General features: G+C 45.6%; 6 protein-coding genes across 14 annotated transcripts in view; 3 read left to right on the top strand and 3 right to left on the bottom strand.

Annotated features, from left to right (window-relative positions):
- MXRA8 (matrix remodeling associated 8) overlaps positions 1 to 14,777 on the top strand; it is a 19,169-nt gene extending 4,392 nt beyond the window's left edge. For all 3 annotated transcript variants that reach the window (XM_088066693.1, XM_088066692.1, XM_005530434.3), the window contains 10 exons: positions 1,907 to 1,927; positions 2,518 to 2,826; positions 4,025 to 4,126; positions 5,358 to 5,488; positions 6,125 to 6,452; positions 10,376 to 10,534; positions 11,023 to 11,053; positions 11,584 to 11,660; positions 12,852 to 12,929; positions 13,788 to 14,777. In XM_088066693.1, coding sequence (XP_087922819.1) covers positions 1,907 to 1,927; positions 2,518 to 2,826; positions 4,025 to 4,126; positions 5,358 to 5,488; positions 6,125 to 6,452; positions 10,376 to 10,534; positions 11,023 to 11,053; positions 11,584 to 11,660; positions 12,852 to 12,929; positions 13,788 to 13,813 — 1,262 coding nt within the window. In that variant the 3' untranslated portion in view covers positions 13,814 to 14,777. The remainder of the gene's footprint in view (positions 1 to 1,906; positions 1,928 to 2,517; positions 2,827 to 4,024; positions 4,127 to 5,357; positions 5,489 to 6,124; positions 6,453 to 10,375; positions 10,535 to 11,022; positions 11,054 to 11,583; positions 11,661 to 12,851; positions 12,930 to 13,787) is intronic.
- Positions 14,778 to 21,861: 7,084 nt separating this feature from the next.
- Positions 21,862 to 87,644, top strand: DVL1 (dishevelled segment polarity protein 1). Of its 2 annotated transcripts, none has more exons than XM_005530435.3 (15): positions 21,862 to 22,147; positions 48,994 to 49,063; positions 62,038 to 62,159; positions 65,664 to 65,776; positions 71,140 to 71,278; positions 75,737 to 75,830; positions 76,769 to 76,838; positions 77,547 to 77,686; positions 77,962 to 78,038; positions 78,502 to 78,569; positions 79,930 to 80,079; positions 82,749 to 82,880; positions 83,671 to 83,838; positions 84,453 to 84,659; positions 87,226 to 87,644. In XM_005530435.3, the coding sequence occupies exons 1-15, from the start codon at positions 21,978 to 21,980 to the stop codon at positions 87,609 to 87,611; spliced, it is 2,106 nt and encodes a 701-aa protein (XP_005530492.2). In that variant the 5' UTR covers positions 21,862 to 21,977; the 3' UTR covers positions 87,612 to 87,644. The 2 variants fall into 2 exon arrangements, with proteins under 2 accessions (XP_005530492.2, XP_005530493.2); XM_005530436.3 differs by having other exon boundaries at positions 21,863 to 22,147; positions 79,930 to 80,007.
- A 4,328-nt stretch (positions 87,645 to 91,972) lies between these two features.
- On the bottom strand, positions 91,973 to 99,283 carry TAS1R3 (taste 1 receptor member 3). Its single transcript, XM_088066673.1, has 5 exons — positions 97,690 to 99,283; positions 96,580 to 96,880; positions 95,069 to 95,848; positions 94,495 to 94,906; positions 91,973 to 94,052 (listed from the first exon to the last, which is right to left on the bottom strand). Exons 1-5 carry the CDS (start codon positions 97,869 to 97,871, stop codon positions 93,118 to 93,120), a joined length of 2,610 nt encoding a protein of 869 aa, XP_087922799.1. The 5' UTR covers positions 97,872 to 99,283; the 3' UTR covers positions 91,973 to 93,117.
- A 3,543-nt stretch (positions 99,284 to 102,826) lies between these two features.
- On the bottom strand, positions 102,827 to 105,551 carry CPTP (ceramide-1-phosphate transfer protein). The gene is made up of 2 exons (XM_005530474.3): positions 105,410 to 105,551; positions 102,827 to 104,366 (listed from the first exon to the last, which is right to left on the bottom strand). Exons 1-2 carry the CDS (start codon positions 105,532 to 105,534, stop codon positions 103,868 to 103,870), a joined length of 624 nt encoding a protein of 207 aa, XP_005530531.1. The 5' UTR covers positions 105,535 to 105,551; the 3' UTR covers positions 102,827 to 103,867.
- Positions 105,552 to 105,719: 168 nt separating this feature from the next.
- INTS11 (integrator complex subunit 11) lies at positions 105,720 to 114,656 on the top strand. Its single transcript, XM_005530437.2, has 18 exons — positions 105,720 to 105,771; positions 105,963 to 106,147; positions 106,735 to 106,832; positions 107,724 to 107,797; positions 108,025 to 108,253; positions 108,346 to 108,444; positions 108,560 to 108,594; positions 109,217 to 109,355; positions 109,616 to 109,680; positions 109,936 to 110,125; positions 110,668 to 110,751; positions 110,950 to 111,039; positions 111,519 to 111,681; positions 111,881 to 111,988; positions 112,415 to 112,476; positions 113,110 to 113,252; positions 113,683 to 113,812; positions 114,483 to 114,656. The coding sequence occupies exons 2-18, from the start codon at positions 106,120 to 106,122 to the stop codon at positions 114,546 to 114,548; spliced, it is 1,803 nt and encodes a 600-aa protein (XP_005530494.1). The 5' UTR covers positions 105,720 to 105,771; positions 105,963 to 106,119; the 3' UTR covers positions 114,549 to 114,656.
- LOC102107626 (lysophosphatidic acid receptor 6-like) lies at positions 110,760 to 117,329 on the bottom strand. Of its 6 annotated transcripts, none has more exons than XM_014259205.2 (4): positions 116,268 to 117,329; positions 115,574 to 115,621; positions 114,995 to 115,062; positions 110,760 to 111,015 (listed from the first exon to the last, which is right to left on the bottom strand). In XM_014259205.2, the coding sequence occupies exons 1-4, from the start codon at positions 117,323 to 117,325 to the stop codon at positions 110,999 to 111,001; spliced, it is 1,191 nt and encodes a 396-aa protein (XP_014114680.1). In that variant the 5' UTR covers positions 117,326 to 117,329; the 3' UTR covers positions 110,760 to 110,998. The 6 variants fall into 6 exon arrangements, with proteins under 6 accessions (XP_014114680.1, XP_014114682.1, XP_014114679.1 ...); XM_014259204.2 differs by lacking the exon at positions 110,760 to 111,015 and adding an exon at positions 114,597 to 114,694; XM_014259206.2 differs by lacking the exon at positions 110,760 to 111,015 and adding an exon at positions 114,621 to 114,726.
- Between the last annotated feature and the right edge of the window lie 4,567 nt (positions 117,330 to 121,896).

The raw sequence follows: 121,896 nt of genomic DNA on the forward strand, positions 1-121,896 counted from the left end.
CTCCTAGAATTTTGCTGCTTGGCTTCAATGTCTTTTTTTTTTTTTTTTTTTTTTTTAAATATATTTACACCATTTTGTCAAACTATGGAAGATATCATAGGGCAGGTTCAGACTCAAAGTTTCTGTCCAGACTCTGTTTGCACAAAATGAGAAACCCTTTCTCTCCCATTTCTGTGTGCTGAGCTCCAATATTTAAGTTTACCTCATCTAGAATTGCTTTTGTTGTGATGCTCAATGTCAACCCAGCTCTGTGTGGCAACAGCCAGCAAGTCACAAATCCAGTCTATAAAATGCAGAGTATAAAATCCACAGGATCTTCCCTGGTCCCAACAGGACACAGCATCTCCTGCTCACGGAGGGGCAAACCAGAAACGCCTTGGAATGACTTTCTGAGGAAGCAGCAGCATTCCTGCCCTGTTCCTGGCTGAAGTTTTAAGAGTGGAGGGGAAAAGAACCCACAAGACGTCAATTTTTCTTGTCTAAAAGCTGTTCCATCCCAGCCAAGCCCCTTTTTCACAGAGAGTTGTGTTTAGAAGTGCTGGAGAAGTGCCTGTGGCTGCTCAGGCTCCAGCAGCTCCACCTGGGAAGAGGCAGGGAAGAGAAGTGTGGTCCTTGCCCTGGCAGGTGGAAGGTACAGGGGTCCAAAAAGGTGCAGAACCAGGTGCTAGTGTGAGCTCAGAGCTTTGGGTGGCTGAGCTTTTGCCACTTGTTGTATTTACAGCACTGCATTCATAAATCTGCTTTGGGAATTTGATGCTGCTCAATGTTTTTGCCATTAGCTCTCCAGAGGAAAGGAGAGCAGTAAATGCCTTCATTCCTCTGCCTGAGCCAGCAGAGGATGTTTCTTTCACACCAAATCAATTTGTTGTTCGAGCAGGGCTCTGGAAGTAGCTTCAGACACCATTCCCCAGCTCACAAATCGCTGTTCATGTCACAAACCACACTTGTTCAGCCACAAGGACATTGCCTGGGCATGGTGACACTTGTGCTGTGCTGGCAGCTGGTGGCCTGTCACAAGTGACACTGATTTTTCCTGGCTAATTTGGTGCTGTGGAACACTGGCTGATACATTTTGCAGCCTGTCAGGAGAGACAATCAAATGATGGAATTGTGATGTCTCTTTCTTATATACAGAGAAGACAGACCTGGACCAAAATTTGATTTTTCTCTTTGTGATGCTGAGATTTTAACTGTAAGAAAAAAAATGCCTCTTATCTGCGGTGCCTTTGAGCTGGCAGTTCAACAGAGAGTGCTGCTCATTTTTTGTTCTCTTCTCTCCCTGCCCAGTGCTTTATGACAGAAAAAGGGGAGGAAACCAAGTTTATTCTCACCACTTGGGGGTGTGCTAAAATACCCCCAGTCAGGAGTTGAATTTGAAATTCATAAATTCCAGTGCTAGAAAAAAAAAATAAAAATACAGCCTTTGTCTGCAGGACTTTGTGCCTCTGACATTAGCAGGACAAAACCTCCAATGATTTTGATGGAATCCACTTGGGTTTGGCTGGGTGGAGAGATGAATGGTGGTGTTGTGTTGGGAATCTGTGTTGGGAATCAAAAGCCTGATGCCAGGAGACCTTCTAGACCCCTCCCACACAAGGAACAGGAGGGACTGGACCAGAAAAACGCAGAATCAAAGAAATTGGTTAATCTCTGGCAAAGTTCTTCCTGTGTAGATCTGAGTCATGTGAGTTGGAGAGAGCTGATGCATCCAGAGCACCACAGAATTAACTGTGTAGACAAAGTGTGGCAGGAATGGGAAATGGAGCAGCCAGATATAAACATCAGTATTAACAGGGAAGGGGAGAATAGATGGAGCAATAACAGAGGTGGCTGGTGACTTGGAATGCATTTGTAGCTTTTTTATCCTTTTGTTGTCAGTAATACTCTTCATTTTCTGCTTTGACAGGTTCTGTGTGCTCATATTCAGGTGAGTGGCATCTCTGTAAATCTGCCAGGTTTTATGATGAAGAGTGAGAGGGACCCTGATTCCATGGCATGCACAGGGGCTTTCATTCCTAACTTTCATGAATTATGCATCCCATGCACTGGTGTCTCTAAACCTGGATTAAGCTGGGGGTCAGGATTAGGAAGGGTGAGTAGGACAGCTCGAGTATACAATCCTGAGAAGAGACATGAATGAAATCTGTGTGTTAAAATTTTATTTATTAGGAAAAGGTTTTTCCCCCTGAGGAGGGCAGTGCCCAGGCTCCCCAGGGAATGGTCCCAGTCCCAAGAGCTCCAGGAGCCTTTGGACACCACTCCCAGGGATGCACAGGGTGGGATTGTTGGGGTGCCTGTGCAGGGATAAGGTTGGATCAGTGATTCTCTGGGTCCCTTCCAGCTCAGGATTCTTTGATTCTCCATGACAGTGCCCCATGCTGGTCTTGAAACCAGAATCAAAAGTGTGCGGAGATTCCAGCACAAGCCTGACTCCCATTCCAGTGCCTTCTTCACACGCCATTAACTGCATAACCCTACAACTCTTTTTTTTTTCTGCTGTTTGCTCCTGATTTTCAGTCCCAGCTGATGCCTCCAACCCAGCCAGCGTGGTGGTTTCTGTGCTGAACATCAGTGCTGTGCTGGGCTCCCAGGCTGTGCTGCCCTGCAAGAGCCACCGCATGGTGTGGACCCAGGACCGCCTCAACGACAGGCAGCGCGTGGTGCACTGGGACCTGCTCAGCTCCTACTATGGGGACAGCAGGATGGAGAGGCTCTGTGACATGTACTCAGCTGGGGACCAGCGTGTCTACAGCTCCTACAACCAGGGCAGGATCCTCATGCCCGAGAACGCCTTTGCAGATGGGAATTTCTCACTGGTGATCAAAGGTGTGGAGCCTTTTTCCCCCCCCCGTGGAGGGTTTGGGGCTCGATGGGATTTGTGGGTTTTGGTGTAAATGGTTGGCTCACTGCATATTTTTTGATAAATAAATTTAATATTTGATAATAAGCCTAATTCTCAGGAGGAATTTCAGGGTTTGGAAGGGGCTGCCCGGGGAGGTGGGGAAGCCCCCATCCCTGGTCTGGGAGCAATCTCAGGTGTGCCTGGCTGTCCTTGATGCTTGGAATTCAGGATTCCAGGGTCTGGGAGCAATCTCAGTGCACTGGTGGCACTCAGTGCTCTGGTTATTTGTGTACCTCCAAGTCTATCCCAGAAAACCTGCACAGCTCAGCACATTCAGCAGATCAAAATCCTCTCAGCATTCCCTCTTACCAAATACATGCATACCTGGACAGTTACATTAATTAATTTCTGCTCCTTGGGCACTTAGGGAAGTGGAGCTTTCAGCTGGAGATTCAAGGCAGGAGAAGTTGAGGAATTGCCCTCAAACCTAGGGCAGCTGTCTGGTTCTGCTTCAAAATGAAGCCTCCAGCTGGCCCAGGGGAGGTTCAGACTGGATACAGGGGGATTTTTTTCTCTGGAAAGGGTTGCTAAACATGGGAATTGATGCTTAGGGAGGTGGAGTCCTCACCCCTGGAGGTGTCCAGGGAAGGACTGGATATGGCACTCAGTGCTCTGGGCTGGGTGACAAGGTGGGGATTGAGGTTGGACTCAATCTTGGAATTCTTTTCCAACTTCAGTGATTCTGTGTGGTTCTCTGAAGCACTGAGTATTTTATTTTCCTTTGAAAAAGACCTGTTTTGAAAGAGAATCTGTAACCACCTGAAAGCCACCTGGGCTTTTTGTTGCCCTGTGATTGTGATTCAGTTCCTGAACTATGAACACTCCATGGCCATTGTTCCTGTGCCTGCTCTCAGCTAAACCTGAACCAGCTTCCTCTTTCCACCTGTTAACAGAAATATCTTCCTCACAAGGGCAAACCAACTAAACATACTATTTCATTAAGTGACCAAATCATTATATTGGGTGAGATTATTTGTTTCTGTTTATCCCACCCTGGTGATAAGGATGGCTTAGAATGAAGTTGTCTTGTATCCAGACAAGGATTTGGGAAACTGCAAATGACACAAATTATCATTGTCTCAGTAGAGAACACGGAATTCCTCCCTCTTCCCTGCTCTACAGGTGTTGCAGAGAGTGATGAAGGCACATATTCCTGCAATCTTCACCATCACTACTGCCACCTGTATGAAACTGTGAAAATCCAGCTGGTCATCGCCAAGAGAGGTGGGTGTACAGACAGTTCCAGGTTTTACAGGTGCTACAGGAGGCTTGGGAAGCACCAGCAGAGCCTGGTGCTCTCTGTGCTGTTTGCTGTCTGAGTTTCAGAGGTTCATTTACAAACCTCTCTTCTTCCTTGGCCAAACAGTGCCTGGAGCCTGCTCAGCTCAGTGTTTGCTCTTGGTCGTTACCAAACTGTCCCTGCTGCAGCAGCAGCACACCCCTGGTGACAGTCCCTCACTAGTGACAATTCCTCCCTGGTGACAATCCACACCCTCAGCTCAGCCACAAGGACCTGTTTGTGCTCTGGCTGCTGAGCTTGCCCTGGGCAGCCTGTACTTAAAAACCCACCTTAAGCCCAGCTCTAAAAGCAAGCTGTTGGCAGCTGCAGGGAGTCCCACCCATCCACACAGGCACCCATTAAAATCCATTTAAACCTCTGGAGAACACCGGTGGAGCTACTGGTGGGGAATTGCATCTCCTCTGCTGCTCTCACAGCACAATAAAAACATCCAGAGAGCCCAGTCTGCTCCTCTGTGCTCTGGCTTCTTCTGTTATTCCTTTTCAAGAGCCAAACATAGAGCAGTGCTGCTTCAGCTCCTCCAGTAATTAGAGCCTTTGTGGGTAGGAAAGCATTTCCTGCTCAGAGGATTGGGATGAAGATCCTCATTCCATTCTTAGCTTGTGGAGGGAATTTGCTTCCTGCTTTCTGAAGCAGTAGATTAACTCTGAGTTAGAAGGAGAAGAAGGTGGTCTTGCTTCATGAAATGGCCAAAGATGGAGAGGATAAAGGTGGTTTGTTTTTTTTTTTTTTAACTAACTGCTGAAATAAGTGTGGAAAAGCCAGAGTTGTTCAGTTTTATGCATGTTCAAGCTGTGCCATGTGGCAAGATTTTGGGTGGGGGTGTCTTATAGGATTCCAGTCTTGTGGAGTTCTAGGATTCCAAGAGAGCAATCTCAGGTGTGCCTGGCTGTCCTTGACACTTGGAATTCAGGGTTCCAGGCTCTGGGAGCAATCTCAGATAGATGTGCCTGGCTGTCCTTGACCCTTGGCATCGAGTGGGAACTTCGCATCAGCCACGTCCATAAGATCGCGGTGTGCGACAGTGAACTGGCCTAAAATTTTGCTGATTTTGGCCAAGGAAAGGGAACCTGGGAAGGAAACTTAAGTCGATTAAGCGGGAAAAAAGGGACAGGAGGGAAAAATGGCCATTCCAAGGTTGAGTTTCCCCAGCAGGTGAGGAGGCCAGCGAGTATTGGGATGGCGAGAAGCCAGTTCTGGTGGCCCCAGCGGGCAGCACGGTGACGCTGCCGTGTGTCAACCGCCAGCACATCTGGACGGAGCGGCACAGCGAGGAGGAGCAGCAGGTTCTTACAAATACATACTATAATATTAGTTTTTTGTAAAATAATAGAATAAATGTCGTGTATATATATATATATACATATATATATATATATATAAAGTACTTTTGTTATAGTTATAGTACTTTTGTTATAGTTTTTAGTTTAACTAAACTTAGGCATAATAGTAAAATAATTAGTAGCTATGCTTAAACTACTTGTTTAATTAAGATAACATTTGACAGACATATAATGAAAATTTTTGTTACTGATATGTTAACTATTAGTACTTATTGTCTGAAGAAAATATAAACTTAAAACTAGAGGTGATAATAAGAATAGACTAAAACTATAACTAAAAAATGAGCTTGTTTAAAAAAAGGAGTCTCAAAAGTTATGTAGTTTTTAGAATATGTAAACTAATTTAAAGAAAAGTGTAATTATGTAGAATTGTTTATAAATATGCAATAAATTTAAATAGTGTTTATAAATATGCAGTAAGCTAATACAATATAAATATATAAAAAATGTCTCCAAGTGTGCTCTTGACAGAACGCCAAACACCCAGCTGTTAATCTTTGCTCTATTATCTTTGTCTCCTATTGCCTTTTATTAAACTCTTAAATTTTACCAAAAAAGTCAACCTGGTGTTTTTCCAAGGTGGTTCACTGGGACCGGCAGCCCCCTGGCGTGCCCCATGACCGCGCTGACCGCTTGGTGGACCTGTACGCGTCCGGCGAGCGCCGCTCCTACGGGCCCCTGTTCCTGCGGCAGAAGATGAACGTCACCCGCGGCGCCTTCGCCCTCGGAGACTTCTCCCTGCACATCTCCCACCTGGAGAGCGCTGATGAGGGCACCTACTCCTGCCACCTGCACCACCACTACTGTGGGCTCCACGAGCGCAGGATCTACCACGTGTCCGTGACAGAGCCAGAGAAGGAGAGGAAGGTGGTGAACCTCACCACACACAGCGTGGCCCCAGCTGCAGGTGAGTGGTTTCTCCTGTGGAGAATTTGCAGGAAATCCTGCTGGGAAAAGCCAGACTCTCTCTCCCTTTAGTTGGATAAAATTGCGGGAATCCTCTGCCTCGTTGGTGGACGTGGTGCTCAGTGCTGTGGTTTAGTAGATGAGGAGCTGTTAGGTCAAAGGTTGGATCTTAAAGGTCTTTTGCAGCCTGGTTCATTCTGTGATTCTTCGGACTTCTCACAGAGGGGTTTTCCACACTATGAGAAGTATCCACAGCTGCATCTTTGGGGCTCTAAAGAGCTCAGCCAGCTCAGCTCCAGATGATTCCAAGCTGTTTCCATCACCTGCCTTCACCTGGAGCTGCACAGGGGCAGTGAGGATGCTGTGGGATGTCCTTCCATCACTGGACTTGATGCCTTAGGATTTTAGCTTTTATATTTTCTCACGTGTTTGTAGTCCTGCATCCATATAGCGTGTTAGCTACAGCTTTCCCATTTTGGTCAACAATTCCTCTCCAGGCCTGGGATCAAGGACACCTTGCTGTCTCAGGCCCTGAGAGATGGAAACAAAATTGAGGGTTAGTCCCCCTTTTGCAGTGCTGAGGGCACAGGGCAGCTCCTGGCCCCTCTGTCCCAGGGCAGTTCTGCACTGCTGAGAGGCCCTGGGGCAAACCAGATGGGTTTGTTCCCTGCTTTTGTACAGCTCCCTCTCACTTTTTGTTGGCTTCCTTTCCTCCACACTTTTATGGACCAGGAGAAGGTGTGGGCAGGGGGTTGAAGCAGCCCTGCCTTTGCTGTCACAACTCTTCTCACCACAGTTTGTCTCTGCACGGATGTTTAGGCTGTGCAAGGTGCCAGACCATGCAGAATCAACCACCAGGCATTTTACTCCACCCTTCAGCTTTTTTTTTTTTTTTTTTTTTTTGTGTGTGTGTGTGTGTGCCATAAACCAATTTTCATATTTTCCACTGCACTGAGCTATCATCTGTCAGCCTGTCCAAACTCAAAACCATCACGCCTCATTCAGGCAGAAAAAGAAAACAAAAATCCCAAGTTTAATATTTTTTTTTAACGTCTTTTGGGTATAGTTCTTTATTAACACTTTAAAATATTCATTGTGTTTTAATATTTATTGGCTGTTTAATATAGAATTTTGATTTGCTTCATACATTTTTTAATAGGTTTATTCTCCTGTAGAAATTTACTTTCTCAAGTCATAGAGACCTAAACTTTTTCCCTGGGGCTAAGATTGGTGTCCAGAAAATCCAGGCAGTGCTGAGGCGAGGTGGCTGGAGAGCAAGACATCCAAATAACAGAGTTCCTGCAGACAGCCCTTGAGCCTTATCCACAGATGGAAGCTAGATCTTGTTTCCAGAGTCGTTCACCCAGAAATTTATTCCTCTTTTTCCTGGATGTTTTCCTGAGTAGTTCCCTACCTGCTCAGAAATGAGGTGGAATCTCTGAGTGATTTAACCTGGCTGAGTTTGGCTGTGGTGCTGGAGGAATTTCCCTTCCTGGCAAAAGCCACTTCCACCGTCCAAAGCAGCAGCTTTGGGACAGTTTTATCCCCTGCAGGCAGTGACCCTTCAGCTGGGCTGGGAGCACCACACACAAAAATGTGCTGAGTCTGTGGGAATGTGCAAGCAGTGGAGACATCCAGAGGTTTCCTTTTCCAGCCCTGCCTGGGTGCAGCAGGGGAGGCTGAGGCATTGCCCCATTCCATGAAAAACTGCCTGGAATTCTGGAGAGCACAACATAAATGGGGAGACAACAAAAGCAAACCAAGGAGCTTTCTTCAGGCAGCAGCCTCAGCTCCTGGCCTTGCTCCAAGCTCCAGAGCCATTCCCAGACAGGAAAGTTCATCCTGTTTGGAAGAGAAGCAGGGGCTCAGTGCTGCTCTCAGGCTCAGCAGTGTAAATGTGGTGGATGTCTACTAAAAGAGTATTTTTACTTGGGATTTGCTCTGCAGCATGTGGCTGAAGAATCTGTTGTGTCTCATCATGAGGGCTAAAATATTGGCAACCCTTTGCCAGGTTTGTGGAGAGCTCCCCACTTTTTCCAGCCGAAGAATTTGGTCCTTGATGCTTGGGGAAAGTCATGTTAAACCACCTCTGGTCTAAGCTTTTCCCCCTGACGCCGTTAGGGGGAAATAACACCGTTATTCCCCCCCCCACACCCCCGCTTAGGATTTATTTTCTCCCCCAACACCATCAAGATTTTATTTCAGTGGTTAAAGTGTCCTGGGAGTGAATGTGGGGCAGGTTGTGAGATGTGCTGAGAGATTAGATCTTGGATACAGAAAAAACCTTCATCACCACAGCTTCAATTCTGGTGTAGGGTGAAGAGGAGTCTGTGAGACCTCGTGATCCTGCTCAGGGCACTGACACTCACTGGCGTGACAGAGCTGTCCCTCCGTGCCTCAGTTTCCCCAGTTATAAAATGGGATATATTCCACTGCCCAAAGTTATGCAATCTCTGTTTCCACTGTTTGCTGTTGCAGTGACCTCCTCAGTGTTGCCTAAAGTTTAACCCAATTTACCCCCGTCTTGCAGTACTTTGGGAAAGCAAAAAGCCAGGAATAGAATTCCTTTGTTTGCTGTGGCACCATCTCATAGCAGAAAGGAGGCAGGGATGTGACAAAACAGAGCTGTCACATGTGCTGTTTTCAGCTCTGCAAGTGGGTTTGAATTGATGTTTTTTAGCTTGGCAGGGTGGAAATCCCATGGATTTTCCAGCATTGTGTCCAGGGAACACAGGGCATCTGGAAATACCAGTAAAAAGCAGAGTGCTGCTGGAGTAGAGCACTGGGCCACCAGAACAGAGCATGTTGCTCAAGCTTTTTGATTTTCTAGGACTGCTGTTGGCATTAGCAAACAATCAGCTCTGATTTCAGAGTGTTTATTTCAATTCGCTCTTGCCTGGTTTGATTTTATTTTTGCTGGGTTGGTGTTTTTAAATGCTGGGAACAAACTGCCCAAAAAACTGGAACCAGTCCCTGTGCCAGCACTTCCAGAAGTGTCAGAACACATCTGCTAAAGGGTACTGTGGCTTTGGAGGTATTTCCCCCCCACTTTTCCCCTTATTCTGTCTGGGTAATTAGCAGGAGGAACTCCCAAGGGAATGGGAGGTGAGGGCTCCATCCTGTTCTCACCTGGTGCTCTGTGAAAATTCCCTGTAAGGCATGAAGGTGTCATTTCAGCTCTGTTTTGAAGGAAAAAAACCTTCTCCCAGAAAGTCTTGTGGGATTCCATCCATGCTTGGGCTGGCTTTGCCCATTTCTCTGAGTGCTGCAAGCAGAGAAGTCAGTTCCTCTTTACGTGTGTAAAACATTGACCTATTTATTTGAGATCTGCAAAAAAATGTTCCACGTAGAAGTTTTGAGTTCCCCTTCCCTGTGCTGTGGAACAGAAATTCTACTGCACCCACAAAAGGAATGGAATCTTGGCTTTCCTCCGTGACTTCTGTTGTTTTGTGTTTTTTTGGGGGGGTGGGGTGGGGGAGGTATTTATTTTATTGATTTTTATTTCATTTCAAAGTAAGCTCATTTTTTGGCATTGAAAACTCTTCCCACTCCATAAATTAAAACCCTTGACAAGGAGGGGCTGCTCTGGAGCCAGAGCAGTGTGGAGTGTGTGTTGGAAGGGACCCAGAGGAGGGCTGTGTCGCCCTCTGGAAGGTTTGGAGCTGGCTGGGATGGCTTTGCTCTGGAATTCCCCACTGCTGATGGTCCAGGGATCACCAATTCCCTGATAAATTTGGGGAATCATGGTTTGGTGAAGAGCATAGCATGTCCCACCTGCCAGAGGTGCAGGGTGGTGTAAATCAGGCACTGATTTGCCCTTTAGTTCTTGCAATTCAGAAGAATTTCACCCCCCTGAGCGTTCCCACCTGTCATCCTGCCTTTCTCTGGATGTCACTTCCAGTGATCCCATTTTCCTTCCCTCAGATCCAAATGTGGTCAGGGGCCACAATGTCATCAATGTCATCATCCCTGAGAGCAGGATGCACTTCTTCCAGCAGCTGGGCTACATCCTGGCCACTCTGCTACTCTTCCTCGTCCTCCTCATCATCGTGGTCCTCATCACCCGCAAGCGCCGGCAGAGAGGTGAGTCCAGGGAAAACCTGTCCTGTCCTGCTTGGAGGGACATCCTGGGACATTGTTCTGCAAATGGTTCCTGCAAGGAGCAGTGCTGCAGGCAGGGATCCCCTCCTGGAAAACCAGGAAGTTGCCCAGTGGGGAGGATTTGCAGGGCTGGTGTGGTGTAAAAATGTCCAGGTCTTGATTTCATGGAATTGTTGGGGGTTGGAAAAGATCTCCAAGGTCATCAAGTCCAGGTTTTGGCTGAATCCCACTTGCTGATTTGCTGAGTTGCTCTGTAGAAGGGAGAAGAAAAGCCCTTCACAAGTGGGATTTATCCCTTGGGAACTCAGGGGTCCGGGTCCTTGCTGTGCTGGGTGACTCTGTGGGATTCCATCAAGGGACACTGGGATCTCTGGGTGACACCCACAGCACTGGTTTTGGATCCATGGATCCATCCAGGAATGGATCTGGACTGGCTGGGACTGCTCATTCTGCTTTTTCCTCCTGCTTAGGTTATGAATACAATGTGAAGAAATACGGAGAGTAAGTATAATTAATTATAATAGAATTAATATTATTAATTCGGTTTAGAATGCAGTAAAATGGACTCATGCCCCCCCTCCTCAGCTAAGAGACTAAACCAGCTGAAAATCTGGTTAGGAGGAGGAAGTGGAAGGAGAAAATGGTTTGTGGGGCTGATTTGGCACTTAAATTTTCTCTCGTTATTCTTTGGGAACTGATTCAGGGATGAAGTTTCTGTGAGATGTCCTTGGGAGTTGGTGGGAAAGGAGTAATGCACAGATCTGCTGTGAGATGGGGCCAAGATCATGGACCTGGGCTCCTCCAGACCTTATTTTATATGATTAAAATGAAAGAGATAAGGAAGTTCCAGGATTGGCTGCCCATTGTTCTAAGCTCTGGACAAACAGAGAAAAAGCGGGGGGAAAAAAATAAAAATTAAAGCAATTAAATTCTCTAAAGAAGCATTAGAAAAGCTATTGGGGAAAAAGTGTGAAAGGAGCCAGTTATTAAAGGATGTGACAATACCAGTTTCCACCATTATTCCCCTTCAGGAAGGATGTGAATCTTAAAGAATTTACAGTGGACACGACAGATCTGACCCCACACAAAAGTGAAGACATCAGGCTGGGTAGGTATCCCTGGCCACCAAACCAGGTCAGAAGTGTTGTAAATCTGAAGTTTCTAATGGCACTTGGATATTTTAAAGTGATTTAACCCATTCTTTAACCTCTGGAAGTGGGTATGACTTTATTTGACCAGAATTGGATAAAGAGAAGTCCTGAGTTAGTAGAGTTCATTGTCCCCTCCTTCTGTTGAAGCCAGTTTGGTTTAACTTTCTGATTTTCATCCTCCATGGATGTCAAATCATTCAGTGAACATTTGGGCCTTCTGTCAAGACCTGTGCCAGCAATTAGGGCAGATAAACAGAGAATGAGAGGAAGAAAATTTGCAACAGAGGCCCTGTGGTAGAGAAGAGAAAATACAAATCCCCCTGGAACTCGTGGTAAAATGAAAGACAGTGGGCAGAGGGTAAGGAAGCTCATCTCACACTGTGAAAGTGGTTTTTTGGGGGATTTATAGGACTGATCTGGGGAATTTCCAACATTCCTGAAGATAGATGCTGTTCCTTGCTGGGGTCTGAAGGTGCAGCCTTCAGTTTATTGCGTCAATAATTGATCGGGGGTTGGTTGTTGCTGGGACTTGGACTGAATCCATTTCACAAAAGTGATGCTCTTGTCTGCACCACCCTGAGATTCCTGAAGCCTTGTCACGATGCCAAGTTCACATCAGCTGCAACTTGCTTGGTAAGCAAGGAAATAATTGTCCCTTTGATTTTTTTTATTTTGCATCCCCAGTAAAGGTACAACCTTTAAAAGAACAAACTGACAAACATTAGGTCCCAAGAATTACTGTAAAGGCCCCAGTAAACAAGAGAGATACAAAATTGGAAGTAAAGAAAGGAATTGCAGAGGGTGGGTTGCAACAGTCCTTCTCTGTGCGTCCCAGGAGAGCAAAATCTCTGGATAATTATATCAGTCACCTCTAGGGGTAGTATTTGAGGGGATAATCCAGAGCTGGAAGGATCCGTGGTGCCTGTGAGGAGCAGGGAGCTGAAGTTTGCACAACTGATTAATGCCAGGGGCTAAAATGAAGTCAGAGCTGTTTTCCTGCTGAGTAACCCCACAAATAATTCCTAGAAATCAGAGGTGCCAGACCTAGAGCACATCAAGGAAGGACTGATCACCCCTGTCTTGCTCACAAAACTAGTTTCCTTTCAATATCCTAATGCCTGTGGGAATTCTGCTCCTCTCTCACACAGATTACAAAAACAACATCCTGAAGGAGAAGGCTGAGCAAGCCAGAAGCTTCCCAGCAAAGAACATTGATTTAGACAAAGGTAATCATGACTTTCTTCCCCTTTAATTGGTGGCTGCAGGGACCTTCAGGGCTGCAGGATGGGCAGCAGGAGGGAGAAACAATCCATCAGTGAGTGACCAAGGCACAGCCAAAGAGGAATGAGAAACTTCATTGCAAAACCAGGAATGAGAAGCCAGCTCTCTTCCCATCCTTTCATCATGGAGCCACAAGACGCAAGCAGTGATTAAGCTTTTAAAAACTTTGGGCATGGCACAAATTGGAATTTTTCTTGATTAGAAAAAGAAAGCCTGGCAGGGCTGGAACAGTGCCTGCTCTATTGTGACCTCAGAGGGAGGGAGATGGAGCCCAAAAATGTCCTGGCGTGCTGTTTGGGCAGAAAACACTGTGCAGAAGGAGAGTGTTTGGAGTTGAATTAATTTATGGGTAATGGGCAGTTACTTCATCCAAGAAAAGCAAAGAGCTCTCCCTCCCTGGGGGCTGAATCTCCTCTTTCTGATCCAGGATTAATCCCCAGGGTTGTGCCACTGCTTGTAGGACAGCAATTCTGTCAAGCAGGGCTTGTGATCAGCTCAGAGATTCCACGACTCATTCCAGGAGAATGAGGATTTAATAAATGGGGCTGAAATGACATCAAGCAGGGAATGGAGAGCCCAGGAGCTGTCCCTGATGGAATTCTCATGGCATTTTCTTCTGCATCCTGTAGGGTGGGATCTGGGCAATGATTTACCCACAGTCTGTCTCACTGCGGGGCTTTTTAATATCAGGGCTGTCAGTGACTGCAAATGGTCACTCCAGAAAGAAATCCATGTTTTTGTGCTTCTTTGAATGGTTTGAAATCTCTCTCCAGGTGCTGACCCTCGTTTCCATTTGCTTTCAGATTTCAGGAAGGAGTACTGTAAATGAAGGCCCTCCCAAGCTGCTGGCTGGACCAGAAGCTTCCATCAGAGATAGATAACGTGGAAGAGAGATGCCTTTTCTTAATTCCATCTCCCTCCAATTTCCATAGAATTTTTCCCACATCCACTTTTCCCCCACACAAGGGTGCAAATGCTTCATGAAAAAGTTAAACTGTCTTGTGTGCATTTATGGGGTTGGGTTGCCTTTTCTTCCTCTGTTCTTCCAATCTTCCTTTCCCCTTTTCTTTCTTGACAATTATTGTTGGATTTTATGCATCAATGATTTTTATGAGCTGAATCAGCAGAGGTTTTGCTTTGATGTTATTGCTTTAAATAAAACCACCTGCATCACTAATTCTCAGCCATCATTACACCAGGCATTTTTCCATGTGGTGAATCCATCAGGATAACAATGGCAAAGGCTGATCCCTGTCCTAGGCTGGCATAAATAATTTCACACAGAACTTTGCATGAACCAGGTGAAGCACAAAGAGCACAGCCCTCCCAAATGGCAGTGCAAAACCTCATTTTATCCATGGGGAAATGTCAGTATCCTCATTTTACAGGGAAAGGGAAGCACACCAGTGGCTGAGGGCTCAGCTCAGAGCTGAACTCTGCATTTCTCACCCTGTGTTTGTTGGTTTGTTTCTGTTTCAGACCAGATCAGATTGGGCAGGAGCAGGCATTTGATGGATGCAGTCACAGAGCTGTAAATGCTAGCCTCAGTTAGATCAGAACCAGGAATGTTGTGGAGAGGGCTGAGCTCCTGTGTGGAACCTGGAATGGGATTTTTCTGCAGCCTTGGGGTGGATCCAGGCCACACAGAGTACATCAAACCAAAGGTAGGACCCAGCCCAGGGAGATGGTGAAAGGGAGCAGTTCCATGAGGAACAGGAGTAACAACAGGTATTTTCATGGACCAGATGCTCAGAAAGGGAGTCCAGGAGGGGGATGAGTCCATTCCCATGGATTTTGGGTGGATTCCTATGGCCGTGAGGCTGTGGACTGAGGTGGGGGGTGGGGGAGGGTTCTACCTGTGAACAGTGTCAGGTGGGGCTGCCAAAAAATTTGAAGTAATTCAGTGTTATAATCCAAGCAAGTCAAAACTCCAGGAAAGCTGCAGAATATTGTCAGTTCTTGGGGCATGGAAGGAAAAGGTGTTTCCTGTTGTGGTGACAGGGACTTGGGTGAGGGTGGCCAGGGATTGCTATCCTTCTGTTTGGTGGTCTGGAGGGGGTGGCACAGGGGGAGATTTGTGTGGATGGAGCTGGGACAGCCTCTCCAGCACCCAGCCCTTCCCTTTTCTTGCCAATTTGTGTGTCTTGCAAACATTCTCAGGCATCTAAATCCCAATCCAGACCCCCGTCCCTCCTCCCGTGGGCACCAGGGATCTCTGCTGGGTGTGACAGGGCTCAGCAGGACTCAGAGGGTGGGATGGTTCCTCAAAAGCTGAGCTCAGCTCTGCCAAAAATGTGGTGGGTGAGGCCTCCAGAGGGGCTGTGCTGGCTCTTCATAAGGTGGGACATAACAACAATGCACTTTTAATGGCAAGTAGACCATGGACATTTTTACAGATATCAATATGTCTGTTACTGGGGGCTGTGTTAAAGAATAATTGTATCAGGGGACCTTATTTTCAATGCCTTCAAGCAGTAAAGATATAATAATAGAAGGAAACTAGAGGTGGAGGTGAGCCTTCCTAAGCTGCAGCTGAGCAGATCCTCATCTTTCGATTTCTTACTGCTCTCCACAGGTTCTTCTGTGATCTGTAATCAATTACCTTTAGCCTCACTGAAGATCCACCCCAAAAAGTGCCCGGGGTTGGTGCAGAGGAAGGTCTGGGGTTGATCCCAAGCCCCTTTTTGCCCTTCCCCAAAGCAGAGAGGGATTTTTATGCTGCCCTGAAACCCAGGCTGCAATCCTGCAGGTGTAGGAGGCTGTGCCGCTTATTCCATCAGGGTGGCACAGTCTCAAATAATAGTCATAAACGTCTCTCTCCCTCCCTTTCATGTCTGTGAGTCAAAGGTTGGAGATTTTTCCTTGCCAGCTCCAATTGCTCAGCACAGCTCACACAGACACAAGCTCAGAGTGGGGTTACTCATAAACTCCAGAGGCATTGCAATATTTTATCTGACTCCTGGGCTGCAGAATAGCTTAAGGGGGGAAAATTTAATATATTCTCTGAAACAATGGCTGGGAAGGGCTCTTTGAGTTCCTCGTCCTTGCTTTGATCACTGGTTGGGATTTGGGTAATGGTCAGGCATGCCAGGGAACCTTCCCTGGTGGGGTGGGATGGGATTCTGGCCCAGGATAACCCTTCCTGATCAGGATGGGATGGGATTCTGGCCCAGGATAACTCTTCCTGGACATGGAATGACCTGGGATGGGTTTCTGGCCCTTTTTCCTTTAGGAGAGGAATGTTGTGTGATTGGCCTAGAGATCACCACTGTAGCTTTCACCAGCAGCCACTCTGTAATTTAGCAAATTAAAATTCTGGCTGAGAGAGAGTCAGGCAAGCGCTGGGTAACAAATTAAAAAAAAAAACCAAAAAACTGCAGATTTTTTTTTTTGTTGTTACTTAATGCAAAGGAATTATTGAAAGCTGTTTGCCCTAAAATCCTGGTGAGAAGCCACTGAGGCCATTCTCATTGCACTTTGCATTCTTAGTCTGTGGCACTGCTGGGAAATCCATGGAAATGAGAGGGTTCCATTTGGAATTCCCCCTCTGGGCTGGGGCAGGAGCCCTGCTCCTTCTTCCCAAACGATTTGGTTTTCTCTGTCCTTTTGTTATCTCAGCCTTTCTCTGCCTAATCTGGGACTTGCCTCTTGTGGAGAAACACTTTTTTCATGTGTGTAGCACTTGGCCTGAGTTATTCCAAGTAATTTTCTCCCCGTGCCAATGAATTGGTGCACTTTGATAAACTTATTTACCTTCTTTTGCAGACTTTGCCCCCTCACAGTCTCCCTGGTTTTCTGAGACATAGATTTTATATTCAATTAGTTAAAATAATAATTATAATCTCTCCCCTCAGTGAGAACTTTACCTCGATGATTGTTATTATTGTTGCTCAACTTTTACAGTTTGTCTGTTAATTCTCCAAACATTTAAGAAATAAAGGAGAATAAAATGGACTTTCCAGCTCAGGTTGATTTTATTTCTTGCCCTTTTGGAGGTGTTCTCTCAGCCAGCATTAGCTAATTCTTCCCAGTAACTGTGCAGGGGTGTTTCATCTCAGAGCATCCCAAAGTGCTTGACAAAGTGCAGACTGGATCCAGTAAATTATTCCAGTGATTCCAATAAGATTTCCACATGGGGAATCATTATTTGACAGGGTCGGGGGGGGGCCCAGAGGAATTTAAACTCTCCAGAAATGTTGTATAAGGAACAAATCTGCAGCTGGAGATGGAGCTCAAACCATCCAGCAGAGAGAAAGGCTGGCAGCCCTTCCAGAGGATTTCATTTTGTAGGTCCAGAAGGGAAGATAACATTTCCTGCTGGAATCTGGATCTCCCTGCCAGCCCAAATTCCTCTTTTCCTTGCAGGACTAACACCTTGCAAAGTTCCTGCTGCACATTCTGCTCCTGGGGGGGGGCTCTCCACCCGCTGAGCATTTCCCCAGCTGGCACAGCAGAGTTCTCCCAGGGACACTGATGGAAACAGCTCCTGCTGCAGCCTGGCTGGACACTGCAGGGACAAGGATTTGAAGGGTCAAGGCAAGATATGAAACTAAAAAGTGGCAAAATAAGTGCGTTCAGCAAGCTAGGATTATTGACCAGCTTGTCCAGCTCTGGTGAAACTGTCACCTTCCCTATTCCCTGGTGGAAATCCCACTGCCATTCCCCAGCACCTCCTATCTGGGGTGAATCAGCACCCAAATAATCCTTGCTGGAGCTGCTGTGGGGTTTTACTGGTCTCTGTTGGCAGACTCTAGTCCAGGCCTATTTTATTTTATTATTTTATTTTATTTTTATTTTATTTTTATTTTATTTTATTTTTTATTTTATTTTATTTTTTATTTTATTTTTTATTTTTTAATTTTTAAAAATTTTTTATTTTTTAATTTTTTATATTTTTTTTTATTTTTTTTTTTTAAATTTTATTCTTTTTTTTAATTTATTTCTGAGGCATCTTTTCTTGGACTTTCTAGGAGAGCTGGGGAAAAGGAAAAGCTCATTTAGAACACCAGCAGACCACTGAAACAAAATATTTTTATTGTCTTCCACTTGGCTGAAGTGAAGTCCAGTTTGTCCCAGTCTCCTTTCTGCCTCCCAGTCTGGGGAGAGTTTTACCAGGGGAGAGGAACTTGTAAGTCATCAACAGAACAAATTTCTGAGGGGAAGAAGAAACAGTGAGAGACAAGGAGGATAAAGACCCAAGTAAACATTTCTAAGCAAAAAACTCCAATTTCCTAAAGGTCTGTATGTGGCCTCAGCAGATCAGCTGCTCTGCAGACAATTCCTGTAGGGAATTTCTTCAAGTGTGACTTTCCCTTTTTTTAAAAAAGGGGCTGCAGCTGCTAAGGAGAGGTAGGAAAAGCAGAGGAAAGAAAAGAGATTGAGTCAGGATGAGGAGGAGCTGGGATCAATCCAAAGAATTTATCATTTATAGGGTCTGCATTCCATGGAAGTGTTTGAAAATCCACACGAGTGCTGTCCTCTGTCCTCTTTTCCCCTCCCTGTGGGGCAGTATCTCTCCTTAACGCGTATTTCTAACTTAAGTGGGGCTTGGAGGATGCAAATACTTCCTGTTATGTCTCATTTTCCTCAGATTTGTGTTTAGGTCCAGGGACAGCCCCGGGGAGCTTTGCAGAGGTTACTGCAAAGTCTTTTGCTTCCCTCTAGTGTTTAATGTCTCCATTTCCTTGTCAGTGACTGCCCAAGGTCCACTGCACAGAGCGAGTGTGCAGGGAAAACGGGAAAAAAACCCCTTGCAGATCTTCCAGACCAGATCCAGGAGAAGTTTAAACTGGCTTGGATTGGATCCTGCTCACATTCCCCAGCTGGGAGCCAGCCCACATCCTCTCCACTTTGAGCTCTGGGTGGTTGCAGTGACATCTCTCTGCTTCTCTTTCTGTTCTGGGATCATTTCCATGTTTAGTTCATCTTTTGCATCAATGACAATCTTGACAACAATCCTCGAAGTGAAATTTTGTTCTTTTACAGATAAATCCTTGCAGGTGGGTAAAAACCACCTAGGAAACCTCTGTGTGGCTGTTCAGAGCTTGGTTTCCCTTTTGTCCCATCTCTTCACACAAACATTGTGTGAAATATTGCTGCAAAGTTTTTGCCCAAGAACGGAGGGTTCAGTTGTTTTCCCATGGAGTATTAAGGGCACATGTTCTACCTGATGTTCAAGAATTGTTCTAGAGATTCTCCAGTAAAAACTCAGAAGTCCCTAAAACAAAAACAACATGGGGCAGTAGTTTAGGTCAGAAGCCTTTTACAAACTGCCGAGCACCCAGTGTGGCAAGCTCTCAGAATTCCCTGAGACAAGCAACAAGCATTGCTATAATTCAAAGGGCAGCTTTTTGAAAGGGTTTGCTCATTCCCTGTGTGGTAGCTGCTGTGTAAATGAAGAAAAGGGTGAGCAGCTTTTATGCCTCAGGACATTCTCTGCTCCCTGCAGGGCCCAGCAAGACCATTCCCTCTATCACAGACAGCACAGCACTATTAGCAAGAGATTTGGTGCCTTCTATTTATTTTTTTGCTGAAGTGTTAAGGCCTGAGCTCTGCAAGACAGGAGGTATCAGCCCTGATGGGCCAGGGGTGTATCCTGCATTCCAGTGTCCTCTCTTTAATTGGATTAGCTGCTGGTTTGACTGCAGCATGAAAGTTATCTCCTCTCTTCTGTGCTTTCTGGGGAGCTTTTTGTGAGTCACAGAGCCAGCCTGATCAGGTCTGCTCCCAGGTAATCATCTGACAATTATACAGCTCCTTCTATTTCCAGCTGTCAGAAGTGGAAGCGGAGCTCATGGAGCAAGAACAGAGCTCTCAGCAGGTTCAGTCTCTGGGTGGGCAAGTGAGGAACCCAGAAGGTCGTTATGCAGGAACTAAGGGGACCAGAGGGCTGGGTGTTAATGTTTTGCCCGAGTTTTATGTTGCAAAAACTCCATAAAGCTCAGGATCTCAGATAATACTGCTCATGCCAGAGTTATGATCCCACCAAAGGGAACTTTCCCATTCCTGCCTGGTGGAACTGATGGATTCATGGAGCACTTTCCATACCAGGAGTGCTCTGGGGTGCTTGCAGAGCCTGGTAGGGCAGAAAGCTGAACTCATATTTTTATAGAAATCTCCATTATTCCCATAATTACAAAATTAAGAGTGAGAAACGCTTGACTATCTTGAAAAGAACCATATTTAAATGTAAGTAACTCTTGAAAATTACTCTTTGAAGTGCCCTAAATTGGTGATTCCTGATTCAAACCAGCACCAAATCAGTGGTTACATGATGAGGAGTAAGGCCATGCCTTGACCTTGCTGTTTGTCCTGTTTGATGATCACACATTTAGCAGGGATGAGTGGTAGGAATGTCAGCTGGATGTGATTTTGGAGTTACTTCACCGTACCAGCAATGGCAGGAGATAATTGATGTTTTTGTTTCTCACTATTGTTAAGCCTTGTTAAATTCTGGATTATCCAGCCCCAGCTCTGTGCAGAATTTGGGAGTGGTATCAGTTCAGGTGGTGCTGGTAGCAATGATTAAACTTTCAGAAAACTGAAAATAACGTTCCCAGACTTTCTGGCAGCCTTTGACACAGTTGGGCCTCTGTTTGGTGCTGGTAGAAAAATCCTTGCAGTGCCACAGGTAATTCAGTCACTGTGATTTTTTTCCTTCAGATGCAACTGAGCATCCTGAGAAGTGAATGTGCCCTTGCCTCGCAAGGGTAAAAGAGAACATCGTTAGCTTGAGGTTTAACTGGAAAAGGTTTTTTTTTTTTTAATAAGCAAAAGATTCTTTAAGACCTAAGGACACTGCTCTGAAATCTTCATTTTCTGGTTGTCATTTTCAGGGAATTTCTAGAAATAAAGGTGAATTCTTTCCAAATACATCATCTGTGTGGCAATTAAGGTTTTTTCTGTGGTCCCCACCTGTTTCCCATCTCCATTCCCACTCCCATCCCCTTCCCTGTCCTGTCCCTTTTCTATCCCTGTCCATCCCCTTCCCCATCCCCTTCCCCATTTCCATTCCATTTCACGTCCTCATCCCCTTTCCCTTTTCCCATTCCTATCCCATTCTCCCATCCCCTTTCCTGTCCCCATTCCCTTCCCCTTCCCTGTCCCATCCCTGTTCCCTTCTCATTTCCTTTCCCATCTCCTTTCTTCATCCCATCCTCTTCATTTTCCTCATCCTTATTCTCATCATCTTCCCTTTCCCCATTCCCATTCTCATCACCTTATCTCATCCCCTTTCCCTTTCCCACTCCCATTCCCTTTCCCTCCCCATCCCCAGTCCCATTCCTTCCCTGACCCCTTTCCCATCTGCCTACCCTTTCCCTCCCCATGCCCATTCCCTTCCCTTATCCCCATCCTCATCCTCTTTCCCATCCCATCCTCTCCCCTTTCCTCATGTCTATTCTTATTCCCGTCCCTTCCCATCCCATCCTCTTCCCTTTCTTCATCCCCATTCTTATTCCCATCGCCTTTCCCTTTCCCATTCTCTTCCCTTTCCTCATCCCTATCCCGTTCCCATTCTTGTCCCCATCCCATCTTTTCCCCTTTCCCCATCCCCATTCTTATTCCCATCCCCTTTCCCATTCTCTGCCCTTTCCTCATCCCTTTCCCTTTCCCACCCACCCTCCCCGCCCCGCCATCCCCGCTGCCCGGGCCGTGCTGCCGCCGGGCCGGCAGGGGCGGTGTGCGGGCGCTGCGGGCGCGGAGCGGGGGCGCGGAGCGGGCGGAGGGCGCTGCCCGGGGCAGCCCCGCTCCCCTCAGGCCGGGCCCGGCGCGCCCGGCCCGGGCAGCGCAGCGGCGGCGGCGGCGCAGCGAGGCCGGCGGGGCGGCCGGAGGATGCGGGCGGGGCGGGCGCGCTGCCGTTCCCGGGTCGGGCAGCTAGAGAGCAGTGCAGGGAGCGCCAGCCCGAGCCGCGAGCTCCCTTCCTGTGGGCAAGGCCGACAGCGGAGCCGAGCGCCGGCCGAGGCCCGGGCCGGCCGCCCCCGCTCCGCTCCCCCATGGCGGGGACCAAGATCATCTACCACATCGACGAGGAGGAGACGCCGTACCTGGTGAAGCTGCCCGTGCCGCCGGAGAAAGTCACGCTGGCCGATTTCAAAAATGTCCTCAGCAACCGGCCCGTGCACAGCTACAAGTTCTTCTTCAAGTCCATGGACCAGGATTTCGGGTGAGCGGCCGCGCTCCGGGCGCACCCCCGGCCCTCGGTGCCGCGCGTCCGCCGCGGGCCGGGCAGGGCTCGCAGCATCCCCGGGGCACCTGCCGGGCTCGGCCGGGCCGGCCCCGCTCGGCACCGGCGGCGCCGCGAACATGGCGGGCGCGCCGGCCCGGCCCTGCCGCGGGCTCGGGGCTGCCGCGATCGCGCCCCGCGATGCCCCGGGATCCCCCCGCGGTCCTGGCTGGAGCCTCCCGGGCCCACCCGGAGCTGTCGCGGTGCCCTCGGGTCCAGCCGAGGCGGCGGGGACGGGCGGCCGCAGCTGTCACCGCGCCCGGGGAGGCCGCGAGAGCGCCCGGGCAGGGCGGGCGTGCCCGAGGGGCCGCGGGGCTGGCCCGGGGCGAGCGCAGAGGTGCCGGGGCGAGGAGCGGGGGCTCCGCGGGCAGCGCTGGGACGGCGGCCGTCAGAGCTCGGGGGTCGGACGGGTGACGAGCGGTCCTGGTTGAACGGGTGTGAAATGGTCAGTGGTTAAATGAGGGGCGAGTGGTCACTTGTCAAACGGGCATGAAATGCTCAGCGGTGAAAGTGGTCGGTGATCAAACGGGTATGGAATGGTCAGTGGTCAAACGGGTGACAAGTGGTCAGAGGTCAAACGGTGCCAGGGGCTGTGCTCACACTGCAGCTGTCAAATCCTCGAGGTCAGACAGTCCCTGGTCAAACGGTGTGAAATGGTCAGTGGTCAAATGGGTGCAAACTGGTCAGTGGTCAAGCAGGTAACAGTGGTCATTGGTGAAACGGGTCCAGGGCCTGCGCTTAGATAGCGACTGTCAAATCCACTGGGGTCAAACAGATGTCAGACGGTCCAAGGTCAGATGGGAGTAAAATGGTCAGTGGTCAGACAGGTGTCAGGTGGTCAGGGCTCAAACGGGTGTCACACGGTCCCTGTGCCAACACTGACAAGCACTGGTCAAACGGCTCCAGGGGCTGTGCTTGGCCAGCAGCTGTCAAACCCTTGGTGGCCACACGGCTGCCAGATGGTCAGTGGTCAAGCGGTCAGTGGCCAAATGTCTGCTTGCAAGGGCACACACTGAACTGGGAGCACTGGAGAAGAGCAGGGCCAGACATTGAAATGACCTCTGTGGTGACCAGAGGCAGCTCGGTGACCGGAGCCGGGAGATGTTTGACGTCGTTCTGCTCCCGGCACACCAGAGTGGCTTGCGTGCCACCGGGCTTAGCGACAGCCAGAATAAAATAAACCAATAAAAGTCCCTTTGACAGTTTGCCAGACAGTAACTTTCAAAATGTATTAATCCTTTTGTAGCAAATCACTTCTCTTTGTACTCACATCTGTCGCTGGCAAGGCAATTTTGCACAGCTAAATGCTTTGCCAGGGAAAAAAAAAAAGGGAGCAGGTTTGTGGGAAACTCATGTGGACCTGACTCCAAAATAACGCTTTGGTTGAGGTGTAGGTTTTATGTTTGGTGAGATGGATAACCCCAAGCATCCTTGGACGTGTTGTGCAGCCTCCTTCTTATCCCTGAGACCCCGAAGCTTTTCATGCTGATTGTGTTTTTATCCCTGGTGGAATGTGGATATTGTTTGTTGACACGTATTTCTGATGTGGTGAATTGTTAGTGTTGGCTTGTAACCATAGGAGTGTTTGTGGATTGATTTCTTGTTTTTCTCAGTGTGCAAACATTTTGTGGGGGGTACAACTGTACAAAATATTTGTTTTCAAAAGAAATATCTTTGAAATTGACTATTAGTAAATTTTCTTCCTTCACCCCCAGTGACAGGGACACATTGTTGTCCATGTAGAAATTCAACTTGTGTTTGTGGTTTGATTTCACTAAAGGAGGTTGGGATTGTTCAGGCAGTATCTGCATCATTCTCACTGCCACAGAAATTTAGGATTAGGAAATATAAACTGTGCTGAGGCGTCTTGAACCCACAGGGATGTTTTGGTCTTTGACCAGGAAACAGAGTTAGTAGGAAACCCTAGGGTGTATTTTCTTACTAGTCTGAAAGTTGGGGTGAAACTTGTCTGTTATTCTTGGAAATGGAGATGATGGAAGATGAAGGGGTGCAAGGGTCAATACCTGGAAATTCTGTCTTTATTATTTAATCAGCAGCATTCCGGTGACAGTCCATTGCCTTGAGACAGCTCTGAGTGACTCTGCACGTGGGACTTCTGAGCTGTCAGTCAGATCTTTGTTTGCATTTATTTTATATGTCTTAATCCTTTTGTGTTTGTGCTGCTCTGAATCCGAAATATTTGGGAAAATTAGAAGAAAATTCAGATGAATTTTGGCTGTCTTAGTGAGTGTTAATAGTAAATATGGTCTTTGTTTTCATCATCTTGTCTACAAACTGACTTTGTAGAATCATGGGATATCCTGAGCTGGAAGGGATTATCCAGTCCAGCTCCTAGCTCTGCCCAGACACCCCAAAATCCCACCCTGTGCATCCCTGGGAAAAGTGTCCAAACCCTCCTGGAGCTCTTGAGGCTGTGCCCTTTCCTTGGGGAGCTGGGGAACAGCCCTAGAACCCTCTGGGGGAAGAACCTTTCCCTAAAATCCATTCCAACTCCCCTGGCACAGCTCCATCCTTTTAATTGTTGCAAACAGGCAATTCTAGCTGCCGTTGCCACAAACCATAACAGAACTGTGTCTCTTTAATTTTTCCCTTATGTGCCTGAAAATCTCCTCCAGAGCAGCTCTTCCCTGCATGTTCTGAAGTGGCACTTGGGCTGGAGCTGCCGGGACATTTTGGGTGTCCCTGTGGCATCCTGGTGTCATTCCCCGTTGTGCCAAGCTGGGATTTGGCTCGGTCACTTGGCAGGGCAGTCCCTAAATCCCTAAATTTTTCACTGTGAAATGTGAAAAGCACTCCTTGTGTTAGGAAAGCAAATGTTTTCCTGGAGAATTGGAGCCTCCTTGGGAAGCTGGGGATCGGGAACTGACTCCTTGCAATTCTGCACATGCTGTTGTAATTAAGGCACGGCCTTTCCTGGATCCTGAAATAATGGAATAAATAATGTGCTCAGAACCACTGGATGTGCTGAATGGTTTCCAACTGTGAAAGATGCAGTGGCTGAGGGTTGGGATGGAGCTGGGTCATGGATGTGGCATGGAATTAAAGCCCTGTGTTCTGAGTACCTTTTCACCTTGGAAGGTGTGGGAGTGTCACATTCCCTTCTGAGCTTTGCTTACAGTTTAATTTACTGCTCTGCCACTTTCCCCTGTGCCACTTCACTCCCTAACTCATGAATGGGATGGCCCTGCCTTTACTCTGCTTTTCCTGCTGGCTCCACCTGTAGACCTGATGCTGGTTTTAAGATGCAGGATGTCCAACTGTGCCCTGACATTAATACTCAACCCTTGGAGCTGATATTTTTATTCTGGTTGGTGGGAGACCAAGCAGGGACATTAGAGGATCAGCCTCATTAATGTGACAGCATCCACCAGCAGTGAAATTTAGGAGAGGTGATGTTTGAGGTATGTTTTTGTAGACAAGGAGCTGTGTCATCAGCTGATTTAATTAATTACAGCTACTGATTTTTTCCTCAAGGCAAAGTTCAGAGGTCACTTCCTATCACTGACATTGCTGATTCATTGCTGTGGGGGTTACAGCCCCACATATCCCTGCAGGAACACTGAATTCTGTTAATTCTTTGATGATTTAAAAAATGACAGCTAATGAATACATCTAAAAATAAAGCTGTAGCTTGTGATGCCTGGGCTCTCATGACTGAAATGCTGACAGCTGTGTGGGATCCAAATTATTCATAATGAATCTGTGTGACAGATCCTACAAGAGGAATTCGTATCTGTCTGCTTTTAAATATTTGGTATTTCCAGAGCTTTGCTTGTAAAACACTATCAGTAACTTCCAGAAGCACAAAATGATGGATGTGGAGGATCCAGGCACTCCTGTGTGTTTCATTTTCTACACAATAACCTGGTTTGGGACTTTGCAGTTCCAGTGTGGGATGTAATGCTGTGGTAGGAGAGTTTCAGTGAAGAACTGAACCATCCTAAAGATGTGATCTGTCCAAAATTGGATAAATATTCCTTCTGTGCATTGTTGTGGTTCCTCTGCTCCGTTCCCTGTAAGTGGGGCAGGAAGAGTCCATGGAATAGCAGAGTGTGTCTGTTCTGCCACCCTTTGGGTGAGGTTCAAATCCTCATTCTTTCCATTGTGTGAACTAAGACTCCTTTGATTATTCTTCTTCAGGGAGTACTCTGAGGAGTGGCTTTTTAAGCATTCCTTTGGTATCAGCAAAAGACCTTCATTTCAAACTGCACTTTGAGGTGCAGCTAAAAATTGGTTTTCTTGGTTGAAAACTGGCAAGAAAATGGGATTTAAAGCAGTAGTAATCCAGTTTGGGGTTGGGATTGTGAGCTGAACGGGGTAATTTTTAATAGGAGAGGGACATGGGAAGCATTTTACGCTTTTTCTTGTGGAGGTAATGCAGCATCCCCATTTTCACCCTTGCCCTAAGAGGAGTTAGGATCAGGAGTCCAACTGACAGATGTCTTGCTGTGCTATAATTTCATAATTAGGAAAGCTTTTAGAGACAAGAACTTTTTAAAAATACACAGAATAATTTCAGGGGGAGAAATGAAAGTAGGAGGCTGACAGTTCAGAGGGACTGTTTGGAAGAGTTTGTAGTGACAGGACAAAAGGGAATGGCTTCAGGCTGACAAAAGGGCAGGGTTAGATGAGATTTTAGGGATTTTCTTCCTTGGGAGGGTGGGGAGGTCCTGGTACAGATATCCCAAAAAAGTCTATGATTGTCCCATCCCTGGAAGTGTCCAAGGCCAGGTTGGAGTACTCTGGGATAGTGGAAGGTGTCCCTGCCCTTGGCAGGGGGTGGGACTGGATGAGCTTTAAGATCCCTTCCAACCCAAACCAGTCTGGGATTTGCTGATAATTAAAGTGCCTTTTGGACACTGGACATAAAGCTTGGAAACCTCAGTAGATTTGGGTGTTACCTCCACAGAATTCCATGGTCACTGAATGAAATCTGTTGTAAAAATCCAGCAAGCAGAGGAATGTCAGACAAAAACCTGGAAGTTTTGTTTTTCCTGTTCTCTGTTCTCAGGAGCCACAGAGTTCTAGACTCTGAACAAGGAAAGTTCTTTTGGGCTGAGTTCTGTGCTTGGAAAGCTCTTTCCAGGCTTATTTAGGGATATACAGCAGACTGGTCAAAAGGATTCTGCCTTTTTGGTGGGCTCTGCTGTGTTCTGGAGTAGTGAGGCCAAAGTTTCGGGTTGGGTTTTTTTGGGGGTAGTTATTGCAACACGGATTTTAATGAGGTATTTTTGCTGGTGTTTTTAAGGAGACCCTCTCAAGACTAAAGAGCCACATGACAGGATGCCTCCCTCCATCCTTGTTTGAAAACTGAGCAAGCAGGTGACAGAGGCTGATATAGGTCAGTTACAGGTAGGAGTTTGTCTTTTTTGAAACAGAATAAAATAAATCAAACAAAACAAATAAAACAGAAGCAAGTGGTTCTTATTTGCTGTAGAAAACACAGAGCTGGCAGAGCAATGTGCAGAGTGGGGGGCATGTGCTAAAAATACCAGTTTAGGAAAATGATCTTTGCAGCTTTGTCACAGGGATTGATGCCCACGGAGGGAGCCTGGATGGATCAGAACCAGGGGATGTTGAGGCAACTGCAAGGATCAAAGCTCTGGCATGAATTTTCAGCTGTGCCAATGGAAAGTTTCAGAAATGCTGCTTTAGGGAGAGCCAAGTGTAGGATGGATGCGATGGCCTGCGGAGCAGCCAGGGAGTTCCAGGTGATGTCCAGAGCTGAAGGATGGGCAGGTAGTTTTGCCTGGGACCTTTTTTGGGGTTTGGAATCCAAAACTTGGAACCTTTGGCACTGAAATAGGAGCAAGGTTCTTGACAAAGCAGCCATGGAGAATTTCCTCCTGTGCTTGTTTTCCTTGTCTCCTCCTCATTTTGTCTCTTTTACCCTCAATCGAGGGGAACAGGGTGTTTTAAAGAGAGTAAGGAAGCAGTTCCACGAGGGCAGAACTAATAAAAACAGCTTTTCTGAAGATTGATGTTCTCTTAGTGTTTACCTTCTGTATCTTCCCTGTTCTCTCATCACTGAGAAAAATACAGTTCATTTGGACACAGGTTGGGGCTTCAGCTGCTCATTCAGCTTCACAATTTACCATACAGACCTTTGCAAATGCCCATTTACTGAAAATATAAACACACATTTATGGAGAATATTTTTTGGTCAGTAGCAGATGGAGCAACAAGTGGGTTTCTTGTAAAAGTTTTTTGGGTTTTTTTTCCCCTCCTTTTTGGCCAAGTTTGCCTGGCTGGAGGCAAATGAAGGATTGTGTAAGAGCCCAAATGGCTCCAGGTCAGGCTGGGACAGCTGCTCCTGGGGTGTAAACAGGCAGGGCTGGCCAGGGGATGAATGTCAGGCATGGCACAGTCCAGGGCTGACATCCACAGTCCTTCTCCCCTGCTCTGCCAGCCCTGACACCACTTGGGGCTGATCCAACACCTGATGAAGTCACTGAGGGTCTTTTTTTTTTCTGAAACACATTGAATTTTGAGCCATTTTCTAGCTGAGCTGTTCTGTCACATGAGCAATGTGTGGCTTGCAGTGAGTGCAGTGGGAGGAGAAAGCTTTTTGACAAAAAAAGGTGTTTTTTTTTCTCAAAACCCCACAGATGGTTGAGTAAATTTAGTTGTGAAGATGTTTAATTTTTACTAGTTCTTTGAGACAGCTCCTAAGCCTGAGTCTGGCGGCTCTGGCTGTGCAGTTCAGTGGCTTTTCCAGCTTTTATTCTACACTCTTGCTCAGCTTGGAAAAGACACTTAAAATAATGGGGTCCAACTTTTAACCAGTACTGCCAAATCTATCTCTGAACTGTGTCCCAAAGTGACCTTGAGTCCCCAGCTTGATTCAATCAAACAAATCTGGAATAACAGCCTGAAAATTTGGATTATTAAGAGCAAGCCCTGAGTACCTGGATCAACAGCAGCTCTTTAGAGGGAAGGAGAATTCAGGCTCCAAGGGAGAGTTTAATACCTGCAGAAAGTTGAGGAACTATTACTGGTGGAAAAAAAACCCTGGTCTTTTATGGATGGTGGTGTCATTGAAGCTCTGAATTGAGACTTGAAAATACAAAAGAAACTGCATTTAGGCTTGGATTTTGCAAAATGGGCACAGTGGCTGAATTGAGGTCTGTGCCTTCTCCTAACAGCCTTTATTTCTCCTTTCTTTTCCCCATTTTCTCGCTGAAGTATATAAACTTTCTGGACACTCACACTTCTTCTATTTATACAACATCCAGCACTGTGGTACTTTTCTGCTTGCTGGAATCAGAAAGCACCATTGTAATACAAATAATAAAAGCTCAAAAACCCCAGAGCTCAGACTTTGGAGCCACACCAGGCTGACATGTATTTTACCAAGCTGATTCTGATACCTGTCTGCAGTACAAGCCACTGCTTATTTTAATGTCCCAGCTGTAATGTAATCTAAATATTTAAAATTACTCTTTTTTTTTTTTTCCTGATGGAACCTGAGCCTTGCTCTGCTCTGGGGGTGGAGTGTGTTACATTTATTAAAAGCTAAGGCTGTGAAAACAAGCTCAGGGGATCCATCAGGTTTGGTTTGCTTCCTGTGCCTGCTGATCTGCAGTGGGACAAGTTAGAAAAACAAGTTTACTTATGTTCATTTAATGAGTACCTCCTCAGAGTGGATGCATGGTTTTGTTTTTCTTCTATTTTTTATTTTTTCTTTCCCAGTGCTCAGGTAGATTTGTTTGGGTTTAAGAATCCCCACACAGCTCCTGGAAACATTAAGCATTCAAGTTCAGCAATTTATCTATAGGCTGGCTGTATCTCTAATTAAAATTTGCCTGTGAAGGAGGTTGAATTAAGTAGGATTTATTTAATAATAATTTTTGAAGGATTATCTCCATCCCAGCCTGCCGTGGGAGGGCGAACAGGGAAGCAGGACAAGAACCAGATGCACCAGGAGATGCACATGCGGGGGGCTTTGAAAGCCATCCTAAGTAGCTACAGACCAGATTAAAACGTTGAATTAAGGAGTTAATTTACATGCAGTAATAAAGCCTGTGCAGATTTCCATGGTGTAACTGAGATGAGTGGCAGCAGACTCCCTTCACTTGGGTCCTGCTTACCTCTGAGCATGAGGCTGTTTTCAAAACAAATGTTTCAAAATTGAATTTTGATTTTAATTAATTTTTATTTACATTTTATATTAATTAATTAAATTAAAACTGTTCTCAAAATTAAATGGCATTTTAGAGCCATTTAAATGCAGCCTGGGAGGTGCTGCCATGGCTTGTGCAGCGTGGCCAGTTCTCACTCTAGTTAGAACTATTCATTCTGTCTATTTCGGCTGCTTTGTCCCAGTGTCAGGTGGTGGTTGGGCAACACACAGAGGAAAAATCCTCTATTCTCTGGTCTCTATCTCCTTCAGGAGTCATAGCATGGTTCAGTTTGGATGCTTTGATAATTAAAGGTACCTCCTTTCTCTATTTTCCCCACAATGAGGTTCCTGGATGTTTGACTGAAATGTTCTGTTTGATATGATCAACAGCAGATTTCCCTGCCTTAATCTTTATGTGAAATTCTGTGATTTCCTGAAATTCTGGCTCATTCTCACTCTTTTCTGTGTTCCTGCCATGTTTTCCTTCCAAAGATCACTGAAATCCAATATTTTAAAGGCACTAAACCCTGCCCCCTCTCCTTAGCAGGTATCTCTCAGGTGCCTCCCTCCTGTGCCTCACCTTATGGGAGGGGAAATTAATTAATTAAGAACCAGCTGATTGTGCCAATTAGCGATGCTGACTCAAAACACATCTACACATGTATTATGTAATATACATAAAACCCACTCTTTACAGCTTATTATTGCAGTTTATTTGGAGGTTTGTGCTGAGATTTCTGGGTTTTATTTGGAAAAAAATCAGAGAGGAAGTAAAAGGCAATATCTAGGAGAGTTTAATTCCTGTTTTTCCTGTGGAAATAGGAATGGTTTGGCATCTCTAGGTGATTTGACCATCTATTTTGGGAGTCCTGGAGGTAAAATCAGCCTTTGTCCATCAGATCAGCCAGAGGGAAGTGAGTGAGTTGGGATGGTCACTGATATTTTGACACCTGGGCTGAGCAAAGCAGTGCTGGGCACTCCTGAAAACCCAAAAACCCCTGGGGAAGGAGGCTCAGAACAGGGGCAGTGCCCTGAGACACTTAATTTATCCTTTTTTCCTTGGAATCCAGTGTTGCCTTTGTGCCCACAGGATTCTGTTGTGCCGTGGGTGTTTGAGGCAGGCTGAATAAAGGAGATCAGGGGATTGGCCTTTCTGAATGGACACAGATTAATATAAACTTATCCTACACTTATTTTTTAAAAACTCTGCTCATGGTTACTCTCCATTTACCCCCTTATTTGCATGAGGATTAATTAATTAATTAATTAATTTCCCCTAGTTTACCAAAACTCTTCTGCATTGTATTGAACAGAAATTCCTGCTGCAGTTTAATTCCTTAATATCCAGGATTGCATCTTGTTCCTGGCTGGGTTATTTAGAAAAAAACCAGGTGCCTCATTTTTTGCTGAATGTCTATTTTATATGCTCTAATTATGCTATTATGTGGTGATAATTAAGAGTTCTGCAAGGGCTGTGTGTGTGAGCTGCAAATGAATCCTTTCTGCTAAGCTGGAGTAATGTCAGAGCATCCTGGCCTTCGGCAGGCAGCATTTTGAAACCCTTCTTTTTTTAAAAAAAGAAGTAAATTCTTAAAAAAAAAAAAAAAAGACATAAATTCAGTTTAAGTGTAGCTGTTTCTTAAGAATTTGGCAAAATACACAACCCCAGTTCCAAAGAATTGTTTGCAGACAAGATCCACTGAAGAGTTCAGTTAGGAAAATTAAGCTGGGGAATGAAGCATTCCTGACTAATATCAGTTTTTACTGTTTGTTTAATCTCTGCTTGCTTTTATTCACTTGGTTGGGGTGCTGGAGCTGGGCAGATGATTAAACTCATCTGTTTTTCTTGTCTCAGCAATTGTTTTTTCATCATCATTTAGGGCAGGTCTGACTGTAATTCCAGTGAAGTTAGAAGAAAACCACTCCTGAAAAATCTCATCATTCTCAGTTTTGCCTCTCCAAGAGTTCAAATTGGTTTTTTTTCCCTTGTTTTTCTCCAGTCCAAAGATTTATCAGTAAATATAGACAATGTTGCTTTAAAATTACTCTGCATTGTTACTTTAACTCATAAATCTGCTACTGCAGCTGGAAACCTAATTTGAATTAAATCAAAATGTCTGTTTAAGGGGATGTTGCTGACAGGGAAATCATGGAAATTGTAATTACATATTCCAGTGCCATGACACAGATTTCTCCAAGGCTAGTTTGGAACATGCTGACACATCCTACATGTACCAACTATATTAGATGTAGTCCCTCAATAGCCATTTAAAGTATTTTGGGAGATATTTTTTCTCCTCGTGGTTTTAATCAGCCTAAAAATCAAAGTTTTAGGGCAATTCATGGAGACATTTTTGAGGAAGCAGCATCTGATGACAGTAACATCTCATTTTTATTTCCCCCTCTGAGTTCATGGCAGCTCCTACCATTTCCTGACCCTCTTTTGCTTTGAGAGAACACAACAATGAAAATTCCTGTCCTTACACACCCTCCCAAAACTGGCAGGGAGATGAGTCTCTTCTGTAGGCAAAAATGAAAAGGTCACTCCTGTCCAGAAAACCTGCAAACCTCAGAGCTGCACCGGTCCAGCTCCTGAGAAGATCCTTTTAAATCCTGATTTTTTTTCAAATTCAAACCTGATGGTGACCTTGAGTTGGAAAGCACCCCCTGGACTGAAACCCAGCTGTTTGGGGCTGGACAGCTGTTGTTTTAGCAGGAATACAGTGGTTTTTTAAAGTGCACAAGCCATTTTCTAGTTGTGCCTACAGAGAAGAAAAGGATATTTATAACCATCTTTATTTTTGTAGGATGTTTTGGTCTGATTGTTTTAGCCTCTACATGTGTGAGAACTTAATTTAGTGAAAATGCCCCTCATTTGTGCTGAAAAACACAGAATTTCCAGGATTTTACCCCTCACGGTGCTTTGTCATCTTGGGGTGCTTTTTGCAGGGTATTCAATATTCAGGAATCTGCTCGTTTTGCTGCTGCTGCTTCATCTGGTGGTTGTTTTTTAGCAATAATAGAAATATTTGTGGTTTTTGGAGCCACAGTAGGAGATGGGAGCAGGGGCTGCTCCTAAAGCCCCATTGCTGTAGTATCCAAGTTTGTGGAGCACGTGGAATTTGGTGACACACAGAGTTTTTAAACCATAATTTGGTTAATGTAATCCAATTCTTGAATGCTTTTTATTTATCCTAAATCTCAGAAGCAAATCCATCCAAATATTGTTCCTATGCTTACACAGGTGTTCACTTTTTGCTCTCAGTTCCCAAAGAGTCTCAAACGCTTCAATAATTAATAATGAATTCTGATTATTCTGACCAATGTATTTTTTCAGATTTTGTAGGATACCAACAATCCCTTTTGTGGGTATGACAGTTTGAGATGCCCCAAGCTGTAAGACCCCAGAATTTGGGTATAAATGTGTGTAATCTATAAATTACACCAGATTTAGAGGCTTTTTGCAATAAGAAAATGCTTGGGGAGAAGAGATGGAATATCGAGAATTTCTGTTTTTCAGGGAAGGATCTCCTTTAGCCTTCAGCTCTTCCAGCATCAAGAGAGGAGATTTCCATCTCCATCCTATTTATGCATGGCAAGCTTTGATATCCAGGCTCTGCTTTTTCCCATCTTTTCACTCCTTGATTTTAGCAAAAAGAAAACTGGAATTGCCCTGCCACTGGAATGCCATTTTCCAGAGTAATTAGTGGTTTAATGAGTGTGTTGAGGTGAATTTTGCTGGTTTGGGGGTCCCAGTTCTCAGAGGAGGCTGCTGAAGGCTTGTCCTGCAATTCCTGCAGCAGAGTTTAATCAGTTCAGACAAGCTGCTGAGCAAGTGCAGAGGAATTCTCAGGGCTCAGGGAAGGAACGACCTAAATAATTGTCCTGTGATTCTGTTGTGGCTTATTTCCATGTGGAATGGGAGTAACTGAGAGAATAACCATCATTTTTTGGTTATTTCAGTGGCCTTGGGAAGATAAAGCATAAAAATCATGTGGGAGGATATTCAAAATATCTCCAGTATTGGATGGAGTGTCCTGTAAAGGCTCTTTAGCAATTTGGAAGGAGCAGGCCTAAAAGGACCCTCCAGATTTTGATTTATTTATGTATTTTAAACCTGCCTGTGGATTTCTGAGTTCTGAGGTGTGGAAACATTTAGAAACTCCTTCATATGTGTGCAAATAGTGTTTGTTTACACCTGTCTTATTGTGGAGAACTGGGACAAGAGCTTGTGTTTTCACAACTCTTTGCTGTTCAAACCAAGAATTCATCACACAGAGTTGCAGAGGAACAAACAGACTTGAAAATTGTCTCAAAATATGAGTTTTTAAAGTTAAATCTTACCTGAAACCAGCAATATGGAAATGACTTGGCTCTGCTTTCCCTCTGGAATGTGAAGAAGGATTCCGATTTGGGATTTGAGTTCAATGTGGGTTGGGTTTCAATTTTCCCTCTTCCAGCTACTCTGAATTTGATCTTGATTAAGTGATTTAATCCCTGAGATTACAATTTGAGTTAAATTTGTGATTATCCTGATTTATGTCCAGGAGTTGTGCCCTTGGAGGAGTTTGTGAACATGTTAATTTTAAATGTCTGCTGCCATTACTTTTTGGCAGAAATTCTCTTTACTGATCAACATAATGATCCATTTCTACTCATTTTCTATGGGTTTTACTATTGTGGTTGAATATTTAAAATCACATAAATAAAATAATTTGCCAGCACAGAAAGAACCAGTTAAAAACCCACGTATTTTTAAGACTTCTCGGGGCTGTTTTAAAAATACATTTATTTCCAGTTGTCATTTATGACCTGTTTTATTACGGGCCCAAATTAAAAAAAAGGTACAATGAAAGGAATGAAACTAAAATAAGTGGAACAAAACTAAAATAAATGGAATAAAATTATTTGAAGCCAGAGCCTTGCCTGATGCAGAGATGAGGAGGGAGAATAGATAAATAAAAATATGCAAAGAAGTGCTTGACCTAAACAGCAGCAAGTGATGGCAGGGTGCAGAAAACATGAATATTCAATATATGCTGTTTGTACCCAGAGGTGCTGGTTGGATGGTGAATTCCAGGGAGAGGCTGGATTTCTGATATCATGTGGGGATTCTTAGTCACTGCAGAGTTGAGCAAGTGCAGGACACGCTTGACGAGTTCCTGATTCCAGATTGCAGAAATCTTCCCTGGCTCCAGTGGTGCTGGCAGCTAATCCTGGCAGGGTACAGGATGTGCCTTCCCAGGGCTGGGAGGATTTGGAGGAAAGGTAAATTCAGACCTGGCCCTGCCACCTGTGCAGCTGCAGCCTTGGGAAGAGCTTTTTGGTGATGGATAGTTTCAAAACGGCTCAGGTGTGTCCTGAGTGAAGAGAAATTGTAATTCTCCAGTCAAGTTTTCAGTGCAGACTGAATTTATGTGTTGTTTGAGGTCTCTGGCTGGTAAAAATCACCTGGAGGGAATGTGGAAGTGCTATGCTATCAGCTGGAAGCATCTGAAGCAGACCAATCAAATAGTTAATATTAAAAACTCTGCCTTTCTGCCTTTCAAATTGTCACAGCAGGGGTTGCATTTCATGGTTGACATTAGCCAGGCTGTTCCAGCTCCTGCTTCTTTCACATCCTGCTTTTCATCCCTCCTCCCTCCTTCACGTTTTTTTAATGCATCTAATATTCAGTGTGGCTAATAAGCAAATTTGTCATCTGCTTATTTTTGTCTTTGCTAACCCTCCCCCAGCCCTCCCTCCTGCTCAGCCCAAATTACCAGTAAGCCCGGGAATTGCAGATAATGCTCCTGTGAATTATCCTTTGCTGCAGGGCAGCTTTGCAGTCCCTGTGCCAAGCTGACTTTACTTGTGTGACTAACAAAAAAAAATAACTGGAAATTTGGGATGTTGGAGGGTACAAACCGAGGTTTAAGAGGCATCTCCTTGACAGGGAATTTTGTGGGGACATCTTTGCTGTGCTGCTGATGGCACTTGCTCTTCAAGCTGGTAAAAAAAAAAGTCAGAAAAAAATACAACAGGTTTGCTCAGTGGTTTGCTCATGGTTGATAAGCTCCTAGTAACAAAATGGTCCTTACTCTGGAGAATTCAACATTGAACCTAAATAAAAAGAAAACAACATAAAGACAGAAAAAAAAATTGGAGGGGTTTGGGTTTTTTTGTTGAATGAGAAGATGACAGAACAGCAAATAATGGGTTTAAAAGTAAAATTCGGTGAAAATAAAGAAGTTTGATCCCCACCCCCTTGCGCATTTGGTCTGCAAACACCTTTCTTTTCCTGAAATAAAAGTGAAAGTAATAGAAAATGAGTGAGTAGAAGTTAAAAATCACTCTCTGTGCCCATGGCCTGGGATCTGCTGGATAGAAGAACAAATTCGTGACATAATTCTTTAGCCAAGCCTGGCAAACTGACTAAAGGTTGCTTCCAGTGATTGTTCCTGGGTGGAATTGGTTTTGACAACCTTGAGTCTGTCATTCCAATAAAATGTGTTGCTTCAGATTAAGCAAAAATAAGACTCTCCTTCTTCTTTATAGTCCTAGAAACTTGGGAGTTTTAATGTACCCTTCTCCCTTTCTCCCCAGGGCTTCTTGCAGTGCTGATTTGTCCCTGGCTCCCAAACTGAGGAGAAGCTTTAGGAGATGTCAGTTAATAAGCGGGGCACTGGGAACTCTCAGAGCAGCCTGAATATCATTATTAGAGCTCTCTGGGTTTTGATTCCTTTGCAGTAATGTCATCCAAATCAGGAAATGGATTTATAACTGTGCACAAGTGGGATGTTCTTGTCAGCTTTCCTGACTGTGGGGACCCTCTAAGGTTAAGTGATGGTGGAACAGCACTAAATGGTGTCAACTCTTGGAAAACCTGCCTCTTGAAAACTGCATTTGCTTAAAAATTCATTTAAAGTAGTCCTAGAATTAGCTTGACTTTTCCTGGCAGATTTCTCACACTCACATGTTCCTGTTTTTTAAGATATTTTCATTTTATGTGCAACAGCCAAGTGAAATAAATAAAACCAATAGAAATGAGCACATCTGGCAGCTCATGGAGTCCTTAGGCATCCTTTTCTCTAAGGATATCAGGTATAGACATTTAAATGCAAAACAAAGTGCTCTTGGAAATATATTATTCCTCTCAGAATGTGATATACTCTCCCAAGTGTTCAGGCATAAGGGCAGATGTCAGATGCTATCGCAAAGGGTGAGGCAGGATACAAAATCTGAACTTTTATTAAACCTGAGTTTTCTTAGGGACAGATTTCCTTTGGAAAACAGTGGTTCAGGGCATGGTCAGGAGGTGATACCTGCATTAGAAAATTCAGAGATACTGAAGTTGTCCTAAACTCTTCAAGATGCTGTGGGACAGAGTTGCTTGATGTGTGTTTGTGATTTCCCCACCTGACTCTTCTAAAGGGATTTTTGGTGGCTTATTGGATTCTCGCTTTAAACAGCAAGACCTTTGCCTGAGGCTGAGGCATTCAGGATGTTTTTGGGCTAATTTCAACAACTGCTCTGTGTTTTATTCCCATCCCCACCACCCCCCTACCCTCCTTCTCATCTCTGCTGTCTCCTTTTAGTAGCTTCTGTTGCTCTCCTTAGGCTCCAGGGATCAGTAATTAAGAAATCAGCCCCTGGATAACCACTGGGAAGTGGTGCTGGTAAAGCTGCTGGTTTAGCCCAGCCTCTGTTAGAAAATGAGTAAAGACAGGAACAGAGCTGTACTAAAGAATGGCCAGATTACAAAGCCACTGGGATTGGAGCTCTCCGTATCTGGCTGTGCCAAGGAGCAGGATAAATGTCTCAATGAACTCGGAATTAGGGAGTGACAAAGTGGGAGTTTCACTACTGAGAGGTGCTATTGGTGTCCTCCTGCAAAAAGTAGGATTTAGGAAGCTGTGGGGGATTAAGGAGTGGATTGGCTGAGTTGGAGCTGTTCAGATGCTCTGCCCTGTGTTTGGAAGAAAGAGCAGCAAGAAAATCAAACTTCAGGGTTTGCCTGTTTCCAGTGTTAGCTCAGCTTGAGTCAATTCAGAGCCTGACTCCTGAAAAACTGCTCTGATTCCTAAAAAACTGCACTGAGTCTGAACTGTAGCTTTTCAGATTTTGATGCTTGTCAGCACAATGAGTTTGGGATCTTCTCATTATTTTGATGTGGCAAATGGCTTTTGCTTCTCTGATGGGATTTGGGAGAAATGTTTTGCAGCCCTCCTGTGTGTCCCAGGCTGAGTGTGACACAGAGATACACACCTATATTTCTGGAACACAGAAATATAGCCCTGTATTGCAACTCTAATGACTCCACTAATAGGGAAATTTTATAATTTCTTCTCAATTTCAAGCTCAGCCTTCTTGGGGTGAATGTGTTCATTAAAAATAAGAAATGGGCCCTGTGCTTTCCCACTTTCTTTCACATTAATACACTGGAAATTTGAAGGCCAAAGTTCTGGTGGATTCTGTATTTCAAGTTACAAAAAGCAGGTTTACAAAAATTTATGAGAGCACAGGGCATGAGGGAATGGCTTCAGAGTGACAGAGGGCAGGATTAGATGGGATTTTTGGATGTTATTTTTTTCCCTGGGAGGGTGGGGAGCCCTTGGAATGGATTTCCCAGAGAAGCCCCATCCCTAGAAGTGTCCAAGGGCAGGTTGGAGCACCCTGGGACAGTGGAAGGTGTCCAAGCCCATGGCAGGGAACTGGATGAGTTTTCAAGTCCCTTCCAACCTAAACCCTTCTGGAATTCCATGAAAAATACTCATTTAGAAGTCAAATGCAGTTGAGCTGGTGCAGGTTTGGAATGAAATTTTGCTCTCCCTTTGCATATGGAAAAGGTTCAGTTCTGTGATGCACAAAATCCCAGCCCCTTTTATCTGAGCTGTTTCTCTCAGGTTGCTGAAATGACTTTTAAAAGAGTGGGAGGTGGGAAACTGAATAGGCAGAGCTGGGCAGGTGAAGATTTCCATGGGGCCCCTCCCAGAACAAGCTCCCTGTGTATTTTTCCAGCTCCTGAATGATGTTTCCATGAGGAATATTTGGAGGAGCACCATTTCTTGGTACATTCGTGGCAGTTTTTGAAAGTCTTAGCTGAATTATTTGGGCTGTTCAACCTATACAATTTTTATTTCCCTGAAATGACTTTAAGACCTATTGGCAAATATGTCTTGTTGGATGAGGAATAATGAGTTGGTGGGAAAAGCTTGTGATCCGCTTGGAATACAGAATTCCTGTGTCCTGCTAGATCATCTTGTAAGGATGCACTGAAGAAGAATAGCTTGGACAAATGATAAAGGACTCAAAGATCTGTGTCAGGTACCCAAATGAGTCCCTGTGCACTGCAGTTTTTCCTTTGTGTTCAGAGTTCTTCAGGAGCACAGTAATAAATGAAGTAAGATCTCTGCCTTGCCCTTAATTCCTGAAATGAGGGAGGTTGGTTTGTCCATATTTATATGGACACTGTAATCCATCAGCCCTGCCATCTGTGCTATAACGGCTGTTTTTCTAAGTGAAATAGTAGATATTGTTTGAAAATGTGTTGTAGTTTAGCTTGGAATAGCAAATCCATGTCTAAACATGAACGTGGGGCTGGGGGATTGCATTTATTACCAAGGACTTTTTGAATTTCTCTGCTGGAAAACTTTTCCCGTGGTGAAAACACAGATTTTTTGCTCTGTGTGGTGCAAATCTGTAAAGAGAGACCACAATCCCATAGGGACGCAGATCCAAAGACTCCCTGTTCCTGAATTTATATCTGATTTGGGATTTTGTGACAAGCTGGGAATCTCTTTTTTAATGCCTAAACAAACTTGTAGGTCCAGTTATACTTTGAAGTTGCAGTGTGGGTGGAATTTATTACCTGGTCTGAAGGCAAGAGGTCTGAACCCAGTTTTTCATGATGCAAGGAGTGTCCTGCAGTTGTGCTGTGCCAGGGAGGGTTGGAGGGCTCTGTCTGTGCCTGGAGCTGGTGTTCCTTGTGGAAGAACAAATTTCCAAGGGGCAGACACCACAACCTTTCCTTGTGATCTGCATTCTAGAGGGCTTTAGCCACGAAAACTGCCCTGGCCATGTGTGGAACAGCTGGAACCCAAAATGGGTTCCTGTTCTGACCCTCCTGAGCTGCCTTTGAGGATCACTGGAACTTCTGGGAATTCTAGGTTGTGCTTCCTAAGCTTGTACAAAGAACTGAGCAGGGAAAGGGAATATGGAGAATTTCTGTGTTTAAGAGAAGGGTGGTTGGATCTCCTTTAGCCTTCAGCTCTTCCATCATCAAGAGAGAAGATTTCTCTCTCCATCATATTTATGCATGGAAAGCTTTGATATCCAGGCTCTGCCCTGATTTTAGCAGAAAGCAAATTTGGGTTGCCCTGCCATTTTCTAGAGTAATCAATGAAGCACCAACTCTGGTTTAATGAGTGTGTTGAGGTGAGCTTTGCTTGTTTGGGGTCCCAGTTTTCCCCACAAAATAATTTCAGGGTGTTCTGTGTAATTCTGGGTGGGCTTGGGAGGTACCAGAGGTGTTTGACTCCACCTCTGTGCTCATGTTTCGTGCAGGGCTGAGGCAGCAGGCACTGTCACATCCCCTGCCCCACACACCTGCCTTGTCATGGGCTTCTGGAAGGAACCTTGTGAAACTAAACTGAATCATTTTCACCATACCAGTGACCATAATTATGCCATTTAATTAATTTATGTCTAGACAAATAACCCAGAGGGGAAAGAGAGAGATTATCTCTAAGAAGTGTTGGAGGTTCCTGCATGGGGACCACACTAAAGAAATTTATGAACAGCTTCTTTTCTCTCCCAAGTATCTGGAGCGCTGGTGGATAATGTGGGTGTTCCTGGTGTAGCTGGACTGGCATTCATCTCTTCTTGTAATTACTTTAAATTGTACATAATAATTCCGTAAATAATATTTCTTTGAGGAATTGATGAACACTTGTGGCTGTTTTTTGACCCAGCTTTATTATTCTAATGAGGTGCTCTCAAGAGAGCACAAAAGGAGCCTTTAACAGAGGAGTAAGAACTGATTCTTATCTTGCCCGATCTCAAGTGTGTTTAACATTTCTTGGTTTGTGTTGTTTGGCACCGAGTTTGTCATGGCTGTGTGACACCTTTATTGAAAAGGAATTGAACAGTTGGAATAAGGAATTGAACAGTTGGAATGGGAGGTCTGCAGTTGCTTCCAGGCCCAATGGTAGAAATAAACTCAATTTTAGTTGATTAGGAAAAAATACTCAATTTTCTAAGTCTGAACTTAATTTTTTCTTGCTTTCCTTGTGAGGACTGAAAGTCATTCTGATCAAAAAGTGAAGAATGAGGACATTTTTTAAAGGCAGCTCCTCCTTCTGCTGGCCCTCAGGGAGTGATTTTCAGTTCTCCAGAAAGGTGCTTCATTCCATACTGGGAGGGGTGAACTGATGGAGTATGTTCTATTCTTTGCCTCCTCATTCCTGGGGTTTATTGCTCTGGAGCTGATTCCTGAAGGACAGCTCCAGCCAGAGTCATCATTTTCAGTTTGATGTTGAACCTTTCCTTCACAATTGTACAGAAAAATCTCTTCTTCTCCTTCCTTTTCCATCAGCAGGATTAACACGTGTCTCCTTAACATAGCTGATGTGAAGATGGACAGTAAATTTTGGCAAAATTAATACACTCATTTTCTCAAATGAGGACCTGGCTGTTTCTGAGGGCTTTTTGTTATCCCAGGCATTAATAGTCAAAGAGTATCTTTTTAGATGAAAACATAGGTATTTAAAAACAAAAGCAAATTCTGTTTAGCACCTTGAAATGTTTGGATATTGAGCAGATGAATTCCAGGCTCGGGCTGAGGTATCCACAGTCTTCTGGCTGTGGGGGTCCCAGAGCAGTGGCTGAGTGTTGGTGAATTAAAGTTATTCCCTTGATAACTTGGGAATTCATGGAGTTCTTAGTGCTTCCCAAATACCTTCAAAAGGACTGGAAGCACAGCTAAAAGGATGTCCTGTTAATGTCTGTGCTGCGAAATCCTTGCACAGAAATAGAGATTTTCTTGGGAATATTTGGCAGTTGGAATGGCCAGTACCTTCAGAAGTTGTGCAGCATCTCCTGCTGGGTATCAGTGGGTCTGGAAGATGCTGATGAGCCCCTAAAACCGTCCTGAACTTGCCCTTTCAATTTCCAGCTCCCAAACTGGCTGGGGGAAGTGCCCTTGGATGTTTTTTTTTTGAGCCCTGAGCACGGCAAGGAGCAGCTCTCACTGCGAGGTCACGACCTGCAGAGCCCTGGATTCCCACCCTGCCGCATCCCTGCCGGGAATGACATCCCTGTGAGCTATTCTGAGCGTCCTGCCCCGGAGTTTGGAAGATAATTGCACCCTGGGGAAAGCCAAATCCCAGACAGCTGTTTGAAATGGGCATTCCACCAGCAGCTCGCTGCTTTTACAGTGGGTTTTTTTCCCTAAGCTGTTTTCAAGAGCTGCTTAATTTTATGGGGGCTTGTTAATATTTATTGTTTTGTAAGTCAGGCATTGGAAATCTGGGTTCAGGTCAGGATTATGCTGACCTGGCTCTTTGTACTGTGACTTCCCTGTTTTTGTGATAGAGATGTGTCTGTCCCTTGGGACAGCTGCAGGAATAGATTCATTAACACCTGTGAGATTGAAATACAGGCACATAAATAATTTACTAAATAATACAGGGAGCAGAGGAAAGAGGGAAGTAAGAGAAAAGACAGGAGACTCTCAGTGTGGCTAAAATGCATTGCTTGTTTTGCCCAGTTCTATTCCAAACCCTTTCTGGGGCAATTGAGGAAAAGAAATTGTAAGGTCTTAGGACTAAAAATCATCCATTTCCTTGGCTTCTCTGCACATAATTGAGAGTAATATTTTTTCTAGGTTAGCTGGGAATGGAGTGGGATATAACACCATGAACAGTTGTATCTAGCAGTGCTATAATCAAACCAGACTCACGTCTGTAGATCTCAATTTAAATTGTACAAATATCCGTAATTTAGTGAGATTTTCACACCTTGAGTACGGCACAGCTATTGAAATATTGTTCATTAAGGAGGAGAGAAGCAATTCATATTCCCTGCATGCCACTGCTCTTGGACAGCCAGTCATAAATACTTTAAAATGCTTAATTGGAAGCTGTTCCTGCAAAGGGCAGTGTGTTTAGAGCCCCTTTGGAGGGCGTGGGGCAGAATTTCTGGCTTGGGGCTGAGCTGCCCTGGACTGAAATGGAAGGATGAGGCAGAGCTGGGCTGGCAGCCCAAGCCCCAGCTGGTTCAAAACACATGGGACCTTTTGGAAGGAGTCACTGTGGCAGTGCTGAGGGCTGGCAGGGCCTTACAGAGGGCAAAATGGGATTGCTGCACATCAAAATTCCCTTTTCAGAGTCACACAAGGAATCTCTGCTTCCCCTCCCGACACGCTCCCGTTGTTCTTTTTGGATTCGTGTTCCTAAGCAGAACTCCTGTCTTCCCTAACCAAGTAAGGAGGCTTTCTCCTGCTTCAAATGTCTCAAACATTCCAAGGAACATTTCAGCACGGAGGTTCCTTAGTTTTCTTGCAGTGTAATGTGCCAGCTGACCTCCTTGAGCTCATACTGCACCATGGTGCCAAGCAGAGCCTAAACAAATAGAATTGTCCTTGAATAGCCATAAAAAGTGAAGTTTAATGTTTGAAATCGGTGCAGATCTGGGCTGATTCTTGGCTAGGGAGCACAATAATTCTTGCATCATTCATATGCTTAGGTCACTATCTGGTGCAGGACCAAAGTACCAAAACCTCTCCACCATCCTGCAGTTTTCCTGAATGATGGATTATCCCTGGCAGGACAAAGTGCTAGATGTGCCTGCAGGAATAAAGGTGGAGTAGAAAAACCAGGGAAGAGGCAATCCTGTGGGCACAAGTGTTTTGTGTGGTGCTGGAGATCAGATGTGGCCAAGGATAACCAGGGTGTAAACACATGGATGCATTCACTGTTAATTGCAGGCAGAATCACTGAGAGGGAGGGTTTCAGTTTTTAAAAGGGTTAAGAATAACATGAGACAGAGCAGCAGCCATTACATCAATGAAGAAAAAGTGGTTTTTGATGTGTTTGTCACCTGTGTGGGAAGAGGTGACTTCCCCAGCACTGATTGCACATAGTTTCTCGCTACAATTTCTATAGAAATGCTAAGAAGGAGCTTGTTTGCATTGAAGCTGCATATCTTGGTTTGAAGAGGGTTTTGAAGAGGGTTTTGCTCCACAGTTGTGTCACTTACATGTATCTGGGTGTGTCATTTCTGTCATAATTGTGGGCAGCGTACTCATACCCATTTTTGACAGGTTTATGTGGGAGCTGGCGCACGGCAGGGCCTATGTGGAAAGGCAAAGCATTGACAGTGTTTAGGAATAACAGCCTAAAAAGAGGAGAATACTGGTTCAGTTGTGGCTCTGTGAGGTTTTGAGGAGTGATTGGCATGAGCCTGGAGAAGGAGAGGGAATGATGCCACACAGTTCCTGCCTGGGGCTCTGCAGGGTGCAGACGAGATCTGAGGTTTTTGTGCAGATCCCACACTGCTCCTGGTGTTTCTCTGCTCATCAAAGGGATTTCTCTCCTCCCCTCTTTCTTATTTCCAGAAAAAAACCACATTATATTCCAGTGTTTATCCCTGTAAATTCAACATCTGGGTTTATTTTCATTTCTTTCCCTGCACTGGGAAGGTGGCTAAAGGCTCTCTGTGCTGTGGCCTCAGCTGTAAAATCCCTGAAGTCTGAATTCTTCATTAAAGATTCACACTGAAGAGTTAATCAGCTTCAGCCAGACTATTTTTAGAGCTGCAGCCTTCGATGCCAGTTGAGTAATTGCTATTATGTGATTACTTATGGTTTTGCCAGTTGAAACAGTTTTTTGGAAAACTGCTGCTTCATAAAGTAAAATCAAATTGTCCAAAAAGGTTGTGGAACATCCATCCTTGAAGATGCTCAGAACTTGACTGGACATGGTCCTGAGCAGCCTAAACCCTCTGTGAAGGTTGGACTAGCTGACCCCTGGATTTATCTTCCAACCAACCTGATTCTGTGAAGGAAAACTAAAATCTCAATCTTCTCTTACCTGCCTTTGAGGTGACAGGAATAAACAAAGATACATTTAGCACAAAGAAGTTAATGCCTTTGGCTTCTCTCTAAGGATCTCCAAGAAAGTTTATAATGAATGAAGCTTCTCCCCCCTTTTCCCATCAGTAAAAGACAATTAAGAAGAGACTTGATGATGATCAGTGATAAGGTGAGATTAATCTGGTGCTAAAGGACATTAAGATGCTCTGTTTGTGTCATGGTGCACATTAACCTGGAATGAATCTGTCTCAACCCTGCATTTCCCATGTCCATGGTGTTGGAGGGAAAGGAGAATTTCCTTGCAAACCTCATTTTTCCGAGTGGAATGAAAAATCACCCAGCTAATTGTGGAGAATGCAGTCTCTGCCAGGTATGCATGATGCAATCAGAATGCAACACTATCAAACGTAGTCTTTAATAGCCAGTTATCTCAGTGCTTCTGAATCAGAGCCACTCCAGGTTTGTGGAGTTCACCTGGAACCAGGTATATCCCAGTTCACGTGGGATCAGCGGATATTCTGAGGCAGCTTAGCAGGGGGATGAGAGGGAGGCTAAGCCTCAACAATCCTTGGTTTTCTGGCTAAGATCCTCTATGGGGGAAAACAATTCAGGATGCTGGGAGGGTAATCTATCCCAGAAACAGGTGAGGTGTGAGGGTTCGTGGGTTTGGGAAAGGCACAAACACCTATTTGTGTGTGCAGAGCAGTGCGGTAGGAAAGCCAGAGGATCCAGACACAATTCCAGGAAGCCAGAGGAAGGAGGGGCTGCTACCAGCAGTGATTGTTTCATTTAGTAATTAGTGCTTAAATCTCCTCGAAGTCAAATAAAGCAGAGGATGTGAGCTTGTGGAGCCATTCCCTCCTCCCCTTCCCCACACTTCCTCACCCTTTTTTTTTGCGGATATTCATGGATGTGGGAGCTTTGCTGATGGTGTAGAGCAGGTGTTTGGGGGTAAAGAGTGGGGTATTTTTCATGCTCTGTCTCTGATGTGACCTTGTCTGAGCTGCTCCTTGTGTTCTTTTGCCTTCCTTCCACCTGGTGGTTGCATTTGAAGGATGAATTAAAGGATATTTCATGCATGGAGATTTTTCTGGACTGCAGTAAAGAGGGAGATGTTACAAGTCTGTGAATATTGAAGAAAAATCTCTAAATTGTTGGAGTGCTGGGCTCTCCCTTTCCAAGGGGCAGAGGTGTGGAGGTGGGAGCTGGGCAGGCAGACCTGCAGTGACCTGGAAATGTCAGCTTTGTTCCCTGAGTGGTACCTCTGTGGCCAGGTGTTTGTTTGCTCTCCTCTCCCTGACCCAGGGAGTCCCAGCCCAAGTTAAACACGAGCTTGTGTGTGCTGGAACTGGGGCTCTGAGCCTTCCAACCTTCCCCAGGCACAGGGCTGCCAACAGCCAGGACATGACCTGGGAATCAAATACCCCTTTTCGAAAGAGGATAAACATCCCCTTTTCTGTGCCTTGCTATCAGATGGTCTTTGGTCATATTTTCAAACAGTGAGTCCATTAACAATCAGTTTGAGAGCTCTGGTGATTTCTCTCCAGAGTGGGCCACATCCAATGCCAATATTCTTCACCTCAGGAAGAGGTCTCTGGGAGAAATCACAATTTTTTCCTTCCATGCTGTTTTGGGTTGGGTCCAGGTTGTGAACTTAGATCTCCACCCTGATTTCCAGCTGCTGTGTATTAATTCCAAATATTTTGTATGTTCCCAAAGCAGGCAGCAGCACGTGCCTCCCTCTGCCCTCCCTTCGAAATCCATGCAGACAAACAGCATCTCGTTTTCGCAAAGTTGGCCTCAGACTGAAGCAAATGGCTGCAACCATTCAAATCCCTCGTTTTTGCCTTCTGTCTCTTTGCTGGGGATGGAAAGGAGCCGCCTCTTTACTACAAATAATGATTTGTAAAACGGTGGTATTTGCCACGAGTGGCTGCTGCCCTCTTTGATGTTCTTGGCACTGCCAGTCGCTACCCAAAGCAAGCTGGGAATTACAGTCTGCCATTCTCTTGCCTCATAGCTCAGGGCTATATTTAGTACTTTCAAGTTGCAACAGATCTGGAAGTTGTTCCCTTCAGCTGCAGCAAAGGCTGGAGCTGGGCTGGGTTTGTCCTGATGAGTCCAGGGAGCTCCTTCTCCATCACAAGGGCGGCTGAACCGGTCAGTGCAGAACTGCAGGGAGCTCCTCACTGGGTCAGGTTCAGACAGTCCCCCAAGCTTTTTCTCTGCACAGAACACCACATTCAGTGCAGGTTTTAATGCCTGTTTTCTGCCTGAATCCTAAAGCTGTGTGCAGAAATTCTGTGTGTGATTTTTGCAGGGCGCAGAAATTCCGTATACGATTCTTGCTTGGTGCAGGAATTCTCGCCTGGGATTTCTGGGATGCCCTAAGTGTCATTTCCTGCAGATCCTGCCCTTTCAAATGTGAAGATAAAATTATTGCAGCATCTTTCTCTGCTGATCCAGCAGCTAGAGCTCTGCTGAGTGAGTGTTCCCTGCAGGGCTCGGTGGAACACAAAAGATAATGCCTGGATTCCAGTCTGTCCATTTGGGCTGGAGATCCAGGAGAGTGTTGAAATCCCGGGTTTGCAGCTCCAGAATTACAGGTTTGAGAGCTTCACTGAATTGTAAAAGGTTTTTAAAGCCCTGAGTATCTGCTTTTAATGGAGTTTGCTCTTAATTGTCTCCTTGGAGTCTGAGGATGAATGACTAAAACCAATAATGGAATCATATGATCTGATTCCTGCTGCCAAAGGATGAAGGGAGGGCAGATGTTTTAGGAATTAAGTGAATATTTTGCAACGTTTTTCTTTCCAATAATAGAAAAATAAGGGATGAAGATTGCCTAATATTGGCTTGCCAGTCATTAACAATGCAAATAAGTGTGGAGAAAAAAAAAAGAAGGTCCTCATTCTTTAAAATACGTGGGAATGCAGGCATTAGTGGAGTTATTTATTTGTAATTTTTCAAAAGCTGTCCATTTGCTCTCTTCCCCCTCCTTACCAGTCCCCCCTCAAAATGGCACTGTTTTATACTCTGTGAGTTGCTTTGTGGTTATTGTGGTTTTTCTTCACACAGCAACAGGACAAAAACATAAAGGAAAATATGCTTATGGATCCACACATTTTGGTGGAGTTGGAGGAGACTTCAGGCTTCAGACTGTCAAAACCAAATTTGTGCCTGTTCTGCAGTGAATTTGAGGCCAGGAAGCTGTTTCTGTTACAAATATGAAATCTCTGACACAAAGACTGCACAGGGGAGACTTTGGTCCCCATCAGACCTTTAAAGGCTTTGGGGAGACTCCAAAATGGGAAAATGTTTGAAATTACTTTTGTGCCTCCCACTTCAGGGCGGATGTCTGGAAAGTTGTTTTTCTGCCCTTTATTTTGATTTGTTTCCTCTATTCTCACAGTCACATATTCTTTAAACACACAGCACCTGCTGATACCAACATTTTAATGAAAAAATTGTATTTTTCCTTGACAATTTGATTCCTGTTCATTCTGATCTGATGTGATTTTAAATTCCTGATTTTCTTCTTGTTGTTGTTTTTTTTTGTTTGTTTTCTAGGGTGGTGAAGGAAGAGATCTCAGATGACAATGCAAAGCTCCCTTGCTTCAATGGAAGAGTGGTGTCCTGGGTATGTTGGATTTTGTGGGTGTAAATCTGTGTAGTTTGATACTTGATACTGATTTTTAGAAGTATCTTGAATCTCAAAATTAAAACAAAGGTATAAATTATAATTATCCTTTTCTTAAGTAATGTATTTTAAAATCGGAGTGAATTCCAGAAAGTGTGCAGAGCTGAAAAAGTGGTTTTAACATGAAAACAGCTTTAGTACTTTAACTAAATAGCCAAAACAATTTATTCCAAAACAGCTAAATGTGATCTTCTGGTGGGTTTTGGTTATGGTATTTAAATTTCAGTGTATTGGTATTGTTGGTAGTGCCTGGAAGCTTTGAATGAGGTTAAAATCTCGGGGCTAAACATTTGTATACATTTAGGAAAAAGACATCAACATTTATAGGCTTGGAAAAATAAATTTAATATAAAAATGAAGGAATTTGGGCTGTAAAGTTTCAGAGGGAGTCAGTGATCCAGATGTGACTGTGCTGCTCTGCACATCCCATCTCCCTCAGTCTTGTCTGGGTTTAATGTGCTAATTTCTCCAATATGCCAGGATTTGTTTGTCACCTAACTGGAGTAATTAATTACCAGCTCCTAATTATTCTCATTTATTGGGGCAGTGTGTGCTGAGCTGCGGCCAAGCTGGTGCTGTCACTTCTTCAGCCTTGTTCTGTTCCACTTAATGGAGATGCAAGAAAAGTCTCCAGCTGTGAAATACAGGAATTCCCATCTTCAGATGATGTTTGGGGTGCAGATTAAATAAATTGGATAAATCTGGTAGTTCATGCACACTTTTCTCTGTCTGGGGACTGGAATTTTGTGCCTATCAAGGGTGATTTAAGTGGTTGAGCACTTTCAGGCAGAGAATAGAGCCAGTGGTGTTTTAGATTTTATCACCAAAAGAGCATTTGAGGCGTAGTCTGTGATTTCAGTCTCCTCCTTCAAGCTGAGTTTAACAATCCTGGGAACACAGCAGAGGACAAGGATGGTGTTGTCCAAAATCTCAAGTTTGTCTTGAGTATAAAAAGTATTTTTGTGAAGAGCCTGGATTCAGCAAGTGCTGCAAATGGGGTTAGAAACAGTGCGTGCCGGGGGCTTAGAATTGTGCTGAATGGAGACTTGGGACACCTTTTCAGCATGGAATAAATGCCTGGATCCATGTTTGGATCCTGTTTTTGGTGGGAGGAAGGTACACAAGGAAGTAGTAGTAAAGTAGGTTTATAGGAGTTTTTTCCAGCTGCACTGTTGGAACAAACTTGGAATTCTCAGGTGGAATGAGCAGCTTTGTCTCCATCTCTTTCTCCATTCCTGTGCTGATTTTAGGAGTTGAAGATCTTGCTCACATTTCTTACAACTTCAAATATTTGAACTATTATATCCCTTAAAATATTTTAGTAAGCCCAGACAATGAAGGTATGCAGGATAAGGACATTTGCTGCCTGCTGAGTAGCTTGAACTTTTTCAGCCTGGCATCTTGTAGGCAGGATTACATCAAAATAACATAAAAAATCAAGTACAGAATTGACTGCATGCTGTTTCCTGCGTGTGTGCATTCCAGCATTGAGCAAGGAAAAGTGCAATGTATGTCTTTTCAACCTGACTTGGATTGGGGGATGTTTCTTAAGCAATGATTCCTCGTGGATCAGCAGGCACAGCCCCTGCTGGGCTCCGAGCAGCTGGAAATGCTGCTCTGGACTGGCAGCTGAACTGAGCTCAGCTGGATCACACAGTATCAGCGACTTCTTCCTGCTCTATTGATTGCTTTTAATTTTAGGGCACTCAGACTCTGTCAGCTGGGTAGTCCCAACAGGTTTTTAGTGTTAGGCAAACAGAACACGTGGCTTTGTAAAGCTGAGCTTAAACTCAGTCCTCCCACACACATCCAAATGTGTATTAAGCACTTATTAAATTTTGTATTAAATTTAGGTCTTAAAAATTGGGATTTTCAGTCTGTGCTGTCCAAAGGTAGCTGTTTGTTCCTGGGAATTCTGTTCAGAAGCAAAAGTTACTTTTTCCCTATTTTTTTAGGACCTCCATACCTGTTTTTTTTACCTTTGTGTTCCAGCTTTTTGCTTCAGCAGCAGTAGCTGACTAATAACCAACATGACTTCCAGAGCTCTCCCAAGAACTCAGCCATGCATTTCCACACAGCAAGCACCAAAATGCCTTGGTTTGGGAATGGAGGAGTGTTTTAAAGCAGAGTTCTTTAGATTTAAAGCTGCATTTCTGGTCTAATTCAAATCTAAAGCTGGGCAGTGCTGAGGGAAAGGAACGAGCACCACTTGCTTCCAGGAAAAAGGGAAGATTCCCTGGATGAGTAAATCTGTTGTCAAAGGAATAAAACTATTGGTATTGAAGAATCAAACTGATGTTTAAACAAACAGAAAAGTGTTTGAGAGCTGAGTCCATCTGGAGACAGCACGAAGTCCTTTCTTAATGAAGCTGTGTCTGTTCTTATGTGGGAAGTGGATGTGGGATGGGGACTGCTCCTCCAGGAGGAACATCCATCCCGGTGTCCCCTAAGGTGGGATCAGCCCCTGGATGCTCTGCAGGGTTGGGATTTGGCTGAAGGGCTCAGTGCTGCTGAGTTTGCTGCTCTCAGGATGCCCCTGAGCTCTGGATGTTGGTGGTGCTGTTTTTGTCTTCAATCCAAGGATTACTGGGGGGCCGGAGTGTGGGGCTCTGGCAGGGTGGGAACGGATGGGACAAAAAGGGATTTCATGTGTGATTAATGAGCGGAAGAGAGCGTCCCAAAAGCTGCAGATAAAATAGGGGGGAAAGTGGAGATGGGATTTGTGCTGCCATGGCCTGAGAGCAGCATCTGTTAGAGGAGCAGAGGGGTGGGAATTGATGTCAGCTCCTGTCAGGAGAGCAAATTCATCCTGAGCACTCCTTTCCTTCTGTGCAACTCCTGCCTTGTGTTTGCTCCTCAGTGTCACACCTCCCTGCTTCTGCTCCTTTCTCTCATGCTGCTGAACTGATAAATATTAATTAAATACTCAATTAATTCAATATCCCAGTTGTCCTCTGCATCCCTGACCTGGGTCTCTTCTTCCCAGTGTGTGCAGGAGGATAGGGCTGTTGTTTTTTATTTTTGTGGTCCAGTTAAATTTATCTTTTACTTGGGGAATTCAATGTATTGATGATGTATTCTGATTTCCAGACACCATGCAGGCTCTCAAAATATGGCTCAGGTTGTTCCAGCAAGGTGTTGTTGGAGTTTAAGGAAAAATCCACCCCCAACCCCAAACTATTCCACATGAATAAGGATGTGGATTATTTCATTCTCCTTCACATCCCAATTCCTCAACCTCTTCCTTCTTCCCTCTCCCAACCAATCCCCCAAAGGCATTTTATCTCATGTTAAGAGCTGAATTCTTTGCCAGCTCCTTCAGTAATATGAAACATGATAATATATGGCTTTTCCAGCTGGAAAACAGGAGACTATGAAGAAATAAGATCAGAACAAGACTATATATATGCACACACACCAGTTAAATGTTATATTTTAATTCTGGGCCTGCTACTATTTTCATTTCAGAGGAACATCACAGTCTTTGAGATGCATTTCAAGAATTGATTCCGTTTATTGTGATTCCTCTATCAGTATAAGCTGCTGGCTGCTTTCCAGATGCAGAAGAAGGCAGAATCCATGTTTGAAACTTTCTATTTTTTTGCATTCCACTTTTGCTTGGAGGCTACAAAATCAGTGTCTGCTCTCCTTTTTCTTCCTGACCATGATGGGAGACAGTTGCTGATCCAGAGATCTTATTTTTCATTTATTCCTCAAAGAAAAAATTTTTATTTTCTTTGTCACAATCAGTTGGTTTTCCCACATTAGGGGTGGAAACACATGTTTGTAATGGATTTTTTTTTAAATTTCCTGTCAAGTGGAAAGTGATGGTTAAGGGACAGGAGCACCTGGCAAACAAGGAGATATTGAGATGAGCCAGACCCTCCTCCAGTGACAAGAGACAACAGGAATGAATGGAAACAAAGGAAATTCCCTTCAAACATTAAAAAAAAAAAACATTTTTTTAACTCTGAGGGTGGTGAAGCTCACCCAGAGATGTGCAGTTGTTTTTCTTAGGGATAAACCTGGCTGAAGAAGGAACTGATAAGGAGCAGTGGGGTCAAACTGAAAGGGGAAATTTAGGTCATATTTATAAAGAAATTCTTCTCTCTGAGGATGGCAAGGCCCTGGGATGGAATTCCCAGAGAAGCTGTGGCTGCCCCTGGATCACTGGAAGTGTCCAAGGCCAGGTTGGAGCACCCTGGGACAGTGGAAGGTGTCTCTGCCCATAGAACTGGATGGTCTCTTCCAACCCAAAGCATTCTATGGTCTGATCCAGACACCAAGGTTTTACCACAAAACTGTTGCTCATCTTAAAGTTCTTCAAGGAAATTATTGTAGGACAAGAGGGAATGGCTTCAAGATGAAGGAAGGCAGAGTTAGATCAGGGATCGGTAAGGAATTCGTATCTGTGAGGGTGGGGAAGCCCTGGGATGGAATTCCCAGAGAAGCTGCCCTGGATCACTGGAAGTGTCCAAGGCCAGGCTGGAGCACCCTGGGACAGTGGAAGGTCCCTGCCCATGGAACTGGATGAGCTTTAAGATCCCTTCCAACCCAGACCATTCTGGGATTCTTTATTTCCAGTCCCTCAGCACTTGCTGGTGCAGCTTTGAGCAGTTCCAGAGGTCTCTTGCAAAGTAAATTATTCTTTGAGGGCATCCACTGCTTTTCCTGCAGCTTTGCTGGTGCTTCCTTCAGCCTTTTTCATTATGAGGCTCAGGCAGTTCCTCATCTACCTTTAACAGAAAATAAAAAGACAAATCTGGCTTTCCACAATCCCTCCTTCAATTCTCATGGATTTCCTTCAGGAGAAGAACGGGTTCAATTTGCCTTTCTTCCTTCGGTTAGATAACATTTATCTGATACATGATATGGATGATAAATGCTATAAATATTTTTTCTTCTTACTGGGAGCTTAATGGGAGAAATCAGCTCTGTTGGAGCCAGTGGCCAGGCTTCTGATAAAGAATGGTGCTAGAGCAAAGATCTAAAAGCAAAATTTAGATGTGTGGTTTAAATTAATTATTTGGGGGTATTAATGGAGCCTTTTTTGTGTGCTGTACTGATTTTTTTGTGCTGCTCATGATGAATTATAAACCCATCCAGCTCTGCAGAGCCAGCACAGATTGTAGGAAGTAGGGTTGGATTTATTCCTTCAGAACTTGGGCTCTTTCCTCCCTTCCCTCCCATCAGCCTGCTCCCATATTGATGTGCAGATCCTGGTTTGGCTTCGGTTTGGAGCTCCCCCGCACAATGCACTTTTTGCAGATGATGTTGACAAGGGCTTCTGTTCCTTCAGTTCAGCAATCAGCTGAAACATCTGTGTCTGACCTGCATTATGAATTGCAAATTACTCTTTCCATACTAACACCCATAAAATTGCAGGGCTTATCTGCCTCTATTTGCTGCTAATTACTGGAGGAGTTTTATGTAAATCTCACTGTAAGTTAATTGTTCAGTTTCGAATTCTTTAATATCCCATTCACTGGAACTTAACAGATAATTGCACACAAATCTTCCAGGGATAGCAAAGTTGGGTCTTTACCTTTTGGAAAAAAAATGTCGTTTGTGCAGGGTTATTTCCTTATCTCTGGTTTTGGTTGTTTTTTTTTTCTAACTAGGCCTGAGCTTTCTTTGTCCCCAGTGCTATAAAATGAGTATCAGCTGGTGGGAGACAGCTTGGGATTCTTGCACAAACCCATCTGTGAGGATTGTGGTGCTCCCTGGAAATGACTGCAGTGTGTTTCACAGCCACACCACACATGTAAAATCGGGAAATTAAATGCACATGCCACAGCTGAGCCTCCTCTTCCCCTCCTGACTGATACCGTGGCCACTTTGAAGTTTCCACCATGACTGACGTTTGGAAATGTGAGATTTTCATCTTTTTTAATAACATTTGAATCCTTCTATTTGTCAGAGTTGGGAACTTTGATCTCGGTGTCATCTGCAGGACTGATTTCCATAGGGGAAAATGTTCAAGGGAGGATCTGCAAGTCTTTAGTTGTTGCTTATGTTGCTGCCCTGAGAACTCCTGTATAGCTGGATTAGTGTTGAATTAAAATCACTGCTGCTAATTAGCTATTTAAACTTCCTCCCCAACCCTCCTGTGTCCTGCTTGTTTTTCTCCTTTGCATCTCAGATCTTGTTCTTTTGATTTCAGGCTGGGTTTGTTTTCCTTCTTGTGTGTTTTTGTTTCTTTTTGCTGTTTTTGTTGTTGTTGTGTTTTTTAAACATGAAATAATTTGGGACAGAGAGCTGCTCCTTCCTAGACTCCTTTTCAAGGAATTCTTTCAAAAGTCCTTTTTTCCTTTCAAAGTAGTTGACCTTTCATTTTTCGACAATAGAGAGACTTATCATTAATTGTATGTCAGAACTCTTAATTAATTACAGTAAATGGCATTTACACAAACACATCTTTTGCCAGAAATAGTTGATATCCTGTTTTTCTAACATACAACACAGAATATAATTTTTCTCTGGGAATCATTTATTTGGAGTTTTCTGGGACTGAATGAAATTTTTAATGCAGTTTTGCTTTTTGCCTTTTTATTTTAGGGCCTTAACTGGGCAATTTGAAAAAAAATGTGTGAAAGAAAATATGTTTTGCAATGGCTTAAAATGTTTTTCCCTTCTCTTTGCATGGTGGAAGCTGGGAGTGTGGCAGGAATTGGCTTGTGGCTGCTGCCTGGTCTGTTATCTCTATTTTTTAGGAAGGATTTGCTACATCTGGGAACAATTCCTTGCCTGACTGCCGGGAATGTGCAATTTCCCATTGGCTGGCAGTGATGTCACTGCCTCCTGTGAGGTTTTCCGTGCTTTTTCCTCCCCATTATCTGGGTGCCAGCAGATAATTCTTGTCCTGTTTGTACATCAGCTTTTTAGAGCCTGTATTTGCAATTACAATTAACGTCGTTGTGGGGCAGAACCATTTGACAAGGGCAGCACAAGAGCTTCAGGGCTGGGAAATGAAAAAAGTACCCAGAGCTGAGGCAGGGAATAAAAATCCCCAGGAGCAGAATCTTGTTGAGTTTCTGTAGAAAATGAGCTGATTGCAGGGCCAGTCTCTTCACACTTGATAGAAACCCTCATTCATCCCAAGCCTCATCTCAGTGTAGACAGTTTCTCCTTGCTAAAATAAACATCCCTTTCCTGATGAGGTTTTTCCAGGGATGTTGAGTCCTGGTGTCTTTGAGAGAATTCCTGGTGGAGCACAGCCCTTTTCTGCAATTGCTCCTTTGGGAGCAGCCTTCGTGTGGATAATGGGCCACGGCTCTGAAGCTTTGACTTGGGATTTGAGATGCCTGTGACTTTATAGGAAATAATTACTTCCATCTCGGAGATGAATGTGGCTGTTCTGAAGTTGCTGTCAAAAATATAAATGGCTCTTTTGGGTATTTCTTTAGTCACTGGGATTGGTTCCTCACCTCTCTCTGAGCTCAGAGGAACACCATGAGCTGCTGCTGTTCCTCAGTGAGTTTAAATATTGTACTTTTCATGCTGGTAAATTAATAAATATTTAGCCAGGTGAGACTTTGGGAGCAGAGTGCACCGATATTTGCTCTTTCCCCTCTCCAGGCTGGTTTTCATCTGCTGTCCTCAGCCCTGGACTCTGCACAGGCCATTCCTTGAGCTGGCTCAGCGCCTGGGGGAGTTTGTTCACATTTCTGCTGAGCTCTGGAAGAGTCAGGCCTTGCCATAATTCATTAAAAAAACATCAGCAAATGTGGTGGAGAGTTAAAAAAAAAGGAAAATTTTGCTACAGAGAGGTGAAACAACTGATCCAAAGACTGGAGATGCTGTTTGAAGTCTGGTGGTGACACAAGCAGTGAACTGAACGCTGATTTCTGCAAATGACTTCCAGTGTGACTGTTTATTCAGCCAGATTTTTTGCCAGGAATGATGGAATCTTTCTCCTGCACAAGAGGGAAGGAAACAGGAGCTTTCAGTCAGTGGTTTGTCACCACAGCATGGAATTTGCACAACTCACTGGTGTTGGTCCTGTCAGGGCTTGGAGGTGGCTCTGTGGGAATCACTGGGGATATCAAAAGCACCTGAGGTTCTTTTCCGACATTCTGTGGATATTCTCTCCTCTCCCTGGGATAGATGAGTAAGGAATGTGGTGGCAGCACCTCAGTTGTAAAAAGAAACAGCATTCAGTGTGGTGGAATGAACTGAATCAACAGCTGCAATTAGTTCCACGCTTCTTGATGAACTCCTTGATGAACTTCCTCCGTGTGTAGCACATGGGAGACATCCATGGAAATCCTGTCCTTTGGGGTGGAACCTGGCAGCTGTTCCACAGGCACTGCTCTGCACAGCACAGAAACCAGAAAAATGCTCCTGCCACTCAAAACCACAGGGGAAGCTTGATGGGGGAAATAAAATTATCAGGGCTGGCTTGTGGCCAGGGAACTGCTTGGAACTCTGCCTTTCTCCTGCAAAACCACTGCATTGTGGCAGTCCTTTTCCATTCAAAATTATGGGATATTGGAGGGCTCTATTCCTATTAGCTTGTCAGAGAAAAGGACAAAAATTTATCTGAATGATGATTGACAGAGTGTCACTTGTTGGGAGAAGGGAGGGACGCCAAGCTAGCACAGCAAAGCAGGGAGCAGGAATTCTGCATTCACCTTGCAGCCATGGCAGTGATGTGGGAATTCTCTCAACAAGTGCATCCTGAACTTTTCCTATTTTTCCCAGAATTCTTCCTCTTCTGCCTAGAATTACTATTCTTCAGCTGTTCCTGATAAACCCTCAGCAAACTGAAGGTGTTTGCCTGGAGAGGGGCAGGGCTGCTGCCCATCCAGAAGCTCCAACTGAGCCCAGAATTCCATGGAGCTGGGTGTAATTCCATCTTTTAGATCCCTTTGATAGACAGGAATAATCAGCCAGGCAGTGCAGTGGGAATGATCTTCCACCTTCTGCTGCAGATTTTCTTTTCTAGCATGACAAATGTTGTTCCAATGCTCTTTTGGGTGTTTTTTGTTCATTTGCTCTGCTGTCACCCATTTATATTCAGTGCTCTTGATGAACACAGGGAGCTGAAAGTGAAGAGGAAAAGCTTTGATGAAGGGAGGGTGCTCCACTTGTAACCAGACACAGATCTGGACAGTCTATGTCTGGTTTAAACAACTTAATTGCTTCAAGTTTTGCTTAAACCTCTGAGCTCTTGCAGGAGCTCCCAGCTCCTGGTTATCATAAAAGCAAGATCACGTTAGACAACTTATTTAAGCTCTTAAACTCCTGGGTTTATTTATTTATTATTATTATTAGTATTCCTCAGGGGCAAAATTTTCACCTCAGAGGATGTGTTTAAATTAAGAGTGCTTTGTGGGGAAATGCCTGCAGACAGCACAGCTTGGAACTTTTTTTGTGAAGGTAAACATGGAAATGTCTGCACTGGCCAATGCTTTATCATGACTTGTGCTTCTGATTTACTCCTGGAAGTGTTTATCTAGGATTTAAAAGCTGCTTGGGAAAAGGGGAGATACTGATACTGATATCTTGAGTTCAAATATATCTCAGGTTGAGGTCTGGAAATGAACTGATTCAAGTTTAAAGTGGTTTATTTTCCTCAGTGCAGCTGGAAGATCAGGAATGGGTAATTCCTGCAGCCCTCTCCCCTTCAGCACACAGATATCTGAGGCTATTTGTGGCTCTAATCCCACTGCAGATCAGTAAGAAATGGATTCCCAGTGCTTTATCCTTGAGGAAATCACACTCCAGGGGTGGCATTCACCAGGAGATGCTTTGCTGCAGTGGATTTTGCACTCCCAAGGTGACCTACGATCTCCTGCAGAATCAGTTCTGCCTTGCCAAGGCTTTTTCCTCCAGGAGCAGGGAAATGCTGGAGAGCAAATATCCTGAAATATGGGAAGGATTGGTCTTGTTGGGTCCTCCTGGAGTCAGGTGTTGTCCTCAGCAGGAAGGTTTAAAGGACATTTTTTCCTGCTCCCAAATACCTCGGGCCAAGGGCTTGTTCTGCATCTCCAGCCCAGAGTGTGAAGGCTGAGGGGATGAACAGATCTTGCCTACACCCACTTTTGGGCTTTTTTTTCTTTATTTTTTCTTCTTTTCATCCCTTGGCTTGATTTTTGTCAGCAAAAGCGCTTGCCCAGAGATTCCTCAGGGAATGTTCCAGGCTCAGACACATCCTTGCATCTCCATAACACCAACACACTTCCTAAACATCTCCCTTTAACTTCCCCACCTGGAAGAAAGCAGCCTTAATTATCAAGTTATTAGGAAAGCTGGTGGATTTTTTTTTCCTTTAGTGTTTCCTCTGTTGCTCCTGCTTTGGTGATAAGAGTTTGAATAATGCAGCTGACTCCATGTGGCGCTGGAGAGCTGTTTTGTCTCCAGGCAGTTCCTTTTTGACAGCGTGTGTGTGTGTTTTCCTCCTTGTATTTATGGTTTATGCTCCTAGGAGTAATTCCCTGCATCCTGAATGCCAATTCCCTCCTCTCCATCCCCTTGTTTAACAGCCAGTATCCCTCTTATCATTGTATTAGAATTAGTCTTTAATAAATGAACCAGTTAAGAGTTGGAATCTCTCCTGCTTTGCTTCTTCCACAGCTAAAAGTAAAGGGAAGCTGAGACCTTTGTTGCCTCTTAGTGAAAGGTATTGATCTATATCATTAATTGAGGATTTATTTAATTAAAGACCTTATAATCACAGTGTTTAAAGAGACTCAGCCAAGTGATGAGGTGCCCAGGGGGTTGGTGATAAAGTCACACTGGTCACCTCCAGGTCAAGTCTAATTTCTGTGGATCATGGCCAGAAAATGCTGTGTGTGGTCAGTGGATTGCTTAAATATATTTTTTTTGCACAGGATATGCAAAATTCTCCCATCTTAATGGGAGAATAATCTCTGTACAGTAATTTAAAATATTAACTAAGTTCTTCACAGAATTCTCATTTCATTTGACACAAAATTTGGCATCTGCCTTGCTGTTTGTAAATCAGAGAACTGGGGACCTCTTTCTCCACTGTCAGGCTTTTTAATAAAACATAACCACTTAATCTAACAGGTGAAGTTGGATTTAAACCGGAATTTCTAATTGGGAATCACCTTGTTCTGTTTGCAGAGATGAATTAAAAGGAGTCTTGGATCAATGCATGTTTGTTTTTCTGTAGTGGTGCTTTACCCAGAGCAGGGTTCTACTCCCCTGGGATTTAGGTTGAATTTAGATATATTTGATTACTTTCATCTCACTGGTGCAAAATTGGCAGTGCCAATTTTCTAGGTTAGAAAATGGAGGCAAAAATGCTTATTTGATGAACCACTGATAGAGAAAAGACCTGCTCTGGTTGGTTCCTGGGTGTACATTTCAGTCAGGAGCTTTTTTCCAACGCTGATAAGATTTAAAAAAATATATTTTAATGTCAAAACCCAAAGTGTACAAAAGGACTCTTTACACAAAGCATCTGTGCCTTTTGTAATAAAAATATTATTTATTTTATGAATACAGAAAAGTAGGTGCTAGGCTGGTAGGAATCAGATCTTGGTTCAATCTGAGATCTTCTGTCAGTCATTAAAATGAGCTACAAACCACGAGGGTGGGGAAAGGAGGAGACTCCTTTCTCTGCTGATTAAAGATGCCCCACTGTGTGTGCTGAGGGGAGATGGGCTGGCCTGGATTTACTGGAAATGAGATATGAGTGCAGAAATCCTCCTGTGTGCCATGGCCATGCCTGTGATCCGTTATCCAGGTACTGACTGGGAATATTGATAACTTTCAAATCCACATCCTGCTTGTCCAGGACTGGAATTTGTGATCATTCTCAAGCACTTTGCTCCACACAGGCCCTTGGTATTTGGAATGAGGAGCTGGATCCTTGCAGCATCTTTAATTCCATTTTTCCATGGGGATTCTGGGTATTGATCCATTATCCAGGAGTGTTCCCTGCTAATGACTGGAAATATTGATAGCATTAAAATCCACATCCTGCCATGTCCAGGACTGGGACTGGTGATAATTCCCAAGGATAGGGAATGCTGTGTGCAGGCCCTTGGTGTTTGGAATGAGGAGCTGGATCCTTGCAGTATCTTTAATTCCATTTTTCCATGGGGATTCTCACTGCTGGGTGCTCTGCAGCATTTCCTTCCCCACCTGCCAGGCTCCTCCAGCATCCCTGAATGCAAATGTCGGTGTCAGAGAAGTTCTGAAGGTGATAATTACATCAGAGTAGCGTGAAAAGTTTTCAGGTTCTCATGAAATATTGAAGACTCTTCTCTGCACATCCTGGTTTCCATGGCATGGCTGGAAAATGCCTTTTTGTATCTGCAGCTCTGCCTTAAGGGAACATTTGGAGACAGAATGGGCACAAGAGGCACAAGGAGGATGAACAGCAGGAATCTGCTTCTCCTTGAAAGCATCTTTCTGTTGAGGTTGGGTGGATTTGGGGTTTAATTCAGGCTCCCAGCAGAGATGTGGCAACTCAGAGATTTGATGATGGGGCCAAACAGGACTGTGAATTTTCAGGGGGTTGAAGCTCTTGTAGGAGGAGTTACACCAGATTTGGGCTGTATTTCTGTCACATTCCAGCTTTTGCTTTTCATTTTTGTGTTGGCAAAGCCAGGCTGGGAGCACAGCCTTTAACTGTGGGTGCATTTTGCAAGGGATGCTGACAACTTGGGGGATGCTGCAGTGCCAGGTCCCCAAAATCCCCTCCCTGCCTGGGCTGCCTGTTTTAACAAGAGGAGAAGAATACCTGGTGCTTGCAGGAATTCTGTGCACATCCAGGCTGCTGATGTTTTCATGTGGAGACTGAATTTAACCTGTTTTTCTGTGAGTTTGGCAGGGATCTCTGTGCTTCCCCTGGTCCCGGGATTTTGGCTGAACATATTGGGCCAAAATGGAGAAGCTGGTGGGAGCTTGTGTAATTCTGGCTTTTCTTTTGTTGGCAGCTGGTCCTGGCTGAAAGCTCCCATTCTGACACGGGCTCCCAGTGCACTGAGAGCCACACGGACCTTCCACCACCCCTGGAGAGGACAGGAGGCATCGGAGACTCCCGGCCCCCATCATTCCAGTAAGCCCTAATGCCCTTTTATTTATCAAATTCTAATTTCTATCTCTTTCTCACCCTCATTTCTCTTCCTGCTGCAAGCCAACTGTTTGTTGTTGTGGTTATAAAACTCAAATATCAAGGAATGAAAAACCCCTGTCATTGTTAGAGTGAAGTATTTATCCAAAATATCTCATTTTCAAGCCTGCTGTGGATGAGTTAAGTAGGGAGGGAGCCCCAAATGCTTTCTGTAGTGTGTGGCTGACAAGTGATTAGTGTGTTATGTGTAATTAGGGAGGGTGCGGAGCCAGCTGAACGCTGCTGGCAGGAGGGAAAATTTCCATAAGGGATAATTCCTGCTCCATGTCCATCCAGAGGCTGCCAGCTCCATCTGTGTGTGGCCAGACTGGGAATATCTGCTTTGATATTGTTATTTCCTGTTCCTGATCCAAGGGGTGTCCTTAGGATACCTTCATTTCCAGGGAGGGCCTTGGAATTTCCACCAGGAGGATTTAATAAAGCAGGGCCTAGTGCTCTTAGGCTGTGTTTGGAGAAGGAAATGTGGCCTGGATTTGCCTGTTTGCGATTTTTTTGGGATGGCTATTGCCTGGAAGAGCCCCCAGTGTTGTGTGTGAGTCTTTCACAGAGAAAAACCTTTTTGAGGGAACAGCAAATCCTGGGAAATCCTGACCCTGCCTGGCAGTGCCTTGCAAGGGCTGTGCTGCCCTCCTGTGTTCTGAACTGGCCAGAAAATAAAACCAGGCTTTGTCTTTCCCGGCCTAAACCTGCCTGGAACAGCTGCAAGCTCGAGCTTTGTTTCAAAAGATAATTAGCTTGGAATTAGGTGTGAGGTTTGTGGGGCTGCTCACTGCCAGGGCCGTGGATCCAATGCCCTGCTGCTCCACCTGCTTCTCAAATATTACAGAGAACATGTGGGAATGCTCAGAGGGCTGAAGGATGTTGCTCAGGTTGCTTTTTCTGCCTCTGTTCCCATTCCCAGATAAATCACTTTCCTGCTTTCCTTCTCCTCCATCCCTTTTCTTTTCTTTTTCTGAACTCCAGTAGAGAATCTGGCTTGTGAGTTCTCTTAGACTAAAACCTGTTTTCCCTTCATGCCTTTTTGAGTTCTTCTCTTCACAATTTCCCACAACATCTCAACATTTTACAGCGGATTTTTCTGCTGTGTTTCATTTTTTCATTGCAGAAGAGAATCTAATGATGACCTGAGTTTAGTCCATAACACAGGGCAGAGAATCTGTTACTCTGCATGAAGCCCTAAATTCTGTTGCTATGAGAATTACATTTTAAAGCATACCCACTGTAGATTTAAAGTGACAAAGAATCCACCATACTTTGAAATTATTTGTTTCGCTGTTGAGTTTAACAAGTCTTTCATAGTGAAATGAACTCCCTGAATCATGACTGTAGTCCTCTTCTGATCTCCAGAAATTATGGAAAATTACATTTCTTGGGATTTTGCTGCGGCACTTGTGCAATAGGAGTGACTTGTACTTTCCTGGTTCCTAAATCCCTGTGATTTTATTTCAATGCTCTTCAAGCTACCAAAGATCTATCATCTCCTTCAGTGCTGATTGAGGCCTTACATAAATAAGTGCCAGTTGAGCTGGGTGTTGTGCAATTGTACAAACAGAAATGGTGCTGGACAACAAAGAATCCAAGGAATAGGTGAAGCCTGTCCAAGGGAACGAGATCCTTCTCAGAGCTAAAGTGATGACTCTACTCTCTGCCTGACAGCGCTGATATTTTGCTTCACCATTAATGAAATCCAAATAAAACTTTATTTTTTCCCCTTCCTGCTGCGGGTTCTGAAGCTCATTCTGCATTTCATGCTCCACTGCTGCTTCTTGCCAAATCCACTTTCAGCCAAGTTTGGTGGTGGAGGTGCAGGGGTGAGGTGAGAGCAGTGACCTTAGAGTTGCCTTTCTGATGTGCTCTGAAAATGGAGTTGCATTTAATGGTGAGGGAACAAAGCAGCTGGGAGTTATTTTTGCAGCCATTGCAATGGTTTAAATCACCTTTTGGAGGCAGGTTTGGGTTCTGAGGTGATTCAGGAGTGGGAATTCTGAGCAGGAGTCAGTAGATGGTGCTGCTGGGATGGCCAAGAGTGACCTGAGCAATGTGTCACCCTGTCCCCTTTTCCAGCTGTGCTGGACTAACCGAGAAGTGTAAAAAAAGCTGTGTGACAGCACTGAAATCCAGCCTGGCATTTTGGTAGGGATTAAAACGTGCACTCAGATGTTTTCCTGAATGACAGCCTTGATTTCCTAATTTCTGTGGTGGGCATGTCAGCACATTTCGTTGATGCACGGGAGTGTGAGTGTGCAGGAGCCTCTGAAATGTGGAAATGTGACACTTAAATGTGGTTTCACACAGCCAGGTTTGGCTTCAGCTGCCACAGGAGCTTGGGCATGGTTGGTTACAGTGCTGGTGGTTTAACTCCCTGTCTGAAATGTGCATTTCCAGCCTCATGGAAGAAAATTCCAGAAAAAAATTTAGAAAAAAAAAAAATCTCCTTATTGTAGGAGAAACACATCAGTGGTGCTCAGTGGAGGTAAATGCTGGCCACTGCCCTCCCTGTGTGTTCAGGTGAGGGAGTTGAATTACCTGAATAACAGGTACAGAGGGCAGGAGAGAGTGGAGACTCTTGAATCTGGTGGGATTTATGGGTCAGAGAGGAGCAGTCACTTTCTGAGGGAGATCTTCCACACGGAGCTTTGGCCCCCATCAGATTATATTGTCACTGTTATATTTGTAGAAGTTTAAGGCAGTTTCCCCAGTTTAAGCATTTAAACAAGCTTTGGCCCTTGCCAGCACTGGAGCTGGCAGGAGAGGTGCAGAGAGATGCTTTACAGGAGCCTGGAGTGGCAGGACAAGGGGAAATGGATTCACACTGACAGAGGGCAGGGATAGGTGGGATATTGGGAAGGAATTCGGGACTGGGAGGGTGGGGCGGTGCTGGGATGGATTTCCCGAGAAGCTGTGGCTGCTCCATCCCTGGAAGTGCCCAAGGCCAGGTTTGGCACCGGATGGACTTTAAGGTCCACTTCAACCCAGGACATTCTGTGCTTCTGGCACTTAATTACTGTGAACTTTGCAAGGCTTCACCCTTCGAGGCCAGAGTTTTAAATTCAAAGTGGCCGGTGAGCTTCAGCTTCTGCTCTTGGCTGGGATCTCAGCGGGTGCCAGAATGATCCCTTCTCCTGGCCCAGCAGGAGCCTTTCTTCCCGGTGGGAATGTCCTGCACAGCCCTGGGGCAGCTTTGCCAGCGCCAGGGTGATGTGCGAGTGCTCCTGCGAACAGCTCTGGCTCTCAGGGCATCCATCTGGGGTTCTCTTTTCACCCCTGAGGTGGTTTTGGGGTGGGCCCAGCAGCCTGGGGCAGTTTGCAGTGCTCAGCTTCAGAGCTGTTTTGTGCCTTCTGCACCAATGTGCTCACAGCTGCAACTGCCTGGGTGGGAAAAGGAAAAAGAGGTGAGTCCAGTGATTGTCCCCATTTGTTCTGTGACAGCCCCAACGCTGCCAGCAGCAGGGATGGCCTGGACAACGAGACAGGAACAGAGTCCGTGATGAGCCACCGGCGCGAGCGGCACCGGCGGAGGAATCGCGAAGGCCACGAAGATGGTGAGTCCTGCTGCATCCTCCCTCTTTCCTAACCTTCCTCTCATCTCTCAGAGCAACAACTCCTGCATCATGAACACAAGAGACTTGTGGCTGCATTCCTGCCTGCTTTCAGGGACTGTTATTATTTTAATGGAATAATTTGATAATTGCTCTGAAACTCTTTGAAGTTCAGTGTTTTTCTGAGAGGTCTGCACAACCCACAGTGAAGTGGCAGAGAGATTGTTTTTGACAGTATGCAGAACTTCCTGTAGCATGAGAAGGTGAATAGCTTGGAGAGGACTGGCTGTTGATTTCTCAAGGCTTGGATCAGCTGGGGTGTTTTCTGTAACAGCAGCTCTGAAGATCTTTTTTTAGACCTAAATACACCTAAAGTACACCTATAAAATGCAGAACTCCATCTCTTGCCTCTGGTCTGTACATCAAAGTAAGCTTGGGTTTTTCATTCATTGCCAGACAAGAATTTCCAGGCTTAATTAAGAATTAATAGGTGCCGCCCATTGTGTTTAAAATGGTCCAGAATTTGGAATACTTGGGCACAAGAAATGCCATCAAGGCTTTTATTCACAGCTCCACACACCAAAGTATTTGCCTCCAGTTAGAACACCAGAAATCAGATTTATACTGATGGTTTCTGCTCATTTAACCCTTCCAAAGTGTCACTGATTAGGAGTGAATGAAAATCCTTCAGTAGGAGGAGCAGAGAGCTGTCTGTACTTGATCCTGACTGCAAATTCCTTTGGGAGCTGACAGAAAGAGGTGGAATCCTCTCAGAGTTTTGATTAAAAACTTGTTGCAGGAAGAATGTGAAAAGGGGAGTTGTTTTAAACATTAAATCTGTGCCAGTGCATGTTTTGCTGTGGATATTTATGCCATAAGAGCCGGTGTTGGTGGATGGAAATGTTTGAACACAGGAGTTTCTGCTAGGAGTGGTCTGGAACCAATTCATGCATTTCCATTCAGAAATAAATGGGATAAAATTTCCTCCTTCTGTCAAAGCCCAGGCAAGAACCTGTCACAAACATTACCTGTTCTCGGAATTTAGGCCTTGTGCCTGCAGCAGGTGAGTTCTGTTAATGTGCAGCAAGCAAGGAGAACTGCTTTAAAATACATTATTTAATGTTCCATAGTGTTTCTGTGGTTAAAATAGTATTTCATTTAACAATAACAACATCCAGTACACATAACAACACCATGAGTGTGTTGTTTTCAGTGGAAAGCAAGTCTAAAATGCACAGTTCAGCTCTTTGTCCTGAACTGCCGCTTGACAATACTAAAAGAAGTAAAATCCTGGGAAGGATTTTAAGGCCTTTTCATAACAATGATCACAGAGTCACTCTTTTCTTCCACCTTCACTTCTTGTCTGGAGAACAGCTGGATGGAAAATGGGGGAACAGCCCTAGGAAAAGGGGGACAAGGATGGGGAAAGAGCTGTGACACCAGGGTCCCAGCTATTCCAGGGTCAGCAGCTGTGTCCTCTCCCCTCATTGTGAAATGGGAAAATTCTCCTTTCCCTGCAGAAAGCAGGAAATGCAGTAAAAGTGTTTGATGTGCTCCTGCAGAGACTCGTTCGAATAATGCCCAAATTATAGCCCTGGTGCTTGGCAGAGGGGCAGGATGAGGGATCTCCTGGAGCTCTCTGTTACTCACTAAGTTTTTATTCCAGAGGCACAGGAACAGCTCACCTAGCTGGACAATTACCTGCCTTTGTAACTGTTTGGTACAAAGAATCACCCACCCTGGCAAAGAGGATTTCCCTGGATTCCCTCAAGGGAAAAGGAGTTCTTGTTCCACAAGAAAACAGGAGCAGGGTGTTCCAGCCTTCATTTCAAACAGGTGAAGTGAGGAAAGGTATGAAGGAGCCGTTTGGGAACAGAGAAACACCAAGTTAAAACCTGAGCAGGTCAAACAGGCTGAGTCCACTGAGCCCAGTGCATTGAGAGGTTCCACAGAAAGAAGATTGGGAAAATCCCAGGGAAGGGACACTGAACAAAGATTTTCTTTGCTACCCTCCATTTTAATTTACAAAAATAGCTTCCTTGTTTTACTGAAAAATGTTGCCAGCTTTCAGCCTGGGCTTGAACTGCAACAGGATCCTTCCAGAGGTTTGATTTGGAGTCAGGCTGATGGTGAACTCCCCAGGTTCTCCAGTGGGTGATAATTAAGTGAGGTACCATGGGTGGATTGTTCACCACAGCAGCCTGGAAATTTTCCTTCATTGCTGCAGGATTACTCACCCCACAAAAGCTGTTTCTGCTGAATTGCTACTGGGCAATTCCGCACACATAGGCTGTGATAAATATTGATTCCAACTGCAGCTGGAAGGCATGGGCCACACTTGGGTGATCTGACAGTGTTTTCACACCTCTTCCCATTGAAAATGCAGAAGAATTCTGGGTATCCCTAAGCTCTTCCACCCGTTTCCCTTAAATTGTATTCCTATTCTAAGTGCACAGACAATGAGTCTCCATATGTGCTTGTATATTCTCTGATTTCAAAATAATCCCCACAAAGAGAACATGGTGGCTTCAGGAACACAATAAAACTTTTTTTTGGAGCTGTGTGACACTGCAGATACAAACACCAAGAAAATCCCAAGGAAAATAGATCTGGAAAAAAAATAAATCAAGATGTCAGAGCTTGCCCTTTTCTCTCTTCAAGCCACAAGCCACACTTCCCAAGTTGCTTTGGGAAGCTGACAGTGTCCTATTAAGTGAAAGTAGAGTGAGGATCTTAATTAGGGTCGTGGGAGGTCTGCCTGGCACATGTTGTGGGGACCCCTGGCTGGGAGGAACAAAGCTCCTGTGTCAGTTTGCTAAGGAGGAGTGGGAAAGGGGACTGTGGAAGCTCTAATTAAGGAGGTAATTAAGGGACAAGGGCTTTTTTTGGGGGGTTTTTTTTGGGTGTTGAGGAATGTTTTATAGCCGCTGCTTGGTTTTTGACAAGTCTGCAGATGTCAAGTGTCGACACTGGGGTTTCAACACCCAGTTTGCTGTGGGGTGAATTTAACTCTTGTGCAGCCTGCTGAGAAATGCCTGTGTCTGGAGGAGCTCTTCATGTGGGCAGGCTCACAGATCCCAAATGTTTGGGAAGAGGAGCTGTTGCAGATTTTCCCTTGCTGCTGTAATATGTGGATTTTTTACCATCCTGTGTGCCAAGGAATCTGCAGGAGGGCTGGAACTGGAAAGCATCTGGGATGGGAATGCTGAGCCTGTCTGGGGTGGAGGGATTGAAGGCTGTTAGAGGTTCCAAAGAACTTCAATCCCAAGGCAAGTCAGGGTACAGGGATGTGCCCGTAAGGCAGAAGAGGACAATCCCAGTGTCTTTCCCTATTTAAGTAGCAGGGACTGAGCCCTGCACCCAGCAGGGTACTAAGTCTTTACTGAGGATTGGTAACACATTTCCTGTTAATAAATGGGAAGGACCTTTGGAAGGGGTTGGGAGGGTTGTTGTTTTCCCTCCTAGCTGGGAGCTTGTGCCTTCTCTCTGAGCTGCCCTCACCCTTGTTCTCTGCAGTGGCACAGAACCTTCTCCACAGCTCCCCTGAACAGATGCTGCTTTTACCTTTCTGCTTGCAGGCCTTGCTTGATTTGGTCTTTGATGTGCTCTTGTCCCTCAGGCAGGGCCTACTCTGCTGTTGATAAAAGTCAAGGAGGAGACGTTTTACCCTCCCAGGCTATGCTTTATTCTCAGCTCTTTGAGGCACTGAAAGGCTTTTGTCACATTGGCCTGCTGAACCTGCCGTCCTCTAATGAAGGGGCAGGGCAGGGGGTCAGTAGGGCAGAAAGTCCCTGGTCATTAGTGGGACAGGCATTGAAACAGAGCAGGGAATGATTGATTCTTCTTTAGACTTAAACTTGTATATTCCCTGATTTCAAAATAATCCCCACAAAGAGAATGTGGTGGCTCGAGGAACATAATAAAACTTTATTTGGAGGTGTGTGATGCTGCAGATACAAACACTAAGAAACTCCTAAGGAAAACTGATCTGGAAAAAAAAAAATCAGGGTATCAGAGCTCCCCTTTTCTCTCTTCAAGCAACAAAAATCCTTATTGCTTTGGAAAGCTACATGGGAATATTTTATGAATAAACCCCTTATAATAATGGTTTGTGAAAGTACTAAATTATAATAATGGTTAATTGCCTCCAAACAATGCTGGCTAACATTAGAAAAGCTTGGAAAAAGGCATTTCACTTCTGCAGGGAAATTGCAAAAAAAACTTTATGGATTTAAATGCTCACCTTAATTACACAGGAAACCTTTCTTCTGAGCTCAAGGCTACCTGGTGCTGCTTGGGAGGTATAAACCAGATTTATTCCATGCCTTGGCTTCCTCTATTCCTGGTTGTTCTCCTGGTGCTGGAAATCTTTAATAAACACTGAGCATTACTTTGTCAAACTTTCTCTGATACTTCACTTGAAAAGCAAACCATGTTACTTCAATAATTAACTCTCAATATGCATCAGGCATAATTCCTACGGCAGGCCTTCCTCCCCTGAGCAGGTTTTCCATTCTGTAATTGAAGGGAAAATCCCTTAAACCTTGGAGTTGTGTGTTTGGTGAAGGTGGATTAAAATCTCAGGCTATCTGTGAAGTCTCTTACGTTGATTTCTTTACCAGGTGTCTTACTAAGCTCAGCCCTTCTTGTTTTAGGGAAAGAAGCATTCCTGGTAAAAGAGAGCACTTAGAAATTAAGGATATTCTAATGAAATGTGCAGGAGGAGTTCGCTGTACTGAGCAAAATCCCTAAAATATCTCTAGAAAAAGATGAGTCACTGCAGCCTTCAAGTAAATGGCATTTTTGGGAGGGGATTATCCGTGGGAATGTTTGTATCTGACAGTGTTCACATAGCCAGGGATTAGTGAAGATTTGTTCTGAAACACCTGAATAGTCCAGGCAGTGTTTGATGTCCTGTACTGCCCACACGAGGGACAGGAATGTGTAGCACAGGTCCAGGTAAAAGTGGTTTTATGGGTAAGATATTAATAAAATTCATCCAGGAATGTTGTTTCCAAGATTTCTGTGCTGCTGGGACTGTTCATGCCAAACTCAAACTGCTTTTGTTTGTCCCTTCCCATTGACACAGCTTCTTGTTGCTGTCTGGTACCTTCATAGTGCTTTTCCATGCCTGACACTGTTAATGGCTGGCCCAGAAACTGAGCCATGGGCAGGTGGAAAAGTGAGGGAAAGGCAGGGCAGAAGGTTTTCCAGCTGTGGAGAGGAATCGGGTCCTGCAAGGCGCTTGTTTTTGGGAGGAAGCTCCTCCTGCAGAGCTGTCGGTGTGATTGTCCTGTTGCTCCCACTTCCATAACTCCCCTGCTCCTCCCCTGTACTGTAACACTCCCTTTATTGTGCTTTTCCAGTCCCCAGGATCAATGGGCACCCCAAGCTGGACAGGCACCGTGAGCAACCCCCTGGCTATGACAGCTCCTCCACCATGATGAGCAGTGAGCTAGAGTCCAGCAGCTTCATCGATTCTGAGGACGATGACAACACCAGCAGGTACAGCCCTGCCAGGGGCCAGAACTGGGAGAGCCTCCTGGCACCTTCTTGGACTCTTCTGGTTTCATCTCCTCTTCTTTTCTTCCCCTGCCCCCCTCCCCTTTTTTTTTTTTTTTTTAAATTATCCTTTCATTGCTTTTGTGATTTGAGCACTGGTCGTTCATCAGTGACATCATTGTGTGGAATCACTCCTCAGTTATTGGGTCACTGTCCAGGCTGTCCAAACCACTGTTCCAGTTGAAAGAAAAGCTCTGTTCCTCTCCTTTTCATAGTAAGAATGGCCACATTTCAAGATCAAAGCACTGTGAAACTGCCTACCTATTTATAAAGAAATGGTGTGAATATTAAAACAAAATACTGTCAGCAGAGATTCCTAATAAGTGTGCACTTCACTGGAGCTCAATTATAAAGGAATTCCTGGGTAATTGCAGAGTCTGAGACCTATGAGCAGTTCAGGAATTCATCAAAGTTAATGCTGTTGCAGAGGCAGCCTGGGCTGCCATATATTTATGGATTCTTCATTATTTCTTTTTGTGCAGGCAAAGTGTGTGAATTATTCCCTACCTATGATACCTCTAATTTCAAGATATCTTTTGTTATATCTAAAGATAGTTTTGTTTCTCTTTTAGAAGTCTTTAAGCCAATACATTTCATAGACTTATTTTCGTGGATGTAAAACCAATCAAAATTATTTTTCTTCCTTTTCCTGGCCACTGCCTCTAGAGCTGTTGTTCATCCCAATGGGCTCTGAGAATCCATTATGGGTTTGTCAGAGAACAACAGGGTGACAGATCTCTGGATGGTCACAGGCATCTGCAGCTAAAACAAATAAGGCAGAACACAGCATTTTTAATAAAAACAGCAAAGAGCAACTACTGGAGGTCCTGAACCCCTTGCTGTGTTTACAAACATCATCAGCTCATGGATCTTGGTGGATCTGTTGGGTCTTGTCAGTCAGGGCTTAAAGACCTCACAACTGTGATTAAAGGCTGAGTGTTTCCAAAGGGGTGAAAGGATAACTAAATGCACTTTGGAGATTTAGTCCTGAATTAGTTTCAGGAACTTCCTTTGCAGTCCCAGAGAAGTGCAGGGTATCCCTGCATATGGCAGGGGTTGGAATGAGATGAGTTTAAGGTCCTTTCCAGCCCAAACCATTCCATGATGAAGTTGACAACACCTGGGCATACAAAAATTCACTTTTCTGGATTTTCTTCACCTGGATATTTACGTGCATGGAGAGTTGGCAAGATCTGTCCTTAACCCTGAATGCACCCTGAGCTTTCCCAAAGCCTTCCCTAAAAACTTGAGCCCACAACAACCCTGCAGCTGATTTGGGTTTCTTGTAAATAAATGAATCATTTGCATGGCAGCAAGTGATGCAGTGGGGCAGGATTAGCTCAGGGTGGCCAGTGGGGCACATTAGAGCAGACCCAGGGAAATCTTTCTGTATGAATAAAATAATAAAACTTCCCGAGTCTGACCTGAGAAGAAAGAGATTCTTCGAAGCTGCTGCTCCTGCCTTTCCATCCGGAGGCTGGGGCAGGAGCTTTTGGCACAGGGAAGAGCTGCCAGGCCAGCTAGTCAGGAAGAACCACTCAAAGGAATGCTCCAAGGTATGCTGTTGTGTTCCAGGGATGATCTTCTCAGGCACGGGAGAGATTGTGCTAGCAGGGAGAAATTTTCTTCTTTTGTAGAGGCAAATCAGGCAAAGAGCAAATGGAGAAGGTTCCAGAGCTGCTGGAGGCACCAGCCTGGGGACAGAGGGGTCTGAGGGGTGAGTTTGGTTCCTGATAGCTGCTGGCTTCTGGATGCAGAAGCTGCTTTGTGAGGGAGGAAATCAGATGGAAAGGATGTTGCTGTCCTGGAAGGGAAGAGGCTGTGAGGCTGAGGATGCTCTTCTGACTGTGTGTCTTTGGCTTTGTTTGATTTAAACTCGGAGCAGTGGAGCAGAGCTGGGTAATTCCCAGCCCAAGGAAGATCTGTTGCATTCAGTTATAGAATAATGTTGTGTTTTGGTGAATTAACCTGTTCACAGGCGTTCCAGGGCAGTGCAGAGTGACAGTGGGAGCACCATAATTTATTTCTTTTTTTTTCCCGACGTGTGATATAATTGCATGTTTGTGTTGTTTGCAGGTAGGATTTTGAACACAGGTTGACGTAGGGAACTTTCCAGGAAAAGCCTTTTTTCTGTCTTCTCTAAAGTAAAGGTCTAACAAATTTGACATCTGTTGCTGTAGGATTGTTGTCAGCAATTGCTGCTCTCAGTTCAGTGCAACTAAAAGAATTCACTGCAAAAAAATTGTTTATTTCTCATTTAAGAAATTTCCATAATTTATTTTTAAACCATGTGGATAAGCTTTCTTTAACAAATGTTGCCTTTTTCCCCCATCCTTTTGGAATTGTGAAATGGTGAAAAAATTATTACTATTATTATTATTATATTTTTAAAAATCTCTTCTGTGGTGTTTATTGACCTTTGTGTTGGAAGTGCAGTCAGGGTTTTGGGCAGTAGCTGATGTAGGAAATTAATTGGTAGTGTTAATTCCAGATTTGTTTTTCATCTTTGCACTTTATTTATCTCAACAGCTCAAATTTACCATCTTGTCTTGCTCATCAGATTGTAATAATAACAACTTTTACCCAGCATTTCTGGAGATGCTTCAGAGAGCAAAATATTCCTCATTACAATAGGTTTGAGCTGCTTTTTAGCATCCAGATGCTCCCAGAACATTAAGGATTCAGCAAGGATGCATTAAGGCTGTGGATTGAGCAGAAATGACAGGGAGAGGTGATGAAATGTGCCACAGCTATGTGAAAATAGGTGTAAAAATGTTCCTGCAGAGCCTTCTGATCATCAGTTTTGTGCAGCTGATGTGAGAGGCTGTTTTAGCTCCAATTTTTCCCTGAAATGTTTTGTGTCCCCCTGAACTAAACCTGAACTGGGGGTTTTCTAAGCAGCTGGTTCTCATCCTTCCATCCTAACACCGAACAGAATGGCAAAAATACAGCAAAGAACACCTTCACTTCTCACATGTTATCACCTGCTAACAGAAACTCAGAGTTTTTCCTAGGAACTCTGGTTTTGATGGTTTAATTTGAGAGAAAAATGTCCTTTTAGAGAGCAGGCAGCTTCACTGTGGAGTGAGCGACGTGCCTTGGCTTTCCTCAGATTCTCCTGAACTGGGAAGTTTTAGCTGAGTCCTCTGGTGAGATGTTCTGGAAGGGAAGAGGAAGAAAAGGAAATGGGAGAGGAAGCAGGAAGGGGGAGAATATTGACAGCAAAATATAAGAGGAGGTTTTTTGTGTCAGTCTTTGGTGAATGTTGAACATGCCCAGTTTTGGGAGCCCTGGGTTTGACACCTCATTTTTCCTCTTGGAAGGTAAAACCTCCCAACCCCAGGTGCTGTGTGAGCTGTTTTACCAACCAGGAATTATTATATTTGAAATTATTATATTTGAAAAATGCCACCTCTTGGCTCTTCAGTTCCCCTTGCTGGGAGGGGAAAAAGGAGTGTGTGAGGTTAACATGCTTGAAATAGTTGTGTGAACTCCAAGGGAATGTGAGGAGATTCACACCCTCTGAGCAGCTCCAGCATCTCCAGGGGTGATACCTGATAAAAATATTTCAGGCCAGAGGGGTTTCTTGTGCTCTCAGGACACTGAGCTCCTTTTTGGAATTGCTGGCATCAAGTTTTTGAGGTATTCTCACATTCCTGTATGTGGCTGGAACATGGAAGGCAGGGATGTGGAAAATGGGGGAAAAGCTTGGCACTGTTTGTTTTGTGTTGTATGAGGTTGGATTTTTTAATCTTGGTTAATGATGGAGCATTGCTTTATCTTCAATTTTTTTTGCCATTCTTAACATATTAAATAGAGGAGAGATGTCTCTCTGGTGTTATAGAGGTATCTTAATAATCTAGGCTTTGTTCCAGTCTCCTGAAATTAATTTGGGCAAATCCATTTCTGTCTCATTCTATTCTCTGTAAAGTGAGGATGATTAATTTTCTAAACTCTTAAAGACCTCAAAGATTTATATGTAAAATGTGGCACATTTTAGGCTCTACAAGTTTGAAGAGCCTGGAAAAAACCCACAGCAAAATAAAACTTAACAGAATGTATGAACGTAAATCATATTCACTGTCCTCCTGTTACCAATTTCTATTTGATTTTTTTAATTTCAAGCCTTGAATTCCTGGTAACAGTGGAAGAAAATACAGCACCACTCACAAAAATGAGCACTAAGGGTTGCACTCAGACCTGGTCCCAGAAGAAAACAAGTGCAAAATTATACCCCGTAACATTAAATTATTCATCTGATCCCTGCTGTTGTTTAGCTGGAATCTTCTCCTATGCTGTCTGATTTCCCCTCTCCTGCTGCTGCAGGAATCAGCTCTTTCTGGCAGAAAATGCAGGTGGCTGAGCCTTGCAGGAATGACATCTGCTCTGCTTTCCCCTCAGGCTGAGCAGCTCCACGGAGCAGAGCACCTCATCCCGGCTCATCCGGAAGCACAAACGCCGGAGGAGGAAACAGAGGATGCGGCAGATTGACAGGGTAAGCTTGGCACCAGCATTATCCAAGGAGGTGAACCATGGTTTTTGAGTAGAGCTGTTGACTTAGGAAGGGATCCAGGACAGGTCTGTGCCTGTTGAATTCACTAGGATGGCTCCTTGTGGCTCCAGTCTGGGCTAAATCTCTACATTTGGATTCTGCAGCTCCAAAGTTAAGTTTTCACCTCTCCCTTTCTCCTTTCACTGTTCAGTGATCCCATTTCTTGTCTTTTCCAAGACCAATCTGTCTTTTCCAAGACCATTATGATGTGGGAAGGGGTGTGAGATGTCCTGAGACCTGCATTCTGCTGGAAGGAGAAATCCAAGTTTATAGGAAATCCCGGATCTTTTCCTTTGCCCTGTCCTGTGCTAGTCCTTGGCAGCAGGATGAAGGTGACCCCATGGACAGACTCCTGAAGTTCCTGTTTTGTTCTCCCAGTCTTCACACATTAAAGAATGACCTCACACACATTTTATCACAGGATAGTGTTTTAGAAGATCTTTGATAAGCACCTTTGCATTTAATTTCAGAGGCAGGGGAGTGTCTCTCTTCTCACTTCCTGCTGGAAGTGCTGTTCACTCCTCCCTTTAGGGAGGAGCTGTGGGTGCAATTCACGCTCCACTGCTCACTTCAGGATCTAAATGTTTGCCTGTCAGTCACAGCCAGGAAGCAGAAATAACTCCAGGGGAAGTGCAGTTGAGAAACCTCAAAATAAGAACGTGCTCTGTGGGTTTTGTGAGCAAGCCTTTGGAGAAAGTGCAGACTCTGCTCAGATTTCTTTCCTTAAAGTTTCTAAATGAAGCATAATTTTGAGGAAGCCTGAATAATTTCTGGATGCCTTTCAATTGGAGACCTATTAATCAATTCCTGATGAGTTAATCCTCAACAGTTCTTACTCTGAGCCATTTAAAACCTTGAGACTTTTCTGTTGTGTTTTGCAGTCATCTTCGTTCAGCAGCATCACTGACTCCACCATGTCCTTAAATATCATCACTGTCACACTCAACATGGGTAAGAGGACAAGCCACGTTTTTTATGATGAATTTCAAGTGGTAGAGATGTATTTTGTGATGGTGAGGGAGCCTTTGGAGCCAGGAGGGAGTTCCTTGGTTTGAAAGGATGCCAGGTTTATAAAGGGAATGGCAGCTGAGAGTTGTTGCTGTGTTGACTGGATTCCTAATCCAGAACAGGTCCATTTTCACCAGTAGATCAGTGTTCCATCCAGGGAAGGAGCTGGAACTCCAGGATGTGGAGTTAATGGTGAGGAATTAGTGTAGAAGGGCATTGGAGGTTTGCATTTCTGCTGCTCATGTGTTCCATTTGTCAGCCAGACAGAAATGTGCCGGGCTGCCAATGAATTCAGCACCTTTCAGCAGCACCAAACCCTTCTCCTGCCTCTCTGACATGTGGAACGAACATTGCTCAATGTGAGCAGTTCTAATTTCCAGGTGTGGACAAGCCTTTTCAGTGCTCTTCCCCTTGCTGTTTTTTTTTTAATGTAACACTATCTTAGATGAAAAAATCCTGTCTTCAGCAGCCTTTCCCTGAAGGTGCCAGGCAAATATTTACCATTGGAGCAGCCTGAGATCATTGCAAGTCAAACCTTGCCCTGCTGATGAGTTGAGATGTTTCAAAGCTGAAGCAGCCTCACTTTTTGCTATCATTCCAATCACTTTGCTTTTTTCCCCCTTCCCCACCCTCCACTTTGTGTCCATCTAGAAAAGTACAACTTCCTGGGAATCAGCATTGTGGGACAGAGCAATGACCGGGGTGATGGTGGCATCTACATCGGCTCCATCATGAAAGGAGGGGCGGTGGCAGCGGACGGGCGCATTGAGCCAGGGGACATGCTGCTGCAGGTGGGTCCTTGTCCCCAAATCCTGCTGCTGTGCTCAGCCATCCCACCAGCCCCATGGGCTGTAGTAACCAGGGAACAGAATTTACTCATCCTCAGATAAATGTGGCAAAAAGATCACTGAAATCGGTGATTCTTTGTGAGACACTCTAAGAAACAACATTTCAAAGGAATGGAAGCAGTGGCCAGGCAGATAAGTTGGGGGCTTTAATTAAGTAATTAAAACACCTTTAACTTTCCTGCTGCAAAGCCTGACCTCTGCTTTCTGCACTGTTTCAGGTGAATGATGTCAATTTTGAGAACATGAGCAATGATGATGCCGTTCGGGTTTTACGGGAAATAGTCTCTAAACCAGGGTGAGCACATCACAAAACCTCTTCCTCTTTATCCTCCGTGTGCAGTTCCAGAAGCTGGGAAAACCTCACAGAAATCAACATCTTGATATCCATCAGCATGACTAATCTCATCTGTGAACTTCTCAGTGTAAATGATGAATAGGTGAGGTTGGTTCTGGCCAAAACCAACATGAATGAGAAGTTGCCTGGTTTCAGCAGCACTGTTTGTTTATGTGATTAGCATTTTTATATCTCAAGAGCTGATCATCCAACAGATTTTACCACCAGTGCTCATCATCTGTGCAAAAGAAGGAACATCCTGATGTGCTTCATACTGAAAATATTATAAAGCTTCTCAAAACTATTCTCAGAATGTACTTGACAACTGCTGGATGGGAAGAAATTTGTTTCAAATAGTTCTTGTAGCATTTCCAGCTCTGTAGGAAAGTTAAGAGTCATCCTTACCTGTTTTCTTTCTTCCTAGACCTATCAGCCTAACAGTAGCCAAATGCTGGGACCCTACTCCCAGGAGTTACTTCACCATCCCCAGGGGTGAGTACACATTTGGGCTCTTTGCTGGGTTCCTGGGAAGCCCCCAAGGTCTGGTATATTTTCACCTATTTTGGCATCTAACAGATTCTACCATTCAGTTCTTTTATTTGTTTACTTATGTATTGGGAGCCTGGGGTTCAAGATACTTTTTTCTGAGATTCCACTGCCCATTGAATTCCTGTGTGTTTTTCTCTTGGTTCACATATTGGATCAAGCCACTAACCTTTTGGGAGGTGATCTTAACCTTTCAATTCATAAAAGGTTTGGAAATAATTACGCTAAGTGTTAAAAATCCTCATTTTCTCACAGTTAACTTTTAGAGAGAACTTAAACTGAGTGCTTTGAAGATGTGAGGGAAGCAGAAGCGATACACATAAAACACCTTGAAAATTACCTTGTTTACAGTAGCTGTAAAAGATTTGTGCTCATGTGACAAACACAGCTGCCTCCTGCTGGTGAGGGCTGTGCTGGAACGAGTTTGTTCCCAGTTCACAGGAGATGAGAGTGGTATTGCAGATGAGGATGGAATAAATACAGTACTGGTGCAGACAGTGGGAGCTCCCTTGAAACCCATAGGAAAACCAGAGAAACAACAAGAGAACAAGAGAAAACTCCTCAGATGTTTCAAAATTTTGATATTTACTGCAAGTCTGACTCCATTTTTTGTGCCTTTTGTCCAGTGCAGACTACAGGACCTCAGTCCTGTGAAACCCTTATTAAAACCAGTATAACCAAAAGAAAACTCCTCAGACCACTCAAAATCTTGATGTTCTCTGCAAGTCTGACCCCGTTTTCTATCCCGTTGTGGTGGTGCAGACTACGGGACCTCACTCCTCTAAAAAAACCCTTAGGAAAACCAGAGAAACAAGAAGAGAACAAGAGAAAACCGCTCAGATCTTTCAAAATCTTGGTGTTTGCTGCAAGTCTGGCCCTGTTTTGCTGTCCCTTTGTGGTGGTGCAGATTACAGGACCTCACCCCCTTGAAACCCTTATTGAAACCAGTATAACCAAAAGAAAACCCCTCAGACCACTCCAAATCTTGGTGTTTGCTGCAGCTCTGACCTCATTTTGCTGTTCTTCTGTGGTGGGGCAGACTATGGGTTCTCACTCCTGTGAAACCCTTATTAAAACCAGTATAACCAGAAGAAAACCCCTCAGATCTTTGAAAATCTTGGTATTTGCAGCAACTCTGACTCCGTTTTACTGTCCATTTGTGGTGGTAAGAGTCTGTGGGATCTCACTCGTGAAACCCTCAGAAAACCAGAGAAACAACAAGAAAACAAGAGAAAACCCCTAAGATCTCTCAAAATCTTGGTGTTTGCTGCAAGTCTGACCCATTTTCTGTCCCTTTTGCTTGCAGCTGAGCCGGTGCGGCCGATCGACCCCGCGGCGTGGATCTCTCATACCACAGCCATGACGGGAGCGTACCCCCGTTACGGTATGAGCCCCTCCATGAGCATCACCACATCTACCAGCTCCTCACTAACAAGCTCAATTCCCGAGTCGGAAAGTAAGTCACCCCCTGGCCAGCCCAGGGCAGGGGGCTGCTCGGGGCCATCAGGGCCCAGCCACAGGCACGGTGACAGCGGCAGCGCCAGCCAGGCCTTGAACGGTTTCTTGCACTTGGGGAAAGCAGGAAAAACTTCTGGCAAAGGTTGATCTAGAGGTGTTTGGTCAGGGTTCTGTCTCAGGGAGAAGTGGTTGCTGGTGGATTTTAAAAATAAGTTCAGGTTTATCCTCTCAGGTGGATGGGAGAGCTCCCTTCTTGCATTTGATTGGTTTTTAATAAATTTCAATTATAATGTTAGTGTTTCATTTGGGAAATCCTTCCCTGATACTCACATGGCCTTCTTTTATACTTTTTTACCCTTTTTTATGGTCTTTATATTTTTAGAATTTATTGAACAAGCTAAAACTAAGTTTAACATCCCACATGAAATTATGGTTGGAGTTGAGCCTTCTTCCTAGTTTGTCGGTTTGTGGCAGTGTAAAATAGTTATATCCATGAAACCAGGAGGTTGCCATGATTTAGAGAGGCTTCTTTAATTCAGAAGCCTCTCAGAGCACTCTAATCACAGAATCTTTTTAGTTAGAAGGGACCCACATGGATCAGTGAGTCCAAATCTCAAGTGAATGGCCCAGACAGGGATCAGACCCATGGCCTTGGTGTTAATAACATTATGCTCCAACTCCTTATCTAAGAAAATTTCTTTAAGGAGTATTAACTCTTCCTTTTATTTAACTCAGAACGACACTTTGAGGATTTTAAAGACCTGTGGGGTATTGATTATAAAGTACTTCAGATTTTATAAGCTGGAATTCCACCTTGGAGGGAAAGGCCGTGGGGGGTCTTTTTTGTAGGTGGTTTTAGAGATCAGGCAGCACCACTGAAGAGACATAATCTGCAGCAGGAAGCAAATAACCCCTTTCCTGCTGGCTGCTTTATCCTGAGATGTATTTTGAGCCTTACAGGTACTGCTGGAATCCAGTGTCTCTGCTGATTGCTGTCAAACAAGTCTGTACTCATCATTCCTCTTGAACAATTGATGTATCCTGTGCCTTGATTATAGTGCTGGGATTGGGAAGTGGGGAACAGGCAACCTCTCAGTCATACTTTGAAAATAAAGGTATTTGGGAGCAGAACCACATTTCTGGAGACAGCTTCTCATTTCTGTGCCAGTGACTTAAAATATTTCCTTTCTGTAATGCAAGAGAATAAAGGGTACCCCTGATTTTTATTGTGAGCTCTTCCTTCAGCTCAGCCCTGTTACCTGCCCTGACCTGGGTTGGGTGAATTTTCCACAGCTGAATTCAGACCAAAATGGGAGCATTTCAGATGCATCTCAGAATTTGCCATATTTGTATATGCAGCCAGAACTCAGAAAATACTGATTTTCTGTTCATATGCAGATCTCAGATCTCCAAGAAAACACAATTCATTGCTCCCCATGTACTTGAATATTAGTTTGTTGGTGTATTTTTTTTCCCCAGACATGTTGCTTTTTGCCACTAACCAAACTAACTTAAAGCAAAAGCAAAGTTTTAGTGTTTAATTGAGGTTTGTAAGTATTGAAGCTGCATGCAGAGCTGGTCTGGGATGTTTTCATGCATATTGGCAGTGCATGTAAGGAAAGAAGCATTTTCAGTTGTCATTGTTTCACGCTTGCTGTACCTTTTTTTGATCCAAAATTTTGGGTGGCTGGAAAAGGACATAAGTGTTTCCCTTGTGCTTTTAAAAGGTGGGTGATGTGGGGAACTGAGAGGGGAAGAGGGTTTTGGAATTCCTGCTGAAGAAGGGCTTGGGCTACAAACACAGATAAAAATGAATTTTCTAGGGCTGGAAGATGGGACAGGAAGGGGAATTTGACAAGAGCAACCTCAACCCTGTTCTGATTTTATTGTAAAAATTGATCAGGAAAGTGTGAAACCTCTGGGGATCCACTTCTGCCATAATGGTGTGAACTGGGAATGGCTGTGGAGGCATTTGGGAGCTTTATTCAAAGTGTTCCACAAGAAAGATGGAGGGCAAAGTAATCCTGGGAGGAGTGGATTGTGAGGCTGCCATCTCTGGGACTCTGGGAAGGGTTTTTATAAGGAAGTCACTGATTTCTTCTGATGAAGGAAGATTTGTTTTATAAATTCAATTCTCCACAAGAATGTCCAGACCTTTAAATAAAAACTGGACGTGGATTGAGCCATGGTCATCCTCTTTCTCCATGGAGATGGGTGTTAATCCTGACAATGAACCTCAAACTAAAAGCACAAACCCCAAAAGCTTGTCCCACAGAGTTCTCCATGCAGTGTGCTGATCCCTTGGGTGGAAGGGGGTGTTCCTGGGACATTGAAATGGGAAATGATGGATCACAAAAATTCTTGGATTTCCTTTCCTGCCAATTTTGATGCAGAGTGGATCTTGTAGGTGCTCTGGGAAGCCAGACATGGGGACTCAGCATTTCTGTCACTAAACTGGTTGCACTGAGCCCAAAATCTGAAGAATTGCTACAAATGCTGTAATTCACTCCATGGATGAGGATGCATTTGGGAACCTTTGTGTCTTTTCTTTTTTTTTTTTTGCATCTGTTGATAAAACTGTATTTTTGTTTCATCCAAGCTGGGAGCTGAGAAGTTCCTCCAGCCTCAGTTCATTTCAAAGCAGTCTGTGGCCTCTCTTCCTTTTAGAATTAGAAGAATCTCCCTTAACTGTGAAGAGTGACATGGCTACTATTGTCAAGGTCATGCAGCTGCCAGACTCAGGCCTTGAAATTCGGGACAGGATGTGGTTAAAAATCACCATCTCCAATGCAGTAATAGGTAAGCAGATCCCATGAATGCTAAGGGGGAAAAAAACCAGTGACTTAATGAAAACAGATTCAAGAAACAACCTTTTAATGAGGTTTTTTTTTCATGTCTATGACCACTTATATTCCATTTATGGAACGCTGTAAGTGTGACTCTTGTTTGAGCTTGGGTATCCAAAATAGCTGCACATTTCTCATGCCCACACAGAACTGGTTCTTCTTTGTTTTTACATCTCAGGTTTTCAGGTGGCTTTAGAGATCTGCCCAAGTTCAGCAGAGCAACTGGAATTCAACTAGACAACCTTAATAAAGCTCTTTAGATTTAAAATCACCACAGCCTAATATTTAGCCAGTCCAGGCTGTAATTGCTTTTTGCTGAGGAAGGGGTTGGAACACAGGTATTTTGGCAACCTAATATCTGCCTCTTGAGGAAGGTGACTCCCAGAGAAGAGTCACCTTCTCTGGTGAAATCCAGAGAAAAAAATAATTTTCAGTCCTGCAGCTTAAAAGGGTTGCACAGTGTGTGTAAATACGATTTTTTGTGTGTGTGGTTAGTGTCAGTGTCCATGTAGGTGTTCAGCTGGCACAATTTGGCTCAGATAATCCCATTGTAGGTGTTCAGATGGCACAGTTTGACTCAGATAATCCCATTGTAGGTGTTCAAATGGCACAGTTTGGCTCAGATAATCCCACTGTAGTTGTTCAAATGGCACAATTTGGCTCAGATGATCCCATTGTAGGTGTTCAAATGGCACAGTTTGGCTCAGATAATCCTGTGTCTCCTCTTGCTGTCCCCATTTCAGGAGCAGATGTGGTGGACTGGCTTTACACACATGTGGAAGGCTTCAAGGACCGCCGGGAGGCCAGGAAATACGCCAGCAGCATGTTGAAACACGGCTACCTCAGGCACACTGTGAACAAAATCACCTTCTCAGAGCAGTGCTACTATGTCTTCGGAGATCTCTGTGGCAGTAAGTCCCCAGCTGGGAGGGGCAGAGTTGTCCCTGTGTCACTTCTGTGCCTTGAGGGTGCTCAGAGAGTCCCCTCGTGTCCTTACCATGAAAAATTTCATGAGGAGGCATTTCCATGAGGGTGGCAGAGCTCTGGAGCAGGCAGGGCATGATACTCTAAACCCAGCTGGACACGTTCCTGTGTCACCTGCTCCAGGGTTGGACAAAGAGGTTAGACAGGGGCATCTCCAGAGGTTCCTTCTGATCCCAACTCTCCTGGGGTTTCACAGGGTGTGTCCCAGAACAGGGGAACCCTTCATTACCCGGACACTGACAAGTGACTGATGCTCCTTGGTAGCCCAGGCAAGGAGAGCACTTGGAGGAGGATGAACCCATCAAGTAGAGCACAGAGGACAGCAGGATTTATTTCATTCCCTGCTTGTCAGTCCCACTCAGTTCCCAGCCTGGAAAAGGGGAATGTCCTCACCCTTTTCTCAACCTGTTTTCACCTCTCACTCACTGCTGGGTGAGAAGGCTGATTCCAGGGTGTTTCTAAGCTTCAGATACCTTCATAAATTAATCACAGTGATCATTTTACCTGCTGGGTGAAAGTTTTCACCTTTTTTCTTTCCCAGATCTGGCTGCACTGAACCTCAACAACGGTTCCAGCGGCGCCTCAGATCAGGACACCCTGGCTCCACTCCCACATCCCGCTGCTCCCTGGCCCTTGGGCCAAGGATATCCCTACCAGTATCCTCTGCCCCCTCCTTGTTTCCCACCAGCCTACCAAGACCCAGGCTTTAGCTATGGCAGTGGCAGTGCAGGCAGCCAGCAGAGTGAAGGTAAGATGGAATAATTTGGTTTGAATTCCATAGCTCTCATTGCCCCCCACCATTTGCTTGAGTTCCTTCATGCTGTCTGTGCTTGTCTCATGGTTTTGGTTGCTCCCTGCATGGATTGTGTGCAACAGCACTGAATCAAAGGTGTTTGTGTCTCCAGAGGAGTGGGTTTGGCTTTCAGCTCTTTGTGGAAACTGCCAGGCTTAACCCAGTCAGGAATTGCCAGCAGAGCATTGTTGTTGCTGGAAATGAGGCAATTTCTGTGCTGATGGGACAGGGATTAGAACCAAGGTGCTCTTGGCTTTCACTTCAGTGCTCAGCACAAAAGGAAAATCACTTTTTTTGCAAGTGGGAGGTAGCCAGCCAGGGGTTTCCAGGGCTGAAACACTTCTCTCAGGGAGGAGAGTCTCTGCTGGCATGTGGGACAGGGACAGGAAGAGAATGTTGCATGGATTAAAGACCTGTCCTCCTCCTTTTCTGCCCTAGCATAACACTGTGATTCATTTTTAAATCTTAGTAAATTAAAATTACGTGATTTTTGACTGTACAGATACTATTTTTAAATTTCTGGTTTTTTTTTTAAATCACTCCCAGAGTGAGTTTTGCTTTTGAAAACGCTGCCAGTAAGAAGGGGTGAGGACTCCTTATGTTTTTACAGCGAACATCCAGTAACTTGGATGTCACTTATCCCTGTGTACCACAGCCAGTCAGATTTTAAAGGATTTCGTAACAGGAACTTGCTTACAGGATTTTGACCCAGCTGCTTCTCACCTTATCCCAAAATAGGAAATATCCATGAGGAATCTCACAAAGGTTTTAGAACTGGAAGCTGATTGTCCTGGACAGAATGTGGGGGTGGTTTTTTGGCAGCTGCTTCTGTGAGCAGTAGGAATTCTCTCCCTGGAATAGGAAAGGAATGGTGTTTTATCCATGCTGTGGAGAGCCTCCCAAAAGGGAGTGTTCAGCTCTGAAAGGTTTCCACGCTTTTTCTCGTGGAAAACAACTTCTGTGCTGTTTCTTGCTTTGTAACTGTTATTCCCTTGTTTTGTCCTGAGCAAGCGTTAGACTGAAGGATTCCTAGAGGGATGGCTGACTCTAGGGGATTGGTAAGCTTCAAATGCCTCCATGATGAATTCACAGCATGATTGTTTTTAGATTCTTGTGACCCAAATGTTTAGCTGTACTTTTTTTTTTTTTTTTAAATTCTTATTTTTAATTTTATTTTTATTTTGAATTGTCTTGGACGTTCGACCTGTCTCAGTGCACAGTGGTGTGACATTAGCGTATCAACTTGTGGGACTGTGCTGCAGCAGCTCAGAGGGGAGGGAATTGGGTGGGAAAACCCCATCCCCAGGCTCTCCAGAAAATAAATAGTCCAAATTTATTATGGTGTCACCCCTCTGGGTTGGATTTCTCTGCCAGTGCCCTTGCACTGCCCATTAATTGATGGCCAGGTGGCTCAGGCAGGTGTTGGGAGTGCTGGAACACAGGCTGCACTGGTCACTCTTAAAATGGTGCTAAAATTGGGGTTTTGTGCCTTCTCTCATTTATCTGCAGTATTAAATCATATCAATCAGCAAATACCATTTCAGAGGCCCAGGCATAGAATATTAATTTAAAATCCAGTAGTTTTGTAGTCTGTTTGCCATCTCTGTGACACTCTGCAGGGAATGTGGCCTTTCCTCCCAAAAAACATTCTGGTTTCCCATCTCTCCAATCAGCTGGAGCAGCAGAAAGTAATGGGCATCTGTAGCTAAAGAGGGAGCAGCCTGAAATAATTTTGTTTTTCTCATTTCTGTGGCTCATTTAGACTCAAAAGCTGGTCCCCTGTTTTGTTGATTGGGGATCCTTTTTGGGAAGTCTATCTTGCACTAAAGTGCATGAATTTAATGGGATATTCCTTGGGTTGATTAGTTGGATTTAAAAAAAATATTAGCTTGGAACTGTCTCCTAATCTGTCTCTCATGGGAACAGAGCAAGACATTCAGCTTCCATAAAAAATCAGTTCTTGGAGTTTAGTGGAGCTTGTTTGTAATAACAACTCAACTGATAGTCAGTGACAGTCCTTTGGTTTTCCAAGGTGATTTAGTGACCTCTCCTGGGAACAATATCCTGGGTGTTACTGATTGGTGGGAGAGCAGTTCAGGAACTGTTTCCTAGCAAATTCTCCAACAGCACAACGCTTTAGTGAGGAATTTTAAAAGGACCTCCCCACTGAAGCCACAAAACCTCGGGGATTTAAGGGTGACAGAGGAGGCAAAGGGGTTTGTTTAGGAAAATGTACAAAATACCATAGCAGAGACAATTAGAATTAAACCTCATTTGCTTGAGTCAGACCCCAAATTCCTGCTTTTTCCTCCTGTTCCTGCTCCTCCCCGCTCCTGGCAGGCCAGATTTGAGCCAGGAGTTGGAATTTAGCTGCTGCTGTCACTGTGCGAGCTCCGAGGTGTGTCTGTGTGTCCCCAAGCATGGCACAACCCTCATTGCCGAGCCACCACCAGCACGGCCGGGCTGACACACAACAGAGCCCAGCTCATCCTGCTTTTCTCTCCTGTTTTTGGCGTGGCAGGGAGCAAAAGCAGCGGCTCGAACCGGAGCACCAGCGAGACCAGCAGGAGAGGAGCGGGCAGGGAGAAGGAGCGCAAGTCGGGGGGCAGCGGCAGCGAGTCGGAGCCCGGAGCGCGCCGGGAGCGGCCGCTGAGCCAGCTCAGCCAGCGCAGCCACGGCTCTGCCAGCGACAGGAGCCACCAGAGCCACCACTCGTATGGGCCCCCGGGGGTGCCCCCCTTGTACAGCCTGCCCAAGCTGGGCTCCAAGGTGCTGGGCAGCAGCGGCCCGCCCGGAGGGCCCCCGGTGCGCGAGCTGAGCGCCGTGCCGCCCGAGCTCACCGGGAGCCGCCAGTCCTTCCAGAAGGCCATGGGCAACCCTTGCGAGTTCTTTGTGGACATCATGTGAGAGGAAGTGCCTTCAAAAGACTCTGCACACGAGGGTGGGATTTTTTTTTGTGGGTGGGTGGGTTTGGGGAAGTCGTTGTGGGACGCTCAGTGGAAGAGGCTTGGCTGTCTTGCATGTCACACCTTCCTGTTCGCAAGTGTGTAGCAGAAAAAAAGTGGACAAAACTGAACAAAAAAAAAAAAAAAGAGAAAAAAGAAAAAAAAATACAAAAATTAACAACAAAATCTCCTGGGATTGTTAAATATCGAAAAATTGCAAATCGACGGCATCTTTTCGTTATCTTTGGTTTTTTTCCCCTCGCCATCTCGTTTTGGATTGTGAATGGCTGGTGTATATTCACATCTTAATGAGCTTTGGTCATTGTGGCACCTACTTCAGTGGAATTAGTGTCTCTTTTTGGGCTGATTGGAGGACTGGTATTTCACATGACTTCTAAATTCCTGACAATGCATAGGAGCACTTTGATTTTTTTCCTGCTTTTTCTCTTGCAAGGACAAAGCAACTGCTGGCTGGTATCTGGGATACTGCCTTGGAATGCTGTTTCTTGGATGCATCCATAGCTCTAAGCAGACATGGCACCCACAAGTGCTTGGAAAGGAGTAGGATCCAACCAATTCCTAGAGGAGAACAAAGTTGTGGCTACTTCCTGCTGTCTAGGGAGTATAAGTCAATCTTTCTTGGGCTGTTTGAGGGGCTTTTTTTCAAGATACTCTCTCAAGGGAGTGCTGGAGTCTTGCTACTGTATGTGTTCATTGTGCAGAACTTACAAAATTATTTCCTTATTTCCCAAGAGTGATTTTCCAGCTGCACTCGGTTCCTGGGCATTTCAGTCACATCCCTGCTGCCAGGTGTGGCTGTTCCCTCTGGATGTGCACTTGCTTGCAGGTTGGAAGAGTTATTCCCACAGAAATAGGAAAATTGCTGCATTTCTGTCAGCTTTTCCCTTTTGAAGGGGCTGTTTATCCCATTCCAGCAGAGGCACTGGGAAATCCTGGCTCCCACTGGGACGTGGCTCTTCATTGTGATCCCTCCTTCCTTTCTGAGCAGAATCTTTCTCTTTTTTGTTGAAACAGAGACCTGGAGATGTCTGATCCCCCAGGGAACATTTCTGAGCACAGTGGGCAGAGAGGTGTCAGGACATCTGAGAACAGATCAGGAATGGTGCAAAAAGAAATCCTTACCCCTCACACTAAGTGAAACCCACCCTGGAGCTCCTCAAAAAGAAATCCTTACCCCTGACACTGAGTGAGACCCACCCTGGAGCTCCTCAAGAAGAAATCCTTACCCCTCACACCAAGTGAGACCCACCCTGGAGCTCCTCAAAAAGAAATCCTTACCCCTGACTCCTCCTGCTGAGTTGCTCTGACTAAAGCAACTGCTCTTGAATATCCCCAAGATTTAATTTCCGGCTGTTTTCTGCTCTGAGGCTCTGGAAAGTAACAGGAAGCTTCAGTGGTATTTAAGCTTTTTTAAGGTATGGTGAGCACAGCCACGCTCTGCCACAGTGGCTCATTTAACGAGACATGAGCTGCAGCCACTCTGGCATTTGACCACGGGGCCATTCCTTAGGTAAATCCTCTTTTGTGAAATCCCTGCTGCTGGCAGGATTGACGATAGGTGCTTTAAAATCAGTCTTTACTGTTAATAAGCATTTTCTTCACTGGTAAGAAGCTTCTTTTTGGTCTGTTCTGTACTTTTTGGATAAATAGCCAGGGTGGATGTGAAGAGAGAACGTCTTTCTCTCTATACACACAGAGTTCATTTGTCACCCTGAAAATTGACTCTTCAAAATGTCCATTTCATTCTGATTTTTCACTTCTTTCCTTTTTCCCATCTCTGTGTGCAAACATGTCACTTTGTCAGAGACTCCAGATGTTTGTGGTAATGGGAGACTAAATTCCTTCTCCCATAGGGAGCCAGGCATTTGGGAAACTCTGTCACTCGGCCCATTTCTGGGCTTCTAAATTAGTTTTCTTTACAAAAACCTCCCCAAAAAGCTGCCCAAGGCTTCAGAAAGCAGAGCTTTCATCACCATCCATGAATGGCTCCTCCAAAAGAGGCCCTGCCTAAAGCTTGACTGTACAACAGGACTTTTCCTTCCTTCCTCCTCCCAGATGCAAACCTGACTTGGTAAATTATTCTGAAAGATTGACACTTAAAGCAATGAACAGGGTAAAATAATGGTTGAATTCTGCTCTGTCTCCAAGAAACACTGCTGAGGAGTCTGCGACTTTACTGACACTCACTAGTGGTTCTGTTTTTAAATTAATTGAGATTTTTCTGGCCTCTTTAAATTATGATTTCTCTGGCCCTGTTTTAAGGAATAACTCAGAGGGCTGGAGGAAAAAAAAAAATCTCCTTTTAATATTTCCAAAAAAAGGGATTAAAGCTGGGGGCTGTGCTTTCACCCATGTGTAATTTCCTCGTGTCTTTCCAAGAGTTGCAGTTTACACATCTGCTGGGGGTTTGGTTTTGTCTCGTGGTTTTGCTGTTGGCAGAAACTGTTCTGTGTCTTGCTGGTCTTAGCTGCTATGTTGAAAAATGACTGTGTTCTAAACGTGTGTGCTTGTGGCTCACCCTGGGACGAGGCTGGGAGTCCCTAACAGATGTGGGAAAGCCTTTGCTGAGGGAATCAGGTTGGAGGAGCTTCCTCCAGTGCAGGTAAAGGATGCTCTGGGTGTTGTTCCAGGGGTGGATCCTGCTGTTTCCAGAGAAAGCAGGAGGGAGCAGTGCCCCTCTTGGACAGTGCAATATTGAACAGTAAGACAAATCCTGCATTTCCCCACCGTGCACATGCTGGGCTGAGCCAGTGGAAGGTCGGGCCTGAATTGTTGCCAGATCTCCATTTCCTCAAGGGAGCAAAGGCAGGAGATTTCCCAAATCCCATCCTTGGCTTCCATTCTTTATGTCTTTCCAGCCTTGGGAGCTCCCTGTACAGCTCTCTCCTGTTGGGCCTGGCTTTCCCTGCAGGAACACGTGCCAACAATGCCAGTGGAGCTGCCCACTGTGGGAATTGTGCCAGATGGAAGAAAATTTGGAGGCTGGAGTGCTGCAGACCCATCATTTCTTTCCCACCAGGGCCTGACATTTAATTTTGATTTAATGGCCCCGGAGTGCTCTGGCTCCAGGGAGAAGTTTGCTGTGCAGGGAACACCCTCAGAACAGGAGCCTGAAGTAATTTGACATTTTTATTCTGAAGCTGAACTCAGTGCTCACATATCCCTGCCTCAGATCCAGCAGCAGGGATGTCTGGAGGATCCTGAACAAGGGTGAGAAAACACTTTGGGATGACATCTCCCACCTGCAAGAGGCAGGATCTGCAGGGGGAGTGTCTCCACCCAGTATTTAAACTCTGAGGAGTATATTCTTTGGCAAATAGTCTTAAAAGCATGCTGGTGTCTTTTACCTCCTGTTAACGAATCTGCTTTTCCAAGGAAACAGTCCCCTGGACAGTTTATCCAAAGGTTTTATTGGCTGGCAAGCAATGATGCACAGATGTTGACTTTTGCTATAATTTTTGTTCTCTCCTCTCCTAAGACTTGACAGCTCATGGGTTGATGTAATTGTTTTGGATTTTTATTTTGTTTTGCATTTAACTGGATTGTAATAAGATTGACTTAAAATTATTAATTCTAATCAGTGATTAGAAATACATGTAAAGAATTTTATGTACAGTAGAGGAACAAAGTTACATGATTTTAAATAATGAAAACCCAGACTATCACCTATCCTAGAATTGGTTCTACTCAAAGAGTGACCTCTTTATTAGCATGGACTGCACTGTTCCTGTTAAATGTCTATTGCATAATTGAATTCTTTTTTGTAGATATTGTATTAAAACCCAAGTGTCTGTATAGTTAATATATAGCTGCTTATGTGTAAATGCTATTTTAAACACTAAAAAGCTTTTAATTTTATGTGATAAGCACAGTGTATGTGTTCATTTCTTTGCAGTATTTATTTATTATTTATTTCATAAATATTCCCCATTTTTGGACTTTGCAGCAGCAACAGGGGTCACTGGGACACCCTGTGACTCTGGTGAGCCTTGGTTTTGTCAGGACACCCTGAAGGGTCTGAGGGGCTCAGCTGAACTCAAAATTGGAAGGCTTTTTCCAGCCTAAATTATTCTAATTTTCCAGCCTAAATAAAAAGAACAAAAAGCAGCTTGGTGAGGCAGATTCCTTCTTCCCAGCTGGTACAGATCACACAGCAAGGGGAGAGGGAAACATAATTTAAATACCATAAATCCCAGCATTTTCCAGTATGGTGGATATTAAATGGTCAGGATTTAAGTGTATATTAAATGGTCAGAATTTTGGACAGCCTTTTCCTGCAGAACCTGGTGGAGTTAATGGAGTTAACATTTTTTTTTCCTTTCTCTATTTCTGGAATGATGATCAAAATTTATTGAATACTTCTCTGCTATGGAACCACAGCCCTGGAGCAAGGAATACTGAAAATTTCAGGTTCCCAAGCGTGGTTGTGAAGAACTCCTGCAGGCTCCAGGAACAAGAACTCTGGGCTTCAGGTCAGAGTTTTGTTTTTTTTTAATCACACTGAGGAATAATTTTGGATGGAGGTGAGCACAAAAACTGGGGACCAGTAACTTTGCAGTGAATCAAGAAGTTTTTTGTTTTCTTTATTTTTTTTTTTAGGAATGAAAATACTCACTGGTTTAGATTAATTTGCAAATTCTTTAATTGAGCTGGACTGATTAAATTCCAGTAACACACAGTGGAGAGATGGCACAAATTTTAATCTAGGGAAGAAAAGAGCAGAAATGGAAAAACTTTCAAGGAATAAAAGAGCAGAATAGTTACTTGTCAGCATGAGTGGGGAAAAGAAAAATCTTGGTGATATGACTGGATATTGACTTGGTACTGCTGGAAACAATGTGAAGTTTTTTGGTGATCTTTGCCTGTATTTTTGGGGATGGAGGAACCTCCTGCTGTGTCTTTGGAGAGTGTGATTTGCACAGAGCTCATTTCCATGTGTCTTTCTCTGATTTCCATGGAACACAAATGGAATGAGCTGGGATTTGAATGGGTAATGCCCCCTTTGTATCACACACACAACTGCTGTTACCTGTCAGAATGTTCTTTTTACTTCTCTTTTATTGGATATATTTGAAAATTCTTACAAGGCTTGGGAAAGGATTCCTGGATATATCTCTGGAGCTGTTCATTAATAAGAAAGGCAAATTACCAGAACTGTTTACAGGGAAGTGGTGTTGGTGAGGCTCACATTGCCAGACTTGAGAGACTGCTGTAAAATACCATTTCTGGAGTATTTCATTACTTGAACCTAATTTTGGCTTCTTTTTGGGGCTGAAAGGTGTTTCCAGAGAGGATGAAGGCTGCTCCTCTGGAGTTCAGCTGCTGAGCCCTATGCTTTCACAGCTCTAGTTCATATGTGATTGTGCCTGGGGCCATACAGTGCTCATAAACATGATTTTCTCCTTAAAATCCAGCTTCTGCTGATGACAGGTGACAGAGGGTGTGTTTTATTGTCTGTTCACCGAGTCCTCTTCTGGCTCCTCCTCAGCGGGGTTCTGGCAATAATCCCCTGTGTTCAGATCAGGCCTGAACACCATGATGAAGCATTTGGGCACGAAGTAGCTGGCCAAGATCCCCAGGGTGGTGGCCTGGATGGTGCAAATCTGTGTGACAGCCCTGAGGACTGTCCTCAGCGTGGCAAAAACCACCACAAAGAAGATCCAGATGATGAAATAAATGAGGGTGGCAAAAGTGATGCCCCTGGCCACGTTGTACCTCCTGGCCGGGGTTTGCACCATGAAGGTGCACAGGAAGCAGGCGAAGGCCAGGCAGCTGTTGTAGCCGTGCAGGAGGGCAAAGGCAGCCCAGGACTGGGTGCCACACACCAGCACCACCTCACTGGGCAGGGATTTGTAGTCGGCCACCAAGTAATCGGGGCCTAGGCGGAGGTGGCAGAAGCAGAGCAGCGCCTGGGTGAGGAGGGACGCGGCCACCAGCAGCCAGGCCCTGCCGTGGGTCACCCAGCGCAGCAGCCTGGGAGCGCAGCGGGGGAATTCTGTCAGCAGGCTGATCTCCAGGGCCTTGGGGACGAAGGTGGAGAAGCAGCCGTTGAGACACAGGGCGTAGGAGAGCTGCTGCACCGCGCACAGCCTGGCGCTGGGCCTGCCCACGTACAGGCAGCAGCTGAGGCTCTGCAGCAGCAGCCAGAGCAGGGCAAAGAGGTTCCTGCCACCCCCTGCCACCTGCACCAGGGGGGTCTGTAGGTGTTTGAGGAACAGCAGCGCTGTCAAGCAGCTCAGGGCCGCCGTCAGGGCCATCAGTGTCATCAAGGCCACGGCCATGGGCTCGTCCCAGAAGAGGAACCTCTCAGTGCGCTCGTGGCACCGCGTGCTGCGGGCCGGGGCCCACTGGTGCTGTGGGCATGGGGAGCAGCTGGTGCTGTCTGCAGAGAGAGCCTGGTGAGCACCCCACAGGACCTGCCACCACTGGCAGGCCTTGGGGGTGGATCACACAGGGATTAGGTGGTGTTTCAGGGGGTGTTTTGACTGGTTCCCTCCCTCCAAGGTGTGCTGGATCTCCAAAGCTTGTGGTAGTTCACCCTCTACTTTCCCACCCTCCTCCCTTGTATTTCTTGCCGCTGTTTCCCTTGCCCAGCAATCCCAAAATTTTATCCATTCTAGGCATACCCCCAGCATTCTATGATACCCCTCTCTCCTACCTCTGCAGATAAAATGTCCTTATTCCTTCCCTCTGGGCCCAAGAGTGAAGAGCAGAACAGAGGGGAACACCTGACAGTGCTTATGGAGGAGAGCTCCCAGCTCATCATCACCTCAGCCAGGAGACAGTTAAATACAGTTAAAGCCTTTAAATTCCCCAGACCTCACCTGTACTGCTCCAGAAGGTGTTTTCTGAACAGTCTGTACAGTCATAGCAGCAGAGATTGAATCCTTTTATTCTTCTGAATTGTCCTGGTTGGCAGCGTCTGAAGCACTCAGACGTGGGCTCCTGGCAAAGGCAGGAATGAACATCAGCCAGGCACCTCCAGGAGAATCGTAATCTCAAACAAGTAAGAAGAAATTGTGCCATTGTTACCTTCTTATCTGCAGTGTGGAACTGGATCTGGGACTTCTGGATGTACAGGGACTGGTCATAGTCCCCCACGGGCAGGTAGGTCAGGGTGCCATCCCTCCAGGCCCAGAAGATGAGTTTATACCCAGTGTTTGTGCCATGGGATTGATCAAACCTGAAGCTCTGGCCATTCACCTCGAACGGGAGGGTGTTCATGAAGTGCAGCAGCTGGGGAGGAAATGAAATCAAAATAGATTTTGGTACGGTTGTTCTTTGGAGGATGGTAATTCTGCCAGCTACAATCAGTTGTCCCTTTGGTGGGCTAAGATTGTGACAGTCTGTCTGTGATGTGACAAAAACCTGCCATTTGGCCCTCACATCTTTCCTCACCTGCCAGGACCTGATGGGTGTTTTGGGACAGCCTTCAGAGGTACAGCCCAGGGCTCTGTGCAGGGCGTGGGCCACGCTGTACACAGCCATGTGCACCGGCTGCACCATGGTCACCTTGAGCAGGGGCCAGATGTCCCCAAGGGTGACATGGTCACACTGCTGGCAGTGTGTGTCCAGCACCTCAGTGTTCATGAGGCGGCTCAGCTCCCGGGACTGCTGGCAAAATTTCTCTTGCTCAACAGAGCTGAAGAGCTCAGCCACGTACTCCCGGAAGCCAGGGACTGTCCCTGTTCTCGAGACAAAGCCCAGCACTGTCCCGATGCTCTGGATGTTGGGCGTGTAGGCGGCGACGTCCGACAGCATCCAGGCCTCGGTGCCAATCCAGACCTTCTTGCCCAGCCCCATCCTGATGCTGTGTTCCAGTAGGGCCTGGGCAGGCAGGCTGTAGGCAAACAGCACGACCACGTTGACTTTGGTGCTGTTAATTAATTTAATGGTGTCTTCCAGCTGCTTTCTGGCGTTGGGCTCAGCCAGGTCTGTGGGGATGAACCCCTCGAAGGCAATGCAGATGTTGTCATTGCCAGCCATGCTCAGGAAGAGAGCCTGGGCACCCCGGCCGTACTCATCGTCGCTGCCCACTGTGGCAATCCAGTTCCAACCAAACCGGTTGAGCAGCATCACCACAGCTTCCACCAGGTTCTTGTCGCTGGGGACAGTGCGGTAGAAGGACGGGTACAGCTCCGTGTTGCTCAGGGTCTCACTGCTGGCTCCGTAGCTCACCTGCCCATGGAACAGAGAGGAAGGGAGGAAAACATGGAAGTGGCCACAGCCCAGGTCACTCAGCTCTCTTCTTTAGTTTTAGCACATTAAATTTTCCAAAATCATGGTCAGGGTTGGCGGTAAAAGAATCCCAAGGGATTCACTGAGAGAGCCATAAAGTGTCTCCTTTGTGTCTCTCATCACTATGAAACGATAATTAACTAATTTCTACACAGGGTGACACACTCAAGATTGTTATTTCTTAGCTCGGTGTTAAATTTCCCTGACCATGAGAGCTCTGTTGTGGTAACTGGGTATTTAATCACAGATGTATTAACAAAGGATCCTCTAGGAGCTGCGTTATTCCCATTTGACATGGATCAGAGTGGTCTGAGTTGTGTCCTCTCAGAGAAATGAAACACTGGAGTGTGCCCAGGAGGGCAGTTACTGACCCACCCAAGAGCACTGAAGAAATCTGTGACAGAAGGAAGACTGGAATCTGCTTTACCACCAAACCCTTCCCCACTAAAAAGGAAGAAAATTCATAAAAGGCTTGGGAAAGGATTCCTGGATGTATCTCTGGAGCTGTTATTTAAGAAGAAAGGGAAATTACCAGGCATGCTTACCGGGAAGTGGTCTGAGTGAGGCTTCTGGCTCACACTGAGACATTAATATAAAGTATCGATTCTGGGGGTTGTTTCATTACCTGAACCAAAAAGGAAGAATTCCTGCCTCTCCAGAGATGTTTTTACCTGCGGGATCAAGAAGGAGCTGAAGAGCTTGGCTGTGAGCAGGCAGAGATCTGACTTGTGGGGCCCAATGATGGCAGTGATGCGGGGCTGGTACTCAGTGTAGTTGCAGAGAATCCCGATCCCTGTGGTGCCATTCCGGGTCAGGAACAGCAGGCTGGGCTGCAGGGTCACCAGGGGCTCAAAGCAGGTGTCATACATGTCGTATCCCAGCCTTATTCCTGGCAGGAGGGAGCTGGAATTGTTGATCTGGTCGATGGCGAACCTCATCCCGAGAGCCCAGATCAGCCCATCCATGAATAACCTGGGGGCAGAGGGGACAGGAGTGACGTGGCCTGGCAGTGCTGTCCCCTGTCACCTCCTCTGACATTTTGGCATCCACGTGGCCAAGCAAGACATTCCTGCTGTTGCCAGCAGAGCATCCCTGGACCAACTCATGAGTTTTTTGCTCTGACAGCACCTTCCCAGTTCACTTAATCTTTTCTGCCAGCAAAAATATCCCTGGAGCATCCCAGGAGAAGGAACAGAGGTAGAGACCAGTTTAGTTGTGAGAGCCAAGACTTTGTGTCCTTCACCCACTAAGCCAAAGATTCCCAAAGTGCTAATTCAGGAGACTGATCATGATTGAAATGTGGGATTTTTCCTGGGGTTTTCCTTCTCTGTGTATCCCAGCACACTGAGCACATTCCCCGCCCCAGGAATGTGAAGATGGAAGGATTTTGGACCCTGCTGTCTTGAGCTTTGCTGCTGCCAGAGCAGGAGGAGGACACAAGCCTGGCTTCTTGTTCTCCTCACCTAAAACTGTGGGTAGGTGGTGATGTGCTGGTGGGAACCAGCCTGGTGTAACTGAGGAGGAAATGCTGCTCATACCCACAAACCCAACTGATTTTGGTTCCTGCTCTGCCCTGTGCCTGCTGCTGAGTGTCCTTTGTCCTCCTAAAAAGCAACAGCACCATCCCAAAATGTGATCTACCTATCAGTGTAGAACACAAAAGCATTTCCATTTTGGCACCAGTTGATGTCCCAATGTGCAAACTCTTCTCTGTCCCATCCCACCTCCAGCAGAACCACTTCATTTTCCCTTTTTTTCCCAGATCCTAGCCCTGCTCTTACCTCTCACAGCGCAGCAGGGTGGGCTCTGAGCGAGCCGTCAGGTTCACGGTGTCCTTCCCAAAGGGGAACAAACCCCCCAGGATAAAATCCCCCGGCCTCCTGAACTGAGCTGATAGACACGAGGGGCTGAGGGAGGCAGCACAGCCAAAGCTCACGCACAGCCAAAGCCCAGGGAGCTTCATTTTGGGAGAAAAGGGATCTGGGAAAAGGAAGGGGAGCAGGGAATCCAGGCTCAGCTGTTCCTGGGAAGTGTCTTTAAATAGAGCTCGGAGGGATTGAAGTAATGGGGAGGAATTTGTTTAGCAAAATGCATTAAATTAAATTTAGTGGGCAATAATCAAATACCCTCTTCTGAGGGCGCTTAGGTGCAAACCACTGCTCTCATCTTGATTCCCTTTACTTAGTGAGTACCCTTTACTCAGAGTGATTTACAAATCATTGTCATAGCTGTGGAAATTTGGGGTCCTCTGGGGAGAGGTGATAAAACCCAGGTGCCCCACTCTAAATCTGGTAAAAGACTTACACAACAGTAATTTTAATCTATTTATTTTTTAAATTTGAGGTCACCTCATCATGGAAATAACCAAATCTTCCTCAGGGCATGGCAGGAATTTGCCTGGAGAGGCCATTCCCAGGTCACAAGGTTGGTGAGCTGTCACTCAGCTGTAATGATATTCTTTAGGAAGTTATTACTGATAAAATTTTTTTTGCCCTCACACTGAGCTGGGACATTAATTTCAGTTTGAAAACTTAAATCCAAGTTCACAGCATGGTAATTTAGGTTTCATTACTGTATTTTTAATGTCCAGGGTTGGATTTTAGGAGAACTCTGAATGAAAAGTTCAATTTCCTGCATTTTCTACTGTACCAGAAAACTACTTTTGCTGCCAAAGCAATGCTCAAAGGCTGGAATATTTTCCTTGCAGGAAGAGAAGCAGATACAGAGATCTAAATACAAGAATACTTCAGGGAAGCACTGTCGCCCTGAAAACTCAGCTTCTGAGCTTGCTAACATAGTTTTCTAAGGACTTTCCCAGGACAGTAACTGTAAACATAGATATGTGTACATTCTTTCTGTTACACGTCTTGTGACGGGCATCTCTCATGGCAAAGTGTTATCCTGACCATCCAATCCCTGGCCGTGGACAGAAGCCTATAAATCCTGGGAGGAAAAATAAACTCTCTCTTCACCACACCTTGAGCTGTGTCCGTGTGATCTATTCCTCTTCAGCGGCAACATCTGGGGAACCCTGACGTGTGTTGCAGGTGACGGTCACAGGGTACTATCTGGCCTGTGGCTATGGCTGTTTTTGGGCTCTCTCCTACAGAGGGCCTGGTTATGGAACTAGGGTGTGCGGTGTTTGATCAGAAACGGGTTGATGTTAAGGATGCTGACTTTCAGTGATTGTATGAGTATGGGAGAATTGAGGGGTTTTTTCCTGTGGTTGAGGAGATTTTTTCGAAGTCGTCTTGGGACACTTTAGGCGATTCCCTGCTCGAGGCTCTGCTGGTCAGTTATGAGCCCCGGCTGGTCCGGCTGCTGGGGATCTGGCGAAGATGCGGCGGTGTTCTGAGGAGCTGCGCGTCCTCTTCTGCCGGATCGAGAGCTGCTTCCTCTGCTCTGGGTGAGAGGTCTGGCTCTGGCTCCGGCTGTGGGAGGAGGGCAGGGCTCTCCCTCTCCCCCAGTGGCATGGAGCCGGGGGGCAGCTGTGTCTCGGGTCCCGAGCTCGGCTCCCCCGGGATCGCCGGGGTCCCCAGCAGGTTGAACGGGGGCACCGCGGGACCGGTGGGCGCGACCCCGCCTTGGCCGGTGCCCCGGAGGTGTAAGCCTGAGGCGGGGTTGGATCCTTGCCAGCGAGCCGTCGGGGGCGCCGCGGACCCGGGGGGCGTAACGCCACCTTGGCCAGCGCCCCGGAGGTGTAGGCCCAGGGCGGGGTCGCCTCCTCCGTGTGCCCTCGAGGCGCAGACCGATGAGGGGTTGCCTGAACCGGGGGCGGTGCCGGCCCTGGGGGATACCTCAGGGTCAGTCCCATGTTCCTGCTGTGGCTGGGCTGTGCCCTGCCCCGCGGTGGGGGACGGGACGGGCCCAGGCTCTGCGCCGGCAGCCGCGCATGCTGTTCCAGTGGAGGGGCGGCCAGCGCCGCTTTTTGGACCTCTCGCCCCTGAAGAAACACTGTTAGGGGCGATTCCGAGCGCTGATCCCCCCGCGCCGGATTCGTGGGGCGTGGGGATGAGTGCTGCGAGTGGTGCAGACGCCGGGCCGGGTTCTGCCGGCCCAATGCTGCCGGATTCCCCTCCTGCGAGCCTGGGTTGTTCCCTGGCATTGGAGCAGGACGGTGCCGCGGCTCTGCGGGCTGTGCCTCTACCTACGCCTCGGTCCCCCCCGGCGCTGGAGGCCGTGCCGAGCTGCCTCCAACCCCTCCGCCTCGGGTTCCCGGGCATTGCCGAGCCTGTGGCTGGAGCCGGCCCTCCCCCATCACCTCCTGCGGCCATGGCAGAGCAAGGTCCTGCCCTGGTTACCACTGGCTCCGGTGGTGCTGCTGCGGGGGCGAAGCCGGTGGCCTTGACGGGCCAAGGGTCCCAGGCTGCTGGAGCCTCTTTGGCTGGCCTGTGGACTTTGTCCCCCTGTCAGATGACTGTGCAGCTGAGCGTATCAGGCATTCCATGTGCTTCCAAATGCTTTGGTCTGGTGGGTGAGGGCTTGAGTGCTCTTCTTGTGGCGTGGTTGAATACCACTGCTCAGGGCACCATTGTTCACCTAGGGGACGTTGATTCGGATTTCCTGGGGCGCATTTCTGCCATGGGTTCCACACTCACCCCTCCTGTTCCTATCCTTGCAGGACCCGGATTTGCTCACCTTGTGCCTTTTCAGTCTTGTGTTCGCAGAGCTGAGAACCAGCTGCGGGGAGATGGTGGCTTCGGGTTCCCTGGACCTCCCTGGGTCACTGGACTGCTGTTCTGACAGCTAGGGATCATCCTGAACGGGTCTGCAGCCTGTCCATCCTTGGTGAGATGCTGTCAGAGATTAGCTTCCGTGGGTTTTTGACACTGGCATGGACATCACGATTGTCAGGTTTGCTGATGGGCCCTGGAGTGACCCTTGGACCCGATGCTGACACATTCTATGCAAAGAACTTGAGACTGACTCTGTTCAGCAGATTCTGTTGTCCTTTCTCATGACAGACTAGACACCCTCCGTGACTTGATGCAGAACAGTTGGATCACAGTGATCTGGAGCTTCGATCAATCCCTGGGACATTCCTGTTTTCTGTATCAAGAAGAAGTCTGGGAAATGGAGGTTATTGCCAGACCTCCAGAAAGTTCATGCTATGATGGAAAGCATGGGGATGTTGCAGGCTAGCATGCCTTCACCTGCCATGTTTCCTGCTGATTGGCCAGTCCTCACTGTGGATCTGAAGGATTGTTTTTTTTACAATTCCTTTGCATCCCAATGACAGACTGAAATTTGCCTTTCTGGTGCCAGCTGTCATTAATGCTGAGCCCACACAGAGGTATCAATGGAGATTTTGCTGTAAGGCTTGTGAAAATTTGCCAGCATTTGCCGATGATATGGGGCTCTAGCCCTCTCTGGAGTTTGTGAGCAGTTTCCTGCTGCTCGTCTCTACAATCTCCCTGAAATTATTTGAGGGTAAAAATAATTTTTGGGACGAAAAGTCCCGCATCTGGAGGTGCAATTATTTGTTTTGCATTCAGTGCAGATACTGCATGAATGATGTCCAGATATTAATGGACTTTTACATGGTTGTGTCCTTATATGGGACTGACCACGACACAACTGTCTCCCTTGTTTGGTCTATTAAAGGGGGACTCTGATTTAAAGTCACCTCTGACACTGACCCCACAGGCACAGTAGATGCTGGAGGAGGTTCTGTGAGCAGTTTCTACTCATCAAGTTTATTACATTAATCTTTCCATTGATGCTGCTGGTTTTTTTCATTGCCACTCCAGATTTGCACAGGTATCATTGGCCAATGAAAACACTGGAAATGTCATTGCTACCTGGAAGGATGGATCTGAGTGGCAGGTTTTAGAGAGTCATGAGGCTGGATCAGCCCAATTGATAGAATTACAGGCTGCTGACATAGCATTTCAGAAATTTTCCCAGGCACCTTTCAATTTGGCCATGGATTCTGCCTCCATGACCAAATTAGGAGCCATCCACAAGCAGGTGTTGATGTTGGACATTTGTTTCTTTTTTTTTGTTTTTGTTGTTTTTTGGGGTTTTTTTGGTTTTTTTTGTAATAACGAAAGGGTGAGATATCACCCTGAAATTACAGCCTTCTGATTGTATGGAGTATTATATTTTCCTATTATTTATCCTTTTGATTGTTTATAATGTAGCTAGTTTCTTTGTTCATTTTTCTTTTTTCTTTTTGTTTAAACCAAAAAGGGTGAGATGTCGCCCTGAAAACTCAGCTTCTGAGCTTGCTAACATAGTTTTCTAAGGACTTTCCCAGGACAGTAACTGTAAACATAGATATGTGTACATTCTTTCTGTTACACGTCTTGTGATGGGCATCTCTCATGGCCAGTGCAGTGAGAAAGTGTTATCCTGACCATCCAATCCCTGGCTGTGGACAGAAGCCTATAAATCCTGGGAGGAAAAATAAACTCTCTCTTCACCACACCTTGAGCTGTGTCCGTGTGATCTATTCCTCTTCAGCGGCAACAAAGCACCTGTTGCACCTATTTTTTCCAGGTATGTTCATACTGACATATTTTTAAGGATCTTTTCCCTTTACTGGACTATTTAAGTGTCAGCTTTAACTATAAAAGTTTTAAAAATAAGTTCTAAATACAATCCTGAATTTTGGGTAAGTTCATCTTCAATATTAATGTTTATCTCCTTAGAACGAGTGTGACAAGGGAGAAAACGTTTTTTTTCTTGTGGTCATACCATCATTTCAAGAGATCTAAACCCATTTTTTCCCTTGACAGACACGCATTATTTGATTTAGTTTAAGGCATTTAATTCATTGCACAGATGAAATAGCAGCTGGAAATGAAACAGATTTTTCTGGGAAAAGAAAATCTGAGTAGGTCACACTGTAAATCGTGTCCCTTCCACCACCACACCCCCAGAGTGTGATCCCACAAAGGACACTCCTCAAAAACACATTATTCACATAATTTAATGTCCAGTTAGTCCAGTCTCCATGAGGTAATAGCGATTTCCTGAATTTTTCAGTGTTGTATTAGGCCAAAAACAGACAATCAACCTGTCAGCCTGTAGGATTCCCCCACGTGTCCCTGCCATCCTGGACTAACCCTGTAGAGCTTTTCCAGCTTCCCAAAAGCTCAGTAAATCCCATCTGATGTACTTTGGCTCTTCCAGTGGTTTTCAGTAGAAGGCAGAAGCCTCATAAAGCAGTGATTTACAGTACAAGTGTGGATTTCCCTCCAAAGAGGCAGAAAAATCCTTTTTGTAGGCATTTGACACATTCACAGAAGAAATAAAACACACAAGAATACAACTCAGAGGCAAACAGCTCCAGGCTGGGCTGGACAAAGGGGATTGTGCAGCACAAAGTAAAATCTGCTGCACATCCCAAGTGCAAAAAGCTTGGATTCAACAAGCAGGGATGTGACAGAGGGAAGGTGCTGCTGGATGGATCCCTGCACCAGGAACATCCAGCCCCACTTTCTTCAGCTCCTTGGGCCCCACCATGAGGTGGCTGTGACAGGGAAAGGACCTTCCTTTCCCCAGTGCATTACTCAGGATTAAATTCTCCAGGTGAAGCCCCTAGGTGGGTTTTTTGTATAAACCACGGTGGCCAGGTGAGCTCCCATGGGGTTCAGACACCACAGTTCAATTGTGTGCTGGCACACGAGGCCACTATTGCTGAAAACACACAGAAGCTGCTCAAGGTTGGCTTGAAAAGAAAAACCTTTTCTGGGAACCAAAAAAAAACCAAATCCCTTAGCAGCTCAACCTGATGTGGATTTTTTCCCCTAACTGAAGAGCTCTATGCACAAACTGACAGATGTAAAAAAAGAACCGTTCCACATTTATAAAGTGAAGCATCCTGACCAGTTTGGCCAACTCCTCGGCTGCAGGCAGGAAAGAAAAGGTGAAAATAATCACGGACAGAGAATCACAGGGGTTGTGCTTCTGCAAAAATGTGATTTTCACCGTGGGCTCATCCCGGAAGCGCCCTCAGGGCAGGTCGAGCAGCTTATGCTGCGCGAAGAGCTCCTGGGTGATGCTGTAAACGTCGCCGATGTACGGGATGGCCTCTCCCAGCATGGCCACGGCCTCCTCGGGCGGGCCCACGTTCATGATCTCCAGGAAGGCATCGCGGGAGGGCAGCGCGCAGAACGCCACGGTGGCGGCTTTGCGGATGAACCAGGGGTGGTGCTCGGCCAGCGAGGCGTTGTAGGCGTCGGTGCAGAGCACGGAGGTGCGGGAGTCGCCGGAGCGCAGCCCCTCCAGGAAGAGCTGCAGCCAGCGCAGGGCGCGGTGCAGCCGCAGCAGCGTGCGGCAGCCGGAGTCGGGCCGCGCCCGCAGCGCCGCCAGCCCCGCCGCCAGCTCCTGCTGCACCATGGCCTGCAGGGACACGAAACGCTGCCGCTGGCAGTGCCCCTCCAGCAGCGCCACCTTGGCCACCGCGTCCTTGGAGATGAAGGAGAAGACGGCGCCCAAGCTCTGCAGGAAGCTGCGGGAAGGGAGATGGAGGGGTGTGACAAAAGGTTTGGGGGAGGAAGGGATAGAGGGTCAGCCACTTGAGGGCTGGAAAGAGAACCAAAAAACACCTGAGGGGTGAAAAGAGAACCCCAAAAACCACCTGAGCGGTGAAAAGACAACCCCAAAAAACACCTCAGGGGTGAAAAAACAACCCAAAAAAACCCCCCGAGAGGTGAAAAGAGAACTCCAAAATCACCGAAGGGGTGAAAAGAGAACTCCAAAATCACCTCAGGGATGAAAAGAGAACCCCAGATGGATGCCCTGAGAGCCAGAGCTGTTCGCAGGAGCACTCGCACATCACCCTGGCGCTGGCAAAGCTGCCCCAGGGCTGTGCAGGACATTCCCACCGGGAAGAAAGGCTCCTGCTGGGCCAGGAGAAGGGATCATTCTGGCACCCGCTGAGATCCCAGCCAAGAGCAGAAGCTGAAGCTCACCGGCCACTTTGAATTTAAAACTCTGGCCTCGAAGGGTGAAGCCTTGCAAAGTTCACAGTAATTAAGTGCCAGAAGCACAGAATGTCCTGGGTTGAAGTGGACCTTAAAGTCCATCCGGTGCCAAACCTGGCCTTGGGCACTTCCAGGGATGGAGCAGCCACAGCTTCTCGGGAAATCCATCCCAGCACCGCCCCACCCTCCCAGTCCCGAATTCCTTCCCAATATCCCACCTATCCCTGCCCTCTGTCAGTGTGAATCCATTTCCCCTTGTCCTGCCACTCCAGGCTCCTGTAAAGCATCTCTCTGCACCTCTCCTGCCAGCTCCAGTGCTGGCAAGGGCCAAAGCTTGTTTAAATGCTTAAACTGGGGAAACTGCCTTAAACTTCTACAAATATAACAGTGACAATATAATCTGATGGGGGCCAAAGCTCCGTGTGGAAGATCTCCCTCAGAAAGTGACTGGGATTTCTTCATAAAATCCCCTCTGTCAGTGTGAAGCCATCGCCTCCTGTCCTGTCACCCCATCCTTCTGCCACAGCCCCCCTCCGAAGGAACCGCTCGCTCGCTGCCGGGCACTCACCGGATGAGCCCGCGCCAGCCGCTCAGGTAGGGCTCCAGCAGCACCTCCCGCTGCTCCGTCACGCACCTCCGGAAGGCGTCCAGAACCTCCCTCAGGCTGAACGCACCTGCGGCCGCCGCCGCCATCGCTGCGCGGCACCGCCTCCTCGTCCTTTCTCATCCCGCACCGCCAGCTCAGCCAATCAGCACCGCGTCCGTCACCCGCCGCGACCCGCGGGCCAATCCGCTTTGCGTGCGTCACCGCGGCTCGACCAATCCGCGCGGGGGGCGCGAGGGGCGAGGTGCGCGCGGGGCGGGGCGCGGCTGGGCGGCGCAGGCGCGGACGAGGCGCCGGGCGCTGTGAGGGGCTGCGGGCGGGCTTGGGTGAGTTTGCGGATTTTTGTGTGTTTTTATGCGGTTTTGTGTGGTTTTTTGTGCTGTTTTGGTCTGTTTTTGTGTGTTTCTATGTGTGTTTTCCTGGCTCTCAGCAGTGATGGGGGATATCGAAGGCAAATAGGTCCGGTTTCCTACAGGTTGTTGTTTATCACCTTACCTGTGTTTTTTTCTCTCCTCAGGAAAAAGTTTGGCCTCTCCTCGAGTCTTCGGCCAGGTCCTGGAAAACAATTGAAATGGCGGCTGTAAAACCAGGGAAATTCTCTCTTTTTGTGCCTCCCACGGATCTGCTTGTGGAGTAATTTTCTCTGCGGTTTTGGGACCTGGAGTGGGGTAAAAATGCCTGAGATCAAAGTCACTCCCTTGGGTAAGTCCAGCCTAAAATCGCCTTGAAATACAAACAGTGAAAACCTGTTGGATTTGGTATTCAAGGTAATATTGGCCAGGCTGCTGGAGCAGTGCCCTGATTTGTCCTGTCAGCATCTCTCTGCCCTCCATTGGTTTTTCCGGTGACAGTTATAACTATTTGGATTAATTAATCAGGATTAATGAATTCGTTCTGGTAAAGGCACTGTGGTATTGTGATAGAACACTAATTCACCTACCAATATTTCTCAGTTTTCTGTGTTTAATCTTTTTTTTATGGATTCTGAAGTGAGAGGCAGAAGATGTGCTGAGCAGAACTGCTTTATTCTCATGGATAATTTTCAGGCTTGGTGTGTGTTTAAATTAATGAAGCTTAATGAGGGCAGAGCTGGAAGTTGAGTTCTAATCCTTGCCAGATAAAGGATTTTTTCTCTTCCTTGAAACTGCAGTTGATCGAAGTTTGTGCAGACCTTTACCTATTTTTCTTTTGAAAGAGTTGCAGCTTTTCCTAGAGGTGTTTTACTGGTATTTTGCTGGTATTTTAGTGCTGTTTTGCTGGTGTTTTATTGGTGTTTTGCTGGTGTCCAGGTGCTGGGCAGGACGTGGGCAGGAGCTGCATCCTGGTGTCCATTGCTGGCAAGAACGTGATGCTGGACTGTGGGATGCACATGGGCTACAACGATGATGTGAGTGTCCCCTGGGCCAGCTCCAGCCATCCCCCCCTGTCCCACAGTGTCCCCTGGGCCAGCTCCAGCCATCCCCCCTGTCCCACAGTGTCCCCTGGCCAGCTCCAGCCATCCCCCCCTGTCCCACAGTGTCCCCTGGGCCAGCTCCAGCCATCCCCCCCGTCCCACAGTGTCCCCTGGCCAGCTCCAGCCATCCCCCCCTGTCCCACAGTGTCCCCTGGGCCAGCTCCAGCCATCCCCCCCGTCCCAGGTGCACTTTTGGGCTCTGTCAGCCACTGCTGGAGCTGGACTATGGCAGAGTTGCTCTTTCCCCTTAAAAATCTCCCTTCCTGCCCAAAATGTCCCTTCAAGTATTCCATGAAATGCCACCATCTAGCCCTTCTTTCCCTAGCTCGTGGGCTTTGGAAAAATGTTTATTAGTGCAGCTGCGTGGGTTTGGACCCTCTGTATTTCCTGTGAGCAGGAATCCTGCCCTTAGCTTTAGGGCACTTCATTCCATGTGGGATTCTCACGACATTCCTGATGCTCCAGGAAGAGAGAAGGACACTCCTGATTTTGGGTTCACTGACACAGCAGGAAAGGAATAATGGCACAAATATTCTGTAGGATTTTGTTCAAGCAGTAAATGTGCTGTGACAGGAAAGCTTTGGGGCTTTGTGCCTCAGAAGCAGGATGTGTTCAGCACCTGTTTTACTTGGAAGATAGAATATATTTATGAAAGGCTCAGTTCTCTGTCTGCTCCTTCCTTTCTGCCTCTCCCTGCACATAAAAGCTGCTGGTGTTGCCTGGAGGGAGCTCAGCACATTCCCAGAGTCCCAGGCCCTTCCCTCCATGTTTTTGTGGGATCAGTGATGCATTCCTGATGGATTGCCTGTTTTCCCATGGCTGCAGAGGCGCTTCCCTGACTTCTCCTACATCACCCAGAATGGAAGGCTGACTGATTTCCTGGACTGTGTCATCATCAGGTGAGGCACCTTCCTTGTCCCAGCTCTTTTAGTGCTGTCCCCTGCCATCCCAAACACTTCCCAAGCCCATCCCTCATATTTTTCATATTCATATTCTATCATATTCTTCATGCTTTTTCCATGTCCTGCAGAGCTTAAAAAGGTCTGGAAACCACCCAAGCTGAATCCTGTGTAACCATTGTGAGTTGTTTTTTTTTTTAATTTAATTTAATTTTTAAATTTTGCAGCCATTTCCACCTGGACCACTGTGGGGCTCTGCCCTATTTCAGTGAGATGGTTGGGTACGATGGCCCCATTTACATGACCCACCCCACCAAGGCCATCTGCCCCATCCTGCTGGAGGACTACAGGAAAATCACCGTGGATAAGAAAGGGGAAACCAACTTCTTCACCTCCCAGATGATCAAAGACTGCATGAAGAAGGTGGTGGCTGTGCACCTCCACCAGACGGTGCAGGTGAAGGAGCTTTGCTGGTGTTGCAGGAGGCAAAAAACCCCAATTTTAATTGAAAATACTGGCATTAATGAAGGGTTTTGCTGTTGGGGTAGGTGGATGAGGAGCTGGAGATCAAGGCCTACTATGCAGGCCACGTGCTGGGAGCTGCCATGTTCCAGATCAAGGTTGGCTGTGAGTCCGTGGTGTATACTGTGAGTATGCCCAGGTTTAGAATTATTTCTCTCTTTTTATCTAGAAATCTTTCCAGATATTTATAGATCCCTCCATTGGCTCAAAAATACCACTGAGTTTCTCTTCTTCCCTCAGGGTGATTATAACATGACACCAGACAGACACCTGGGGTAAGTAAAAAGCTGAATTTCCGTGAGTTTTGAGGATTTCTGACTGGAGGATTTCAGCACAGCTTCTGTTAATAGTAGGAGCTTATCAAATTAATTCTTTGGAATATTTAATGATATCTCTGCTGGAAATAGAGATGCAATTTTAAATTGTGAGAGTGAAGATATTTACATTAAACCTGCCAGATAGACCTTAATGTAATCTGAATATTCACATTCATCTGTTTTTAGGGCTGTAGTTGGATTTCAGTATTTGAAATGTTTTTTCCTGGTGTTTTTACTTTCTAAGAGATTATTAATCACAAACTTCAACGCTTATGTGTTATAACGTTATAAATCTGCCATATATGTATTTTCATTGGCATATATGAGAGGTGTGTAACATCCCTGCTATTCAGATGAATATTTTAATGCATTTAAAACTGGATAAATGTTGCTTTTCAAGGTCTGTAATTTCAGTTTTGAGCTGGAATAATTAAAGCTGTCACAGAATTCCCAAGACACACTTTATTTCCATTTCCTGTGGACACAGTGACATTCCCCAAAACAGCTTGGAGACCTTCAGATTAAAAATGCCAGAAACCATTTCCTAATGAGATTTTTGGTTGAAATTCCCTCTGTTCAGAGCTGCCTGGATTGATAAATGCCGCCCTGATCTGCTGATCAGTGAATCCACCTATGCCACCACCATCAGGGATTCCAAACGCTGCAGGGAAAGGGATTTCCTGAAGAAAGTCCATGAGACTGTGGAAAGAGGAGGGAAGGTACAGTGGCCTCTCCCACAGATTTGTTGCTCTCTACAAATCCTCAACAATACCAACAAATCCTGATTTCATATCCTCCAGGAAGGAAATTCCCCTCGGTGCAGGCAGAGCTGAGCCTGTGCCTTTCATTCCAAACTGCAAAACATTCCTGGGAATTGGAAGAATATCAAGAAGTGAGAGGGATTTGTTCAGAAATAATACCCACAGTGCATTTTATGCTGTTTGGCTTTCTCACACTCTGAATTCCACCTCTATTCCAGGTTCTCATCCCAGTTTTCGCCCTTGGACGTGCCCAGGAGCTTTGTATTTTATTGGAAACTTTCTGGTGAGTGCAGCCTGGGCATGTCCCACCTGCTTTTTGGGATCTTCTGTGTCTGATGAATGTTGAAAGTGGCAGGAATTTGTCTGTAGTGAGAAGAAGGGCACTAAAACCTGCATGGGGGTGTAGCATTGTTAAAATACTGATTTAGGGCTCATGAAAATAGGGAAATACACCCCAAAAAAAACAACCTTGGGACATTCCACAGCTTTCTGGATAGCCAGGATTTACTTTACCCCTCATAGGTCACTTCTTTTGCAGGGAAAGGATGAACTTGAAAGCTCCAATTTACTTTTCCACGGGCCTGACAGAGAAGGCGAATCATTATTACAAACTCTTCATCACCTGGACTAACCAGAAAATCCGGAAAACTTTCGTGCAGAGGAACATGTTTGAGTTCAAACACATCAAAGCCTTTGACAGAGCCTTTGCAGACAACCCAGGGCCTATGGTAGGTGGGTGCTGGTGAGGGACTGGGGGTCTGGCAGCTCTTTTATTCCAGTGTGATCCCAAATCCTGGTGGGAAAAGCGTCCTAAGCATCCTCCATCCCATCAATCCCACATAAAAACCTCTGTGGCCAGGCCATCTCTGTAAATATTACATCTCTTTCTGGTTTTATTTCATTAAAGGTGAAACACCCAGAGAAAATGAAAATTCAAACCAGGGTTTTCTTTTCCACACAATCTTTTATTGCTGCTTTAATTCTGGTTTGTTTGGTACCATTAAAAAACCACTCTGAGTTTTCCATCAGACACTGGGAATGCTCACAAATATTTCCTAAAACAGGGAATATTGTTTTTATTTTCTAAAACAGTGGGTCAGACCCTGGGAATTTTAGACAGAGTGGGAAGAAAATCAAACAGCAAAAATCCATATTTGTGCAGTGTTGGTGATGGGTATTGATGGATACTCTGCACAGTTCTAAGATATTGCTATAAATCATGGAAAAAATGGTTTTCTATAGTGATTTATGGCACATCTTTGACTTCCAGGTGGTGTTTGCAACCCCTGGAATGCTCCATGCAGGACAGTCCCTCCAAATCTTCAGGAAATGGGCAGGGAATGAGAAGAATATGGTAAGAAATGGTTTTTTTGGGGTGATGTTTTATGTTGATGTGAGTTAAAAGTACTGAGATTGTAGCAAAGCTTTTCCTGAGGAGCTGGAATTAAAGGACACAAGTCCTCTCTGAACCAGGACATTCAGGCTCTAAATTTGTGACTATTACGATGATCAAATCCATGGAATTGTTGATTTTCCTGTTCTTTTTTCCCAGGTGATCATGCCTGGCTACTGCGTCCAGGGAACTGTGGGCCACAAGATCCTCAGTGGGCAAAGGAAGCTGGAGATGGAAGGAAGACAAATGGTAAGTTGGGTTTTCAATTTCCAGCACTGAAAATACCTCAAAATAATCTTTGGATTTGGAGTTGCACTTGTTTTGGCTTTTTTCCCTTTCACTTTAGCAAAGTTGTATTTGGGTTTTTTTCCCTTTTTGCATTAATTTCTACCAAAAAACTTTGAGGAGCCCTTTGCTTCTACCATAAAACTTTCAGGGGCACTTTACGCTGTTTAATAATGAGTCCTAATGAGGCAAATAGGTAAAATTGATAAATGATAAATTTTTAAGCAGATTTGGGTAATAAAACACCAGCTGACCTTCAATATTTGCTTTGTTCATGTGACAAATATTGTCTGAAATGGGGCAGTTTGAGCCTTTAAGGTATGACAGCTTTTTGTTAAGAGAATTTAGGTTTTCTCCTTCGTCCTCTTAAGTAAATTGAGAGGGTTCTGGGTGTGTTCCAAAGGAATTTCCAACTTCTAAATCCTGTGCTCTGCTCCTCCCAGCTGGAAGTGAAGATGCAGGTGGAGTACATGTCCTTCAGTGCCCATGCCGATGCCAAGGGCATCATGCAGCTGATCCGCCAGGCTGAGCCCAGGAATGTGCTCCTGGTGCACGGGGAAGCCAAGAAAATGGAGTTCCTGAAGCAGAAAATCGAGCAGGAATTCCGTAGGTATCCATGGGGGGGAGGGAATGGCATCAGAGCTTGAAAATCACATTTTTCTTCCCTCAGTGTGGTTAGGTGTGGCATTTACACCTCCCCTCAAAGAACAGATGCCTGTAACATCTTAATCAGCATTAATTAAGCCCAGTTAACTGCAGTGACCCCCTTGGAACTGAAGTTTTGTTGCTGCTGTTTCCTTTGCAGATGTCAGCTGCTTTATGCCAGCCAATGGAGAGACCACCACCATCCTCACCAACCCCTGCATCCCTGTGGACATCTCCCTGGGCCTCCTCAAAAGGGAAACAGCCATAGGTGATACTTCCCACCCCCAGTTTTCCTCCCTGCTGCTGTTGGTAGAAAGCTGTACATTTATATTTAATAACATTTAAAATCAATGTGCACACCCTGCCTGGTTTGCTACCCTTGAGTGCTTGTAGCAGCTTGGTTTGGGAAAGCTGGAATTACTTTTATAAACTGAATTTTAGAAAAATAATCTAATTCTTCCATCAGGAAGTGCTCTGGGAAAAGAGGGAGTTGCTCTAAATATTATTGCTTAGGTGTCAGTATTTCTGATAATGGTTAAACACCATTGATGCATTGAACAGAAAAGAGAAGAAAGGTGTAAAATTCCAATGTCTGAACCTCAGCAGGGCCTCAGAGCCCCAGCCTCAGTCCTAGAGCAGTTTTGGGTGAAAAACCAGCACCTCATGTGTTTTTCTCCTCCTGGCTTTGCTTTAGGTCCTTTACCAGATGCCAAGAAGCCAAAGCTGATGCATGGCACGTTACTCATGAAGGACAATGTGAGTGAAAGAGTCCTTGTGCTTGACTTGTATCCTCTTGGGGTGTTTTGTGACCTCTCAGGGTGTTTTCTGTCCTCTCAGGGTGTTTTTTTGTGCCCTTTCAGAGTGTTTCGTGGCCTCTTGGTGTTTTGTGTCCTCTGAGGGTGTTTTGAGCCCTCTGAGGGTGTTTTGTGCCCTCTGAGGGTGTTTTTCATGTCCTCTGTGTTTTGTGCCCTCTGAGGCTGTTTTGTTTCCTCTGAGGGTGTTTTTTTGGTATCCTCTGAAGGTGGTGTCAAGTTTTTAGGTGCACAGGGAACCCAAATCACGATGAGCAATTGTGTTTCCTCACAAAGAAGATGCCTCATCTTCAACCTCATCTTTATTTTCAAACATCACTCCCCTGCTAGAGGTTAAACCGTCTTCCAGAGACCAACTTGATCATGTTAAATATTTATTTATTATTATTTAGCTGGATGTTTTGTCCCAGCCTCGCTCTCCCTTTGCTGCCCGCCCTCAGCAGTGACAAACACACGGCAATGTTTCAGCATGGAAAGGGAACAGTCTTCCCTGCTTCCCCTGACCACAGGGCAGCAACACAACTCCACAAAGCTCAGAGGACTGCTTCTCCATGGATTTATCCCTTTTTCCCCATAGAGTTTCCGGCTGGTTTCCCCTGAGCAGGCCTTGAAGGAGCTGGGGCTGGCAGAGCATCAGCTGCGCTTCACCTGTCGTGTCCACATCCAGGACCCACGCAAGGAGCATGAGACCGTGCTCAGGGTCTACAACCACCTCAAGGGGTGAGCTCTGCTTCCCTGGCAAGGGTTTTTAATCCCTCAGGATTGATGGAGTTGATTTTTTATCCCCCAGGATGGAGTTGATTGTTCCCAATCCAGGCAGCTCAGCTGTAGCACAGGCAGCCGATCCTTTGAGCTGGCAACAGCAGAACCTTAAAAGTTGTTTTTCCCTCTGTGCATTTGCCGCATTCTGAGTTCTTTGCTCAGAGCAGGGCTCAGGTTGGAGCTGTAGAGCCTGCAGAAATAATTTCTTCAGGAAATCCTCCATGATTAATGGAAACACCAGAATGCATCAGTGTTTCATAAGTGCATCAGCCCCTTTTCCCTTCCTTTGGCTCAGACACAGCCAAGAGAGGAACAGGCTGGGATTTGGGATGAAGACCCAGGGGTGACCCAGCATTCCAAAGAAATGCCCTGTCTCCTCTCTCTGCAGGATCCTGAAGGATTACTCAGTGCAGCATCTCCCTGATGGCTCCATCACTGTGGAGTCCATTCTGATCCAGGCCACGGCGCACTCGGAGGATCAAGGAACCAAAGTCCTGCTCGTGTCCTGGACTTACCAGGTGGGAATTCCTCATTTCTGACCTGAATTCCTTCCATCCCAAACCATTTCTGCACTGGGGAATCCTTCCTCCTCTGGCTTTGAAGGAGTTTGGAAAACGAGGGGAGTCCCTGCTGTTTTGTGACCATCTGGGGTTGAGCAGAAATGGTTTAACGGGAGCTCTCTGGGCCCACTGAAGCAGAGAACTTCTGGGGTAATTCCACTTCCAGTTCATTTCTCTCTGTGTTTTGAGCTCTGCTGAGTATTTCAGGTTGTATTTCTTACTTGGAAAATTTAAAGCAAGTAGACAACTCTTTCTGATCCTAACATTCTTTTATTTGACAGTCATCCCATCATCTTCACTTTCTGTGGCTGGATTATTAAATTCTTTCTTGACAGCAAGGAAATGCCTTTGGAAGGCAAAGCAATAAAATCAGTTTATTCCTTGACTTCAAGCAAAAATGGGGCTTTTCCTCAAAGGAAACCCCTCAGGTCCTTTGAGAAGTAGGAGTTTCACACCAATAGTTTGTTATTTGTGGATTGTTTCAATTTTTAAACACAGTTCACATTAGATCTTGCAAGGTCCAGGAATTCTCTCAGTCCATTTCTAGGTACCAAAATTGAATTTACTGCCCCAAATAGGACAATCACAGGAAGATTTTGCTCTCATCCTATTTTTTTTATCCCTTTAGGATGAAGAGCTTGGCAGTTATCTCACATCCCTCCTGAAGAAAGGGCTGCCTCAGAGCACCCCCTGAGAGCAGAGCCCAGCCCAGGGTGGGTCACAGAGTCAGATTTTATTTTGTTTACACTGTCAATGCTTTTTTGTGCTTGGTTTTAATAAAAGAATTCCAGTGTTTGTCCAATTCCTGCAGTGACAGGCACCAGCACTGGGATTTTCCCCCTTGGAAAAAAAATATCCAGGGAATCAAGAACCTGTTTTGAGACAGACCCGAGGAGCAATTTTTGACTTGTTTACACATTAAAGTAAAAGTTACTCAGTGTTCTCCCCTCCCACAGCTGATTTCCCTTAAAAACCCCTCAGTACTGCCTGAAACAATTAAAATTCAAAACATAAAAGCATCACAGACCCTATAGAAAGTGAAAATCCCTAAATGTGCTGATAACCAAGCAGCAAAAGTTCTTTAATTCCCCATCTTTCCCTCTGGGCCAGCTGCAAGGAGCCTTCAATCCATTTTTTTACCTTTATCCATAATTGTGCTTGGCTGATAAAACAAATCCTTCTCCAGTGCTGGGAGGATTTCCGATAGCCTAGAAATGGGATAAAAATAGCAATTTCTGCTAAAGGTAAAGGATTATTTTGGGCTGATGCTCCTCTGGGGCTCTCACAGTGCCAGGATTTCCCCCAAACCCTCCCAGGGAACACAGGGATTGTTGTTTTCCAGAGTTTAGAAAAGTTGGAGCTGATTTTCTCACCAAGATTTTAAAATTGCTTTGAGCTAAGAGCAAAATAGAGGATGGGAGAGGCCAGAGGCCAACCTGGGCTTTTAACAGTAATTAGTAAGAGGTGTCCAATCAAGGACAAGCACCTGGGCATAGGGTGAATTTTAGGCTGAACTTGGAAATTCAGATCCTGATTTTTGTTGATCTGCTGCTCTCAGAGTGATGTTTGAAGGAGCAGAACTGAGCCTGTGCCTCTGTTATACCCAAAACCCCACATCCTTTGGAATAAACTTGGTTCTAAGCAGGTTTTAAGCCAGGCCTATGGTTTTCTGGTGCCTCAGAAATGCCCACAAATGAAAAAATTTCTCCATAGTCTCACGTTTCATAGGGGATGGAAACTCGGCAGTTCTCAGAAACCACGTGGGGGCTGTTAATACAAGAAAAGGGGGGAGGAAAGGTCAGGGAGTTGTGTTTGTATCACCTAATGTCAGTGGAAAAAAGAACTTTGGACACTTAAGACCACACAGTGTAAAGAGCTGGGCTGAGTGTGTGGGGAGAGGAGCTTGTTTACCACTGACTGCTAAATCCTGGGATTTATCAAATATTTTCTCCCTTCTAAACCTCCGTTCATCAGTGTCCAGCTTGAATCCACAGCCTGGAAATCCTGGAATATTCCCTGGGAAGCCAAGGCATGATGAGAAGCCCCTATTTGGCTGTGGAATGTGGGCAGCAGCCTGTGAGGGAGCAGGAAAACAGGGAAAAGCCCAGCAGGGCTGCCTGGATCCAGCAGTTTCCTGGATTTCCTTCAAATCCCCCACTTCCTGGGATGTGCTGCTTCCTAGGAAACAGCCCCAGGTTCTACCAACCCCAAAATTCAATAGATTGAGCCCAAAACATCCCTGAACACAAACCCAGGAGTGCTCTGGAGGCCTATCCAAGGCTCCGGCCCCCCCAAGGATTGTCCGTTTTCTGATCAAAATCTCCATCTGCTTTAACAGCCACCACATGGGAAAAAATGGGTTTTCCAGGCTTTTTTTGAAGGAAATAATCAGAAATATCAGCTCTGTGTGTACCTGGAGTGGATCAGTTGGTTCCATCCCCCGTGGATTTTCCTTCCATGCGTCTGCCTGGACTTGCAGCCCCAGGAAGGGTCCCCAAAATTGTGATCACAGATGGTGAACACCCTCTTGGACCTGAGGCTGAGCCTGAAGGGGCAGCGCCAGGCTCTGCTGGAGGAGTGGAAGTGGTACAGGAGGGGGTTCAGGCAGCAGCTGCAGCTCGCCAGGGCCTCGGTCACCCTCTGGATCTTGGGGATCAGGCTGGGGAGCGGCTCCTCCTGGATCCCCCGCAGGAACTGCAGCAGCTGGGTGAGGTGCTGGGGCAGGAAGCAGAGGGCACAAATGCCCAGCATGATGGAGATGGTGCCCAGGGCCTTCCTCCTGGCAGCTCTGCGCCGGCTCTGCCACACGCTCCTGGCCACCAGCGGCAGGCCCAGCAGGATGATGGAAAATGGGACAGCCACCCCAAAAATGAAAGCCAGGATGGTGTGAGGGGCTGTGGGGTGAGCCCAGCTCCCAGGGAAGTTCCCAAAGCAGCTCCTCACCCCTCTCCTGTGCAGCACGAGTGGAACAGTGGCAGCCAGGGCCACCACCCACAGGGCTGTGGCCACCAGCATGTAGTGGGTGGCCCTGAGCTGGATGGAGGTGAAGGGGTGCAGCACTGCCAGCCACAGATCCAGGCCGAGGCAGCCGAAAAAGGCAACACTGAGGGACACGTGGAGGCAGAACAGAGCTTGGGTGACCCTGCAGGCCGTGTCCCCAAAGGTCCAGGTGTCCCCAAGCAGCTGGGCGTGGATCTGGAGAGGCAGCAGAGCGAGGAACAGAGTGTCCAGCAGGGCCAGGTGCAGCAGGAGGATGTAGGAGTGGGACAGGGGCTTCACTCGGCAGGACAGCAGGGACAGGGACAGGGCATTGCCCACCAGCCCCAGCACCAGCACTGCACTGTAGCTGACAGCAAACAGGGAGTGCTGCATATCTGCCCCCAAAGCACCTCCAGAGCTGGCTTTTGTCCCATTGGAAATTGGGAAATGTGTCCCATTAGAGACTCCCTCAGCCCAGGAAATCCCTGCCATGGTTCCTGTTGGAGAGCAGGAATGATTCCCTCCAGGAATTATTCCCTTCACATGCGGTGAAGTCTTAACTCATCCCTCACTCCTGGAGTATTATTTCATCCCTTGTGGGTGGGAGCTGAAGTTTCACCCCACAGTGATGCTCAGGTCTGTAGGTCAGAGCTTGGGGGGGTTTAGATGGGAAGCAGTGTCCCTAAAAAGGAAAAAAGAAACCATTTCAACCACAAATATTTGAGTTTTCCCAGTGGACAGAGCCTTTAGTGGCATTAAAATCATCCCAAGGTGACAAGGCTGCAGCTCCAGAGGAGCTGATGGAAGGGGATGAGGGGAAATGTCCACATTGGGTGAATTTTCAACACCATAAACCTTCTCCATGGGGGGAAACCACCACTCACCTGCTCCAAAAGCAGCCTAAAGGACTGAATTTTTTATGTGAGATGGGGAAAAGAGGCACTGCATGAGCAGAACTCTCATCCAGGTCACCTGAGCAATGAACTACACCCCAACAGTGCAGCTCCCATCAAACAGAAGAGAAATCTGGGTAAATAAATCAAATTGTGGCATCTCAACCTTGCAGGCAGGGAGGAATTAAAGTCATCCACGATGTGCACAATGTCCCCAAAGGGAGGCACTGAAAGCGCCGAAACAAAGGCTGGTGTTGCTTTCCAACGGAAATGCTCAGTTCACACTTCCTCCCAAGAGCTGTTTATCTCAGGAAGTCAGAACTGCCCCAGATGCATGAAATGTGAGAAAAGACCATAAGAAAAGAGGCAAAAAAATTGATAAAAACATGAGGAAAGAGACAAAAACATGAGAAAAGACATGTGAAAAAGACGTGAAAAAACATAAAAAACATTATAAAAACATGAGTAAGGACAAAAAATGAGAAAGGAACATGCAAAAAGAAAAAAAACATACTAAAAACATGAGAAATTACAAAAAAACAAGAAAAACATGAGAAAAGAGATATAAAAGCATGAAAACACGAAGAAAGAGAAAAAACTGTACAAACATGAGAAAAAATGAAAAAATGAGAAAACATGCAAAAAGAGAAAAAAACATGAGAAAAGAGACAAAAAATGATAAAAACATAAGAGACAAAAAACATGAGGTAAGAGACAAAAAAATGATAAAAGAACATGAGAAAAAAGAAAAAAAACACGTGGTTTCATTTTAAGTCCCCCGACCTCCTTTTTTTGGACCCTATTTCATTTACAAGCATACATGAAACATCAAAATTCCCACTGGATTTGGAGTTGATTAAATAATTATATTTTTTCATGTAAATCTGTGGTTGTGTCTCTGAACTTTGGTCACTTGTGGGGTTTTTTTCCTGATTTTTTTTTTCTGATTTTGAAACATCACTGTCACAATCTCCCCGTGGAGGGGGTGCTCAAACTGAAAAGGACCAATAATGCCACAATATAAACAGGAAAAGAATGGAGAAGCCCCCAGAAAATGAGTATTAATGAAGGACATCAAAATTGTTTGTACGTGGAGTTTGTGCAGGAATTCTCTGCTGAGGGTTCAGAGAGCATCTCCTTTCATTTGTTGTCCTTCCATTATTTTTAACAGCTGCTTTGGGATGTAAAAACAAAAAATGAACACCCTCAATAGTTCTTTTTCCAGAGTTTTCCAGGTAATTTACTCCTTAACTCTAGCCTGGGCTGCTCAGTTGCTAAATTTGGGTTTTTAACAGACCAGAAGCTGAAAAACAAGTGCAAAAAACTCAATTGCAGCTATTTCTGCACTGTGGTCGTTATAAAGGGGAGAGACCTGAGCCTGCAGCTTGTTGAAAACCCAAACAGGATTAAAATTTAGTACTTCTGTGCCCTGTAAAGACTAAAATAATAAATTGAGATAGAAATATGACTTACCAGAGCTCAGGTCTGAAGGGGGACGTTGAGGTCCCTGCTCAGCTTCTCTGGGGATCTGTCACTGCTGAGAAACCACAGGAAGCCACCAAGAGCTGGCACTGAGACGTCCCCAAAACCGGGGAGGAAGCCCCAGGGGGGCTTTGGTGCTCCCCCAAAAATCCCCAGCACGAGGGGGGGCACAAAAATCCCCCCCTGGTGCCCCTCTGGAACCATCCCTGACCCACTCCCTGTAATGAAGTATGTTTGTTCATTAACTAGGATGTGGTTATTGTAATAGAGTATGTTTGTTCATAAGATGTGGTTACTGTAATAGAATATATGTGTTCGTTAAGTAAGATGTGGTTAGATTCGTTTGTAAAGACTAACATGTTTGTATAAGTGGTACTTTCCAGAAACCAAGAGAAATAGAAGTGAAGCAAGACAGTTAAATGCCCCAGCAACAGCCTCAAAGCATGCGCAGAGTACTCCGGAAGTATCACAATGATAGGCTCGTGAGCGACTTAAAAGGACCGACCGGAACTCCAGTAGGCGCGGCAGTTGGCAGGACGGAGATCCCCCTGTCGCCCAGCGCTGCATTGCCTCCTTGTTTTGCTTGCTGTAATTAATAAAATTTGTTGATTGGCTTCTTCGACTCTTGTTAATTAATAAAATCTATAACAATTGGTGCCGTGACTCGGATGGGAATATTGGTGAGATACTGAAGCTTGGGGAGGCGCCCCGCCGCAGTCGGCGGCCCAGGCTTCGGTCGCTTGCCCTACTCCCACCGATGAACCCAAATTAAAAACAGGGAGGCAAGGAAGGACCGGTCGACCCCTTAAAATTTTGTGCACAAAAGTCCGGACGAAGACGTGGGACGCGGACGCGTAAGTGACTGCCTGTTTGGCAGGGGTATCCGTTCGGTCGGGGTCGGGATCCCGGAGTGTGGCGATTGTGGATTGTGTGTTTGAGATGGGAACTGGTAGCCGGATTCTCCAAGCGAGTGTGGACCCTCAGTAGTGCATTTCCCATTGTCCGCGAGGATGTGGGTCACGAACCAGGGGAAGCGAGTGAAACGAGTGAGGCGCACACACGATCGAGAGAAGGCACTCCGGAAGATGGGACAAGGGAGAAGCAAGCCCCCTTTACCCATGAAGCGTCCTCCAGTACCCAGGGACTCCCCACTGGGATTTATGCTGGAGATGTGGAAGTATTATCCCGGGACTGGGAATAAAGATAAAGCCAAAATGATCTATTATTGTGTGGAAGTTTGGGGAGGAAAGCAGATTGATAAGGCAGTATGGTGGCCAAAGTTTGGTTCTACTGAGGATTGGGTGCAGCAAAAGTTAAATATTTGGGTGAATACTAAAACTCCGTTCAATCAAGAGGAGAGCAAATATGCAGCAGTTTGGGTTACACGCCCAGGGGGACCGGGAGTCTCAATTTTTAAATTATCAGAAATAGACCCGGAAAGTAAAAAACAAAAGTCCCGACAGGAGGAGGATCTTCCCGTGGGACCCCCACCTTATATCCCACCGCAACCAATGGCTCCCCCACCGCCACAGCCGGAGCCGGAGTTAGATAATCAGGGAGATTGAAGGCTACAAGAAAGACCAAATAGTCAAGAAGGAAGCCAAGATCAGGGACCCAGAACTAGGAGCCGTGCGCGGCAACAAAATTTGTTTCCGTTAAGAGAGGTGCCCATGGGAGGTCCTAATCCACAGATGGGATTTATTTCAGTACCTCTAAGTTCGGGGGATGTTAGGGAATTTAAGAAGGAGATGGGAAAGATTTTAGAAAATCCTCTGGGAGTTGCTGAACGAGTAGATCAATTTTTAGGCCCTAATATTTACACTTGGGATGAACTGCAGTCCATCTTAAATATATTATTTACCACTGAAGAGAAGAACATGATTAGGACTGCAGGGATGCGTATCTGGGACGCTCAACATGCACAAGGACCCCAGGCGGACATAAAATGGCCCCTGCAGAGGCCTCAATGGGACCACCAGAACGGAGATCATAGGACGCACATGCAGGATTTGTGCACTATAATTATTCAAGGAATTAGGGAAGCGGTTCCCAGGGGTCAAAATATCAATAAGGCCTTTAATGAGAGGCAAAAGAAGGAAGAATCTCCCAATGAGTGGCTGGAAAGATTGCGTAAAAACTTGCAAATGTATTCTGGTTTGGATCCAGACACTCAGTTAGGCCAAGCCTTATTAAAGACCCAGTTTGTTGCTAAGGCCTGGGACGACATACGGAAGAAATTAGAGAAAATTGAAAATTGGCAAGACAGAGGATTAGACGAACTTCTTAGAGAAGCGCAGAAAGTTTATGTCAGGAGAGAGGACGAAAGCTGTAAGAGACAAGTTAGGATGATGGTTGCGGCAGTCAGGGAAAGTAGGGAATTGGATAGGAAAGACGGCCATTTCGGGGGAAGCCCCCAAGCCGAGAGGGAAATGGAGGAGTGAAAGAAAGAAAAGAGGAAAGGAATTGTTTTTATTGTGGGAAGAAGGGACACCTAAAAAGAAACTGCAGGATTAAGGTGCAGGATGAAAAAATGTTTAAGGAAGATTAGGGGTGTCAGGGGCTCTATTTATATTTGTTGTGGACTCAGAAACATCGTGAGCCCTTGATAAAACTAAAAGTGGGTCCCCACCGAGAAGAAATAGAATTTTTGGTAGACTCGGGGGCTGAGAGATCTACCGTACAAAAATT

The sequence above is a fragment of the Pseudopodoces humilis genome, chromosome 24 (assembly GCF_049639895.1).
Source record: "Pseudopodoces humilis isolate 2021_Gansu_Grassland_sample_001 chromosome 24, ASM4963989v1, whole genome shotgun sequence".
In the NCBI taxonomy this organism is placed as follows: Eukaryota; Metazoa; Chordata; class Aves; order Passeriformes; family Paridae; genus Pseudopodoces; species Pseudopodoces humilis.

What these genes read in the sequence shown, in the direction of transcription:
- DVL1 (XM_005530435.3), top strand. Translation starts at nt 21,978, where the DNA reads ATGGCGGGGACCAAGATCATCTACCACATCGACGAGGAGGAGACGCCG. An exon ending in CTCAATTCCCGAGTCGGAAA is followed by an intron (nt 80,080 to 82,748) that starts GTAAGTCACCCC and finishes TCTTCCTTTTAG; the next exon opens with AATTAGAAGAATCTCCCTTA. An exon ending in CATCTCCAATGCAGTAATAG is followed by an intron (nt 82,881 to 83,670) that starts GTAAGCAGATCC and finishes TCCCCATTTCAG; the next exon opens with GAGCAGATGTGGTGGACTGG.
- CPTP (XM_005530474.3), bottom strand. Translation starts at nt 105,534, where the DNA reads ATGGCGGCGGCGGCCGCAGGTGCGTTCAGCCTGAGGGAGGTTCTGGAC. An exon ending in GGCTGGCGCGGGCTCATCCG is followed by an intron (nt 104,367 to 105,409) that starts GTGAGTGCCCGG and finishes CCCTTCCCGCAG; the next exon opens with CTTCCTGCAGAGCTTGGGCG.
- INTS11 (XM_005530437.2), top strand. Translation starts at nt 106,120, where the DNA reads ATGCCTGAGATCAAAGTCACTCCCTTGG. An exon ending in GTGAGTCCGTGGTGTATACT is followed by an intron (nt 108,445 to 108,559) that starts GTGAGTATGCCC and finishes TTCTTCCCTCAG; the next exon opens with GGTGATTATAACATGACACC. An exon ending in GAAAATCGAGCAGGAATTCC is followed by an intron (nt 111,682 to 111,880) that starts GTAGGTATCCAT and finishes TTTCCTTTGCAG; the next exon opens with ATGTCAGCTGCTTTATGCCA.
- LOC102107626 (XM_014259204.2), bottom strand. Translation starts at nt 117,325, where the DNA reads ATGGCAGGGATTTCCTGGGCTGAGGGAGTCTCTAATGGGACACATTTC. An exon ending in AACCAACTGATCCACTCCAG is followed by an intron (nt 115,622 to 116,267) that starts GTACACACAGAG and finishes TTGTATTAACAG; the next exon opens with CCCCCACGTGGTTTCTGAGA. An exon ending in GTTTCCATCCCCTATGAAAC is followed by an intron (nt 115,063 to 115,573) that starts GTGAGACTATGG and finishes TCCCATTTCTAG; the next exon opens with GCTATCGGAAATCCTCCCAG.
- TAS1R3 (XM_088066673.1), bottom strand. Translation starts at nt 97,871, where the DNA reads ATGAAGCTCCCTGGGCTTTGGCTGTGCGTGAGCTTTGGCTGTGCTGCC. An exon ending in ACCCTGCTGCGCTGTGAGAG is followed by an intron (nt 96,881 to 97,689) that starts GTAAGAGCAGGG and finishes CTCTGCCCCCAG; the next exon opens with GTTATTCATGGATGGGCTGA. An exon ending in CACCCATCAGGTCCTGGCAG is followed by an intron (nt 94,907 to 95,068) that starts GTGAGGAAAGAT and finishes TTTCCTCCCCAG; the next exon opens with CTGCTGCACTTCATGAACAC.